The sequence below is a fragment of the Capricornis sumatraensis genome, chromosome X (assembly GCF_032405125.1).
Source record: "Capricornis sumatraensis isolate serow.1 chromosome X, serow.2, whole genome shotgun sequence".
Classification (NCBI taxonomy): Eukaryota; Metazoa; Chordata; class Mammalia; order Artiodactyla; family Bovidae; genus Capricornis; species Capricornis sumatraensis.
In genome coordinates this window covers 148082515-148226693 of record NC_091092.1, presented here as the reverse complement: position 1 = coordinate 148226693, position 144179 = coordinate 148082515, and the positions used below count along the sequence as shown (strand labels likewise).

General features: G+C 49.5%; 1 protein-coding gene across 1 annotated transcript; it reads right to left on the bottom strand.

Annotated features, from left to right (window-relative positions):
* Positions 1–35044: 35044 nt before the first annotated feature.
* Positions 35045–92216, bottom strand: PRKX (protein kinase cAMP-dependent X-linked catalytic subunit). The gene is made up of 8 exons (XM_068963341.1): positions 92084–92216; positions 70019–70187; positions 58194–58457; positions 46193–46312; positions 40453–40548; positions 38576–38633; positions 36637–36714; positions 35045–35170 (listed from the first exon to the last, which is right to left on the bottom strand). Exons 1-8 carry the CDS (start codon positions 92214–92216, stop codon positions 35045–35047), a joined length of 1044 nt encoding a protein of 347 aa, XP_068819442.1.
* Between the last annotated feature and the right edge of the window lie 51963 nt (positions 92217–144179).

The window sequence follows — 144179 nt, the reverse complement described above, 5'->3', positions numbered from 1 at the left end:
GAAAGAGAAAAACAAATACTGTATGTTAACGCATATATAGTTGACTTCCCTGGTGGCTCAGATGGTAAAGCGTCTGTCTACAACGTGGGAGACCTGGGTTCGATCCCTGGGTCGGGAAGTTCCCTGGAGAAGGAAACGGCAACCCACTCCAGTACTCTTGCCTAGAAAATCCCACGGACAGAGGAGCCTGGTGTCCACGGGGTGGCAAAGAGTCAGAGACGACTGAGCGACTGCACTATGGAATTGAGAAAGACAGGACTGACCAACCTGTTTGCAGAGCAGCAATGCAGTGGCAGACACAGAGAACAGACTTATGGACACGCTGGGGGAAGCAGGGGGTGGGATGAATAGAGAGACTAGCAGGGAAACAGAGACACATAGGGCATCTGTAAAACAGACAGCCAGTGGGAAATTCCTGTATGACTGCGGGGACTCAAACCAGGGTTCAGTGACAGTCTAGGCGGGTGGGATGTGGCAGCAGGTGGAAGCGGGGTTCAAGAGAGAAAGAACACGTGTATACCTATGGCTGATTCACGTGCACGGACGGCAGGAACCAACACGCTTTTGTAAAGCAATTAATTACGCGTCACGTAAAAACAAGCAAATTTTAAAAACGGCCACCACCCGTGGCAAGATCATTCCCTTGTTGACTTGTCTTCAACCTTCACCTCATTCTTGCCGTCAGCCCTCAACAGCCTACATTTCCCTCCCCCCGCCTCGCAGCCTGGTTGACACATGTCTTCCACGATGCCTGTGGCTTGTCAACCCCAGCACGCCGCTCTGCGAGGATGTGGTTCTCATTTCTATAAATAGGACGGTGCCGTAAATCTTACAGTGTTTGCTGAACGTCTCTCACTCAGCAAAATGCTTTTAGGACCTCATCATGGAGCCGAGCCTCCATCTGCGGGGCTCAAACGTCCATCTGCAGCGTCCGTCTAACACGCTCTGCGAGGGTCACGGGGTGAGGACCGCCCTCAGGCAGCCTGAATTCCCTAAGCCTCGGGAGAGACCTGAGATTGTGCCTGTTAAGAATTCCTGAACGCACATCTGTTAAGAATTCCTCTGGGCTTTAGACCTACACAGGGTACAGCTGGGTCATGAGACAGTCCACTCGGGGGAAAATCTGAAGTCTGGCCAGAATGCTCTTCAGGAGGGCAGCTACAATGCTGACTGTCACTGTCACCGAGGGGGCGTTCTCACCTGCTCAGGCCCCTGAGAACATCAGATGTGTTTCCATCGTTCACATCTTGCAACATCAAGCCACACAAAAGTCTCTCTCGCTGTTGCTTTCCTGTGCAACTCTGCTCATTAACTCATCACTGAAGAGGGCTTATTCTTTTGTGCCATGAAAACAGTGACAGACATTATTTTCTTGGGCTCCAAAACCACTGCGGATGGTGACTGCAGTGATGGAATTCAAACACGCTTGCTCCTTGGAAGAAAAGCTATGACCAACCTAGACAGCATACTGAAAAGCACAGACGTTACTTGGCCGACAAAGCTTCGTCTAGTCAAGGCTATGGTTTTTCCAGTGGTCATGTATGGATGTGAGAGTTGGACTATAAAGAAAGCTGAACACCAAAGAATTGATGCTTCTGAACTGTGGTGCTGGAGAAGACTCTTGAGAGTCCCTTGGACTGCAAGGAGATCCAACCAGTCCATCCTAAAGGAAATCAGTCCTGAATGTTCACTGGAAGGACTGATTCTAAGGCTGAAGCTTCAATTCTTTGACCACCTCATGCGAAGAGCTGACTCACTAAAAAAGACCCTGATGCTGGGAAAGATTGAAGACAGGAGGAGAAGGGGACGGCAGAGGATGAGATGGTTGGATGGCATGACTGACTCGATGGACATGAGTTCGAACACGCTCCAGGAGATGGTGAAGGATCAGGAAGCCTGGCGTGCTGCAGTCCATGAGGTCGCAGAGTTGGACACGACCAAGCAACTAAACAACAATTCCTTTGTGCACTGTCTCTTTCTATACTTCACCTGTTTCTTTCTTTTGTTTTTGAATAGAGTTTCCAGGGTACTTTCCCCATTAATTTATAGGAGCTCACTTGTCTTCTAGATAAGAATCTCTTTTGTTTTTATTGTTTGAGCTCATTTATTTTTTATGGTGGTGCCATGCAGCCTTTAGGATCTTAGTTTCCTGACCAAGGATTGAACCCACATTGCCTGCAGTGGAAGCTCAGTGTCCAAACCACTGGACCTGCAGGGAATCCTCCTGTTATATATTTGGATATCACAAATAACAGGTACCAACCACCCTCTCAGCCAGCCACTAAACTTTGCTTACGATGCGCTTCACAGAAAGCCTTCATTTTAATTCAGTTCAGTTCAGCCAGTCGTGTCCAACTCTCTGCGACCCCATGGACTACAGCATACCAGGCCTCCCTGTCCATCATCAACTCCCAGAGCTTACTCAAACTCATGTCTATGTTGAGTCACAGGGTTTTATCATTTTGTTTTGAAACCCCCGGCACCTTGTGCCGTCTCTGCAAACACAGAAGCACACAGGTCATCTCTTGATACTTTGTGACCCCACAGACTGCAGCACGCCAGGCTTCCCTGTCCTTCACCGTCTCCCAGACTTTGCTCAGACTCATGTCCATGGAGTCGGTGATGCCATCCAGCCATCTCATCCTTTGTCGTCCCCTTCTGCCTTCAATCTTTCCCAGCATCAGGGTCTTTCCCAATGAGTCAGTTCTTCACATCAGGTGGCCAGAGTACTGGAGTTTCAGCCTCACTGTCAGTCCTTCCGATGAATATTCAGGAGCGATTTCCTTTAGGCTGGACTGGTTGGATCTCCTTGCAGTCCAGGGGACTCTCAAGAGTCTTCTCCAGCACCACAGTTCAAAAGCACAGCTTTTTTTTAACATGCTGTCTAAGTTGGTCATAGCTTTTCTTCCAAGGAGCAAGCGTCTTTTGATTTCACGGCTGCAGTCACCATCTGCAGTGATTTTGGAGCCTCAGAATATAAAGTCAGCCACTGTTTCCCCATCTATTTGCCATGAAGTGATGGGACCAGATGCCATGATCTTAGTTTCCTGAATGTTGAGTTGGATTAAGTGAAATGCCTCTATTTTTTTCTTTACTCATAGCCTCTGCTTTTATGATTTTGTTTACAAAATCTCCACCAAGGGACTTCCCTGGTGGTCAAGTGAGTAAGACTCTGAGCTCGCAATGCAGGGGTCCAGGTATTCAATCCCTGGTCAGGGTCCTGCATGTTATAACTAAGACCCAGCACTGTGAAATAAGTAAATATATTTTTTTAAAAAAGGAAAGAAATATTTGCCTACTCCTAGGTTAGAAAGATTTTGCCCCTTCAATTTCTTAAAAGTAATTTTTCTACCAAAGTACAGTCGATTTACAATGCTGTGTTAATTTCAGCTACACAGCAAAGTGAGTCAGTTATGTAAACATATACGTGTATTTTTTTTTTTGACTTTCTTTTCCACTCTAGGTGATTAACAGATCTTGAGTACAGTTCCCGATGCTACACATTACATCCTTGTGGTTTATTTTACATTTTTGTTGTTAATTGTTGTTCAGCTGCTAAGTCATAGCTGACTCTTTGCGACCCCGTGGGCTGTAGCCTCGCCAGGCTCTTCTGTCCATGGGCTTCTCCAGGAAGAGTACTGGAGTGGGTTGCCATTTCCTTCTCCAGGGGATCCTCCCAACTCACGGATGGAACCCAGGTCTCCTGCATCGGCAGCGGGACTCTTTCCCACCGAGCCGCTGGGGAAGCCCATTTTATTATGCTCCAGTTGTTCAGTTGCTAAATCATGCCCGACTCTTTGCGATCCCATGGACTGTAGTCTACCAGGCTACAGTCCAGTGCAGTTCCCAAGAACTGCAGCACACCAGGCTTCCCTGCCCTTCGCTATCTCGTTGATTCCATGCAAGTTTTATATACAGTGTGTGTTTACGTTAACCCCAAACTGCTGATTTATTCTTCTCCCCTTCCCCTTCGGTAACCAAAAGTCTGGTTCCTATGTCTGTGAGGCTGTTTCTGATTCATCAGTAAGTTCATCTGTGTCTTATTTTAGAGTCTGTTCTGAGACTCAGGACCGCAACAGCAAATAAAGTATGGTGACATCGTAAATCCTAGAAAACCCGGTGTCCTCTGGTTTAGAAATAGCAGGAATCTAAGGGAATTAATTGAGCTTCTTGGAGCTCAGAGGGTAAAGCGTCTGCCTGCAATGCAGGAGACCTGGGCTCGATCCCTGGGTGGGGAAGATCCCTGGAGAAGGAAATGCCACCCCACTCCAGTACTCTTGCCTGGAAAATCCCATGGACAGAGAAGCCTGGCAGACTACAGTCCATGGGATCGCAAAGAGTTGGACACGACTGAGCTACTTCACTATAACATAATTAACCAAAAGGTGGACAGATCCCATTACTGCAGATCCAAGCTTCCTGTCTGTTCACTTAAACCACGTTTTTGGTGTTTGAGCCCTGAAATCCATCTGTCTGCCCAGCAGGGGATCTCCAAGAGAAAAGAAGGTAGTCACACAGTCCAGTGCGGTCCCCAAGAAGGCATTTCAGCACATGCCTGTCTACAGAAAACCATCACGGGCGATGGTCATCCGTAAGGAGTTTCCGTGAATACAGAGCCTGGCCCCGGATGCAAAGTTTGGAATCCTCACACCCATGAACGGAAGTTCTCTCAGTGGTGACCTAACTCGCCGCTTGGCAGGTGCACCATCCGCCTCCTTACGTTCATCCCACGAATTCTGGATGTTCGTGAATCAAGACCATCATGTCAACTACACCGTGAACGTGTATGAGTATGTCTGTGTTAGGTGCTTTGTCATATCCAACTCTCTGAGACCCCGTGGACTGTAGCCCCACCAGGCTCCTCTGTCCATGGGACTCTCCAGGCAAGAACACTGGAGTGGGTTGCCATGTCCTCCTCCAGGGGAATCTTCCTGACCCAGGGATGGGACCCAGATCTCTCGCATTGCATGTAGATTCTTTACCATCTGAGTCATCAGGGAAGGCCAAGAATACTGGAGTGGGTAGCCTACCCCTTTTCCAGGCTCCTCTGTCCACGGGATTCTCCAGGCAAGAACACTGGAGTGGGTTGCCATGTCCTCCTCCAGGGGAATCTTCCCGACCCAGCAATGGAACTTGAGTCTCCTCCATTGGGAGGTGGATTTTCTTTTTTAACCACTGATCCTGAATACCTCTCACCAGTATTTATCTCCTTTCCATTCCTTTTAGTAAGAGCAGGAAGGCGGGCAGACAGACAATAGGAAGGTGCATACTACTGTTTGGCTTCCCTGTTTCCTAGAATCTCAATGAACACGTGGCTGTCTCCAGAGTCCCAGGGATGCACACGGATTTATCTGTTGCAATGAGGCTGACTGCAAAGCAAACTACGCCCAGGCAACCTACACAACTGGGCAACCAGTACCTGAGTGTTTCTGTTACACTTGCAACAATGTGACAGTTGGATCATAAAGAAGGCTGAGCACCAAAGAATGAATGTTTTTTGCAGACTGAGGTGCTGGAGAAGACTCTTGAGAGTCCCTCGGACTGCAAGGAGATCCAACCAGTCCATCCTAAAGGAAACCAGTCCTGAATATTCATTGGAAGGACTGATGCTGAAGGTGAAACTCCAATCCTTTGGCCATGTGATGGGAAGAACTGACTCATGAGAAAAGACCCTGATGCTGGGAAAGATTGAAGGCGGGAGGAAAAGTGGACGACAGAGGATGACATGGTTAGATGGCATCACCGGCTCAATGGACATGGGTCTGAGCAAAGTCTGGGAGACAGTGAAGGACAGGGAAGCCTGGCGTGCTGCAGTCTGTGGGGTCACAAAGTATCAAGAGAGGACCTGTGTGCTTCTGTGTTTGCAGAGACGGCGCAAGGTGCTGGGGGTTTCGAGACAAAATGATAAAACCCTGTGACTCAACGCAGACTTTTGCTTTTCGAGGCCGCTGCTTCATGAAAATAAAACGTCTCCGAAGACGGAAAACCTTCGCATGCGTTCATTCAAAACGTTTTCCTTTGCCTTAGAGAAACAACTCCCACCTGTGTAAATATTAGATGGCCAGGATAGGACTGTTTACTTATCATTAGGAGAGCCTTCAGGACACCAGGAAGAAGAATGTTGTGTTTATTTTTCAACATGAGGTCACACTTGAAAGCCGCTGCAATGGCAGGATGAGACAGGAGAGTCTACGCTGATAGGCATAGTTACAAAACCGGTACAATAGCCCAGATGTATCGTCCGGTCGTTACTGTATATGACGCTGGAACCACTTATGGTTTATCCTGGGTAGGACTGTGTCGGGCTCAGTGAACAGCCAGCCTTGACACAAACTGAAGCCCAGTGCATTATTATTTTTATTTATTTTTTTGCTCTCCGGCATTCAGAGTGTTGCCGACCAGGGTAAACGCCAACTCACAGAAGAGAAGGAGCCTGTCAGCCAAGAGCCACGAGGGTATCTTGGGTAGACTGACGATGTCATTTCAAGCTATTTTAAAGGACTCTTTCTTTCTCTGCCAGTCCCCTCTTCTGCGATGAATGGGAGCCTTGTTCTCTCACTTGTGAAGGTTTGTTTTCCTTAAGGTGATCCTATTGAGACTTCCTTCTGAGTAAACGCACCTGGGGACGGCGACACGATTATGCATCTTGTCACAGACAATCTGGAGCAGGAGCGCCCTTTACCGACGGCGGCTGGTTTACCGTCCACGAGGGCAAGTCTGTCCCCGACACTGCGTGTAGGTCACACTGGCACTTATCAGCAGTGGTAACCACCAGTTAAATTTGAAGAGGAGATAAACAGTGAACACTTTTTTTAAAGCACGTATATGAATCGGGGACAAACTTAGGATTTAAAAATTCATTCAAATAGATAGGAGTTTGGGATGGACGTGGACACACTGCTGCATTTAACACGGAGAACCAGCAAGGACCTGCTGGACAGCACAGGGAACTCTGCTCAATCCTCTGTAATAACCTTATGGTTCCCCGGGGGGAAGGATGAGGGAAGGGATAGTCAGGGAGTCTGGGATGGACATGGACACACTGCTGCATTTAATGTGGAGAACCAGCAAGGACCTGCTGGACAGCACAGGGAACTCTGCTCCATGTCACGTGGCAGCCTGGATGGGAGGGGAGTTTGGGGGAGAATGCACACGTGTATGAGTACGGCTGAGTCCCTTCCAGTCTACCTGAAACCATCCCAACATTGATAATGGGCTATACTCCAATAAAAAAGCAAAAAGCTTAAAAATAAAAAAAAATCACTCACCATTTACCCCAACTTGAAATGTAAGCACGTTTCCTGTATTTTTACTGGGCTCCCCTACTTCTATGAACTGAAAAAATACCTCGTTCTTTTTCTTTTTTTTGGTAAGTAGCAGATTTGCTGTTCAGTTGCTCAGCCATGTCCACCTGTTTATGACCCCATGGGGTCCGGCAGGCCAGGCGCCTCTGTCCTTCACCATCTCCTGGAGTTTGTTCAGCTTCATGTCCACTGAGTCGGCGATGCTACCGAACCATCTCGTCTTCTATCAGCCTGCTCTCCTCCTGCCTCCAGTCTTCCCCAGCATCAGGGTCTTTTCCAGTGACTCAGCTCTTCGCATCAGGTGGCCCAAGTATTAGAGTTTCAGCTTCAGCATCAGTCCTTCCAGTGAATACTTAGGATTGATCTCCTTTAGGATTGACTGACTCTGATGCTGGGAAGGATTGAGGGCAGGAGGAGAAGGGGACGACAGAGGATGAGATGGCTGGATAGCATCACTGACTCGATGGACGTGAGTCTGAGTGAACTCCGGGAGTTGGTGATGGACAGGGAGGCCTGGCGTGCTGTGAGTCATGGGGTCACAAAGAGTCGGACACGACTGAGCGACTGAACTGAACTGAACTGAGGACTGACTGGTTTGATCTCCTTACAGTCCAAGGGACTCTGCAGCTGCTAAGTCGCTTCAGTCGTGTCTGACTCTGTGTGACCCTACAGACAGAAGCCCACGAGGCTCCCCCGTCCCTAGGACTCTGAGCTAGATTCAAATAACACACGTGGTGGTCCAGCGGCTAAATCTCCCTGCTCCCAACGCAGGGGACCTGGGTCCCATCCCTAGTCAGGGAGCTGGCTCCCACATGTGTTAACCAAGAGTTCATAAAGCTACCTGCCAACGCAGGAGACGTGGGATCGACCCCTGGGTCAGGAAGATCACCTAGAGAAGGGAATGGCAACCCACTCCAGTATTCTTGCCTGCAGAATCCCATGGACGGAGGAGCCTGGCAGGCTACAGTCTACGGGGTCGGAAAGAGTCAGATAGGACTGAAGCACTCAACACCACATATGCTGACCTAAAGACCTCACGAGCCTCAACTGGGACCCGGCACGGCCAGATAAATAAATGAATTACCTTAAAATTAAAAACAAACTCACGCACACACGTCTGATGACAGCCCCCACAGGAGAGGTTCCTGGAGGAGGTGCGGCGGTGATGGAAGCAGAAAGAACTTGGAAGGTGCCTTGTCCCCTTGAGCCTGGTTGCCATGGCAACCCACTCACTGCGGAGGGATAAAAGCGTACCAAGGCCGGCTTGACGGGGACAAGACAAAACAGACTCACATCAGTTGATCTGCATTCTCTTCTCGGACCCCCAAACACAGTAAATCACTTTTGTCTGCTTCTGTGTATGGATGTGAGAGTCGGACTCTAAAGAAAGCTGAGCGCCGATCAATGGATGCTTTTGAACTGTGGTGCTGGAGAAGACTCTTGAGAGTCCCTTGGACTGCAAGGAGATCCAACCAGTCCATTCTAAAGGAGATCAGTCCTGGGTGTTCATTGGAAGGACTGATGCTGAAGCTGAAGCTCCAATATTTTGGCCACTTGATGTGAAGAGCTGACTCATTGGAAAAGACCCTGATGCTGGGAAAGATTAAGGGCAGGAGGAGAAGGGGACGAGAGAGGATGAGATAGTTAGATGGCATCACTGACTCGACAGATTATGAATTTGAGTAAACTCTGGGAGTTGCTGATGGACAAGGAGGCCTGGTGTGCTGCAGTCCATGGGGTCGCAAAGCGTAGGACACTGAACTAAACTGGACTGTGGTAGGTCAAATAAATGGAACAGAGATATTTCTAATAAGCTTCTCATTCTAAACGGGGAAAACCTGCTTCGGGCCTTCCAGGGGCAAGCTTTCTAAAATTGGATCCGATGACAAACAGCAGATTTTCGAATGAAACAAGGGAGAAATGAGGCTTTGGTTCCCGCCTTATATTGTTATATAACGACATGGGCGAGATGCTGGGTACGTGCGCCCAGCCACCCACAAGCTAGTCATCCAACCCTGAGTGGAAGAAACATGCCTCGACCCTTTTCTGGATTCCCAAAAGCACTGGAAAAAACCCAGCATGTTGCCAACATTTATAAATAATGATAGGGTATACTGGTGATGCTGAAATTATTTATTTACGTGTTGCCCCTAGCAGCCTGGGGCAGTTCCTTCAAGAAGTCCATTCCTGGCCACGGCTAATCCTTTTGAGATGAGCTACGCAGACCTGTTGGGATCAGCCCTGAACGTGAACCCCACAAAGAGTCTATTGTTTTATTTTTCAATGACTGTGATTCTGGTCTCTCTGACTGATGTTTGGTCTTTATTCTTTTTTTTCTTTTTAGCCTATGCTGGGGTTTTTGATGTCGTGCATGACTTGCGCCAGTTGTAGAGAGCAGAGGCTACCCTCACGTTTCAGGAGCTACTCTCTAGGCGTGCGGACTTCCACAGCTGCAGCACACGGGCGCAGAAGTCGCGCGCAGACTTAGTTGCTCCACAGCGTGCGGAATCTTCCTGGACGAGGGATCGAACACATGTTCCTTCCACTGGCAGGAGAATTCTTATCCGCTGGACTAGCAGAGAAGTCGGTCTTTGTTATTTTGTATCCAGTGTTTTCCAGTGAATGGGGCAGAAGAGAACAGTGGTCAGGAAGGTTCTTTTGCCTAATGAAAGATGATGAATTCAATCATGGAAAGCTCTGCATATTCCTTTGGCTGGTAACGGCTCCCCTGATAGCTCAGTTGGTAAAGAATCTGCCTGCAATGCAGGTGATTCGATTCCTGGGTTGGGAAGATCCCCTGGAGAAGGGATAGGCTACCCACTCCAGTATTTTAGGCTTCCCTGGTGGCTCAGCTGGTAAAGAATCCGCCTGCGATGCTGGAGACCTGGGTTCGTTCCCTGGGTTGGGAAGATACCCCTGGAGAAGGGAAAGGCTACCCACTCCACTACCCTGGCCTGGAGAATTCAGTCCATGGGGTCGCAAAAATCTGGACATGACTGAGCAGCTTTCACTGTCACTTGGCTGGTAAATATTCTTTTGAAGTGGTCTTCACTGTCTACTGACTGTTCAATTGCTCACCTGGGCTTGGCTGAAAAATAAAGGCTTTTCACCGTTTACAACAGCCCAGACAATCTCAATGTCCAGTGACAGAGGAGAGCATAAAGCCATGGTAGATATATACGTCAGAATAGTACTCGACCATTGAAAAGAATGAAATAATGCCATCTGCGGCAACACGGATGGATCCGGAGGGTGTCATGTTGAGTGAAGTCAGTCAGAGAAAGGAGAGATATTGTGAGGCACCCCTTATACGCAGGATGGAAAAAGAAATGATACAAAGAAACGGATTCACAAAACAGGAACACAGTCACAGATTAGAGCAGGAAATTTTGGTTGCCAGAGGCGAAGTCTGGGAGGAAGAGAAAGTCAGGGAGTCTGGGATGGACATGGACACACTGCTGTGTTTATCATGGAGAACCAGCAAGGACCTGCTGGACAGCACAGCGAACTCTGCTCAGTACTCTGTAATAATCTTATATTCCCAGGGGGTAAGGGAGGGGGAAGAGATAGTCAGGGAGTTTGGGATGGACACACTGCTGTATTTATCATGGAGAACCAACAAGGACCTGCTGGACAGCACAGGGAACTCTGCTCAGTACTCTGTAATAACCTTATGGTTCCCGGGGAGAAGGATGGGGGAAGGGATGGTCAGGGAGTCTGGGATGGACATGGACACACTGCCGTGCCAGGAGCCAGCGTGAGGAATTCCACCCGTGACAAGGTCATGTGGCAGAGCTCTGATGGCAAGGCTAATCAGACCTCAGGTTTTCCCCCTGGAATTTCCTGAGCATGTACCCCCCCAAAATAAGAATCTGCCTGCTTTTCCACTCTTCTAATATTCTCTGGAAAAAGTCAAATCAGGGCTTTAGCCTTCTGCATTTGAAAGGGATGTTTCAGTTAAACCCCCTCTGATAGCTCTCTAGCTTGCCTAACAGGTTCCCCAGACCTCTTACAGCTTGTGAATTGCTTACAGCCCCCCAACCGCAAGAGGCACAGAGCTTAAAAGCATCTTAAAGATACAGAGCCTTTTCTAAAGAGCTAAAAATCATATTGGTAGAGGGTTTTCACTGTTGACTCAATGATTGCTGCTAGGCCTCCTTATTCTTTATCTTTTAGGCACCTGGGAGGATGTTAATCAATGTAAACGGGATATGGAAAAGGATACATAATAGCTTTGATGTTAGCAACACTAGACTTTTGAGTTAATTACTTTTCTTTTGTTATAAATCACTGTACTCCCTTCACTTGTTATAAATTGCTGTATCTTTGCTATGTAAGAATGTAACTTTATTTAGTGCTTTCTGAGAGTGGCACCAGACTTTGGGAAGATCAACACAAATAAGTCTTCTGGTTGACAAACCGTTATCAGAAAAAAGGCTGTAAAATGTTAATTGGCCCTTTTGGCTGGAAGATGATGTAAATCACCTAAGACTTGTATGCAGAGAGAAAAGCCTGGTTTTGATAAGAGTCTGGGCTGCTAACGGTGCATGACTTTGTATTACCCATTGATCTCTACGTATAATCAAAAGTATAAAAGGCCTTGAAGGACAATAGAGGTGGGGGGCAGTCATTGGAAGGACTGGTTTCCCACATGTCTCCTCTTTAATTTCAGGCTGAATTCCCATCTGGGGCGTAGAGGCTCGCCATGTCTACTTACTTGTCCGGGCTTCGAAGATCCGTAAGAGAGAGAGCCCAAGGCGGGGCACTCTCCGATATTCAAACGGGCGCCGGTGGCCTAACGCAGATGGTGCAAGCTAGTTATTCAGCCTCTTTTCTCCACTTAATTTTCCTACTACACTATTTCTTCCTAATCTAATCTTATATTAATAAATAAATAAGTTTTTCCCTCGCCTATCCGTCTCCCCTTCGAATCACCCTGGTTCCACCGGGGCTGGACCCCGGCACTGCTGTATTTAACGTGGAGAACCAGCAAGGAGATGCCGGACAGCACAGGGACCTCTGCTCAATACTCTGTAACAACCTTGTGGTCACCAGGGGGAAGGATGGGGAAGGGATAGTCAGGGAGTCTGGAATGGACAGGGACACACTTCTGTGTTTAACAATGGAGAACCAGCAAGGACCTGCTGTCCAGCACAGGGAACTCTGCCCCATGTCACGTGGCAGCCTGTATGGGAGGGGAGTTTGGGGGAGAATGGATACACGTGTATGGATGGCTGAGTCACTTTGCTGTTCACCTGAAACCATCACAGCATTATTAATCAGCTGTACCCCAATACAAAATAAAATTTAAAAAAAAATAATAAAGGCTTTTCTATCCAATTCCCTAATGAGAGATACCGTGGAACAATTACATACTGATATACGTAAATTTCAGTCCCTTTCTCCAGGTGATAGTAACTCAGAAAGTGATCTCACATATTTTGGCTTTTTTACACCTAAATCGTGTGTGTGCTCCTCATCTGCAAAAAAGGGTGGAATTCGGAATACACTCAAGCCCAAGCCCATGTCAATTCTTCACTCACATCTCAGAGGGCTGGCTCAATCACTGCAAAAGAGAAAACCACATCTTCCAACCACATGAGTGAAGACTTGAGATGCAGTCAAATGTATTTCAGAAATATACGATGCCTTAGAGTTTCAGAATTTTCAGAAATAAATTGAAACAGGCGACGTGTCTCACATGCCACAGAGACCACACTGTAACCTCTAAACAGATCCTACAACGGTCTGGGCAAGAGGCATTTATGAAATAATGACCAGACTTCAGATCTGATGGCCCCATAAAAAAAAAAAATCGTAAAAACCTATAATAATAATTCTCTCTTTCGTGAGCCAAAACTCAGAATGGAATCACTCCCCACCCGCGACAATTTGTAATAAGCGGGTTGCAAACCGTCTCCTCTTACGTGGAATGGGTCATTATTTGGACTGAAATTTTTAATAATAGTCATTTTCCTATTATTCTGATTGAAAAGGGGTCCGATGCCTATTTTTAAGGATTGTAATTTATCCCTTTTTTAAAAAAATTTCTTTGCGCATGCATGATTATAATCCCTAACACATGTGCGTCTCTCAACCTCCCCACCCACCGACTCCTCGAGAAGATGACAGGGTTGTAAAAGAAAAAAAAAAAAAAAAAGTAGGTATTCAGCTCAACTCTGCTAACACTGAACGAGTCATCAAAGTGAACGCACAGGGTATTTTTAGAAGCACAAGGGGTTCCCAGGACGAGGCAGGGGCCACACGGCTGAGAAGCATGTGATATCTTCCTGGAAGAAGCTTTCAATCCGAGAGAGAAGGAGCCCTCGATCCAAGTCCGAGAGAGAGAGAGAGAGAGAGAGAGAGTGTGTGCCTGTCAGGGTCGTGGTGAAGGAGCCGCTGAAGGCGAGGGGGGATATTTCAGTGCAAAGGGAGGCTTCACGGAAAAACGCGACCGAATTGGAAAGCAACTGGACTTCAAGAAGGACTCTGGAAAAGTGTGCACGGATGGCACAGATCTCTCCACGGGGCAGCCGTGGGAGACGCAGATGCAGAGAACAGGACCTGCCGGGGGAAGGAGAGGGTGGGCCGAATCCAGACAGCGGCATGTCAACGCACACGGGACTGTGTGCAAGAGAGACAGCCAGTGGCGTTTGCTGTGCGCCTCAGACCAGGGGGGCTCTGTGACCACCCAGAGGGCTGCAGTGGGCAGGGCGGTGGGAGGGGGGCTCAAGAGGGCGGGGACCTCTGTCTACCTGTGGCTGATGCATGCTGGCGCATGGCAGAAGGCGACCCCATATTACAAAGCCATTATCCTCCAAGTAAGGCCAAAGACACTCAAATTAAAAGGCGAGGAAAACGCCGTACCCAGAACGGTTATCTACTCTTGGGAGATGGCCGCGCACCAGCAGAGCTGCACGCTGGGAATGCTACGTGCCAAGAGAAACGGATCTGCCGGAGCAAAACAAGGACGTGAAAACAGGCCCTTCGAAGGCCACGGCGGTACAAATTCTGGCGGGCGCATTTTAATGTGGGGTTTGCTTTCCAAACTCAAGCCACAGAGGCATGAAACGGAATAAGCCGGACGTTTCTGTTTACGACCGCCTTCAACTTCCCCCTCGCTGCACGTCTCTCTTGCTACACCTTCCCTACGGACTTGGGTCTAGAGACATATTTTGTTGTTTCGTTTCTAGTCGATAATTCACGTCTGACTCTTGCGACTCCAAGCACTACTGAGCCCACCACGCTGCTCTGTCCATGGGATTCTCCAGGCAATACTGGAGTGGGTTGCCATGCCATCCTACAGGGTATCTTCCCCACCCAGGAATGGAACCCACGTCTTCTGCGTCACAGGCGGATTCTCCACCATTGAGCCACCAGGGAAGTGAGAGGCACTCAGTCGTGTCCGACCATCCTTGTGACAGCAGGAACTGTAGTCCATGGGATCTTCCAGGCAATAATACTGGAGTGGGTAGCCTATGCCTTCACCAGGGGATCTTCCTGACCCAGGGATTGAACCGGAGTCTCCTGCATTGCAGATGAATTCTTTACTGACTGAGCTATCATGGATGCCCCCCACCCCCCATGAAGATGCTTAAAAATGTGTAGTTTCCCAAAACACATCCCTGTCACCCCCAAACCAACGAAGAACACTGCAGTCATTAATCTGCAAGCTACTTTTTGATATACCAATATGACTTAGAAATCTTCCCTCAAAATACAGGGCTTCCACCAATTTTTTTAACTCTTGAAGTTTATTCTGTATACTGGTTACACTCTGATTTATTTTCAAATCCCACCCTAACTGTATGATTACTTCTGAGGCCACTTTTTTCTGGTTTTGGTTGCTAGGCTATTTCTCAGTATGCTTGATACAAAAGCGTCAAAGAGCTGAAGCTCTACGGCAACTGCACCACAGAGAAATTTTTGTTGCCGTTGTTGAAAATAAGTCATGTACGCCTGTGGCAAGAAAACTCCAACTGTATGGAATCCCTTCCTTATCATATGTCTTGCATACATCAGTTATTAAGAAAAGATAATTAACGGAAAGGGCAGAGGGCTTTCCACCCATTTGAAAAGCCACACGAACAAAATAACATGTTACAGATGGGCAGTGCGGTTCTTCTAAAAATGTACATCACCGAGGAGGAAACGGCAACCCACTCCAGTCTTCTTGCCTGGAGAATCCCCATGGACAGAGGAGCCTGGCGGGCTGTCGAGTCCATGGGTTCCAAAAAGAGTTAAGACGTGACTGAGCACGTGCACACACACAGCAGAAGACAGGATCACAGAACAGAGGACAGGACGTTAGGCGATATGGAAACTGGGTCACAGATACAGAAACTGAGTAACAGATATCCGTAAGAATGGATAAACGGGAAAGACAATTCAGGAACACAGAGACAAATAACAGAGAAACTCCCCCCCCAAAAAAAAAACATAAAAGAAAAGAAAGGACATCAATGACTTGCAGGACACTGTACTGAATGAAATGAGTCACAGATGAGAGTCCCTTGAACTGCAAGGAGATCCAACCAGTCCATCCTAAAGGAGATTAGTCCTGAATGTTCATTGGAAGGACTGATGCTGACGCTGAAACTCCAATCCTTTGGCCACCTGATGAGAAGAGCTGACTCATTGCAAAAGACCCTGATGCTGGGAAAGATTGAAAGCAGGAGGAGAAGGAGGCGACAGAGGATGAGATGGTTGGATGGCAACACCGACTCGATGGACATGGGTTTGAGTAAAGTCCAGCAGTCGGTGATGGACAGGGAAGCCTTGTATGCTGTGGTCCGTGGGGGGGCTGCAAAGAGTCAGACACGACTGAGCGACTGAACTGACTGATATGCGGGATCTAAGAACCATAAGACCATGAATAGAAGAGGAAAGAAGCCGACTCAGAGACACAGAGCAGACACTAGCAGTGACCAGTGGGGAGAAGGAAGGGGCAGGGGCGACACAGCAGGAAGGGCCTCGGAGGCGCAAGTTACCACGTGTACACTGCAGAAGCTACAAGGATATACACTGTATACCACAGGAAAGACAGGTGCGACACGTGTGCGTCCCAGGAAATGTAGCCAATATTCTGAAACAGCTGTAAGTGGAGTATAACCTTGGAAAGTTGTATATAATGTAAAAAGTGAAATAGCAAGCACTTGAGAGAAAAATAAGAATTGTTCTAAATGCCCACCAAGGGAATTTCCTGGCAGTCCAGTGGTTAGGACTCTCGTGATTTTGCTGCCAAGAGCCCAGCTTCGATCTCTGGTTGGGGAACTCAGACCAATCCTGGAACTGAAGATTGTTTTTGCTGATCAGTCCTGTCCGACTCTCTGCGACCCCCATGGACTGCACCATGCCAGGATTTCCTGTCCATCACCATCTCCCAGAGCTTGCTCAAACGCATGTCCATCGAGTCGGTGATGCCATTCAACCATCTCATCCTCTGTCGCCCCCTTCTCCTCCCACCTTCAATCTTTCCCAGCATCAGGGTCTTTTCCAATGGGTCAGTTCTTTGTATCAGGTGGCCAAAGGATGAGAGTTTCAGCCTCAGTCCTTCCAATGAATATTCAGGGTTGATTTCCTTTAGGATGGACTGGTTAGTGCTCCCTGCAGTCCAAGGGACGCTCAAGAATCTTCCCCAACACCACAGTTCAAAGGCAACAAGTCCTGATCAACCGTACCTAAAACAATCAAGACGACGCTGGTCTGGCCACCGATGACCGATTTCAGGATGACTGTTGGAGCTGACTGTGCTTTTTCCTGCAAGGAGCCCCCTACCTCCGCCTATGGCCCCCCCGGAAACTCCCCTTCAGAAGTTCTTGTCCACTGCTGGGCAGAGGGGAAGATGGCTTTTGGACTTGAGTCCGTTTTCTCTCCCAGATGGCCAGCATGCAAAATTAAGCAAAGTTTCCTCCCAACCAACACGTACCTCTTGAGTAGCGCGTTTTGATCAGTGAGCCTGACTTCAGTAACACCCCTGCAGTAGAATCCTGTATTCTCGGTTCTCAAGAGAACCCAGAATTCTTACGTCGGGGGAAGGATTTATGGGTTTCCTTACGCCTGGAAAGCCACCGCATGGTTTTCTAAATGTGATCAGGGTGCGGCAGATGGTGGGGACCGACGGAAAAATTAATGAGGAACGAAACTCGCGGAAGGCTTCCAAGAAACACTCTTGAGTTTGCTGAAAGCTTCGGAAACCAAACCACAAGACCCAAGGCCTTCCATGTAAGTTTAGGAGGCGGCTGCCCCCCATGGGCAGCTTTCAGGTCAACTGAAAACAGAAGAGTCAATTCGGGAACAGGAATAGTCTCAATAGAGAACAGAATACACTGTAAGCTCCATTGTTCAGAACAATCGGCAGGAACAGCAGTAACATGCCTGAAAACATCTGCTAGCTGACTTTCACATGCTTTAGAAATAGCTTAGACCTACATCTGCTCACGTGTATTCAAACGCCGTTCATGGACTGTAAAAAGCTTAAAGTGGGTGCTGATAATAAAAAAATAATAATAATAAAATTAATACAAGTTTTATGTGGCATTAATAACCGAAAATAACAAGAAAGCTCCTTTCCATGGGATCATTTGCCAAGTTCAGAAGTTGACGAAACAGTGAAGGGTGACTTTTAATGATTTCTTTAAAAATTTTTGCCCCAGTGGAGAAGTAAATGGCAACCCACTCCAGGATTCTTGCCTGTAGAATTCCATGGACAGAGGGGCCTGGCGGGCTATACTCCATGGGATCGCAAATAGTTGAACATGACTGAGGGACCTGCACTTTCATTAATTAAATTGGTTTTTACTATAATGACTTTCTTTTATGAATAACAGACTATCTCATGATGTACCCGAAATTGGTCAATACACATTTTCCTTCCCCTTAAGGGGAAAAAACAGACATATACTTACATTCAACCATAAGAAAATACGGTTTTGTGTGTGAAATGTAGGCTACCTTTAAACTGACAGCAACCTATGAATCTTATGTTGAATAAACTTAAATGTAATTTCAAAAAAAAAAAAAAAAAAATTTGCTCCAAAACAGGACTCCATTTGAGCAAAGAGAAATGAACTCTCAGATTTGTTAAGCGTACAGACTACAGACAGACTCGTGGAACCAAATACACAGACTTAAATACTTTGGGAAGCTATAATGTGGTGTTGGAGAAGACTCTTGAGAGTCCCTTGGACTGCAAGGAGATCCAACCAGTCCATTCTGAAGGAGATCGGCCCTGGGATTTCTTGCAAGGAATGATGCTGAAGCTGAAACTCCAGTACTTTGGCCACCTCACGTGAAGAGTTGACTTATTGGAAAAGACGCTGATGCTGGGAGGGATTGAGGGCAGGAGGAGAAGGGGCCGACCGAGGATGAGATGGCTAGATGGCATCACTGACCTGATGGACGTGAATCTGAGTGAACTCCGGGAGTTGGTGATGGACAGGGAGGCCTGGCGTGCTGCGATTCATGGGGTCACAAAGAGTCGGACACGACTGAGCGACTGAACTGAACTGAACTCAATGTGGAAAAAGTTGGTTCCTTACTCAACAGGGAAAAGTTGGACTATTTAATGAATGGACTGGGAAAAGCCATTCATTAAAAAAAAAAAAATCCCTACCATACTTCACCTATCAATAAATGACAAAGGCTTTAGCATTTTGATGTAAAAATAAATAAAGCCAGAAAACACGTTGAGCATAAAATCTGGATGAAAACCTAAGCAACACCCAAGTGTGAGAAAAGCTAAATTTGATGAAGTTTAATTTTTTTAGAATTATATATGTTGTCACATGCATGCAGAGATACATAAAGATACATGAATATTTCGAGAAAAAATATGTATATATATGTCCTTGTTCAGTCGTTCCGTTGTGTCTCTTTGTGACCCCCGTGGACTGTAGCCCACCAGGCTCCTCCATCCATGGGATTCTCCAGGCCAGAATACTGGAGGGGGTGGCCTTTCCCTTCTCCAGGGGGATCTCCCCAACTGAAGGATCGAACCCAGGTCTCCTGCATTGCAGGCGGATTCTTTCCCAGCTGAGCCACCAGGGAAGCCCAAGAATACTGGAGTGGGTGGCCTGTCCCTTCTCCAGGGGATCTTCCCAACCCAGGAATTGAATCGGGGTCTCCTGAATTGCAGGCGGATTCTTTATGAACCGAGCTATCAGGGAAGCCTCATACCACCTACTATGTATAAAATACATAAAGTAATGAGAACCTACTGTTTAGCACAGAGAACTCGACTCAATGCTCTGTGATGACCTAAATGGGAAGGGAATCCAAAAAAGAGAGGGAACGTATGAATATGTACAGCTGACTTGCTCTGCCATACAGCAGACACTAACTAACACAGCGTCGTAAAGCCACTATATATTCCAGTAAAAATTAATTTAAAAAAAAAAAAAAGAAAGGAGAACCCTCTCGGGCACGCAGCACTCCAAGCTCTGCACGGATCTTCAGTGAGACCTGGAGGCCTCTCCTGGAGGGGCTGGCTGCCTCGTCCCTGGCTGCCAAGAGCTGACAAAGACCTTCCATCACCGTAAGGAAGGCAAATCCATCCAACCGGTATCCCAGAGCAGGTCGTAAAACATTAATGGCCGCAGGCGACGGCCCTGGCAATTTTGACCCAACAGTTGTAAAAGAAGGAAAAAAAAGTAACTAACCCCCCACCAAAAAAAAGAAAAGGAAACCAACTCTGGACCAACTTTTGGTCAAAGTACAAATGTTGAGAGATTGTGAAAACAGGCTGGAGAAAACCATGACTCCCCCACAAAGACAGCACGGTCATAAACTGGCTCTAAAATGCAGAGATGACTGGTGTGCGTCATGGAGAACGGGAATGAAGAGAAGAAAAGGATCACGTTTCTAACGCACAGATGTGTTGGAAAAGAGACCCATGGTTCTCTTCTGCATGCGTGCTAAGCTGCCAAAATCGTGTCTGACTCTTTAGCAGCTCCATGAACCACAGCCCGCCAGGCTCCTCCGTCCGTGGGATTCTCCAGGCAAGAAATACTGGAGTGGGTTGCCATGCCCTCCTCCAGGGGATCTTCCTGACCAGCATTCGCAGGCGGGTTCTTGACCACCAGCGCCACCCGGGGAAGCCCGCAGCATTCTTCGAGCCCCTCCCAACCATCCTGGTAAAAACTGGAAACGCAGAGCTTGGAGTTTATGTGGGACGAGAAAAGGATTTGGAGCAGTCACGTAGAGCGTTGCCACAAACACGGACCAAGGTCCGTGCATGCGTCCGGAACAGTTCTGCCAAATGTGCCAAAGCGGTCTCTCACTGTGACCACAGTGAGCGGTCTGGAAAGCACAAATTAAGGGCTCTCTGAGAAAGAGGACGACAAAAAGAGGAGATGGCTGGATGGCATCACCGACTCGATGGACGTCAGTTTGAGCAAGCTTCGGGAGTTGGTGATGGACAGGGAAGCCTGGTGTGCTGCCGTCTGTGGGGTCACAAAGAGTCGGACATGACTGAGCGACTGAACTGAACTGACAAGAGCGCCGATTCTCTTTAAAATGACATTCTGAAACACAGCATAAAATTCTCACTGTTAGGATGCCAGAGGCCCCCTTCCTCAGGGGTAGCAGGAAAGGACAAGAAATTCCAAGAAAAAAAAAGCCGAGGAGCTAAACATCTGGCCACCGGGAAATGCAGAGCTCTTGGGTATCAGGATGTACTCTGCAAGAACTGAATCCTACCCTCCTGCCTTTCAGGCGTCTGGGCCGAGATTCTGCACGTGGACAAAAATAAGCCCAGTGGACAAGAAGTGCCAGAACTCAGACCTCATTGGACCAAACTATTCTTTGTTCCTCCCTCACTTACTGGAATGACATAATTTAAAAAGCGCTGTCTTTTTTGGATTTCTTCCCCACTCTCCCCACCATGTCCCCACACCTTCCTCTTAGACACTGGTGTTTAAACAGCCTGCACACAGACTCTGATTCATGAGGACGAATGATTGTTCAGCCAGTGGCTTTCCAAGACACGCCTCCCCGCCCCCACCCCCCCTACACACCCCAGGGGAACCGTAAACGCTGAATTTGCAGCCGGCTCCAGGCCAGACCTTTGTAACCCAGATACCAAAAGCTGGAGTCTATTCTCCGCGATGTTCTTGAGAACTGAAAAAGGTTTCTGGGGAAATGCGAAACCCAGCCCCAGCGGTGGCTGCCAGGGTCAGTGGGTAGAGGGGAATGGGGGGCCGGGGAGGAGGAGAGCAGAATGGGTCACTCACTGTTTGACGGGTATAAGGTTTCAGTTCTGAGTACAATGGATCCTCAAGAGCTGCTGGCCAACACGCCAGTCTATGGAACACGGAAGAGGCAGACCTGATTCCATATTAAATGTTCTTTTTTAACTCTGGTGTTTCCTCTGCTTTCTCGGGCTGTCTCTGCACCTGCTGTAAACCAACTCTGTCTCTAGCCTGAAATATACATAGTAGCACCTCCTCCAGGCTCTTGACTTTCAGAGTGTAACAGTTTCCCATTCCTAAAGAGATAAAAAGTTGCAGAACAGACCATAACATTTGTCCCCCTTGGAGGTTTACAGGAACCTGGGGGCCCTGACCCACTGTGGACAGCTGCAAGAAGGAAGGATTCCAGCACCAAGAATTTTGCAACAAGTAAGCACACTCTTCCTCCTCCTGCCTTTAAAAGTGCTTTGCTGACACCATTCCAGGAGTTAGGGGGCTTTTTTGACCACAAGCTACTGACCTCCTTGCTCGGCCCTGCAATAAAACTCTTCTCTGCTCCAAAGTCGGACATTTTTTAGTTTGTTTCACCTCACTACCCGTCAGGCACATAAACTTGTGTTCAGTAACATCTATACGTAACAACAGTCCATCCTAAAGGAAATCAAACCCTGAATATCCACTGGAAGGACTGATGCTGAAGCTCCAATACTTTGGCCGCCTGATGTGCAGAGCCAGCTCATTAGAAAACACCGTGATTGACATTGGGCAGAAGAAGTGGGTAACAGAGGATGAGATGGTTGGAAGGTATCACCAACTCAATGGACAGGAGTATGAGTAAGTGCCGGGAGATAGGAAAGGGCAGGGAAGCCTGGCGTGCTGCAGTCCATGGGGTCGCCAAGAGATGGTCACAACTTACCGGCTGAACAACAACAAAACAGTTAACACTCAACGCTTTATTGAGGGTAGATCTCATGTGATGTGTTCCTTACCGATTCTTTCCTTAAATCGTAGGAACACTTCAGGTAATTTTAACTAGAAATAGGCAAAAAATAAATAAATAAAATAACTAGGACATATTCAGACAGAGAAACAGAAATGCTGTAAATACTATGTAGAATCTAAAAAGAAATTATACAAATGAGCTTATTTACAAAACAGACTCACAGACTTAGACAATGAACTTATGGTTATCGGAGGGGGAAGGAGGAGGGAAGAGATAGTAAGGGAGTCTGGGATGGACATGGACACACTGCTGGATTTAACATGGAGAACCAGCAAGGACCTGCTGGACAGCACAGGGAACTCTGCTCAGTGTCATATGGCAGCCGAGATGGGAGGGGAGCTGGGGGAGAATGGATCCATGTGTATGTGTGGCTGAGTCCCTTTGCTAGCCACCTAAAACTATCACAATATAGTTAATTGGCTACACCCCAATTCCAGTTGAGCTGTTTCAAATCCTGGAAGATGCTGTGAAAGTGCTGCACTCAATATGCCAGCAAATTTGGAAAACTCAGCAGTGGCCACAGGACTGGAAAAAGTCAGTGTTCATTTCAATTCCAAAGAAAGGCAATGCCAAAGAATGCTCAAACTACCGCACAATTGCACTCATCTCACAGGCTAGTAAAGTGATGCTCAAAATTCTCCAAGCCAGGCTTCAGCAATATGTCAACCGTGAACTTCCTGATGTTCAAGCTGGCTTTAGAAAAGGCTGAGGAACCAGAGATCAAATTACCAACATCCGGTAGATCATGGAAAAAGCAAGAGAGCTCCAGAAAAACATCTATTTCTGTTTTATTGACTATGCCAAAGCCTTTGACTGTGTGGATCACAATAAACTGTGGAAAATTCTGAAAGAGATGGAAATACCAGACCACCTGACCTGCCTCTTGAGAAACCTGTATGCAGGTCAGGAAGCAACAGTTAGAACTGGACATGGATCAACAGACTGGTTCCAAGTAGGAAAAGGAGTATGTCAAGGCTGTATATTGTCACCCTGCTTATTTAACTTCTATGCAGAGTACATCCTGAGAAACGCTGGCCTGGAAGAAGCACAAGCTGGAATCAAGATTGCCGGGAGAAATATCAATAACCTCAGATATGCAGATGACACCACCCTTATGGCAGAAAGCAAAGAAGAACTAAAGAGCCTCTTGATGAAAGTGAAAGAGGAGAGTGAAAAAAGTTGGCTTAAGACTTAACATTCAGAAAACTAAGATCATGGCATCCGGTCCCATCACTTCATGGCAAATAGATGGGGAAACAGTGGAAATAGTATCAGACTTTATTTTGGGGGGCTCCAAAATCACTGCAAATGGTGATTGCAGCAATGAAATTAAAAGACGGTTACTCCTTGGAAGGTTATGACCAACCTAGACAGCATATTAAAAACCAGAAACATTAGTTTGTCAACAAAGGTCCATCTAGTCAAGGCTATGGTTTTTCCAGTGGTCATGTATGGATGTGAGAGTTGGGCTATAAAGCTAAGAGCCAAATAATTGATGCTTTTGAACTGTGGTGTTGGAGAAGATTCTTGAGAGTCCCTTGAACTGCAAGGAGATCCAACCAGTCCATACTGAAGGGGATCAGTCCTGGGTGTTCATTGGAAGGACTGATGTTAAAGCTGAAACCCCAACCCTTTGGCTAACCTGAGGCAAAGAACTGACTCATTGGAAAAGACCCTGATGCTGGGAAAGATTGAGGGCAGGAGGAGAAGGGGACGACAGAGGATGAGATGGTTGGATGGCATCACTGACTCAATGGACATGAATTTGTGTGAACTCCGGGAGATGGTGATGGACAGGGAGGCCTGGCGTGCTGCGCTTCATGAAGTCGCAAAGAGTCGGACACGACTGAGCGACTGAACTGAACTGAACCACAGAAAATAAGAAGCTTAATTTTAAAAGTTTAATCATATACACATTCAGTTCAATGACCCTCACCTATTTCTCATCGCTTCTCGGCCTTTTGGCTAAGATCCAGCGGTGGCTCAGACGGAAAGCGTCTGTCTATTATGTGGGAGACCTGGGTTCGATCCCTGGGTCAGGAAGTTCCCTGGAGAAGGAAACGGCAACCCATTCCAGTACTGTTGCCTAGAAAATCCCACGGATGGAGGAGCCTGGTGTCCACAGGGTCGCAAAGAGTTGGACACAACTGAGTGACTTCACTTTTCTTTTTTCTTTTTTTTTTATTTTCACATCAAAAGCAGTATCCATTAAGGCCTGAAGTATTAGGGTTAGGGTTAAAACCATCATTGAAAATTTAAAGGAACAGGGGCTGTTAATTCCCTGCAACAGTCCCTACAACACTCCTATCTGAGGTGTAAAAAAGTCAGTTGATAAACGGAGCCTCATTCAAGATACATGAATAAGTAGGGTCTAATCCTTATACTTTACTGTCTGAAACTCCTGAATGAGCCAAATATTTTTTAGTCGTTGATCTGAGGCTTGCTTTCTAGAGTTGAACCTATACTAAATCACCCTCCACCTATGACTTTTAAGACAACTGAGAGGATTCTTGGCCATTATAGGTTATTGCCTCATTTGCATTCCAGGTTATGGGGAACTTGCGCGGCCTTTGTATAAACTTATACCTGAGACTCAGCAGGTCCAAACACAAAGTGGTTTGGCCCCCAGACTCAAAAGGCTTTCAAGCCTCTTCAAACTGCTCTCTTTCAAGATCCTGCTTTCAGCTTGCCCATAGGATCAGAGTTTAGCTTGTTTGTTACTGAAAAAAAAGGCTACGGCCACATTGCTTAAGGGGAATTGCTACTATTGTTTTGAGCCACTGGACTGAACTCAACTGAAGTGTACTGAAAGTTCCTAAATTTACTAATGAGGAAAATCTTAACCATACTGACTTCTTATGATGGAAGTGGGATCTTAAACTCTAAAGTTTAGAGCAACAGTGTTCCACCTCTAAAGCTAGTGTTAACTCAAGGGGTGTCAAAACCTCTAGGAACAGAATATCATTTACACTGTTCCTGGAGACCCCAATCTTCAGGAAAAGCTAAAGAGGCTGATTACATTATCAAGAGGCGTCTGCGTAAGCTAACTCAGGAAACACAAGACAGTTGCCTTCAAGTTTCACCCGTAGTTTTAATGAGGGCTCAAACTGTTCCTAAGAAGGGACTGTCTGTATGACAGAATGCTTTCTTGAGCAGATATTGTCACAGATCCTGAAGCCTTAAAATTAACTATGTGACTCAGCTTTCAGCTTTGCAACTGCCCCATCAACTGAAGAGAAGGCAATGGCATCCCACTCCAGTACTCTCGCCTGGAAAATCCCATAGACAGAAGAGCCTGGTGGTCCATGGGGTCACTGAGAGTTGGGCACGACTCAAGTGACTGCACTTTCACTTTCACGCATTGGAGAAGGAAATGGCAACCCACTCCAGTATTCTTGCCCGGAGAATCCCATGGACACAGGAGCCTGGGGGGGCTACAGTCCACGGGGTCGCAAAGAGTCGGAGACGACTTCATTTTCACTTAAGGATTATATAACCACGGTGTATCCTGCTTGAGGACAGCTTCTCCTTCCTGAAGACCTTCTGACTGATCCTGATAGCTCAGAAGGTGTATTATCGGAGTGGCTCTGGTAAGATCATTCTATTGATTAGTTCCAATCCTCTCATCTTAAAAGGTAAAGTGTGCGAGTGGGTCTGCTAAAATTTTTTAACAACCTTGAGACATTCTTTTGCTTTACTGTAATAACCAATTTGAAAAGTGTATAACTCCCTTGCTAACAGCAGCAAGGGAGGGGCAACTCTCCATCCCTCTTCTGATGTCTATGTCAGAAGCTTTCTCAGTCACTTTTCTTTTTTTTTTTTTGTATAATGAAGTTTTATTAAAGTATAAAGGAGATAGAGAAAGCTTTTGAAATAGGTTATCAGAAGGGGGCAGAAAGAGTACCCTGCTGCTAGTCTTCAGCTGGATGTTGTATAGTCACTTAGCGGTCTGTTAATGAAAGAAAGGAATGTCTTAAAACTCAGAATGGCACCAGGCCTCTCAGTCACTTTTCAAACTTAACTCTGCTACACACACACACACACACACACACATACACACACACACACACACACACACAAAGAGAGTGGATACATGTATAACTGATTCACTCTGCTATGCACCCAAAACTACTGCAACTTTGTAACTCAACTATCAGGTCAGTTCAGTTCTCCAATTAAAAAAAAAAATTTTTTTTAAGTTTATCTGAACTTGTAGCTTCACAAGTTTATAAAGCAGCCTCTGGTCTGTATTTTTGGAAGGCAATTTGCTAGTAATAAATGTGACTCTCAACAGGGTTGACGGGCCGGGGTTCAAGAAGTTCAGGGCTTTTTGCCTTAAGGCAAACCAAAGCGTCCAATTCTCTGTATCAACACACTGACTGGGGGTCTTCGTCAGCCAATGCTGAATACAGAGAACCTACTTCTCCCTTTCTTCAACGACGATCCTAGTATTTTTATTACTGAGATGTCGTGTGGTACAATGGAATGAGCGGCGATCAGACGGCAGTTTGAATCTCAGCGCCACGATTTATGAACTATGAGACGTTGCGTGACCAACTTAAGTCTTTCTCGGCCTCCATTTCACTACCTTTAAGGGAGACAGGGGGAGGAGAAAATAACTATTTTTTAAATGTTAAATCATAGCGTCCGCCCAGGAGTGGAATTGCTGGATCTCATGGTAGTTCTTGACTCCCCTGGAGAAGGAAATGCCAAGCCACTCCAGCGTTCTTGCCTGGAGAATCCCGTGGACAGAGGAGCCCAGCGGGCTACAGTCCGTGGGGTCACAGAGAGTCGGACACGACTGAGGACAAGGACTTCCAGTTTTAATGTTTGAGGCCCCTCCACGCCGTTTTGCAGCCTGGCTGCAGCAGTCTACATTCCCACCCACGGTGCTGAGATGTAAGTGACCACAGAATTACCTTTGTTTCAGGTTTACAACATAAGTCATTCTATATATGTATATAAAGCAAAACAAACAAAAAACACTCTAGTACATCTTGGTAACATCCATCCCCTTACATAGGTAGAAATAAATGTTTTTTTTTTTTTCTCCACACGGTCACCACCGTTTGTCATCTCTCGTCTTTGGCGATAAAAGCCATTCTGACAGGTGTGAGTTAACATCTCACGGTGGGTTTGATTTCTATTGGCAAAGATATATCTGGAGCCACGTGTTCTCCGCAGCATGACTTGCGACATCCAAGACACGGAAACAATCTCAGTGTCTGTACAGAGATGCACGGATAAGAGGACACGGAAGATACATACCATGGAATATTACTCGGCCATAAAAAGGAAATCCTGCCAGTTTTATGCAACGGAAATGGACCTGGAGGGTATTATGCTAAGTGAAGTAAGTCAGACAGACAGAGAGACAGACACAAATATTGTATGACCTCATTTATATGTGGAATCTAAAAAGGCTAATTAAAACAAAAAAGAGTGAAATGGCGTTTATCAAGGGTTCTGTGCGTACTGAGTACCTCAGTCGTGTCCGACTCTTTGTGACCCCATGGACTGTAGCCCGACCAGGCTCCTCTGCCCACGGGCTTCTCCAGGCAAGAATACTAGAGTGGGATGCCATTCCCTTCTCCAGGAGATCTTGCCAACAGGGAGATAAGACCCATGTTTCCTGCATCCCCGGCAGGTTCTTTCCCGTCTGAGCCATCAGGGAAGCGCTGTGAAGTCTGATACTCAGCTGGAACAATGCGATTCAAGTGTTATAAATCACACATGGGTTTGACTTACAGTGAGAAAGGCAGGATTTTTTTTTTTTTAAACCAAACTGCGAAGAGGACTTGGAAAGTTGGGTGTCAAGCCAAGATATGTGAGTGAGTGAGAAGGAAATTTTAAAATATTTTTGTAATGACAATGATGAAGGAACACTTTGAACAAGCCGCAAAGGTGACTTAGTAAAGACACCACAGGCCACCAGATGAGAGGCTGGCAAACCCGGCCCCCCAGCCTCCGTTTATAAATAAAACTTTATTTCACCACAGCCACACCCCTCCGTTTTACACACTGCCTGAGGCTGCTTTTGCACACTGCACGGGAAATGCCAAAAATACTGGCCAGTATATGATATAGTGGTGTATCATATACTTACAGCTTGTTTTAAAGGAGTAGAATGTAAAAGATCTCAGCACAAGAAAAACATTTATTTCTACCTATGTAAGGGGATGGATGTTACCAAGATGTACTAGAGTGTTTTTTGTTTGTTTTGCTTTATATACATATATAGAATGACTTATGTTGTAAACCTGAAACAAAGATAATTCTGTGGTCACTTACATCTCAGCAAAACATACAAATTTAAAAAGAAAAGATTGCCTCTCAGGGCTAGATGAAAGCAGAGAAGCTATAGCTTTTACCATGACCACAGGAACAAACCAGAGTCAGACATTTATCTTAAAAGATACAAAGTTTTATTAAACAAACCTGGAATCAACGGTATCATTCCATAAATTAGACAGCAGTAAGATCTTCCCAGGGTGTGTGTGTATATATATATATACACACAAATCACAGTGATTTTCATTGTGCAAGGAATGGAGAGGTGTAGATACAGGCTTTTTTTTTTTTTTTTCTTTTTTAAACCACATGAGAAGCTGAGACGATCAGGGCGGGGCTCCCAGTATGACTTGGGCAGGAAGGTGGCACACCAGCCCCGGATGCTTCATCCCTTGAGAAAGAAGGAACCTCCGACCGCCCTGCAGAGCCGGAGAAAGCATCTCGGGGAGCCAGGAAAGGCGGCTGGTGAGCAGAAACCCTTCTGATCCCAGTTGCAAAAAAAAAAAAAAAAAAAACACACACACACGTGCCATGAGTTCTATTTAAATAAGACACGACTCCACCGTGGAAAAGCAAAGAGAATATCAACAGAAGACGTTTCCAGACACAATAACTTAGAGGAAACGATTCCAGAATATTTCCTTTTTGATTATCTAGGATTGCGTTTGGTGGCAACCACACGGGGTCAGCAGGAACAAGCTCGGTATGAAAACATGATGCTTGGTGGACGCATTGGCCCACCACTCAACCTCCACCAAGACACAGACACACACACACAGACTCAAATATATTATTTAAGACAATCATACAGGTGGGTTTTTTCTTTGTTCTTGGTGAGTCAGCAACGCCCACACAAGTTGAACTGATTAGTCAAAAACAGATAAAGAAGCGTACAGTATACCCAATGTCTCAGCAGGTACAGAACACACGCCAGGCAGATGGACCACTGGAAAAAAAAGAACACGGGCATCTCGTTTCAAATCTCCACTGGGAGCGATCAAAAGACTTGCACAATGCTGTCAATTCTGTGATGCAAAATCAAGAGGGCTGGGGACCAAAAAAAAAAAAACAAAAAAAATTTCCAATCTTCCCTGCTCCTGAAGCTGCAGCAAGGATTCTGTGGTTACGATGGGGAGTGACTGCAGTCTGCAGGGCTCACCCAGGTGAGGTGGCCCTCGGTGCCTGCAGAGCAGGGCGTTGGGGACCTGCATGAACAGGATGGAGCCCAGTCTCACAGCTAAAAGTGGTTTCCCATCGAGAGGCAACGTAGGTCGTAGGCAGAAACGGCAAACGCAAGTCACAAGACTCAGCTGCTTGGCGCAGCCGGTGACTCGGATGGGTGGCAGGCTGGTCCTGAAATGCAGATAGAGAGAAGGGCAAACATCTCCCGAGACGGTGAAAAACAGGGGATGCCAGACCTGCTCGAGGAGCAAGACTGTGAGGAGTTTTAAAGCATCATGATGGTGTGACGTGCACGCCGGTTATCGGGGTTTTTTCTCCTTTGCATATTTTGACAAATCGACAGCAGGAATCATGGTTTGTTGGGGGTTTTTTTCCCCATTGCCGGCCAATGATACATGTCTGCTGAGCGGGATATCCCAACTGCTATGTCCACGGGCAATATGCCGTTATGACCGGCTAGCATTTTATCTCCTTGTGAGTTTTACGGATGGCTCTCAAACCAGGCTGGCTTTATTTTTCCCCGAGGAAAACAAGACACACCCCAATCCACCTCTTGAAATCAATGCATTTCCTAAAGACTTTATGAGTTTTTTTTTGGGGGGGGGGGTGGGAGCGTGGAATAAGGACCATTTTTAAAGTCTTTACTGAATTTGTGACATTGCTTCTGTTTCATATTTTTGGCTTTCTAACACTAAGGCAGTGGCATCTTAGCTCCCCCTACCAGGGATTAAACTCACATCACCTCCCCCCCAACAATGGAAGGTGAAGTCTTAACCACTAGGCCACCAGGGAGAGGTTGGCAGGGGAGTCCCAAGACTTTTTAAAGAGTTATTGTCACTTAAGGAGATATTGCCAGCTTGTCAGACGGCAGCAAACAAAAAAACAGATCCCTTTCCGGTTCGGAATGTCGTCACGGTGGCGGTGAACGTTCTTCAAAGCCTTGCACACCCTGATTACTTTGGATCCAAGACTCGAACATCACAGAATGCCTCCAGGGAGTGAACGATTTTCCGGTTGTATGCGGTGAGCCGTCCATGTGTTTAAGACGCATTTTGATCACGCCCAGCGTTGCATGACGTCAGACCGTTTAATTTACGGCCCAGCCACCAGCACATGATGCTTTCCCTGACTACATGGGCGCCAGGGGTGTCAAAGGTGCGGTGAACCCCGCCTGGCAGTGTTGGAATTCCTCTTCCTTTCCAACTGGCTTTCCATGGCTGCAGGTCAACGACCATGCTTTTATACAGAAGCGAGCCATCCATGACATCTGAACCTTTGTTTTCCCTGCATAGTTCTTCAAAATTAAGGCAACGCATTTTCGTGCGTTCTTGTGCTATTTTCATCTCATAAATTACATCCTAGAGAGGAAGAATGAAGCCAAAAAAATATGCGTCGGGATCAACATGTGTATTCACAATTTTTGTATTGTGTTCAAGAAAGGTGTTTCATTTATTTTGTATTTTCTTAAGCATAAGGCTCCAAATAATACTCATTTATTTTTATAGTCAGAGGACACGAGACTTAATGCTTTTCCTCGTGGGGTCTGTATCTCTGTGCAGGTTCACGCTGCTCATTCAACCTTCTAACATTTAATGACGTAATGGTTCAGAAATGGCACGATAAAATTTTTAGACCCAGGTGGCTTACCGTCTAATCCAAAGAGCGTGGTGATGAAAAGTACAGACTCAAAATAACAGTTGTCTGGGAACATTTATCCAAGTGCACCCTTTGAAAGTGAATTTTTCATGAGCTGCCCATTGTAAGGTTTGTTTTATTCAACCTTGGACTCACTCTCACCTACGGAACGGACTGCTCTTTGAAGATGAGGTCATTTATGAGAAGGGGGTGATTTAGCGCCTTCAGCTCAAAGCTTCCATAGGTGTCGTTTCTCTTCACATATCCTTCAAGCACACACAGCCCTTGTCTTCTGACCCAGAGACTGCAGCACGCCAGGCCTCCCTGTCCATCACCAACTCTCAGAGCTTGCTCAAACTCATATCCATTGAGTCGGTGATGCCATCCAGCCATCTCATCCTCTGTCGTCCCCTTCTCCTCCTGTCTTTCAGTCTTTCCCAGCATCAGAGTCTTTTCCAATGAGTCCACTCTTCGCATGAGGTGGCCAAAGTATTGGAGCTTCAGCTTCAGCATCAGTCCTTCCAATGAACACCCAGGACAGATCTCCTTTAGGATGGACTGGCTGGATCTCTCTGCAGTCCAGGGGACTCTCAAGAGTCTTTTCCAACACCACCGTTCAAAAGCATCCATTCTTCACGGTGCAAATGGTCAAATCTGATACATACATGTATGTCCTTTGACATTTGTGCTACGTTAAAAAAAAAAAAAAAAAAGGTCTACTTTTCCCAAACATCAGCTCTCCACACCCCTAGATGTGCCTACAGAAGCGAGGGAAGCAAAAGCTGGAAAGACGCACCTTTCTGGCCCAGCACAGGAAAGAAACCAGTGTCGGTGAGCCCAGAATACCTGAGTTGCAGAGACCTGAGGAGCTGACCGCTGAGGGCACACCCAAGCCTTTATAGCAATACGACCCGAGGACACACTCTGCCTGCAACCCTGCAGTCCAAGGAGCGGCACCTTTCTGGGCAGGAGAAAGGAGGATGCAGGGCTTGGGGGGCAGGAGGGGGCTGGGAGGTCTACTGACTGATCCCCGGCAGCCACTGAAGGCTCTAGAACCGACTGCTTAAATGCACAGACCTCCGCAGGCTAGGGCATGGCTGGACCCTATGACCGGATTCTACACAATGGGTTTGAGCCACTCTTGTCTTTCCAGCTGAGTCCCATTTAGGCTTTTTTTTTCACAGCAAAGGTTAGAATCAGAAAGCAGAAGAGAAAGACGGTAAAGAAGGCAATGAATGAGGATGCCAAGCACGTCTGACCACGTCCTGCTTCTGGGAAGACACGAACTTAAACAGCAACAGTGGCTCAGGCCGACACACTCGGCACCTGGCTTTCGGGATCGACAGAGTTCACGGGCCTCACCCAGCCCTCGGGTCCAAAGGGAAAACAAAGCTCATCGCAGGCTTGTCCGGCACAGGCCGGGCAGGTCTCTGAAACCAGAAGCACAGCGAACGGACAAGGAGAGAGAAAACCAAGCAGAAACAAGGAAGGTTCAAACGGCTCCATCATATCCCTTCCGTTCCTTGCTTTTCCCAAAACCAAAGGGGAAAAGAAACACACGTGCGTTGAATTCCTCAAGCCAACGCTGAGAAGAGACGCTTCTGTATCGGGAGATGCCCATTTGGTCCAGGGATTGAACCTGGAATACGAATAGCTCGCCATCTCCCTACGGAGTCTGAAAATTTTTTTTAATGCCACAGACAAAAGTCCTTGAAAAACATTCGCACTCAGTGGCTAGTCTTGGGACTAAAATTCAAACTCGCATCTCCGTTCTTTGCCTTCTGGTTTCAAGACCTCAGGCTACCAGACACAGGGACACAGACCATCATGGGATTTAACCATAAAATGCATGTAACATGGAAAAGATACATATATCATAACTTTAAAAATTTTGTCCAGCAAGAGAACAGATTCATTAAAAAAAAAAAATCTGAAACATAAATATAACCTCTGGAAAGTAAGAAAATGTACATCACTCCACAATTTCTGTGCTCCAAGCATACCGCCTTTTTTTATACACAGACACGAGCAGACGCACGCACACACACACACACACACACAGTTTGTGGTTATATCTGAACAAGTTCAGCTCAAACTTAAAAAGTCAAGTCTATGACAGAGGAAAAATAAAAAAAAACAGAAACCAAGATATTCCAGTAGGAACACACGAGGCTAAAAAGAAGAAAACCTCCAACCAAACGAAAGTTCAAAGTGTCCTACTGTGCAGCCGATTTTCCAGTAGATTAAATAATTCCAGGGCCACGGACGTCAACAGCTGTGCAATCTCTTTATACACATCCGGGCGTATACAAATGCGGAAGCATCCTTACTCCAAGAAGACAGATGCTTCCTCGGGTTGGCATGGGGGCCACCGTGTGTCCCAGGCAGGCTCAGATCACCCTGTGACTGGCATGAAATGAAACAGAGCATTTGGTTACTTCTGTAAATGTTTAGTCTTTCTTATCTTTTGCTTGCCCTGTGTGGCACAAGAGATCTTATTCCCCCAAGCAAGGATTGAACCTGCATCATTGGAAGCGTGAAGTCTTACCCGTCAGAGTGCCAGGGAAGTCTGGATTTTGTTAAATTTTCGAAACACCTGGGTACCATTTGTCATCTTAACAGTAACAACAACGGTGGCAGAAAAGAAGCCAAAGATTCCTTTCACATTCTTATTGCAAAGACCCACAAGCCTGAATTCTACGGAGTGAGAATGCCACATAAAGAAATTGGAAAGAATTTTTTTTTAAAAGGTGGGCTCTCCATGTTCCATAGAACTAGCCCAACCTCGTCCACAATTTGAAAAGAGATTCAGCCCCGAAACAAAAGTGGGTCCCCGCTTCCTGGTACTTTGCCATAGGACCTCACCATCAGACAAAACATTTCCTGATGAAGAAAAAACTACAGGGCCCAGACTCACAATCTAAAGTCAGCTTCTGTTTTGTAAATCAGTTCAACCCACAAGGACCCAACATAGAGCACAGGGAACTCTGCTGAGTACTCTCTTATCACCTATATGGGAAAAGAATTTGAGAAAGCAGAAATACATGTATATGTAAAAAAATATATATATATATATATAAGGAATTTAAAAATAAACAGAATTCAACTGATACAGGGCTTGCCAGGTAACTCAGATGATCAGGAACCCACCTGCCAATGCAGGACACCCGGGTTCCATTCCCTGGGTTGGGAAGACTCCCCTGGGGAAGGGAATGGCAACCCAATCCAGTCTTCTGGCCTGGAGAATCCCATGGACAGAGGAGCCTGCTGCGCTACAGTCCACGGGGTCGCAGAGAGTCAGACACGACTCAGCGACTAACACGTTCACTTTCACTTACTTTCAAGGGATATCGTGAATGAATGAAATTAAAAGGTGTCTTGACATTTCAAAAATCAATACATAAAATAAAGATATACCTTCCAGGCGGGGAGTCCCGAGCTCAGAAATTCTTGAAGACATCCAGCTCTTTCTGTGACACCGGCGGGGCAGAAGTCCAGTCGTTCTCAGGATACGTTTCAAAGTTGGAGGTATCGTCTGCACTGCACAGCTTGGGGACAATCGGGGGCTGAGGAACCAGCAAAGATACAGCGCCGTGGTTACAGAGGAACAGTGTTCACCATTCAGCCATGCGTCAGTTTTACCGCACTTTGCAGATACTTTGTTTTTCTAATAAATCAAAGCTTTGCAGAAACCTTGCCCGTCTGCACCAGGAAGTTGTTACATTCAGGTGCGCCTAGTTTTATTGCACTATACAGATACTATGATTTGTTTTGTTTTGTTTATAAATCAAAGCTTTGCAGAAACCTTGGATGGAGCAAGTCTGCACCAGGAAGTTGTTACATTCAGGTGCGCCTAGTTTTATTGCACTATACAGATACTATGATTTGTTTTGTTTTGTTTTGTTTGTAAGTCAAAGCTTTGCAGAAACCTTGGATGGAGCAAGTCTGCACCAGGAAGTTGTTATATTCAGGTGCGCCTAGTTTTATTGCACTATACAGATACTATGTTTTGTTTTGTTTATAAATCAAAGCTTTGCAGAAACCTTGGATGGAGCAAGTCTGCACCAGGAAGTTGTTACATTCAGGTGTGCCTAGTTTTATTGCACTTTATAGCTCAGTTGGTAAAGAATCCGCCTGCAATGCAGGAGACTGGGTTCCATTCCTGGGTTGGGAAGAACCCCTGGAGAAAGCATAGGTTATCCACTCCAGTGTTCTTGGGATTGCCTGGTGGCTCACACTGTAAAGAATCCGCCTGCGATGCAGGCGACCTGGGTTCCATCCCTGGGTTGGGATGATCCCCTGGAGGAGAGCATGGCAACTCACCTCAGTATTCTCGCCTGGAGAATCCCCATGGACAGAGCAGCCTGGTGGGCCACAGTCCATGGGGTCGCAAAGAGTCGGACACGACGACTCAGTGACTAAGCCCGCACACACACATACATCCTCCTTTATTTTGGTGTGTGGTTTTTTTTTTAATGTAATCAGTTTCGCAGAAACCCTGCATGGAGCAAGTCTGCCCCAGGAAGTCGTTACATTTAGGCATGCCTCATTTAATTGCACTTTGGACATACTGTGTTTTTTGCACGTTGAAGCTTTGCAGAAACTGTACATCAAGCAAGTCTATCTGCGTCCTGCCTTTTCGCTCTGTGTCACCTTCTGATAATTCTCACATTTCAAACTTTCATGATTTTACTTGTGAGGCTGCTCTGGGACCACTTATCTTGGATGTAACTACTGACACTGGTATCCTTTTGTTTTGTATTTTTCGATTAAGGTATAGATGTTCTTTTAAGACTCTTTGCCACTCCGTGGACTGCAGCGCCCCAGGGCTCCTCTGTCCGTCGGATTCTCCAGGCAAGGATACTGGAGTGGTTTACCCGTCCCTTCTTCAGGGGAATGTTCCTGACCCAGGGATGGAACCGGGCATGCCTGCATCGCAGGAGGTCTCTTTACCAACTGAACCTGCGTCTGTGTTCAGGAGAGCTTGAGGCTTCCCCGGGTACGAGCCGGCAGATGTGACGTACAGCCGTACCTTCAGCTTCCTTTCGGGGACCGCGCCCCAGTCCACGAGCCGGAACCACCGGTGCTGTTTTACGTCCTCGGCTCCGTTCTGCAAAAAGGAACAGCCGTCATCAGCGCAGAGAAGGCCGGCAGGACGGGAAAGCATGGAGCACAGGGAAGCTCCGGACGATTCCACACAGAGAGAAACACCGGTCCGCCATGAATCGAGCCTTTGACCCCAGAGAAAAGCACCAAGGAAGGCATGTGAGCGTCATTATATGCTTTTGGTCACGACAGAAAGAAATGCAGTCATGGAGTTCAGGCTTCCCTGGTGGCTCAGGGGTAAAAGAACCTGCCCGCTAGGGCAGGACATACGGCTTCCATCCCTGGGCGGGGAAGATCCCCTGGAGAAGGAAATGGCAATCCAACCCAGTATTCCTGCCTGCAGAATCCCATGGACAGAGGAGCCTGGTGTGCTATACTCCATGGGGTTGCAGAGAGTCAGACACAACTCAGTGACTAAACAGCAACATGCTGTTCACGCGTATACTGCCCCAAAGACCAAAGGGCAATTATGGTTCAGGCCGTCCCAACGTAAAGTGGGATTTTTCACCTTGACAATTTCCTTCAGCTGAAGCTATCTACGCTCATTTTGTGTGTGTGAGCCTGTTAATCGCTCAGTCGTGCCCAGCTCTTTGCGACCCTCTGGACTGTAGCCCCGCCAGGCTCCTCTGTCCATGGGGATTCTCCACGCAAGAAGACTGGAGTGGGTTGCCATTTCCTTCTCCAGGGGGTCTGCCCGACCCAGGGATAGAACCTGGGTCTGCTGCACTGCAGGCGGGAAGCTTTATCACCTGACCTACTTTTACAAATGTATAAAATGAGGCTCACAAAATGACGTCGTTTGCTCACTTCGGCCCAGAGATTAAATCACGTGACTACGGTGCAAATCGAGGATGTCACACTTGAGAGACGGGTTTTTCTTTCTTTTTTAAAAGACCTTGCAGCGTGTGGGATTTTAATTCCCCAACCCGGGATCAGAACCGCGTCACCTGCAGCGGAAACCTGGAGTCTTAAGCCCTGGACCACCAGGGAAGTCCGGAAACCTCAGAGAAGTGTTAGCTACAAGTTACTGGGTTCTTTTGGAAGGAACGAGCCTGTTCTTTAAAACTGTGGTAACGGGTGCATCATTTTGCTAACATGTCGCAAGCCATCCGACTGTTGGATTTAAAGGGGTAAACTGCACGGCATGTGAATGACGAAACAGAGGTTCAACGGGGAAGGGGACATGGGTATCCCTATGATGGACTCGGGCTGACGTGTGGCAGAAACCAACATAATATCGTAAAGCAATTATCCATCAATGAAAATTTTTAAAAATATTCAGAAACAAAATAAAATGTATAAGTAAATAAAGAAGTGACGATTCGTCAACTTATAGGTCACTGCTGAGTCACTGACTTCTTCGGAGAGCTGAGGAGACACGATTCTGGGTGAATCAAATCTGAAATTTGGCCAATGAAAGGGTAAGACTGTTCTGCCATTGTTGACATGCCTCAAGTCAGATGAGAGGCATTTAAAGTGAGTACCACTTAATACGTGCCGAGACGCTCAGTCGTGTCCGACTCTTTGCGACCCTCGTGGACTGTAGCCCTCCAGGCTCCTCTGTCCAGGGGGATTCTCCAGGCAAGAATATTGGAGTGGGTTGCCTTTCCCTTCTCCAGGGGATCTTCCCGACCCAGGGATTGAACTGAGGTCTCCCGCATTGCAGGCAGATTCTTTACCAGCTGAGCCCCCAGGGAAGCCCAACAATATTGGAGTGGGTTGCCTTTCCCTCCTCCAGGGGATCTTCCCGACCCAGGGATGGAACTCGCGTCTCTTACGTCCTCTGCACTGGCGGGCAGACTTTATACCATGAAGCTTACATGGGCAGCCGTTACCGTCCCACATCGAGGGATACAAATACTGACCTTCATGTTTCCCAGCCTTCTGGTTCTGTCGGTAACAAGCAGCTTCCTGATGAGGTCCCTGTGTGGGCCGGGGTGGGGGCAAGGAGACAGAAACACAGACACGTTGATACGGACCCACGCAAACACAGCAGGTCAACAGCAGTAAAATCCACACCATACGGGACACCCGGCCTGTGATTCAGCCTTCACGTTGGCCAAGCGTCTTCTAGTCTTTCTCACCACTGTTGAGGGCTAAGTCGCTCCAGTCCTGTCTGACTCTCTTCGACCCCGTGAACTGCAGCCCGGCAGGCTCCTCTGTCCGTGGGATTCTCCAGGCGAGAATACTGGAGTGGGTTGCCGTTCCCTCCTCCAGGGGGTCTTCCCCGACCCAGGGATCGAACCCGCGTCTCTTATGTCTCCTGAGTTGGCAGACGGGATCTTCACAGCTAGCTTCACCTGGGAAGGCCCTTTCTCATCATTTTCTCTTCCTAAATAACCTAGACAATTTATGCAATGCAGAGTGGCAACCCAGCTAAGGCACAGAGGTCGATCAAATCATCGTAGAGACGAACAGCCTTTGAACATGAGCTGGAGAAACCCTGTCTGCCCTGGGGATGTCTGACCTTCATTTCAAATACACCTGCCAGGCCAACCGCGGCCAACTACACAATGTGTGATTCTACCAAAATCAGCCATCAACGCTTTGCCCGGTGGGTCTACGTATCTGTGGGATTCTTGTCTGGATTCCTTGCCGTCCTGGAAGCAAGAGAAGTACTTGTGTGTGTGCCGGGTCACTGAGATTTTCATTCTAAATAGCAGATGGTATCAGAATACTGACTCACTGGACATCAACCCTGGATATTCATCAGAAGGACGGATGCTGAAGCTCCAATACTTTGACCACCTGATGCAAAGAGCTGACTCATTGGAAAAGACCCTGATGCTGGGAAAGACTGAAGGCGGGAGGAGAAGGGGACGACAGAGGACGAGATGGTTGGATGGCATCACCGACTCAATGGACATGAGTTTGAGTGAGCTCCGGGAGATGGTGATGGACAGGGAGGCCTGGCGTGCTGCGGTTCATGGGGTCGCAGAGAGTCAGACACGACTGAACGACTCAACAACAACAAAAAAAATCACAACACAGAAGGGTAGAGAAGCCTGAATTCACACCGCAGATGAGGATTCAACACAATTACGTCAAAGCGTGTTTCAAGAAATCATTTCCTTTTACTTCCCCCTTAAAAATTTTATTCAAGTAACGTAATCACGCATAGTACTTACATTATACAAGGGTTCCCCGGTGGCTCAGCAGTATAGAATCTGCCTGCTAACGCAGGACATGCAGGAGACCCTGGTTCGATCCCTGGGTCGGGAAGACCCCCTGGAGGAGGGTATGACAGCCCACTCCAGTATTCTCGCCTGGAGAATCCCACGGACAGAGGAGCCTGGCGGGCTACAGTCCATGCGGTCGCCGAGAGTTGGACATGATTGCAGCGACTTAGCGTGCAAAGTCATCCCAAGTCATCGAGGCCCGCACCAGCCACCAAACTAGCTGGGAGGAACAAGGGCCTTCTTCTCGAGTAACAAAGCTGCTTCCTTATTCAATATGATGACAAACAGCCTTTATTCGCTGATGATAAATACACCCATTCTCTCAAAAGATGTAAAACATGGCTGTGAGTCATGAAGAGAGGAAGTGTCATCCCAACAGAGTCATGAAAAGCTTTCCCCTTTTCGGGGGGAAAAGATGACCCACCCAGAGAGCGTCAGCTGAGCTCAGAGGAACAAATCAGGATGGTACCCAGCCGGGCAGGATGCCTCCACTGGGGGGGGGGGTCTGTCACCGGCTTTAGAAATGAACGCCCCCCAAAGACCAGAGAGGACGGCTGACTTACTTGACGCTGAACTCCAAATGTCTGGGGAAGTCTATCTTGCCAGCAAGAATCTTCTGATAGATGCCAAAGGCGTTGTCATCAAAAAACGGAGGAAACCTGTTAGAAAGATTAAAACGTCTATTTTTAGCGGCCAGTGGGGGGGCGGGGAAACACCCGCAGGCTTTATAAGCATGGCTTCCTTCCGCCTGCCAGGGGCAGAAGAGAATTTTATTTTGCGGTGTGTGCTTTCTCCTCTCACGCTGGAGTCACGGATGACTCGGGACCAGCTATGAAGGCGTGGTTCCAAGAGGGCAAGCGGGAGGCACTTTGTCCCAACTACAGACGACGGGCAAGGCTAGAAAAGGCCACGACCACGGGGCTATGTGACTAGCTAGACAACACAGAGCCACCTGCGTCTGTTGTTTAGCCGTTGAGTCGTGTCCGAGTCTTTGCGACCCCGTGGACTGCAGCCCCACCAGGCTCCTCTGTCCATGGGATTCTCCAAGGCCAGGATACCCGAGTGGGTTGCCGTTCCCTCCTCCAGGGGAATCTTTCCAAACCCAGGGACCCAACCTGCGTCTCCTGTCTTGGCTGGCAAGTCATTCGCCCCTGAGCGCACCTGGGAAGCCCATGACGGTCCCAGAACGACAACTATCCCGGCCAGCTGTACTTCTAGAGTAACCAGCTTCCGTGGATCGCGAACCTACCGCGGCCACGGACACCCAGCCCTCGGCGAGTGTGAACGCCTTGGAGTGAATAAACCCCCCAAGTCGGCCCTCCGCCCCGGAGCCAGAAGCCGGTTCCAACAGCGGTCGGGGCTTCGTATCCCTGCCTTGGGCGGTGGCTGTGAATGAGGATACGCTGCGGGATGGTTTCCATTCAGAAACAGGCCCGGGAGAAAACGCGTCACACGTTCCTCCACGGGCTCCCGGAGAATACGGCATACGGAGCCCCGGGGAAGCTGGCGTGACACGCCACCATCATGAGAAAGGTATGCGGGCAGCAGCTTTAACGAGCGGAAAAAAGTCATCACGAGACAGCGCTCACAGACGCAGCCTGAGAGAAAAAGCAGATGGAACGTGTGGCCGAGAGGTCAGAGTGCGGAGAGCGGCCCAAGACGGCGCCCAATCTGCCGTGTGTTAGTCGCTCAGTCGTGTCCGACTCTTTGCCACCCCACGGACTACATATACAGTCCATGGGATGCCCCAGGGCAAGAATACCCGAGTGGGTAGCCTTTCTCTTCTCTCGGGGAATCTTCCCAACCCAGGGATCGAACACAGGTCTCCCTCATTGCAGGCGGATTCTTTACCAACTGACCTATCAGGGAAGCCCACCCATATTTCAAAGTTATCTTCAAGTGTCTATCTTTAATCCAATGGAAACCTTCCAAGATTTTATTTATTGGCCGCATGGAATGGGATATGGGGTATTCCTTTCCTGACCAGGGACAGAGGCACATAGCTCACAGTGGAAGCTCACAGTCTTAACCACTGGACTTCCAGGGAAGCCTCCCTCCTTCTAAGCCTTTTTTTTTAAAATTTGACTAATTTAACTGAAGGATGACCAACCTAGACAGCATGTTAAAAAGCAGAGACACTGCTTTGCCAACAAATGTCCATCTACTCAAGGCTATGGTTTTTGCAATAGTCATGTATGGATGTGAGAGTTGGACTATAAAGAAAGCTGAGCACCGAAGAATGCATGCTTTTGAACTGTGGTGTTGGAGAAGACTCTTGAGAGTCCCTTGGACTGCAAGGAGATCCATCCAGTCCATCCTAAAGGAGATCAGTCCTGAATATTCATTGGAGGGACTGATGCTAAAGCTGAAACTCCAATCATTTGGCCACCTGATGCGAAGAGCTGACTCACTGGAAAAGATCCTGATGCTGGGAAAGGTCAAAGGCGGGAGGAGAAAGGGGCGACAGAGGATGAGATGGTTGGATCCCATCACCGACTCGATGGGCATGAGTTTGAGCAAGCTCCAGGAGTTGGTGATGGACAGGGAGGCCTGGCGTGCTGCAGTCCATGGGGTCGCAAAGAGTCGGATATGACTGAGTGACTGAATTGGAGGATAATTACGTGACAATATAGCGATGGTCTTAATAAAACAGGCAGTGAGTGCCGTTCACACACGTGGGCACGACTTGCATCTTGACATCAGCCGTGGTGAGCTGTAGACAGAAGGACCACCTGTACTGCCCCATGAAGGCAAGCTCACGAATTTCATCTTAAAGAATGCACAGCCAGGAACTTGTGCGGCGGTCCAGTGGTTGAGAATCCGCCTTACCACACGGACGACGCCAGTTCCATCTCTGGTCGAGGAGCTAAGACCGTGGAGCAAGTGAGCCCGATGTGCCGCATACACGGGGTCCAAGCTACACAACTTGAGTGTCTGCGGGCTGCCAGCAAAGAGCTGGCCGGCTACAACTGACCACTAACGCCCAATTCAGCCAAATAGATGTTCTTTTAAAAAAAATGCACATCAGGGCCTCTCTGGTGGGTCAGTGGTAAACAATCCGCCTGCCGACACAGGAGACGTGGGTTCAATCCCTGACCCGGGAAGATCCCACGTGCCTCAGAGTATGTAACCCGCACCCCCCCAACAACAACAACAAAATATATATATATATATATGCCAATTTTGCAAATTTTTTCCCCATCATCTATCTATCATCTTTTTTTATAGACATCTTTGACCTACCTCAACGTTCCTGGTGGCTAAGAAGGTAAAGAATCCGCCTGTCAATGCAGGAGACCCGGGTTTGATCCCTGGGTCAGGAAGATCCCCTGGAGAAGGGCATGGCAACCCACTCCAGAACTCTTGCCTGGAGAATCCTGTGGACAGAGGAGCCTGGCAGGCTACGGTCCATGGGGTCACAGACTCAGACACGACTGAAGCTATGCTTGGCAAACACAGAACACACATCCTATTACGATACTACGAGGGTCAGTTCCGGAGAAGGCAATGGCACCCCACTCCAGTACTCTTGCCTGGAAAATCCCAGGGACGGAGGAGCCTGGTGGGCTACAGTCCATGGGGTCACTACGAGTCAGACACGACTGAGCGACTTCACTTTCACTTCTCACGTTCATGCATTGGAGAAGGAAATGGTAACCCACTCCAGTGTTCTTGCCTGGAGAATCCCAGGGACGGGGGAGCCTGGTGGGCTGCCGTCTACGAGGTCACACAGAGTCGGACACGACTGAAGCGACTTAGCAGCAGCATCAGTTCAGTTCAGTTCAGTCTCTCAGTCGTGTCCAATGACTAGGATACAGTGTATTGAAATACCAGACTTCTAACAATTGTGTTTACATAGTAACTGTAATAATCATTCTAACCTATCCTAATATTGTATTCTAACTCTCTCTCTTGTATTTTAATAATTTCTATTGCAGTATATTCCAGTACACTATAGAATATGTAGGTTCCCATAGCAGAAGAACACAGTCGCTCAGTCATGTCCTACGCTTTCTGACCCCGTGGACTGTAGCCCGCCAGGCTCCTCTGTCCATGGGATTCTCCAGGCAAGAATCCTGGAGTGGGTCGCCATGCCCTTCTCCAGGCGATCTTCCCAAGCCAGGGATCCAACCCAGGTCTCCTGCATTGCAAGCGGATTCTTTACTGTCTGAGCCACCAGGGAAACCCCAAATGTCCTAATAATATCCCATTATCTTCCAACAACATATGTTCCAATCGTTTACTATATTGCAGCGTCATCTTTGCTACGATATTCCATATTATTATATTCCATGAAATTACATGTCCCCTCCCCCGCCCCGTAATAATACAGACTAAAAAAACAGAAGACACAGGAAGCCCATTCTAGCAAAACGTCTTCTGGGCAGCGGGATTCAATTCTCGGGTAACGCTACCCTCTGCTGGTCAGAAACGCTCAGGAAGGAACACGGCCACCCGTGGCTGGGACATGTCTGGAACACTGGTCAAACACAGGCGCAGAAAGATGTATGATTCTTGCATTTCTTTTTACATGTTGCATTTCTGACACCGTAGGGAATGCATTTCAGTCTTGCGTTTCTGACCGGGACTTCCTGGGCTGGGGTGCATGGGAAGGGATTTTTTTTTTTTTTTTTTTTTTGGTCTATTTGACTGACTACAGAGGCGCGTGTGAGCAAAGAGAGAGAGAGGAGAACAGAAGAAGGGCAAGGGGACGGAGGCGGGGCAGACGGGGGCGGGGAGGAGTCCTGGGCGGACAATCCCCCCTCCTCTGCCTGCCGGCCAAGCACAGCATCCCAACAAAAGAGCCGTGTGAGCAGAGGACGGCCAGGAAGCAGCGGGTGCACGGACGTCTCCGGGGAAGACGCTTGCTCTGTCTGCCCGGTGTGGGGAAACGTGCGCGTGCGAGCTCAGTCGCTCAGTCGTATCCGACTCTTTGGCGACCCCGTGGACTGTAGCCCCACCAGGCTCCTCTGTCCATGGGATTCTCCAGGCGAGGACACTGGACTCGGCTGCCACTCCCCTTCTCCAGGGGAATCTTCCCGACCCAGGGAGCGAACCCGCCTCTTTCCGCTTCTGCATTGGAGACAGATTCTTTACCGCCTCATGGAATTCCTAGCAATACCTCACGAAAACGCCAGGCGCGAGTGGTTAATCATGCTGATACAGAATCTGGACCAGGGAGGTAAATGCAATTCCAAACATTCCCCGAGGCATGTTTGGGGCTTTCAGAAAGAACACACTCTTTCCTTTCTGCAGCACTGTTCCTTCCGAATGTCCGAAAGAGCATTTCTTTATCCAACATGCCCGCTACCCAGCTCGGGGCTTCCCTAGTGGCTCAGATGGCAAAGAATCTGCCTGCAATGCAGGAAACTTGGGTTCCACCCCTGGGTCAGGAAGATCCGCTGGGGAAGGGCATGGCAACCCACTCCAGTATTCTTGTCTGGGACAATTCCACGGACACAGAAGCCCGGTGGGCTACAGTCCACAGGGTCGCAAAGAGTTGGACACGACTCAATCACTAACATATACACCCAGCTCTGGGAATCACTCCGGAGTGATCGGTGCACGATGAATCGTATACTCTTGGCAGACAGGGACATTTAGAGACAAAAGATCTCAACAGACACGCCCTGCTGGTCCCCCAAGCTCCTGCTGCTGCCTCTTTAGAAAGCAAGCCGAATGGTCAGTTCATATCATCATCACCCACAGTGGGAAACTTTCGGAAGACCGCACTCCAAGCGTGTCCATCCCTGAGCCCCTGCACCAAATCCTGGGGCCTGAGCACCCAGGGAACTGTGGGAGACCCCACTCCAAGTGTGTGTATCCCTGACCCCCTGCACCAAACCCTAGGGGCTGAGCCCCCAGGGAACTGTGGGAGACCCCACTCCAAGCGTGTCCATCCCTGACCCCCTGCACCAAATCCTGAGGGCTGAGCACCCAGGGAACTAGGGGAGACCCCACTCTCAAGTGTGTCCATCCCTGACCCCCTGCACCAAATCCTGAGGGCTGAGCCCCCAGGGAACTGTGGGAGACCCCACTCCAAGTGTGTGTATCCCTGACCCCCTGAACCAAACCCTAGGGGCTGAGCACCCAGGGAACTGTGGGAGACCCCACTCCAAGCGTGTCCATCCCTGACCCCCTGCACCAAATCCTGAGGGCTGAGCCCCCAGGGAACTGTGGGAGACCCCACTCCAAGTGTGTCCATCCCTGACCCCCCTGCACCAAATCCCAGGGGCTGAGCACCCAGAGCAAGTGAGCAGGCCGGGGAGTCACAGGCATCTTCCCCAAGGAAAGGGTACTCACCCTGACAGCATCTCGAATATCAGGATGCCAAGTGCCCACCAGTCCACCGCTCGGCCGTGGCCCTTACTCTGAATGACCTCGGGGGCCAGGTACTCGGGGGTCCCACAGAGGGTCCACGTCCTGTGGGAGAAGAAGAAGGAGGTGGGGTCCCCAGAACTCAGCTGTGATTGGCCGACGCCTGCACCTCAGGAGCGGGGAGGCTACATCACTGAATTAATCTACGCGGAGCCTTCGACCCCCACCCTGTGGATAAACACGGCAACGCTGTCCTCTGTGACGTTTTTCCTTTTATAAACAGTTTTTTTTTTCAATTTAAGGTTTTCAACTTTTACTTCGTATGAGCATACAGCCGATGGACAATGTTGCGATGGTTTCAGGTGGACTGCGAAGGGACTCAGCCACACAAACACAAGTACCCACTGTCCCCCAAACTTCCCTCCCATCCAGGCTGCCACTCAGCAGAGTTCCCTGAGCTGTCCAGCAGGTCCTTGCTGGTTCTCCGTGTTAAATCCAGCAGTGTGTTCATGTCCATCCCAGACTCCCTGACTATCCCTTCCCCCATCCCTCTCCTTGGTGACCATAAGGTTATTACTGAGCAGAGTTGCCTGTGCGGTCCAGCAGGTCCTACCCCACACCTAAAGACAATAACCTTGTCTTCCCTGAGTTCCCTCCTTTTATGATCATGACGAAAGGATGTAAGTCACTCAGCCATGTCCAATTCTTTGCAGCCCCATGGACTGTGGCCCACCAGGCTCCTGTGGGATTCTCCAAGTAAGAATTCTTGGAGTGATTCTTCTCCAAGTAAGATTCTCTAAGTAAGAATACCAGAGTGGGTTGCCATTTCCTCCTCCAGGGGACCTTCCTGACTCAGGGATCAAACCCGGGTCTCCTGCACGGCAGCCAGATTCTTTACAGTCTGAGCACCAGGAAAGCCCTGCTTCCTTTTATAAACATTCATCAAGCAAAACAGACTCGAAGTAACAGTCCTGTTATCACGGCCGTGTATTTTTCTTGGTGTTTCCCTTCCCTGCTCGGAAGCAAAACCCCCAAAATCCTGTTTTCCCATAAAACGTTATGAAAACGGATTCAAGCCACTGACTTGTGAAACCCGCTGTACCAGTGAAGCATCTTCTCTGCCCTCTCTGCAGAAGGCCTGACGTGTGTGCTGAGCTCCTGTGGGTTCACTGACACGTTACCGTCAGCAGCGCCATTCAAAAATCCTGAGGCTAAGGGGCTCTGGGATGTTTGGGGTAGAAACAGGGCTGAGAACTTTGGAAATGATTTTCTCTCCCAGATGAGCCGAGACCTGCAGGAAAGTTAGCTTTTGGCCCCACCTAGAGGACAGCCAGAAAAAGACCCTGATGCTGGGAAAGACCCAAGGCGGCGGGAGAAGGGGGAAGACAGAGGATGAGATGGCTGGAGGGCATCACCGACTCGATGGGCATGAGTTTGAGCAAGCTCTGGGGGCTGGTGATGGACAGGGAGGCCTGGCGTGCTGCAGTCCGTGGGGTCGCAAAGAGTCGAACGTGACTGAGCAACTCAACAACCACAACACAGCGTATCGGGCTGAAAGCCGGAGATCCAACAAGTGAAGGCGGACCCAGCAGAGGAACTGCCTCCCCTTAAATCGCCTGCATGGGCAGGCGTTTTTTTTTGTTGTTGTTGTTATTTTTTAACACTATCACCACCTCGTTGCTTTGGCTCAGGAAATTCTTTAGCTCTGCGGGCCGATCCCGTTAGAGCTGCGTTTCCAGCCTGGGGGCACATCCAAGGTTGCCTGAATGCGGCTGGAAGCCTGGGCCTCGGCTGTGAGGTCCAGGCCAGCTGGAGGCAGGTTAACTTATACCTGCCAGGTGTGGTGTCTCCGCTTACGCGCGGAAAGTCGAGTCTCTGGCAGCAACCTCAGCTGAGGGGCCCGCACGTCGAAGGCTGTACGACTTAGCAGTTTTCCAAGTAGACTCAGGTAGCCTGACACCGTTTTCTTTTTTTAGCTCTGCCAGTTTGTGGCTACCAAGCCATCTCCCTCCAACCTCAGACACGCCTGCTCAGTCATGTATCCCCACGGACTGCAGGCCGCCAGGCTCCTCTGTCCATGGACCTTTCCAGGCAAGAACTCTGGAGTGGGTTGTCATGTCCTTCTCCGTATCTTTCTGAAGCAAAAGCTTTTTCCAATTCCAAAAAGACTCCACGCTTCTTAGGAGCTAGAGAGGCATAAATTGCTAGAAACAGCTTCAGAATGGAGCAAAGCTTCGTAAAACTTTACATCTCGAAGCGGAATTGCAGTTCTGTGAAACGTTGCAACGGCGTTTCCACAAGCCCCAGAAATGTCAGTCCTCACTTAATATCCCCAAAGAAAACTGAAAGCGGGGCGCTGAAGAGACTTGTGTACACTCACGTTCGTAGCAGACAGTTACGGAAAAGCGGGAACAGTTTGTCTTCTTCCTTTAAGAGAATTCTCTTTATACTTAAAAAATTTGCCCAATCCTCTTGGGCACACGAGGCATCCATTGTTAGAAACAAGCTTGTGATTTGCAAGAAACATGGGAAGAGAAAGACGGACGGCTGTCGATGCTGGGGGGAAAGTGCTGGTCCCGGCTGTGAATTATCAACACTCTGCTGTGGTCTTTTTCACTCACTCAGCTCGTGGAGAGAAGGCAAGGTGATATCCACCGCCGTTACTTTTTCTCAGTGTTATCGTTTCCACTACGACACGGGGCTTCCCGGGTGGCTTAAAGAGTAAAGAATCCACCTGCAGTGCGGGAGACCCGGGTTTGATCCCTGGGTCAGGAAGATCCCCTGGAGATGGGAATGGCAACCCACTCCAGTATTCTTGCCTGGAGAATGCCCATGAACAGAGGGGCCTGGCGGGGCTACAGTCCATGGGGCTGCAAAGAGTTGGACATGACTGAGCAACTAACACTTTCAGGGGTAGGAGGCTGTTATCCAAGGAGAGCGCGGTTGGTCTGTACAACAGACGTCCAGCTGGTGCTACGTTCATATTCCCAAGTGCCCACTGTGGCATCCACACTAGGTTGAGCTGGGTTCCACCCAAAAGTCCTAACGAAAGGCTGGAACCCGTGAATGTGATCTTGCTTGAAACAGGGTCTTGGAAGATGTAATCAAGAGAAGATTGGGACTAACCCAGCGACTCGCGTCCCCGTAAGAAGAGGGAGGCAGACAGAGATTTCCCTTTACCACGGGAGGACACGGTGAGAATGAGCCGGGAAGAGGCCGTCATCAGGAACTCAGATCGTGGATTTCAGAACTGGGGAGGGTAATAAATGTCTTCCAGGGTCGCACGTCCTGTACTTCTAAGACCGCACTGCCGTGACGTCACCTGACCTTGATTTCCCTACAACAAGACTCTCTCCAAGTAAAGTCACAATGGGGGGTAGAGCTTTAAGACACGGATTCTGGAGGGACATACATGCAGTCCACAGAAAAGGAGAGTGATCACGATGCTGGCGATGGTGATGATGTTGACGGTGATGATGGTGGTGATGTTAATGACGGTGGTGATGTTGATGGTACTGATATGATGTGGTGGTGATATTGATGGTGGTGATGTTGACGGTGACGATGGTGGTGATGTTAATAATGGTAGTGATGTTAATAATGGCGGTGATGTTAATGATGGTGGTGAGATTGATGGTGATGATGGTGGTGATACTGATGTGATGGTAGTGATGTTGATATGACGGTGGTAATAACGATATGATGAGGGTGGTGATGCTAGTGATGGTGGTGGTGTTGATGGTGATATCGATATGGTGATTGTGGTAAAAATGATGGTGGTGATGTCGATGGTGATAATCCTATGATGATGGTGGTGACGATATTGATGGTGGTGATACTGATACGATGGTGGTGATGTTGATGTGATAATGACATGGTGGTGGTGATGTGAATGATGGTGGTGATACGATGAGGGTGGTGATGCTAGTGATGGTGGTGATGTTGATGGCGATATCGATATGGTGATGGTGGTGATAATAATGACGGTGGTGATGTTGATGGTGATGATACGGTGGTGGTGGTGATGTTAATGATGGTGGTGGTGATATTGATGGTGGTGATGGTGATACTGAAGTGATGGTGGTGATGGTGGTGGTGGTGATGTTAATGGTGGTGGTGGTGAGATTGATGGTGGTGATGGTGGTGATACTGAGATGATGGTGGTGGAGATATTGATATGGTGATGGTGATACTGAAGTGATGGTGGTGATGTTGATGGTGATGATGGTGGTGATATTGATATGACGGTGGTGATGTCGATGGTGATAATCCTATGATGATGGTGGTGACATTGATGGTGGTGATATTGATACGACGGTGGTGATGTTGATGGTGATAACGTTGTGGTGGTGGTGATGTTGATGGTGGTGGTGTTGATGGCGATATCGATATGGTGATGGTGGTGATAATAATGACGGTGGTGATGTTGATGGTGATGATACGGTGGTGGTGGTGATGTTAATGATGGTGGTGGTGATATTGATGGTGGTGATGGTGATACTGAAGTGATGGTGGTGATGGTGGTGGTGGTGATGTTAATGGTGGTGGTGGTGAGATTGATGGTGGTGATGGTGGTGATACTGAGATGATGGTGGTGGAGATATTGATATGGTGATGGTGATACTGAAGTGATGGTGGTGATGTTGATGGTGATGATGGTGGTGATATTGATATGACGGTGGTGATGTCGATGGTGATAATCCTATGATGATGGTGGTGACATTGATGGTGGTGATATTGATACGACGGTGGTGATGTTGATGGTGATAACGTTGTGGTGGTGGTGATGTTGATGGTGGTGGTGTTGATGGCGATATCGATATGGTGATGGTGGTGATAATAATGACGGTGGTGATGTTGATGGTGATGATACGGTGGTGGTGGTGATGTTAATGATGGTGGTGGTGATATTGATGGTGGTGATGGTGATACTGAAGTGATGGTGGTGATGGTGGTGGTGGTGATGTTAATGGTGGTGGTGGTGAGATTGATGGTGGTGATGGTGGTGATACTGAGATGATGGTGGTGGAGATATTGATATGGTGATGGTGATACTGAAGTGATGGTGGTGATGTTGATGGTGATGATGGTGGTGATATTGATATGACGGTGGTGATGTCGATGGTGATAATCCTATGATGATGGTGGTGACATTGATGGTGGTGATATTGATACGACGGTGGTGATGTTGATGGTGATAACGTTGTGGTGGTGGTGATGTTGATGGTGGTGGTGTTGATGGCGATATCGATATGGTGATGGTGGTGATAATAATGACGGTGGTGATGTTGATGGTGATGATACGGTGGTGGTGGTGATGTTAATGATGGTGGTGGTGATATTGATGGTGGTGATGGTGATACTGAAGTGATGGTGGTGATGGTGGTGGTGGTGATGTTAATGGTGGTGGTGGTGAGATTGATGGTGGTGATGGTGGTGATACTGAGATGATGGTGGTGGAGATATTGATATGGTGATGGTGATACTGAAGTGATGGTGGTGATGTTGATGGTGATGATGGTGGTGATATTGATATGACGGTGGTGATGTCGATGGTGATAATCCTATGATGATGGTGGTGACATTGATGGTGGTGATATTGATACGACGGTGGTGATGTTGATGGTGATAACGTTGTGGTGGTGGTGATGTTGATGGTGGTGGTGTTGATGGCGATATCGATATGGTGATGGTGGTAACAATAATGATGGTGGTGATGTTGATGGTGATGATACGGTGGTGGTGGTGATGTTAATGATGGTGGTGGTGAGATTGATGGTGGTGATGGTGATACTGAAGTGATGGTGGTGATGGTGGTGGTGGTGATGTTAATGATCGTGGTGGTGAGATTGATGGTGGTGACGGTGGTGATGCTGAGATGATGGTGGTGGAGATATTGATATGGTGATGGTGATACTGAAGTGATGGTGGCGATGGTGGTGATGGTGATGTTAATGATGGTGGTGATGTTGATGGTGATAACATTGTGGTGGTGGTGATGATGATGGTGGTGATGGTGGTGATACTGAGATGATGGTGGTGGAGATACTGATATGGTGATGGTGATACTGAAGTGATGGTGCTGATGTTGATGGTGATGATGGTGGTGATATTGATATGACGGTGGTGATGTCGATGGTGATAATCCTATGATGATGGTGGTGACATTGATGGTGGTGATATTGATACGATGGTGGTGATGTTGATGGTGATAACGTTGTGGTGGTGGTGATGATGATGGTGGTGGTGATATTGATATGGTGATGGTGGTGATACTGAGATGATGGTGATGATGGTGATGTTAATGATGGTGGTGATGTTGATACGACGGTGGTGATGTCGATGGTGATAATCCTATGATGATGGTGGTGACGATATTGATGGTGGTGATATTGATACAATGGTGGTGATGTTGATGTGATAATGATATGGTGGTGGTGATGTGAATGACAGTGGTGATAATATGATGAGGGTGGTGATGCTAGTGATGGTGGTGATGTTGATGGCGATGTCGATATGGTGATGGTGGTAATAATAATGACGGTGGTGATGTTGATGGTGGTGATGGTGGTGGTGGTGATGTTAATGATGGTGGTGATGTCGATGGTGATAACATTGTGGTGGTGGTGATGTTGATGGTGGTGATGGTGGTGGTGATATTGATATGGTGATGGTGGTGATACTGAGATGATGGTGATGATGGTGATGTTAATGATGGTGGTGATTTGATATGACAGTGGTGATGATGATGGTGGTGGTGATGGTGGTGGTGATATTGATATGGTGACGGTGGTGATACTGAGATGATGATGGTGATGTTAATGATGGTGGTGATGTCGATACGACGGTGGTGATGTCGATGGTGATAATCCTATGATGATGGTGGTGACATTGATGGTGGTGATATTGATACGACAGTGGTGATGTTGATGGTGATAACGTTGTGGTGGTGGTGGTGATGGTGGTGGTGATATTGATATGGTGACGGTGGTGATACTGAGATGATGATGGTGATGTTAATGATGGTGGTGATGTCGATACGACGGTGGTGATGTCGATGGTGATAACATTGTGGTGGTGGTGATGTTGATGGTGGTGGTGGTGATGGTGATATCGATATGGTGATGGTGGTAACAATAATGATGGTGGTGATGTTGATGGTGACGATGGTGGTGATATTGATATGACGGTGGTGATGTCGATGGTGATAATCCTATGATGATGGTGGTGACATTGATGGTGGTGATATTGATACGACAGTGGTGATGTTGATGGTGATAACGTTGTGGTGGTGGTGGTGATGGTGGTGGTGATATTGATATGGTGATGGTGGTGATGTTAATGATGGTGGTGATGTTGATACGACGGTGGTGATGTTGATGGTGATAATCCTATGATGATGGTGGTGACGATATTGACGGCAGTGATGTTGACAGTGGTGACGTTGATAACGCTGCTGCTGCTGCTGCTAGTCGTGATGGCAGTGAAGGTGAGAATTGCGAGGTGACGTTGGTGCTAGGAGGTTGCACGTGATAAACTGAGGAGCACTGACTCTCTATCCCACGTCCACTACCTGATCAGAACTGTCTTTAGGGAAGACTTTCCAACAAGCAGATCCAGCCATCCTTACCCCTCACCCTACAGGGTAGGAACAGCTCTCACTTCACAGATGAGATGAGCAAGGCCAGGAACACAGGGGTGACCCCAATCTACACGCTCACCCCGACCCTCTAGAAATGGGCAAACACACGAGTCCAACGCACACAAGCGGTCCCCACGGCAAGCCTTCATTCCTCACTGCCCCTCTGAGGTGCTTCCATTAACAGAGGCTCTTGGTAAGGGAAATAAACTTATCCTGAAACCCATAAAGCGCTATCGCTTGGCAACTGTGGGGATACGGGCAGACCGTCTCACCTCTCAGAACCACAGATTTCTCAGCTGGGAACTGGTGACGGTCGGGCCAACTGATCACCCAGCAAATCTGTGAAGCATTTTACTGACAGTTTGTTGGAATCAAGCTTCCAAACAAAATGACTTTGGAAAAAAAAAAAAGAGGGCTTTCGTGTTGATGTTTGGTAGACACCCACACAATACTATAGTGCCATTATCCTTCAACTAAAAACAAATTTAAAACAATGGAATTCTGTAAAGCAATTATCCTTCAGTTAAAAAATAAATCATGGAGAAGGAAATTGCCACCCACTCCAGTATCCTTAGCTGGAAAAGTCCATTGACAGAGGAGCCTGGCGGGCTGCAGACCATGGGGTTACATGACAGTGCGCGTCCATGAGGGTTCAGGGAGATGGGTGGGTAGCAATAAACTGGTATAAGCAAAAATAAGTAAATAAATATATTTTTAAAAAAAATAAAATTAATTAATTAAAAAAAAAAAAACTGGCCTCCCCTGGAAGTTGAGAGATTGGGAATCCACCGCTGAGGGTGGTCACAGGTTCTCATCACCTCTGCTGCCTTGCTTTCTCCCCTGGGTCCCATCCCTGGTCCAGGAAGATTGCACATCACACAGGGCAGTGAAAACCCCGTGCACCACCGTGGGAGTGAGCCCGCTCTAGAGCCCGTCCTCCACAACAGGAGAAGCCGCTGCAATGAGGAGCCCCGCGGGTCACAACCAGAGAGGGGCCCCTGCTCGCCACAACTACAGAAAAGCCTGTGTGCTCTGCTGAGTTGCTCAGCCGTCTCTGACTCTTTGTGACCCCATGCTCTGTAGCCCGCCAGGCTCCTCTGTCCATGGGGATTCTCCAGGCAAGAACACTGGAGTGGGTGGCCATGCCCTCCTCCAGGGGACCTGCCTGATCCAGAGATGGAACCCAGGTCTCCCACATCGCAGGCAGATTCTTTACCAGCTGAGCCACCAGGGAAGCCCAAGAATACTGGAGTGGGTAGCCTATCCCTTCTCCAGGGGATCTTCCCGACCCAGCAATTAAACCGGGGTGTCCTCCATTGCAGGCAAACTCTTTACCAGCTGAGCCACCTAAGTACAGCAATGAAGACCCAGTACAGTCAAAAAGAACGATTTTTTTTTTTAAAACAAGGGTGGACTTTATACCCAACACTGCCAATAGATGGCAGCACCACTATCATAGAATAAAACCCAGGTTTAAAGCTACCTGCACTCTTTCCACATAAACTGACAGTGAAAATCACTCAGTTGTGTCCAACACTTTGCGACCCCACAAACTATCAGTTCAGTTCAGTTCAGACGCTCAGTCGTGTCCGACTCTTTGCGACCCCATGAATCGCAGCACGCCAGGCCTCCCTGTCCATCACCAACTCCCGGAGTTCACACAGACTCACGTCCATCAAGTCCGTGATGCCATCCAGCCCTCTCATCCTCGGTCGTCCCCTTCTCCTCCTGCCCCCAATCCCTCCCAGCATCAGAGTCTTTTCCAATGAGTCAACTCTTTGCATGAGGTGGCCAAAGTACTGGAGCTTCAGCTTTAGCATCATTCCTTCCAAAGAAATCCCAGGGTTGACCTCCTTCAGAATGGACTGGTTAGATATCCTTGCAGTCCAGGGGACTCTCAAGAGTCTTCTCCAACACCACAGTTCAAAAGCATCAATTCTTCGGCGCTCAGCCTTCTTCACAGTCCAACTCTCACATCCATACATGACCACAGGAAAAACCATAGCCTTGACTAGACGGACCTTAGTCGGCAAAGTAATGTCTCTGCTTTTGAATATACTATCTAGGTTCGTCATAACTTTTCTTCCAAGGAGTAAGCGTCTTTTAATTTCATGGCTGCAGTCACCATCTGCAGTGATTTTGGAGCCCAAAAAAATAAAGTCTGACACTGTTTCTACTGTTTCCCCATCTATTTCCCATGAAGTGATGGGACCGGATGCCACGATCTTCATTTTCTGAATGTTAAGCTTTAAGCCAACTTTTCGCTCCCCACAGAGTGTACATACATGTAATGCTCCAGGCCAGAATACTGGAGTGGGGAGCCTTTCCCTTCTCCAGGGGATCTTCCCAACCCAGTGATCGAACCCAGGTCTCCCACGTTGCAGGCGGGTTCTTTCCCAGCTAAGACACAAAGCACCCCATTTTATTCTTAGCCATGTAAGTGACGAAATTCTATAGGGAAAAATGACATTGACTTTAACTTCATCAGAGAAAGTAATCCCAGGATGGCCCCTGTGTAAAAGTCACCAGATATGAGTTATTTAATGTAAGTCATTTCAGTTCAGTCGCTCAGTCGTGTCCGACTCTGTGCGACCCCACGGACCACAGCACGCCAGGCCTCCCTGTCCATCACCAACTCCCCGAGTTTACTCAAACTCGTGTCTATTGAGTTGGTGATGCCATCCAACCATCTCATCCTCTATCGTCCCCTTCTCCTCCTGCCCTCAATCTTTCCCAGCATCAGGATCTTTTCCAATGAGTCACCTCTTCGCATCAGGTGGCCAAAGGATTGGAGTTTCAGCTTTAGCATCAGTCCTTCCAATGAACAGCCAGGACTGATTTCCAATGACTATTCAGGATTGATTTCCTCTAGGAGTCACTTCCTTTAACGTAAAACTGCTCCGCAACTGTTTGCCATAAGCAGATGTTTCTGCAACGTGAGGAAGAGTCCTCACGTGAACCAACCCCACCTCGTCACAGGAATGGACACCAGGGGCGTTTGTTCCAGATCTAGCTTCTGATATGGGAGTCAGCAGCTGCACTTTCACTGCACAGAGTGAAATTCTAACCCGGCTTTAATCTGAATTTAAATGTAACAACCCACTCTCAACGCACGGACTGAAAAATGGACGCGAATCTGCTTTCTTTCCAACTGTTTCAAGCGTCACGGGCAATAAACACAGATCTCGTGTTTCTGATGGGAAATCAGTGCCCAACTTAAAGAGACACCAAAGGAGAAACAATGTTTGGAATTTTAAAACCTGAGTAGCAAAGATTCATGGAGGACTTCCCATGGTTCAGACCCATGCTTCCAAAGCGGGGAGCATGCACGTTCCACCCTTGGCTGGGGAACTAAGATCCCACACACTGTGAGGTGTGGACAGAAAACATTCACGGAGAGTCTGTCAGAGCTGATGCGGACAATATGTTGAAATGGTCCCATTTGGGACATCCTGAATTAAATCAAGTTCTGAATGAAATCATTTATGCCTGGTTTGACTTTTTGAAACAAGACTCGTTAAAAATGTGAACTAATTCAGATCTGTGCTGGATTTGTTTTGAACAGCAATGCTCTCGACAGCAACGTTAGGAAGCTAAATTAGTAAAATCGTGCAGAGGAAGGGAACACACACCTTTGTCCTGGGAAATTCGGTTCTGTACGCGCCTCAGTAAGCTAAGGCGTGTCTGACTCTTCGTGACCCCAGGCGGTGTCAGAAGGACTGGGCTCTGGGGCTGTCTCTAAGACTGTCCTGAGCTTGGGGACAATATAACACACCTGTACCTCTTAAAACGTCATCATGCTCATTACAGACAATAGCCGAGGGCGTGGAGACAACCTCATTGTCCGTCAGTAGCAGAAACTATAAAGGAGATGGAATACGAGATGGAATATTACTCAGCCATGAGAAAGGACGACAGCGTGCCATTTGTGGCAACCTGGATGGACCCACAGATGGGCATATTAAGTGAAGCCGGTCGGATAAAGACAAAAGCTATACAGTATCAGTTATGAGGGTGAGTGTTATTTGCTTGGTCATGGCTAACTGTCTGCCATGAATTGTAGCCCGCCAGGCTTCTCTGTCCATGGGATTCTCCAGGCAAGAACACTGGAGTGGGTAGCCTTTCCCTTCTCCAGGGGATCTTTCCAACCCAGGGATCGAACCCAGGTCTCCGGCATTGCAGGCAGATTCCTTACCAGCTGAGCCCCCAGGGAGCCACCCATCACTTCTGCTGAGATGAGGAATCTCAACAGAAAGCAACTCCCAGCACAGAAGGCGGAGTGGAGGCCGCCAGAGGCAGAGGGTGGGGAGAAAGGGCAACACGGGGAGGGCGACGGGCACTCACTTGTCCACCAGCTTCTTGGCGAACCCGAAGTCGGTGAGCTTGACGTGGCCGTCTCTGTCCAGCAGGATGTTCTCCGGCTTCAGGTCCCTATAGACGATGTCCCGGGAGTGCAGGTACTCGATGGCACAGACGATCTCAGCCGCGTAGAACAGCCCGGTGTTGCTGGAGAAGCGGCCGCGGTTCCGCAGGTAGCTGAAGAGCTCGCCGCCCGGCACGAACTCCATGAGCATGTACAGGAATCGGTCGTCGTGGCCCGTCCAGAACCTGCACCAGGGAGGGCGGGGGGATCCCAGTGAGACTGAGCGCTCCGCCCCGGCCGGACACACAGAGGCTGAGGTGGGCAAAGCATTGAGCTCATGGCCCGTCCAGAACCTGCACCGGGGAGGGCGGGGGGATCCCAGTGAGACTGAGCGCTCCGCCCCGGCCGGACACACAGAGGCCGAGGTGGGCAAAGCATTGAGCTCATGGCCCGTCCAGAACCTGCACCGGGGAGGGCGGGGGGATCACAGTGAGACTGAGCGCTCCACCCCAGCAGGACACACAGAGGCTGAGGTGGGCAAAGCATTGAGCTTTGAAGACTCTGGAGAGTCTCTTGGACTGCAAGGAGACCCAACCAGGCCATCCTAAAGGAAATCAGTCCTGAATATTCATTGAAAGGACTGACGCTGAAGCTGAAGCTCCAATACTCTGGCCACCTGATGTGACGAGTTGACTCACTGGAAAAGACCCTGATGCTGCAAAAGATTGAAGGCAGGAGGAGAAGGGGGCGACAGAGGATGAGATGGTTGGATGGCATCACTGACTTGATGGACATGAGTTTGAGCAAACTCTGGGAGTTGCTGATGGACAGGGAAGCCTGGCGTGCTGCCGTCCATGGGGTCGCAAAGAGTCAGACACGACTAAGCAACTGAACAACAACTTCCTTGGTTCTGCAAGTGCTGTTTTCATTACATAGGAGGGTGACGGACTCTAAGCCGAGGTGATAAAGGCGTTGGAGAAAGAGAGAGAAGAAAAGAACAGACTGGTAGATTCAACAGCCAGCACAAGGCCCTCAGTCATGAGAAAGCCAGGTGCTGCAGTCCCTGGGTTCACAAAGCGCTGGACCAGCTGAACGACACACACCGTCACAGACATGTATATGTGTCCACGTATACATGTCATGAAGAGTGGATTCGCTCAGACGTGTCCGACTCTTTGCGACCCCATGGACTATAGCCTGCCAGGTTCCTTCGTCCATGGGATTTTCCAGACAAGAATACTGGAGTGGGGTGCCATTCCCTTCTCCATCTATTGGAATAAATACAATTGTATAAGATACGACCCTGGAAAAGGTACACATAAGAAAGAGATGGTCACACTAAGTGAAGCCAGACAGAATCACAGAAATACTGTATGATACTACTTATACATGGAATCTAAGAGAGAATGACAAAGTCCCCTAAACAAAACTTTTAGACGCACTGGGAAACCAAAAACCTCTTGTGACTTGCCTTACAGCACTCTCTGCTTTACTGAGGTGCTCCGCCGCTGAATCCGCTGTATCTCTGAGGTCTACCTATAGCAAACTGTTACCAATACATAGAGATATATATCAATATATCAATGTATAAGCACTGGAAGAGATTGCTTGCAATGACCCAAAACGTAACTGGAAGGAAAATCAGAAAAAAGTAATCAAGTGCAGTGGTCAGTAAAGTATACGTGCTAAGAGTCCTGTCTGACTCTTTGTGACCCCATGGACTGTAGCCCACCAGGCTCCTCTGTCCATGGGATTCTCCAGGCAGGAATACTGGAGTGGGCTGCCATGCCCTCCTCCAGGGGATCTTCCCGACCCAGGGATCAAACCCAGGTCTCCTGCACTGCAAGCAGATTCTTTATCATGTGAGCAACAGCGAAGTTCCCAGGGAAATATAAGTTTATGCAATAAAAAAAAGATGAGGGAATTCCCTAGTGGTCCAGCGGTTAGGACAGTGCGCTTTCATTGTTGAAGGCGTGGGTTTGACGCCTGGTGTGAGAACTAAGACCTTACAAGTTGCACAAGGTGGCCAAATTAGAAAAAAGATGGGCGGCAGAGAGGAAAACCTTTTCTGTGTCCAAGGAGAGCCTTTCAAAAAGAAAAAACAGCATACTGTTCTGATGTTCAAACGAATGTCTATTTCGCTGATCACTGTGGTTATCCGTTAGAGAAAAGTATGGGTCCTGCATACAACAGGCTTTCTCCAAGTGTGCATTTAAATGAGAAGACTCTCTGAGGCTAGCCTCAGACGTGTACTTAGTCGCTCAGTCCCGTCTTACTCTTGGCAACCCTATGGACTGTAGCCCTCTAGGCTCCTCTGTCCGTGGGACTTCCCAGGCAAGGAGACTGGAGTGGATTCCCATTCCCTTCCGCAAGTGGATCTTCCCGATCCAGGGATTGAACCTGTGTCTCCTGCATCGGCAAGCGGCATTTTTTACCATCTGGGCCCCCTGGGGAGCCCGCTACGCTCAGATAGAGCTGCTGTTATCATAAATGCAAGCCCCTTTTCCTGACACCCAGTGAGACCAAACGATACTAGGATACTGGAATTTGAAACACAGGAAAGTTTGTTACAGGGCCGCACAAGGAGATGGGTGCGTCAAGCCTTAAGAAAGCCAAAGTTACTGGAAGCTTTCAGCAAAGCCCTTTAGTACAGAAGGTGAGGGATGGGCGTGGTTAGCTGTTGCCAACTTCTTGATGTCAGAACCTTTATTCAGGCTTCCCTAGTGTCTCAGAAGAATCTGCCTGCAATGCAGGAGACCTGGGTTCAATCCCCAGGTTGGGAAGATCCCTTGGAGAAGGCAATGGCAACCCACTCCAGTATTCTCACCTGGAGAATCCCACGGACAGAGGAGCCTGGCAGGGCGACAGTCCAAGAGGCTGCAAAGAGTCAGACACGACTGAACACATTCACACACACACACATCCTTTGCTCTTGAGGTCCCGTCACGGTCAGCGGATAATGTTCCGCTAAATTTCTACCAGACACGTGTTATATTCTCTGTTCTGAAAAGAAAGGACCAGGTCCCCAGGCATAGGTTTCACCCTTCAGGGTCCCAGGCCTGGCTCAGAAGGGACAGAGCTTAGCGGGCAGCTCCCTGAGGGGCAGGTCCCCAGACCCTGCCCAGCTGTCATCACTGAACTGACCCTCGGGCTTCTCAGGGTGTCCAGGTCGGAGAAGATGCGGTCCCATGGGAGTCCCTGACTGTACGATAGCCAAGACAGACGCCCAAGTAGTTAGATCGCAGACCCAAGGATGAGGGAGACCCCCCAGGCTTCTCAGGGTGTCCAGATGGGGGAGACGAGGTCCCATGGGGGTCCCTGACGGCAGGGTAGCCACGACAGATGCCCGCTCTACTTAGATCACAGAACCTAGGACGGGGGGAGACGGTCACCGCGGCCTGAAGCCTCGGGTCCAGACAGCGGGTGGCCCTGGCAAGCACCCTGGAGCCCCCCCGAAGCCATAACCCCCAGCTTGTTCCTGGGGCCCCCCGGGGTCTCCCACTGGACCAAGGCTGAGTGAGCTGGAAGGCCCCCGGGGGTAAGGCCAGGACCAGTGTCTGCACTGTGTCCACCCGATGACCGCCGGCCCACACACCTTTGGATGAAAGCCCTCACTAAGGGGCACTGAATGACAGCTGGGGCCTGTGGACGGGGCCCGAGGCAGCGCCGTCCAATGGCTGAGCAGCATCACTAAGCGATGTTCACTGATGCTTGCCTGCCAGTGGTTGGGGCCCACTCGGTGCCGTCCAATGGCTGAGCAGAACCACTAAGGGTCGCTCATTGGCAGCTAGCTGCTTGTGGGCGGGGCCCACTGCAGAAATGACCAATGGCTGGGTGGGACCAAGAATGTTCCTCATTGACGGTTGCCTGGGGGCCACTATGGCACTGCCCAATGGCTGAGCAGAACCATCACCAGGACTTCATTGGCAGTTGGCTGCTTGTGGGCGGGGTCCACTGCAGAGCCAACCAATGGCTGAGTGGAACCACAAAGGGTTGTTCACTGACAGTAGCTTGTGGGTGGGGCCCACTGAGGTGCCATCCAATGGCTGAGCAGGACCATTATGTGTTGCTCATTGGAAGTTGGGTGCTTGTGGGCGGGGTCCATTGCAGAAACGACCAGTGGCTGGGTGGGACCAAGAATGTTACTCATTGACAGTTGGTTACCTGGCGACCACTGTGGCACTGCCCAACGGCTGAGCAGGACCATCACCAGGACTTCATTGGCAGTTGGTTGCTTGTGGGCGGGGGCCCACTGAGGTGCTGTCCACTGGGTGAGCAGGACCACTAAGGATCGCTCATTGGCAGTTGGTTGCTTGTGGGCGGGGCCTTCTGAGGTGTCAACCAATGGAGGTGCGGTACCACTAACGGTCTCTCATTCATAGTTGGTAGCCGGCGGGCGGAGCTCACTGAGGCATCAGCCAATGGCTGGGCAGGACCACTAAGGGTCACTTAATGACGATTGTTTCTGGGCGGGTCCTTCTGCAGCACTGACCAATGGCTGAGTGGGACCACTCACGGGCACTCATTCATAGTTGGTTGCCGGTGGGCTGAGCCCACTGAGGCCTCAACCCATGCCTGAGCAGGAGTACTTAGGGTCTCTTACGGACAGCTGGTTGCTTGTAGGCGGGACCCGCTGCAGAGCTGACCAATGGCTGAGCGGGACCTGTTGCCTAGTAATGGTGCAGCCTAGCGATGCACATTGAGGGCTGCACGCTAAGGGAAGCACTCACCTCACTTTGTTACACTCCTATAAATGCCTTTCTTTCTGCATTGCTAGATTTCTGCCTCTTGCGGCCAGGGCTGCCCAGGGACCCCATCTTTAGGAAGCACAGTGGCATCCACTTCTAGGGGTTTCTCTTTCCCCAGTTCCTGTGTATCTTTGTCCTGTTCCCAGTCTCAAGGTTCGAGATCTGCAGTGTTGAGATCTGACCGAAGACAGGAGGCAGGAAGGGGGCTTGGGGTGGGGTGGTGGTGGTTTGTGGCTGTTATTACTGGAAAAGGAACAAAACCTGCCCTCCCCCAGTATCTCTCAGGCACGCAGATTATCTCCAGCTGAAAACAAACAAGGTCCGGCAGATGCAAGGGAAAACTTGGACCTTCTCCCTGAACTGCCTACAAGAACGTAGATAGAGGAGTTGGTCCTGGAATCTCTAGTTCCAGCAGAGATGTCTGCAGAGGGCAAACAGAGCTGAAGACTAGAGTTCACACTAGGTCTCTATGTCTCTCCTGGACCAGCAAACATTTATTTATAAAATTTTGTTTTTTCTCCATCTCTATGTCAACTGCCCTTCCTCCTCTTTGATATCTCAAACCACTACCCCCAACATCCTCTTTTTGTCTGCAGCTGAAGAGGGTATTTAAGGGGAGTGTTAGGGCCATCTGGTGAGTCCCAGTTGGCTCAGTGGTAAAGAGTTCGCCTGCCAAAGCAGGAGATGCAAGAGTTCGATCCCTGTGTTGGGAAGATCCGCTGGAGGAGGAAATGGCAACCCAGTCCAGTATTCTGGCCTGGAGAATCCCATGGACAGAGGAGCCTGGCGGGGCTACAGTCCATGCGGGTCGCAAAGAGTTGGGACACAAGTGAGCATGTGGGCTACAAGTTGGGCCATTTAAGGGAGTGACTCCATTTTCGTAGCTCTCTCCCATGTATACATGAGATTAAATTTTTGTGTGCTTTTTCTCCTGGTTCATCTGTCTCAGGTCCATTTCATTCTTAGACCAGCCAGAAGACCCTGGAAGGATCAGGAACATGTCTTCCTCCCTGGCATCACTGTCTAGAGAAACCAGATGACTAGACGCCCGCCTTTTTTTTCCATCATTTATAATCGAGACAAGTCTCTTTCTCTGGGCTGCGCTCACTCCTTCTCTGGGTCACAGCATGACCTGTCTAGGTCTAGCCAGCCTGTTCCTTGCCGTGATGCTCAAACAGAAGCACACAGAATCCCAAAGGTATGACAGCCTCACTGTTCTTTCTTGGGCGAGCTTAGCACCCAGCGAGGGCTCTTCTGATGGGAGAACGTCTTCCAGGGTCCCAATGACACCTGACGGATGACCCTGCACAATGAACCTCAATAGAAACTCGTGAGAAATGGATTTCCAGCCCTATCAGTAAACCAAGGATGTCACAGTCATGAGTGACTGCAAGCACGATGGATGGGGAGTCCACGAGCCCTGAAGGAACTCAGGAAACAACCGCTGCCGGCGAGCAGCCACTCCCCGTGGTGAGCCCTGAGGAAACTCAGCAGGTGAACACACAGATGCTGGCCCCAGGTAGCTGAGATGCAGAATAAAAGGAATGACTTCAGTGAGTCCAGATGCTTGCATCTTCCTATACATCAGCTCAGTTCAGTCCAGCCGCTCAGTCACGTCCAACTCTACAACCCCATGGACTGCAGCACGGCAGGCCTCCCCGTCCATCACCAACTCCTGGAGCTTATTCAGACTCATGCCCATCGAGTCGGTGATGCCATCCAACCATCTCATTCTCTGTGGTCCCCTTCTCCTTCCACCTTCAATCTTTCCCAGCATCAAGGTCTTTTCAAATGAGTCAGTTCTTCCCATCAGGTGGGCAAAGTATTGGAGTTTCAGTTTCAGCATCAGTCCTTCCAATGAACACCCAGGACTGCTCTCCTTTAGGATGGGCTGGTTGGATCTCCTTCCAGTCCAAGGGACTCTCAAGAGTCTTCTCCAACACCACAGTTCGAAAGCATCAACTCTTCAGCGCTCAGCCTTCCTTATGGTTCAACACTCACATCCATACATAGAAAAGCACTAAATTCCTCAACTTCGGGTATCTGATTTCTTTCATTAACAATCACCTTCTGATGTTCACACTAACTGCTCTCAGTTGCAAAACTTCCATATAACCTGGCTCTCCGCACCCCGTCCTGCTTCCTCAGAGCAATTCTCAGGGTTAATAGAGATGCTGCCTCCTGGGCTTAAGTCCTAAAAATGTCAGCAGTGCTGAGAACACCTGTCCTGGTGCCACTCTCAAAAGAACAAAGTGTTAGCCGCTCAGCCGTGTCTGACTCTTTGCGACCCCATGGACTGTAGCCCACCAGGCTCCTCTGACCATGGGATTCTCCAGTCGAGGATACTGGAGTGGGTTGCCATTCCCTTCTCCCGGGGATCTTCCCAACCCAGGGATCGAACTCAGGTCCCACTCTTAGATGCCAGCAATCTCTATACGGCAGAAAGGACAGGGAGCAGACACAGGGATGCCTTCTTCAGACAGGACCGAAGCCGTCCTCCCCTGGAAAATCTTGACTGTGTCACAATCCTTCAACACCCTGGACGCTGAGTTACTAAGCTCTTCTAAAATTATCTCTCCGCTGGCTGCACTGACCTTTGGAATGGTTTTATCCCAGAACAGAAAAGTTTCGTCCGATATCTATGTAGTGAACCTCCTGGCTGGCTTTCAGAAACATGCAACCAGTCACACTTCAAGTCCCGAACTTGCTGATAACACCCCAGGCGAGCGTGCCAAACCGTTCAAGCACAAGTTCAAACTGGAGCCTTTCTTCGGCGTGATCTTCTATGCTCCACGCAGCTTCATGGAAATGCAAGGAAAACCCACTCGGGGTTTCTGGACAGTGTTTCAAAAGGCAGATACTGGGAGAAGTGACTCACTTCCAAGAGAAAACTGGACAGCTGGGAGGATTCAACACCTGCTCACCTCCTGGTTTTCTTCCCACTCAACTGCAGGCTTCACCCCGTGGCTGCGGGCCTTCCCCGCCGTCTGTTCCCAGGGCTGGTCACACAGATCCCTGTCCCCCCTGCTCTGTATGGGGGCGCATCCAAAGCCTGCGGGCCCTGGATCAACGCAACCGCGGTTTTCAAACACAACCTGGTCTCTGAAGTGATAACACATGGAAAAACATCCCAAACCTCAAGGACCTTATAATAACACCCTCATGGGCTAAAACACCGGCATTGAGCAACTCAGTAAGTAGGTGTTCTGGGCTGGATGGCCAAAGTGTCAGTCGCTCAGTCATGTCCAACTCTGCGACCCCATGGACCATAGCCCGCCGGGCTCCTCTGTCCATGGGACTCTCCAGGCAAGAATACTGGGGTGGGTTGCCATTTCCTCCTCCAGGGGATCTTCCCGACCCAGGGATCGAACCTGCGTCTCCTGCCATTTCAGGCAGATTTTTATATATACTGTCTGGATCACCCCAAATCCATATGTTGAACTGCTAACCCCCCAGGACCTAAGAATATGCCTGTATTAGGAGATGGGTCTTCAAAGAGAGGATAAAGGTGAAATGAGGTCACTAGGGCGGGTCCTGATCCCCAAGGACTGGGGTCCATACAGAAAGAGAGGTCAGGAGACAGACACACGCAGAAGCACAGCTGTGTAGACTAGATTACAAGGAAAAATCCCCATTTCCTTCCCCTGGGCATCTTCCCGACCTAGGCCTCTTGGTATAAGGCCACCCATGAAATCGGATGAACAACACATTTCTACAGCACCTCAACAAGTTAATTCTACCTGCAATGACCCAATTTCCAAACAAGATCACTTTCACGGGTACTTGTGGTGTATTTCTGGGCTTGGGTGCTGCTCGCTCAGTCATGTCTGACTCTTTGCAACCCCATGGACTGGAGCCTGCCAGGCTCCTCTGTCCATGAGTTTCTCCAGGCAAGAACCCTGGAGTGGGTTGCTATTTCCTTCTCCAGGGGATCTTCCCGTCCCAGGGATCGAACCCAGGTCTTCTGCATTGCAGGCAGATTCTTCACCGTCTGAGCCACCAGGGAAGACCCATCTTTTGGGGAGGCAGACACAATTACAGCCACAACGAGGTGGAATATCCAGAGCTGGAAGCCCCCCGCCCAGCCCAAGATTCACAAGAGCATCACCCTAATGTTTGCTGAGCCCAGAACACACGCAACGAGGTCAACCCAGCATCTCCACCCTGCCATTCCCAGGCCTGAAAAGAGCTTCTCCCGGCGGCTTCTTGCCTCTTCCAAACTCTTGTCTTCTCAACAACAACATTTCGGACTTTTCCTGTCCACCGTCAAGTCTATCTGCTTCTCTTCCGTGGAAGTGTTAGTCCATCAGTCGTGTCCGACTCTTTGAGACCATATGGACCACAGCCCGCCGGGCTCCTCTGTCCATGGGATTGTCCAGGCAAGAACACTGGAGTGGGTTTCCTTTCCTTCTCTTGTCCCCAGCCCAGGGATTGAACCCGAGTCTCCTGCATTGCAGGCAGATTCTCTAACCATCACATAAACTACCACAGAAAGCTCAACAGACCACTAGGTCTCCAGAACAAACAGGAATCCGGCCACCAGGAGGCCTGTCTTCCTGGGAAAACTGGGCCACAAAGCACCCTCAGGGACACACCCTGGGGTTCTGGTTTGAGGACTTCCTGTATTCAGTTAAAAAAGGCTCAAGCCAGTTCTCCTAAATCACATGAGAATGCCTCAGCCACAGACAGAGCACTCTGCACCTCCTTTATAAAAGATTCGTCAAAACCGCTGGGCAACGGGAGTGCCTTCCCAGAATCTCCGCGTCCGCAGGAGAGCCACCGTTAAGGAGAAGCTTTGCTTTGTTGCAGAGGCAGACACACACGCATTGGGTCGTCTACAGGTCTTCCCGTCAGCCACCTGGACACTCAGACTCGACCGGGGTCAGGGGGTTGACTCCGATGCACCAGCGACTTCTGTTCTGATGACTCATAAGCATGCGACTCTAGTGACCCATCCACATGGGCCCCAGACTGCCCTTCGGCTCCGTAAAAGGAAAGTCAGACACACACACACACAAAGCCAGCTGCTCCCTCTGTCCCCCATCAAACATGCCTCTACTCGTCTGGAGACACTGCTCCGGCAGTTCTGAGTTTATGGGTGCTTTCGTCCGTGCGTGGGGGCGGAGACGGGGACACGCAAGATGTTCCGAGACCATAGTAGACGGTCCTGTATCTGCTTGCCCGGGCGAGTGGACTGCAGAAGAAAGGCGGGTGTGGATGGCTGAGTTTGGAGGTGGCGAGGGGCACGGCAAGGCAGAGGAGGCGAGCATGGCAGCGGAGGCGTGATCCTGGGCTGACCACGTGGCTGGCACCCCCACCTTCCAGTGCGGTCACTGTGCTGGGATGATGGAGGGAAGGGCATCGCAAAAGGGTCACCGTGCCCGCGTGTTCAGTCGCTTCCATCGTGTCTGACTCTCTGCGACCCCGTGGACTGTAGCCCCCGTAGGCTCCTCTGTCCGTGGGGATTCTCCAGGCAACAACACTGGAGTGGGTTGCCACGCCCTCCTCCAGGGGATCTCTGCAGAGCCGGGGATGGAACCCACGTCTCCTGCATTGGTGGCTGGGTTCTTTACCCACTGAGCCACCTGGGAAGGCAGAAAAACAGTCAAAGACAAAGCCAGAGCCCGTGACAGCCGTCTCGAGGACACGATTAAATGAAGCCCCTGGGGTCATTCTCTACAGAGCTGCAAGCGGAGACGCAGATGGCCGGCGGGGCGCGGCGTGGGGTGGGTGGGCCCCGACGGCTGCAGGCAAGCGAAGGATGCCTTGAAAGCAGGCAAGTCGGGGAGGCCAGAACAGCTGTTAACTCCGAGCACAGGCTGGGCTGGGGGAGAAGGGGGGCTCAGAGGAACACAGTGCAGGCCGGAGGTGGGAACCACAGAAGAGCAGCCCCCTACTTCCCGCCAGGGATGGGGACAGACAGCCTGCCGTGGACGCCTACACGTCTGGGCCGTGGGCCAGGGTCGTACCTTTCAGTAGCAAAGAGGGTAGGAGAGCAGCTTTCCTGGTGGCTCAGTGAGAAAGACTCCACCAGCCCGTGCAGGGCAGTGAGTGAGTGAGTGAAAGCCACTCCGTCCTGTCCGACTCTTTGAGACCCCGTGGACTGTAGCCCCTCCAGGCTCCTCTGTCCATGGGATTCTCAAGGCCAGAATACTGGAGTGGGTTGCCATGCCCTTCTCCAGGGGACCTTCCCAACTCAGGGACTGAACCCGGGTCTCCCGCCTTGCAGGCAGATGCTGTACCCTATGAGCACCCAGGGAAGCCAAAGAATACTGGAGTGGATTGCCATTTCCTTCTCCCTGGACTGTGGCCCCTCCAGGCTCCTCTGTGCATGGGACTCTCCAGGCAAGAATACTGGGGTGGGTTGCCATTCACTGCTCCAGGGGACCTTCCCAACCCAGGAACTGGACCGGGTCTCCTGCACTGCAGGCAGATGCTGTACCCTATGAGCCCCCAGGGAAGCCCAAAAACACTGGAACGGGTTGCCATGCCCTCCTCAGGGGGATCTTCCCCACCCAGAGATCGAACCCACGTGTCTCGGATCTCCTGCACTGGCAGGCGGGTTCTTTACCACCACCAACACCTGGGAAGCCCAGCAGTCACGCACCTCAGCCCCCAAATCATACATCAACTAATAAAGGAAACTTGAAAGAGCGTGGGGGAGAGAGGCATGTATGCGCTGCACGCCGGGCACCATCAACTGGATGACGCCACGATACACCCACGTGACGACACTCGAGACTCCACGAGACACCCCAGAGAGGATGGGAGCGGGCAGAGGCGGGCGGGTGACTGAGGTCCCAGGAAAACCCAGGAGATGAGCGCTCTGGCGACAGCAGGCGGGGAGCCCACGTGGATGTCTTGCTGGGGCAGACAGGCACCCCTTCTCCCCGCCGACCCTGGGCAGGCACTCAGTGGGACCCTCTGTTGTAAGATGGGGAGCTTGAGGTATGTCAGGACCCGGCGGGAACACGCTCCATCCCCAGCACACACAGGAGACTCCCACGTTAGGGGGCGCGGGCGGGCAGGCAGGCGGGGACCCAGAGCCAAGGACTCACAGTTTGACCAGGAAAGGGTGGTCGACTTCCTTCAGCACCGACTTCTCGTTGTGGACGTGTTGCTCCTGCTTCAGGCGGATGATGTCGGGGATGGTCATCATCTTCAGGGCGAAGAAATGCTTGCTTGTCTTCTCCTGGACGAGCTGCACGCGGCCGAACGTCCCTGTACCTGCATGCGGAGGGCAGAGGTGGGGGACAGGCGCGCTCAGCGACCACAGCTCCCCCACCGCCGGGAACGTCAGACAACCCGGCAGGTCGGAAGACTCCATTCCCTACGAGACGCCAGGCGACAGACCCTCCTCTGCAATGGTCAAGTTAAATTTGTGCACACACACACAGCATCACTTGACTCTAGGACAAAGCTACACAGAGTCACAGCTGTGGTTCTTCCAGGAGTGAGGCACGGACGTGAGAGCTGGACCATAAGGAAGGCTGAGCGCACTTAAGCATTGATGCTTTCGGACTGTGGTGCTGGAGAAGACTCTTGAGAGTCCCTTGGACTGCAAGGAGATCCAACCAGTCCATCCTAAAGGAGACCAGTCCTGAATGTTCATTGGAAGGACTGATGGTAAAGCTGAAACTCCAAGACTTTGGCCACCTGATGCGAAGAGCTAACTCATTTGAAAAGACCCTGAAGCTGGGAAAGATTGAAGGCAGGAAGAGAAGGGGACGGCAGAGGATGAGATGGTCGGATGGCACCACTGACTCGATGGACGTGAGTGTGGATAAACTCTGGGAGTTGGTGATGGACAGGGAGGCCTAGCGTGCTGCAGTCCATGGGGTCGCAGAGAGACGGACAAGAATCAGCAGCTGAAGCACAAGAAGCGTAACTTGCCCCTGAATTATCCTTTGACAAGAGTGACTGACCATCGTTTCTGGAAATGAGTCATCCCAGAGCAAACACACACGGAGCTAAAGACAGAATGGGAAAGCACGCCAAATACATTCCTGTGACGTGTCTTTTTCTTGACACTTTTCTAAATCAGGATGAGACACAGTCAACAAACTTAGGGCGACTGAAGGGGAAGGGGTTGGGGGAGGGCTAAATGGAGAGTTTGGGATGAACAGATAACACACGAGTAGATGGGAAATGGACAAGCAAGGAGCTCCTACTGAGCCGCACAGGGAATTCTTCTCCACATCTCGTAATAACCGTGTACGGAAAGAGAATGCAAAAAGAGGAACAGATGTGTAACTGACTCACAGCTCAAATGAACACAACGCTGTAATTAACGCTTGCTGCCGTTTAGTCACTCGGCAGTGACTGCCTGACTCTTTGTGACCCCACGGACTGTAGCCCCGCCAGGCTCCTCTGCTCCTGGGGATGCTCCAGGCAAGAATACTGGAGTGGGTTGCCATGCCCTCCCTCCAAGAGATCTTCCTGACCCAGGGATCAAACCCGGGTCTCCTGAATCGCAGGCACATTCTTTACTGCCTGAGTCACCAGGGGTGGCTGTAAACCCAAGGACAGGGCCCTCATAAGACACAGAACAGGAGAGACACGGACACGGCGGAGAAGCCACGTGGAGACGGAGACAGAGACGGGAGGGAGGCGGCCACCAGCCCAGGGCCGGACGCGGGAGAGGCGGGAAGGACCCTCCCCTGGAGACTGCAGGGAGCCCAGCCCTGGGACCCCCTGACCTCAGACGTCTGGTCCCCAGGGTTCAGGGAAGATGAATGTCAGTTTCAAGCTTCCCAGTTTGGTGGAAATTTGTTCTGGCTGCACCAGGGGGTAGGAATTCCACCAAACAACGCTCGGGAATGGTCCGAGCATCCTTGTTGTTTAATCACTTAATGCTACACGTTCACGGTTTTGCACATAGAACCTAACACAACTTTAACCTTCCTCCTGTTTGAGAACAGGTCTGGACATGGAAGTGTACATGTTTCAACTGCCCCAGCGGAGCTCCGCTCAGGTCTCTGGATACGCTGATGTGGTCTCGGAAAATTTCGGGAAAATTAAAGGCCAGGGATGACGACACCACGCTCAATTGTCTTTGTCCAGATTAACGCTGATGAGGAGAAATTCGACAGAAAGACAATGAGAAATCATAAACAGAGAAGCCAGCCTCTTCTGGAAAACTGATGAACTTCGCAAAAGCTTATCAAAAGAAGCACCGTCTGCTTCTGGCTAATAAGAGCAACATTTTCTTGGCAAAGGAAACGCTGCCGAGTTTCTGGTACCCGTGGGGTAAGCCCCTGGGCGGTTCTTACTGGGAACACACCCTGGCTAGAAAGGGGAATTACTCTCAGACTTCCTAAAAGAAGAAGTTTCTCCAAAAGGGCTGCCACAGTCCACGTTCGTTTTTTATGAACTTCACTCGCACTGTACGTTCTAATTACTGGCAGGGAAAGGAGTCCTCATGTTATAAAAAAATGTTTCGAAATGTGTCTATGCATGGTACCTCACGCAGAAAATTGATACAGTAACACTTCTCTTAAGACATAAAGTCTCGCTTCCCAATACCTGTATTTTTATTTATCCTTGAGACTGCAGGAGTGAAATATGTGATGACACTCTGTTTTGTTTTTTTTTTTAGATACCTCTGACACAATTTGGAAGAAATCGCACTGGTTTTAATGGTTCCACATCATGGAGACCATCAGGGGCCTTTACTTACATGCTCACACCTTGGGTTACATTTTTTAATCCCTGAGACTGCAGGACTCAAGTAAAATCTCTGATGCCTCCGTATCTTTTTCCCGATACCTCTGACACAATTTAACTTGGAAGAATCGCACAGCCTTTGTTTTTTTTTTAATACCTTTCCATCATGGAGGCCACTAGTAGCATTTTCTTACACATTTGTCTCTTGTGTTTAAGAACGAAAAGACCCCGTCCTGAAGGACATATTCACTCTTTCATGATGGAAGTAAAACAGGAGAAATGCAAGCGTTACTCGATCAGTCGTATCCAACTCCTTACCACCCCCAACGGACTGCAGCCCACCAGGCTCCTCTGTCCGTGGGATTCTCCAGGCAAGAATTCTGGAGTGGGTTGCCATGCCCTTGATGATGAAAGGGTTAGAAACAAACCATCTGAAGACATGTTTAAAAAGAAATATTATTTCACACATAAAGGAAAAGATGATGTGAAACTACAGGATAATGATAACAACTGGTGAGTTTAGAGTCCACGCAGAAATCCCACCAAGGTAGAAGTTTACCAAAGCCTGGCTAAACGTACAAGCAGATCCTACACGTATGAATTTAATCTCCTGCGTTCTGCTGAAAAACAGGGAACTGAACCATTTGTTTCATCTGATGAGAAATCACCGTCTCTTCCTGTTTCAGACATTCAGAAGCACTGGGTGGGCGAAAAAGCTCACCCAGTTTTGAGGAAAAGTGAAAACCATTTTTCATGTTCATCAAGAGTTTTACGGAACAATGGCTTTGCGAGGCACACGGACTGTTTTTGGCCAAACCCAATAGCACTGGTTCCTTGAAAATGACCTAGTTCATGCTTCAAACGGGCTTCTCTGGTGGTTCAGACAGTCCAGAATCTGTCTTCAATGCGGGAGACCCGGGTTCGATCCGTGGGTTGGGAAGATCCCCTGGAGAAGGAAATGGCAACCCACTCCAGCCTTCTTGGCTGGAGAATCCCATGGACAGAGGAGCCTGGTGGGCTACAGTCCATGGGGTCGGAAAGAGTCGGACACGACTGAATGACGGAGCACACCCACACACACAGATGATACAGAAAACAGATAATGAACAAGGACCTGCTGGACGGCACAGGGACCTCTGCTCAATCCTCTGTAATAACCTGATGGTCACCAGGGGGAAGGATGGGGGAAGGGATAGTCAGGGAGTCTGGGATGGACATGGACACACTGCTGTGTTTAACATGGAGAACCAGCGAGGACCTGCTGGACAGCACAGGGACCTCTGCTCAATCCTCTGTAATAACCTTATGGTTCTCAGTGGGGAGGATGGGGGAAGGGGTAGTCAGGGAGTGTGGGATGGACATGGACACACTGCTGTGTTTAACATGGAGAACCAGCGAGGACCTGCTGGACAGCACAGGGAACTCTGCTCAGTGTCACGTGGCCGCCTGGCTGGGGGGGAGTTTGGGGGAGAGTGGGTACATGTGTATGGATGGCTGAGTCCCTTTGCTGTCCACCTGAAACCATCACACTGTTAATCGGCTATACTCCAGCATAAAATAAAAAAGATTAAGAAACACAGAATAAAATTTGGCTTTCGGAAATTATGGCTGCAAACCAGTAGCAACTCCTGTTTCACTGGGGGCGGGGGAACCTTCAGGAGTTCTGCAAAGAATGTGTGCTAACTTTGAATAAACTTAAAATCATGGAACTGGACCCTTCGAACAGGTGAATTTTACTGATTTGGATATCATCTCTTAATAAGCAAAATCTACCCTCAAAAAAATGTATGATTTGGATAAAGTTATGAAGTGTTGTTTTTTTTTTAAGCTTGGAATCTTCAGCTTCAAAGATTAGCTGAATAAGCTGGACACAGTTCAGCTGGGCGCTGGGTGGGGCAGACGGCCCTCGTGAGTCCACTCGTCTAGACAGGCTTTCAAAAAACAAAAACCAGTCATTCCCTCAAAATGCTGCGGGAGTGAAGCGGCATTCCATTGCACAGTCAACTCCTTCATTCTGTAAGATACTTATTTTTAAAAGACAAAAATAGAACAGATACTTCAGCACCCACCCAATTCTTCTAGTTACAGGCTATTAAAGTTACGCTGTCTCCTATCAAAGATACAAAGTGTACCATCACAAAAGAAAACCAGGAACACGGGAAGCTGCCAGCCCAACTCCCACTGCTAACAAATGTGAGACAAGGAGATGCCTCGAATTCCTGGTCTTGCCCTGGGCTCCCTGAGAGAAGATAGGAGCCGCTCTGAACCTCGCCTGGTAACTCTTGACCCAGAGGCAAAGGTTGGTCTCTGTAATTTGATAACACAAGCTGGCCACTTTAAAAGTCGAAGCCGTAAACTCCATCCAGGGTGGAAATGTGACAATGTCATATGGTCCGTGCTTTCTTTGTCGAGTCCGACTCTTTACAACCCCGTGGACTGCAGCCCACCAGGCTCCTCTGTCCATGGGATTCTCCAGGCAAGAAGACTGGAGTGGGTTGCCATTTTCTCCTCCAGGGGAGCTCCCCGACCCAGGGATCGAACCCAGGTCTCTCGCATTGCAGGCAGATTCTTTATCAACTCAGTCACTAGGGAAGCCCTCCTGGAAGCTAGACTTACATTTGGCTGTGCTGTGTCTCAGTTTGAACAGACAGTATGTGTAGTCACGGCATGTGGGATGTAGTTAGCTGACCAGGGACGGAACCTGTGTCCCCCTGCACTGGGAGGGTGGAGTCTTTAACACTGCACCACCAGGGATGTCCCAAGACACTGTCTTTGGAGGAAGCCAGTCCTAAAGGAAATCAGTCCAAAATATTCATTGGAAGGACTGAAGCTGAAACTCCAATCCTTTGGCTGCCTGATGCAAAGAACTGACTCATTGGAAAAGACCCTGACGCTGGGAAAGATTGAAGGCAGGAGGAGAAGGGGACAACAGGGGATGAAATGGTTGCATGGCATCACCGACTCGATGGACATGAGTTTGAGTAAACTCCGGGAGTTGGTGATGGACAGGGACGCCTGGCGTGCTGCGGTCCGTGAGGTCGCAGAGAGTCGGACACGACTGAGCGACTGAAGTCTGCGGTGGAAACTGGGGAGGAGGGCGAAGATTGGGGCTTGCGGTCCAGTTGAAATGAACGCTGGTGACAGCCACAGACAAGAGCTGAGATTCAAGGGGGCGGAGGAAACGGGGGCAGAGAAGGGCCTGCCTTTCAAAAGCCTTCCACCAAGTTCTTTGGGAGAGGCAGGTTCCAGGAAGTCATGGGGCAGACAGAGGGGAAGTGGCCTGGCTGATCTGAGCTCTGGTGTGTTTTCAGTTTGTTTCAGAGCTTTCCCTGTGGCCACAGAAGGCAGCAGGAAGAACCGAAAAAGAGGGGCTGGCAAACTCAAAGAGAAGAGAAAATGCTGCTTGGGGACGGGCGGGGATGGGGCTGGCAGAGGCCGGAAGAGCAGGGAGGACCACAGTGGGTGGTGAAGCATCTGCGAGGGTCCTCCCGGTCCCCCCGCAGGTGTCCAGAGGGGTCTGCGGAGTTGCTTTGTTTTGGGGAGAAGCTGGCGACAAGTTCCGTGCTGGAGCCTCCGGACAAGCAGAGGATGTGGGATACGGTGGCTGGAAGGCTGTTGGTCCCCGAAACAAGATTCCTGTCTGCCTGCAACCTGTCTTTTTTTTTTTTTTTTTTTTTAAATACTCATTTATTTTAATTTGGCTCAGCTGGTAGAGAATCCGCGTGCCATGCGGGAGACCCGGGTTCAATCCCAGGGTGGGGAAGATCCCCTGGAGGAGGGAAGGGCAACCCACTCCAGTATTCTTGCCTGGAGAATCCCATGGACAGAGGAGCCTGGTGGGGCTACAGCTCATGGGGTCCAGAGAGTCGGACGTGACTGAATGACTAACACACACTCTTTTAATTTACTTGCCCGAAACCTGGTCTCAGCTGCTGCATGTGGCAACTACTTCCCTGACCAGGGGTCAAACCCAGGCCTCCTGTGCTGGGAGCGTGGACTCTTAGCCACTGGACCGCCCAGGAAGTCCCCACCCAGAACTTTAGAATGCGGAGTTACTTGGAAAGAAAGTATTTGCAGAAGTGATGGACTGAAGGGTCGGAGATGAGGTTCCTCCTGGATGGGGGTGGCCCTAAACCCCATGACAGGGTCCTCCTAAGACACACAAGAGGAGAGACACGGACGCAGCGGAGAAGCCACGTGGAGACGGAGAGGCGGCCACCAGCCCAGGGATAGACGCCTGGAGCCCCCAGAAGCCACAAGAGGCGGGAAGGACCCTCCCCTGGAGCCTCTGCAGGGAGCCCAGCCCTGGGACACTCTGACCTCAGATGTCTGATCCCCAGGAGTCGGGGTGTCTGGTCCTTGGGACTCAGGGTGTGGGGAGGGGGGATGGATGTCTGTAGTTTGAAGCCCCAGGTTTCGTCTGTTACCATAGATGCTGGAAGGTCACGCAGGTTGCAACAGCCCCAGGGACGGACGCCTGGAGCCCCAAGAAGCGGGAAGAGGCAAGAAGAACCCTCCCCTGGAGACTCTGGACGGAGCTCAGCCCTGGGACACCTTGACCTCAGACATCTGGTCTCCAGGGCTGGGGGAGGATGGGTGGGTGTGGTTTGAAGCCACCTGGTTAGTAATGGTTTACTGTAACAACAGCTCCAGGAAGCCAACACAGGGGACCCCTGGACGTTCACGGGGACGGACACCCAGCAAGCACCACCTTGGGGACACCCCCTCAAGCCCACAGCAGAAAGCTGTAGACGAAAGCGGCGCCTATGGGAGCCCCCAGCTCCAGAACGATAACAAAATTCACCAGGATGAATGAGACCCTCCCTCCTCTGTCATGTCCAGCCAGCCTGTCGAAAACTGTTACTAATTGCCACTTCCTGCCTTTGTTCATCAACACAGCATCTTGTCAAACTGCTCTGAAAATGGGACTCAAAGTGAGACTTGTTAAAAAAAAAATTCCTCTCAAGTTCCCCTCTTGGTTTTTATCATCTCTTAGGTTCCCTGAATTCTTCGTCCGTTCCGAGATCTCAAGCCTTCTGCTGTCTTCATATCTCGGACAGTCGTCAACATACCGATCACAGTTAGGTTGCTTGTCTTCTCCTGTTAAGGAGGCGAGAAAAAGGACTTCCCTGGTGTTTCACCGGTTGAGACGTCGCCTTCTAACATGCAGGTTTGATCCCTGGTCAGGGAACTAAGAGTGAAAAAGCTGGCTTAAAAGCCAACATTCAAAAAACTAAGATCACGGATTCCGGTCCCATCACTTCCTAGCAAATACAAGGGGAAACAATGGAAATAGCGGCTGATTTTATTTTCTTGGGGCCTGAAACCATTGTGGACGCTGAATGCACCCATGAAATTAAAAGACACTTGCTCTTTGGAAGGAAAGCTAAGACCAACCTAGACAGCGTATTAAAAAGCAGAGACATTACTTTGCCAACAAAGATCTGTCTAGTCAGAGCTGTGGTTTTCCAGTGGTCATGTACGGATGTGAGAATTGGACTATAAAGAAAGCCGAGCGCAGAAGAATTGATGCCTTTGAACTGTGGTGTTGGAGAAGACTCTTGAGAGTCCCTTGGACTGCAAGGAGATCCAACCAGTCCATCCTAAAGGAGATCAGTCCTGAATATTCATTAGAAGGACTGATGCTGAAGCTGAAACTCCAACACTTTGGCCACTTGATGCATAGAACTAACTCATTTGAAAAGACCCTGGTGCTGAAAGATTGAGGGCAGGAGGAGAAGGGGACAACGGAGGATGAGATGGTTGGGTGGCATCACCAACTCGATAGAGTGAGTTTGAGCAAGCTCCGGGAGATGGTGATGGACAGGGAGGCCTGGCGTGCTGCAGTCCATGGGGTTGCAGTTTGTCAGACCCTCGTTAACAACTAAACAACAACTGCAGGGAACCAGATGCCACGTGACTAGGAGCTCGCATGCCAGAACTAAGACCTGGTGCAGTCAGATAAATACATCAATGAGGGATTTTTTTTTAAAGATGCTGAAGCATATTAAACAATAAAGTCCCCCATGACCCCAGACTAGGGTAAGCACCCAGCCTTCCTTTTTGCCCAATGCACGCAAACCGTGTTCTGGGCAAGCCCACGGGATCCGTGCATCTGTGAGGAAAGACAAACAGTGGTGTGTCTCCAAACGCCCCCGGCCCGAGGCTGGCCCGGCTGGAGCCGGAGAACGCAGTCATCACCCAGGACACACACACTGTTCTGCAAGCCCAGGCACGGCGGGTCGGTGCGGAGTCTGGACACGCCAGAGATCCGTTTTCAAAGGGCGACGCCACGCCAAGCCACCTGGGAAAGTCAAGTTCAACGCCGGCAACAAATAAAAAGCCGCTGAAAGATGACATCTCCGTTCCTCAAGTTTACCGAAAGTACGTGCTGTTCGCTCAGTCGTGTCTGACTCTTTGCGACCCTGGGGACTGTAGCCCCACCAGGCTCCTCTGTCCATGGGATTCTCCAAGCAAGAATCCTGGAGTGGGCTGCCAGGCCCTTCTCCAGGGGATCTTCCCCACCCAGGGATTGAGCCCAGGTCTCCTGCGTGGCAGGTGGATATGTTACCCCTAGGACCACCCCAGCCATTCCTCAAGAGTCCTAATAAAAGCTGGTCACTCCGTCTCCACAGCCCGCCTGTCAATCTGCCTTCCTTCAATAATCCACCTGCTCTCAGTGTGGCTGGGTGGTTCCTGGGCTGGGCTGCCATCATTCACTGGCGTCTTTTCTGGGCTGCGAATGCAGCAGCCTGGAATCCCGACCCTGAGAGGTCACACTGCTTCCGAACTAAGACGTTCTGAAGGGATAAATACAAACCACCTTCCAAGGCAGGTTTGGGACTGTCTACCTGGGAACTTCCCTGGTGGCTCAGCCGGGAAAGAATCCGCCTGCGATGCGGGAGACTGGGATTCGATCCCTGGGTTGGAAAGATCCCCCTGGAGAAGGGAAAGGCTACCCACTCCAGTATTCTGGCCTGGAGAATTCCATGGACTGTACAGTCCATGGGGTTGCAAAGAGGCAGACATGACTGGGCAACTTTCACACACACACACACACACCTGGGAACTACCTTCGAGCTGACTCAACAGTCAAGCCAGGCACTGAGTCCCAGAACAGAGCATGGGTTTCCCGTCCTAAGAGGCAGTGGGCCTCAGCTTTCATCCAGTTATTTGTCAACATGCAAAGAACCGGAGTGTTTTCAACAGCCAGAAGGGTCCCCCCTTCCCGGCCCTTGGCCAGAAACCTTCCTACGTAGACGGGTGTGTGTGCTCCAACTCATGTGGGCAAAAAGAAGAACCCACGAAATCGCTGGACAATTAAAAGCAACCGCTTTCTTCCTGCACAAAGGCAGACCTTACCCAGGAGGTTGAGAGCCAAGTGCACCCAACCGCACACCCAACCGTGAACAGCATCCCAGGGGCTAGACGGCGACCCTAAGGGCGATGTCAAAAGCAGTCGTCCCGGGCATTTTTACTTTTGCTTTTAAAGGAAACCAGGCCAATTGTCCCGAAATGGACACCTCTTAGAAACAGGCTTCTGGGAGAACACTATGAAGAGTCCTTAAAAAAAAAACTAGGAATACCACAACTGAGTCAACACAATACCCCAAAATCTGTTATCAAAAAAAAAGCTAAGTAACCTTTTGGAGGATCAAGTAAATGAACATCTTTGTGAGTAAAATCACATCCCAACAGGAACTATTTTCATTCAAGCATCCACATAACCCTCTGACTCCTTGGTGGAGTTTTTTTTTTTTTTTTTTAAATAACGGGTAAATTTGCTAATTTTTTTTTTTTTTAATGAAGGTGTTAAGGATAAATGGAAACTGTCACTCAAGTAGAATTTCCAAAAAATGAAACTGTAGTTTCCCACGTTAAACACAGCAGTGTGTCCATGTCCATCCCAAACTCCCTGACTATCCCTTCCCCCTGGAAACCATAAGGTTATTATAGAGTATGGAGCGGAGTTCCCTGTGTTATACAAAAGGTCCTGAGGCGAAGAGCTGACTCACTGGAAGAGACCCTGATGCTGGGGAAGATTGAGGGCAGGAGGAGAAGGGGATGACAGAGGATGAGATGGCTGGATGGCATCACCGACTCGATGGACATGAGTTTGAGCAAGCTCCAGGAGTTGGTGATGGACAGGGAGGCCTGGCGGGCTGCAGTCCACGGGGTCGCAGAGTCAGACACGACTGAGCGACTGAACTGAACTGATGTTGGTGAGAAGTTTTCAACCTGAACTAAATAACTTTTTTTTTTTTGAGGGGGAAGGAATTGCTCCCAAACATAAGCTGGTTCACAATCCACCTCTTCCCTGCTTCCTGCAAGGCCCAGGGCTAAGCACGCGCGCGTGCATGTGTGCACACACACACACACACACACACACCCGCAGAGCCCTGCTTCCATCTGTCCCTCACTCAGACTCTGGGCGCCCTCACCACTACAAAGGCCGGCTTTCTCTGCAGCCGAGCCCCGCTGGCCACACCCAGCCTCCCATGTGCTGGCCCCTTTGTTCCAAGGAGAGGCTCCCCAGAGAAGGAGCCAGCGGGGTGAAGCCATCCGTTCACGTCATCGTCCGCCTTTTCACAGGAACCCCAGGGAGGCTTCCCTCCAAAGCCCTCCCCCGCGATGAGCTGCCTCATCAAGCAAGTGTCCACACGAACCATCTGGAGAGAACTCAGAGAGCAGCAGAAACCAGCAACACGGAACTGAACCCCATTTCTCATACAAGGTTAACAAGCACACTGTGTTTCCTTCCTGACCACCTGCCCAGTCCCCCGGCTCTTGGACAGAGATGCACTTGAAGTGAAGTATTTCATCTGCTGGCTGACTCGCCACTAGACTTTATTGGTGCTTCTCTCTTGGGTATGCCTTCGGAAAACAGGTGTGGACTCACCTATGTTAATGTACTGTTTGCAGATTATCAGACAAAGTCAAGCTGATCATTCCTCACCTCATACTTAGAAATGTCTCTTCAGTTCAGTTCAGTCACTCAGTCCGACTCTGCGACCCCGTGGACTGCAGCACGCCAGGCCTCCCTGTCCATCACCAGCTCCCCGTCCATCACACACTCATGTCCATCGTGTCGGTGATGCCATCCAGCCATCTCATCCTCTATCGTCCCCTTCTCCTCCTGCCTTCCATCTTTCCCAGCATCAGGGTCTTTTCCAGTGAGTCAGCTCTCCGCATCAGGTGGCCAAAGGATTGGAGCTTCAGCTTCAGGAATTTAGCAAAAAAAAAAATGCAGCATTCTGTCTACCCAATCCACCAAAGCGTCGGAGATCCCAGCCCTGAAATGTGGGGGAGGCTATTTCTGCAATTCAGAGTAGCTCACAAGCATTCATTAATTTCCCTTGTGACTCAGACCATAAAGGATCCACCTGCAAAGGCAGGAGACTGGGGTTCGATCCCTGGGTCGGGAAGATCCCCTGGAGAAGGGAATGCCTGGAGAAACCCATGGACAGAGGAGCCTGGTGGGCCATAGTCCAGGAGGTCGGAAAGAGTGAGACACGACTGAAGTACTGACACAGAAATACAGAAGTATCTGTAGTGTTGGTTTTGTTATTCTTTGAAGGGTAACCTCAGAAAAACAAAAACAGCCTACCAAGTCTGCCGATGGACATGAGTTTAGTAAACTCAGGGAGACACTGAACGACTGGGAAGCCTGCGGTGCTGTAGTCCATGGGGTCAGACAGGACTTCCCGACTGAACAAAGCTTACCCCAAAAAAGGGAAGTAAATGGACTCGTGATGTTCAACCGAGCGACACTCTAAAGGCTCCTCGCGAAAAAGCCTCCCCTCCATCACCCGCGTCTCCGCCGCCCAGGTGGATATGGATACGAGCGCAGTTTCTGGGATTCCACACGGCTGCCCGCCCGACCTCCCCGCTCGGAGACCAGTGGCTCAGAGCTGCGTGTCTAAAGGCGCATCCCGGAGCCAGAAGCTCCTCCTCGAAGGGAAGGTTTTGCGTCTTATCCAGGAGCAGTCCTGGGGCTGGGGCCCTCCTGTAACATTCAGAACTGGTTCTGCTTGTCCAGCACCAGGAAACAGCCTGCCTGGTGGAGGTGGCAATTAGTGGTGGACACTCCGATACAGCCTGACAGCCTCACATGGTCATGAATACCTTCCCCCCTGGGCACACGTGCCCACCTCCAGCCCCATCTTTTGGTCTTTCCCATTCGTCGTAAGGAAGAGCTTTTCTTTTTTTTTTTTTTTAAGTATTTATTTATTTGGCTGCGAAGGGTCTTAAACTGTCCCAAGACTTTCCCCAGTGGCTCAGATGGTGAAAAATCTGCCTGCGAATCGGGAGACTCAGGTTCGATTTCTGGCTTGGGACGATCCCCTGGAGGAGGGCATGGCAACCCACTCCGGGATTCTTGCCTGGGGAATCCCGCAGAGGAGCCCAGTGGGCTACAGTCCAGGGGGCTGCAAAGAGTTGCTTGCCACTGAGTGACGAACACTCTCACTTTTGCAAAAGAGTCGGACACGATTCACCATCCTGGTGGGACGGTAAATGGAGATGAGACCTCTAAGGAGTAAGCATGTCCTTAGGGTGGAGCTCTAATCCAGGAGAGCCTGTCTACATGTCCTCAGGAGAGGAGACCCCAGAGATGACACTTCCTTCTTCTCTCTGTCTCTCACCGCAAACCCCAATCAGCTCACATCCTGAGCGTCTGGGGAGGACACCCCGAAACGCCCTGGTCATCTCACTTTCCTCCCAGAGACCTCTGTGAAAAATCCAGGGAGATGCTTGTGGTCTTCCCTGAGACCGGAGCTCCCAAAAAAGTGAGCCTTGCTTTTTCCCAGTATTGACTGGTTCTTCCCGGCAAGAAAAAGCACTTGCAGTTTCAACGAAAGGAGGACAAAGGGAAACGTTTTCGAATGCTCTGAGGGTGGTGACATGTGGGTGTCTAAAAAAAAAACAACTTGGGGAAAATACCAGGAAAGCCCCACAGCGTGATGCCCAAAGCGAATGAGGAAGGTTTCCTGAGAATCGCGAATGTGGCTTTTTTTTTTTTTTTTTCCTTTTCTCTTCTCTCCCCAACAGGAAGGACAAGATGGGTACAAGGGTCAAGTGACCCAGGGAGGGGATGGTCACGCCTGGGTCACAGACTGTTCTGGCCCTTACCTTAGAGACGGACTTGACCTCCTCGGTGGTCCCCACCCGAGAAGCAAGGCTGACATCAGCATCACCCACCGTGTCCTGATGTACATGGATGACCCAGGAGGGGGTCAAGGAGGCTTTGTCCCCAGCCCCAGGGGGACAGGTGTTCTCCCGGGAGGATTCTGCGGCTGCTGCTGCTGCTAAGTCGCTTCAGTTGTGTCCGACTCTGTGCGACCCCATAGACGCCAGCCCACCAGGCTCCCCCGTCCCTGAGATTCTCCAGGCAAGAACACTGGAGTGGGCTGCCATGTCCTTCTCCAATGCATGGAAGTGAAAGTGAAGTCGCTCAGTCGTGTCCGACCCTCAGCGACCCCATGGACTGCAGCCTTCCAGGCTCCCTCATCCATGGGATTTTCCAGGCAAGAGGACTGGAGTGGGGTGCCGTCGCCTTCTCCGTGGGAGGATTCTAGGACATGGCAACTTGATGGTGTTACTGGAGACAGCCACCTGTAGCCCCAAAGGCAGGTCAACCTTTGACCTCAAGGGAAGGTAGGTCAATCCCAGTCTTACGGACTAAATGTGCACGTCCCTTCAAAACGCTCAGGCAGAAGTCCAAACACCACCCACCCACACACACACCCACCCACCCACACGGACACGTGATGGTGTCTTGAGGTGGCTCTCTGGGACGGGATGAAGCTGAGAATAATTCACGAGGAAGGGATTACCATTTTTTAGGAGACAGCTCCGAGCAAAATCCAACCACCCTGACTTTGAACTTCCAGCCTCCAGAACTGTGAGAAGCTGATCTGTGTTGCTGATAAGATACCCCATGGATGGTGTTCCTGGTGGGCCCATGCCCCACCAAGACACCAAGGTCGGCATGGATTCAAGATGGTACCCGCTGGCCTGACCACATGGGAAGCTGGTGGAGACCCTGCCCCATGGAGCTCTGCCCGGCAGTGAATGAGAGACGCCTCATCTTCTGAAGGGGCTTCCCCAGGTGGCCGTAGTGCTAAAGCATCCAGCTGCCCGTGCAGGAGACGTCAGGGACGCGGATTCGATCCCTGGGTAGGGAAGATCCCCCTGGAGAAGTAAACAGCAACCCACTCCAGCATTCTTGCCATGGAAAGAGATAGCCTGGCGGGCTACAGTCCACGGGGTCACAAAGAGTCGGACACGACTGAGTGACGGGCGTTCTGGCTTCAGACATCTTCTGTGTGGGATAACAATAACCTTGGAAAACACGCATCTGACATGGAACCAGGGGTCCTCGACCTCCAAGGATTTTAGGCCAACCCATTATTCACAGACCAAGCTCCAAAGTCATGAAGAAAGCAACTCTGCAGTCCTCTCTGGGAGTTGTATGAGCTTCCCGGGGCGCCTACAATGTGGGGGCTTAACAACCACACAATCCACCCTCCCCCAGCCCTGGAGACCAGACGTCTGAGGTCAGGGGGTCCCAGGGCTGGGCTCCCTGCAGAGGCTCCAGGGGAGGGTCCTCCCCGCCTCTTCCAGCCTCCGGGGGCTCCAGGCGTGCGTCCCTGGGCTGGTGGCCGCCTCCCTCCCGTCTCTGCCTCCGCCTCCACATGGGTTCTCCTCTGCGTCCGTGTCTCTCCTCTGTGTGTCTTATAAGGACCCTGTCACTGGGGTTTAGGGCCACCCCCATCCAGGAGGAACCTCATCTCAGACCCTTCAGTTCATCACGTCTGCAGGGACCCTGTTTCAAGGTAAGGTCCCACTGTGAGGGGACGTAATTTTCGTGTGTGTCCGTGGCCGAGGGTGTAGCCTACTCAGGACCAGAGGTTTCGTGTGGCCGCACCTGTGGGTTGTTAACGCATCCCTGCCTCCGTCCTTCCGCAAGTGAGAATGACAATGCGATTGATTTTCGTTGCACATTTCTACTCCCGGATGGCCCTCCCCTCCCGAAGTTTTCTCTCCTCGGGCCAGTTTTCCTTTTCTTTCTCCCGAGCAGGGAACCATCACCTCTGCACCTCCCAGGCTTCTCTTGAAGCAAACTGTCAGTCGCTCAGTCAGGTCTGACTCTTGGCAACCCCACGGACTGTAGCCCACCGGGCTCCTCCGTCCATGGGATGCTCCAGGCAGGAATACTGGAGTGGGTTGCCATTTCCTTCTCCAGGGGAATCTTCCCGACCCAGGGATCGAAGCCGGGTCTCCTGCATCAGCAGGTGGCTTCTTTATGCGCTGAGCTACAACCCTTGGAGATGAAAAGTTTACAAAGGCCCTGCCCCGCGGAGATGGAAGCTGAGAATGCAGAGTCCTTGCGAGGATGACAACACGGAACAGGCAAAACCGTGGAGACAGACAGCAGACGGGGTTCTCAGCAGCCGGAAGAGCAAGAGATAGCTTCGGTGGGGAGTGGGGATGGCTGCGAGAGAGTCGCCTTTGCGGGGGACAAAAACGTTCTGCAACCTCACAGAGGCGAGGGTCACACAACTCTGTGAATATGCAAAAGGCCAGTGGACGGTTCCCTTGAAAACAGTTCCTTTCACGTTACATCAATGTCACTGCAGTCTTTAAAAAAGAAACAGAGCCTTCCCTGGTGGTCTAGGGGTCAAGACGTCATGCTTCCAACACGGTGGGGTACAGGTTCGATCCCTGGTCAGGGAACTAAGTTCCCACAAGCCACACAGCATGCCCAAAGAGTAAAAAAATAAATAAATAAACTTTTTTTTTTTTTAATGAGGACAAAGAGCCTACAGGACTTCTGTAAGAAGCAATATTCTTTTCTGGTCCTTTACCTAAGTTGCGAGGTTGCCGTGATGCTCCCAGGATGAAAGTATCCTCCGCACCCACGCAAGGTGAGTTAAGATTAAAAGGTGCACACAGACGGTATCGTGGCACCTGAAACCACATTCCCTCCTAACGGCAGCTCCTGTCAACACCGCCCGGACAAGGAGTCGCTTCACCAGCACGGGAGATCTCGCCCGTCGGGATTCCACCGGCCACGGAGGTTATGTTTGTGTTGTGGTTTGGGAGCAGAACGTGGGAGGGAACGTCCACGTGGGAGGGAGAGAAAGATTAGGGTCGATTCTGGGGAACCAAGAGGCGTAGCAGCTGAGAGGAAAACAATCGTAAGAGAGAAGAGTACGGGTTTAATTATTCACTACGGAAGGACTCTCAGATCGTAAGAACACACGGCTTTCTGACAGTGTGACGCTACGCTAGAACAAACAAACACACAAAAAGTCAGATGTGAGCACACTCCCGTGATCAGGGAATGAGTTACACACACACACACACACACACACACACACACACACACACCCCGTTCTCACACACTCAAAAGGGCTTCCATGAAAAGTGGGCACAGTGATCGGGGCTATGCTCTCTCAACACGATATGGAACCCATTCCAACATCCTGGTTCGTTTTCTAAAAAAAATAAAAGATAAAAAGCTTAGTATTTTATACTGGAATATAGCCGATCAACAATGTTGGGACAGTTTCAGGTGGACAGCAAAGGGGCTCAGCCGTACATACATGTGTATCCACTCTCCCCCAAACTCCCCTCCCATCCAGTCGGCCACATGACATTGAGCAGAGTTCCCTGTGCTGGACAGCAGGTCCTTGCTGGTTCTCCATGTTAAATGCAGCAGTGTGTCCATGTCCATCCCAGACTCCCTGACTATCCCTTCCCCATCCTTCCCCCTGGTGACCACAAGGTTATTACAGAGGATTGAGCAGAGTTCCCTGTGCTGGACAGCAGGTCCTTGCTGGTTCTCCATGTTAAATCCAGCAGTGTGCCCATGTCCATCCCAGACTCCCTGACTATCCCTTCCCCATCCTTCCCCCTGGTGACCACAAGGTTATTACAGAGGATTGAGCAGAGTTCCCTGTGCTGGACAGCAGGTCCTTGCTGGTTCTCCATGTTAAATCCAGCAGTGTGCCCATGTCCATCCCAGACTCCCTGACTATCCCTTCCCCATCCTTCCCCCTGGTGACCACAAGGTTATTACAGAGGATTGAGCAGAGTTCCCTGTGCTGGACAGCAGGTCCTTGCTGCTTATCTACTTTAATTAGAGCCATGTGTACAGCCAACATCCTCGTTTTGATATCATATGATAGCTAAAGAAGATGTCACAGGAGGGAAAGCTTTGTGATTGATACACGAGTCTAGGTGTGGGTTTTGGAAATCCCCTGCGCGCCTACAATTATTCCAAAACATTTCTTGCTCACGGCAAGAAATCAAGCATGGCTGCAAACCATTCCTGCTGTAACTGAGCCTGAGTTTCCCAATCCAGGAAATCGGCTTAGCCAAGATGGTACCCCACCCCACCCCCGACGCTCCAAGCCCTTTAAAAAATGCCCTTCATGGACTTCCGTGGTAGTCCAGTGGATAAGACGCCACACTCCCAATGCAGGGGGCCCAAGTTCGCTCCCTGGTCGGGGGACTAGATCCCACGAGCCACAGCTAAGACCTGGCACCACCAAATAAATAAACATTTTTAAAATAAAGAAAGAAAAATGCCCTTGGTGAGATTTTTCACCAATACAAGCTAAGCTTTCTTCCAAGCTCTTTGAATTCATGGAGAACTAGTCAACAATTCTGGACAGTTTCCCAGAGAGGGTTTATCCCGGAGCACAGAACAAGAGCATCTGATCACTGAGTGCTCACTGACTGTCCTCCTTAGTCAAGCTCTCCAAGATGTTGTCGCCTCCCCATGAACTGGGCCATCTGCTGCCAGCTGGCTTCTGAGGTCACAGTCCCTCTGCCCAGCAGCGGGGAGGCAGGGGGGCGGAGAGGGGTGTCCCACCATCTGAGAAGCCCTGGCCCCTTTTTTCTTGCTAAATCTGGCATAAGCACACCTGTGCCCCACCTGCAAAGTTCCACCTGCACTGAGAGATCAAACGTCATCACAACCATCCCTGGGGGATGGTGAGTTAGAAATTCAGTCCCACAGGTCACTCCCCCAGGGCTCAGCTCACAGGCAAAAGGAAAAGATAGAAAAAAAAAAAAAAAGTGCACTGTAAAAAAATAGAAAAGCTGACCGACGGGAGTGGCCATGCGGCCAGTTGAAAATGCCTCACTGTGTGAGGCCAGGGCTCTAATACACCCTTCAGGGTGGTGGCTCAGTTGGTAACGATTCTGCCTGCCAATGCAGGAGACCCGGGTTCAACCCCTGGGTCGGGAAGATCCCCTTGGAGAAGGGAGTGGCAACTCACTGCAGTACTCCTGCCTGGAGGATCCCCAGGGACAGAGGAGCCTGGCGGGCTACAGTCCATGAGGCTGCAGAGAGTCGGACACAACAGAGCAAGTGACCCATTCAGGCTGGGGAACGGGTCCGGCCACGCTAACTCATTCTGGAAGTTTCCGAGGGGGTGGGGCCTGTGATAATGGCTGAGAGGCTTGTGGGAGCGGTTAGTTTGTGTTTTGTGTGTGGGCTCCTTTCATGTCCTGCAGAAAGGCCTTTCTCAGCTGGAAGAGTGCACACAGACAGTTCATAGACACCAGGGGAGCCTGTCTGTGATGGGGGCTGGTGAGGCATGGGTCCGTGAGCAGTGAAAAGGGAAACTGCAGTTTCCCCGAGTGGAAACTTAGGATGAAGAGACAGCAGGCTAGTCTGGACTGCATTCTAACAGCAGGCGGCCTCTCACTTTTGTCCGGGACACCTTATGATATCAAGTTACTGGAAACTGTGACACCTCCGGAGGAGTTAGGACTTTTTCAAGCTTATTCTGAGTTTCTTAGCATCTCAGGCCGTGCCTTTAATGTTAAAAGATTCTCTCACACAAATCTTCTAACATTAAAGAAAAAGGTATTGCCAAAAGGTGATTTCAAAACAAAAAGTCAGCAGTATACCAATGGCTGATTCATGTTGAGGTTTGACAGAAAACAACAAAATTTTTTCAAGCAATTATCCTTCATTAAAAAAATAAATAAACTTTAAAAAGTCAGCAAAGCTCCGAAGTGACACACACACACACACACACCCTGGTCCCACACCTGAGCTAATCCAACATCCTGAATATGGATGACCTGGCTCTCCCTTCATACCCTTGGAACCCACAGGAAGTTATCCTTGAACACAAGCATCTTCTTCATTAAGAGAGGCAAGGAGAGCTCGTCTTACCCTACCTGGCCCCACTCCGTCCCCAGAAGCAGTGACGCTCTTATTTTTAAGGACCAGATGACTCATCGGGGCTCCCCATGCCCACCAGGCAAGCGCCCACAGTGTCCCCAGGGGACTGCAGACACTAGGCTACGTCACGGGCCGCAGTCCACCCACCTGCCCCCGGGGGGCCCCGCCAGACGCCCTGGCATCTTTCAGGAGACTGGCTTCAGTGCCCCATACAGATCCAATTGCCAGAGCTGTGTGCCAAGGGGCCGGCAGGGCCTCCACCAACTTTCCATTATTGATGTATGTTTTACAGCTAGTGGTGGGGTGGGGGGTGGTGGTGGCTGCCGCCCGCCCACCATCTGGGGTTTCTCACCTCCTCTGCTGCCCTGGAAAAAAAAAACACACACAAACACGGGCAGCTTCTTAAATCAGCCCAGCGGAGTGCCCCAGAGGGAGGATGACAGAGACAGAGAGAGAGAGAGAGAAGACAGACAAGGTGAGAGGCACAGAGAGAGTGAAAACGGGACAGAGATGAAATTGAGAGGGAGGGACAGACAGAGACAGAGAAGATGGAAGGAGCAAGAGAAGAACCGGGCAGACAGGGACAGGAGGTGAACGGCAGGACAGACGGAGGGTGCCATTCATTCACTCTATCCCAAACCAGGCTTCTTGGGGACCCCTTCCTCACTGCTGACCTCACATGGCCAAGAGGTTACAGAAAAAACGGGAAGTTTCAAGGCCACTCTGGCTGTGCCCTTTGGTCTTATGAAGCCTCAAGCATGACCCTGAACTCAGTGCTTCCTCCCTTGAAAAAGAGGGTGGTGATGGTGGTGGGTGTCAAGTTGCTAAGTCACGTCTGACTGTTTGGGGGTGACCCCATGGACTGCAGCACACCAGGCTCCCCTGATCTTCACTGGCCAACCACTCCAGTATTCTCGTCTCTCCACAACCCCACAACAATATGAAAAAGGCAAAAGAGGGACAGATAGGCACAAGGCCCTTAGCCACAAAGAGTTGTCAAGAAGTCACAGGCTGGCTTGAGCCCCCGGGGCTGAATGAAGCGGCCTTGTGGGGTTGGGACATTCTAAGCACTCAAGGGTGGACTCCAGAAACCAACATGTCTGGGGACCAAGGTGCCCAGGGACCCGGACACTTTACCTATTCAGTTGCGTAGGAGTGGTCAGGTACAAAGGTGGAGGTGGAAAGTTAGTGTTGCATTAAAAAAAAAAAAAAAAAAGAAATGCCAAGTTTCAAAGGTACACAGGAAAAGTACCACGATGTAACGAAACGTGTAGTCTGCTGTTGTCTACTTCCAATGCCGTCCACTGCCCCCCAAAACTCCACGGGCCACCCCAGATGGTCAAATGCACACAGGAAAAGAACTGCGATGTAAGGAACCTCCCCCCAGAACGCCACGGGGGCACTCCAGAATTCTAAAGTCCAAGCGGGAGCATCCTGACGCTGGACAGGGGACGGGGACCCTGACCAAGCTGGCATCGGCAGGTGTGTCTACGGACGCTGCCTGTGTGCCCAAGAGTCCCGGCCCCGGTGGGGGGCGGGGTGGGGAGGGCCCGCGCGAGACCACCAGTGTGAATTAATCCCCGGCAGGCTTTGTGACGTCGGGGTTGGGGGGGGGGGGCGGTGGTGAGGGCGGCCAGACAAGGAGATGGTTGCTGGGGGGCACCCCGCGGTGTGTATGTGTGTGGGGGGGATCTCAATAAAGAGACTTTGAAAGATCTGGAGAGTGCGCCCGCAGGTGGGGAGACGAGATCTCAAGGGGCGGGGTGGGGGAAGAGAGTTCAGAGAAGGGGATGGTTGCTGGGGGGGGGGGGGGGGGTGTACCGGGCGGGAAATCCCCATAAAGAGACTTTGAAAGATCCTGAGAGTGCCCGCAGCTGGGGCGGCTCTTAAGGACCAAGCAGGAGAGGTCCTCTAAATCGAGGAGCGCTCGGGACGTGGGGCGCAGTCCAGACAAGGGGGAGGATGCGGGGGAGGGGGGCCTCTGGGGGGCTGGGAGGTGGGGAGAGATGTAAATAAAGAGAGTTTGGACGATCGGGAGAGAGGGAAGGCTCTCCAAGACCAGGGGCGTCGCGGGGGAGAAAGCCCTCCAAGTGTAGGGGCGCTCGGGGAGCCCCGCGTAGGCAGGCGGGGAGAGACCGCGCCAGCAGGGTGCGCCCCGGGAGCCGGTGCTGGAGGGGCGAGCGCACGCGACCCTTTTGTGTGCGGGCCCGAGTCCCCCCCGGGGGCGGCAGCGGCGCAGAGAACTCACCCACGGTGGCCCGCATGTGGAAGTCGTCCGGCCGGTAGGCGAGAGGCTCAGGCTCGGGCGCGCCCGCGGTGGGCTCCGCGGGTCCTTCTTGGGGGCCGGCGGCGTCCGCCTCGGCCAGGGCGCGCGCCTCCATGTGGAGCGCGCAGAGGTCCCGGGGAGCGCGGGGCGCGGGGAGGGGTCCGCGCGGGGCCGGGCTCCTGCGGACGCAGCCTCGGAGGGCGGCGCGGAGGCGGCGGCATCAGCCGGGCCCCGCCATGAGCGTCCCGGGAGGTGGCCGAGCACGCCGGGGACAAAGGCGCGGCGCGGCGCGGCGCTCAGTGCAGGGGCGGCTGGGGGGAGCAGCCCCCGACCTTCAGGGGCGGCGGGGGCGCGGCCCGGGCGCGCGGCGGCGGCGGCGGCGGCGGTGGCAGCGAGGCGGGGTCCCGGAGGCCGCGGGCGCCGGGCTGCGCGTGCATTCCTCGGGGCACGCGAGCGCCGCCCCTAACGCCGGCCGCTGCGAGCGCGCTGCTCCGAAGGAGGGAAGAGCCAGCGGAAGCGGGCTGGGCGGGGCCGCGAGCGCGCTCCCTGCGCCCGCCCCGGGCGCCGGCCCCGACCCTGCGCGCGCGGCTAGGGCGTGCACCCGCCTCGGCTGGCCGCGCCTCCCCTAGCCACGCCCCTTCCTACTTAGTTGGCCTATGGCCCGCCTCAGCCCCGCCCTCCTCTGCTAAGCCACACCCCTTCCTAATATATATTCCCCTATGACCCGCCCCCGTTGGCCGCGCCTCCGCTAGCCACGCCCCTCCCTACTCTACGTTCGGCTACGCCCCGCCTCCGCTGGTCGCACCTCCCCTGGCAACGCCCTGCTAAGCCCCGCCCCCTCTGCGCTCGGTTTCGGCCCGTCTCTGCTAGCCCCGTCTCCGACGGCCACGCCTCCGTTTGGCCACGCCTCCTCTGAGCCGTCCATCACAGTACGCTCGGATATGGCCCGCCTCCTCCAGTACCGACTCCACTGGCCACACCTCCGCTAAGCCACGCCTCTGCTAAACTGCGACTCCTCTGAGTATCGCTACGCCTCGTCACCGCGCCCCCTCCACTCCGCCCGGATCCTGGGCGCGCGGCTCGGGCGTGGTCCCGCCTCCGCTAGCCACGCCCCTCCTTACTCTACGTTCGGCTATGGCTCGCCTCCGCCCCGCCCCACCTCCGCTGGCCACGCCTCTGGTGGCCACGCCCTCCAAGAGCCGCCCGGCTCTGTGCTCGGTCTCGGCCCGTCTCTGGTAGCCACACCTCCGCTAGCTCGCCCCTTCCTATTCTACGTTCGTCTGTAGCCCGCCTCCGCCCCGCCCCACCTCGGCTAGCTCCGCCTTCGCAAGCCCCTGTCCCCGTCTCCGCCACGCCTCCGCTAAGCATCGCCTCCGCTAAGCCATGCGTCTGCCTCGCTTTGTCCCCTTCAGCGCTCTGCTATGCTCCGCCTCTGCCACGCCACGCCCCCGCAAGGCCCCGCCTCCTATAAGCCCCGCCTCCTCTGCGCCTCCACTACTCTCCCGCCACCTGCAAGCCTCCACTAAACCCCGCCTCCGCCTCTCCTGTCTTCCTCCACGCCCGGTCCTCCGCGCCTCTGCTAAGCCCCGCCTCCGCCGCTGCGCGCCTCCGCTAAGCCCGCCTCCTCTACACCCCGCCTCCGCCCCGCCCACACGCTGGGTACCACTCCCTCCCCCGCTGCCCGTGCGACCCCCCACAGCAGTGGAAAGTCTCTCAGTCGTGTCCGACTCTGTGCGACCCCAAGGACTGCAGCACGCCAGGCCTCCCTGTCCATCACTAACTCCTGCAGTTTGCTCAAACTCATGTCCATCGAGTCGGTGATGCCATCCACCCATCTCATCCTCTGTCCTCTCCCTCTCCTCCCGCCTTCAGTCTTTCCGAGCATCAGGGTCTTTTCCAGTGAGTCAGTTCTTCACATCAGGTGGCCAAACCATTGGAGTTTCAGCTTCAGCATCAGTCCTTCCAATGAATATTCAGGACTGATTTCCTTTAGGATGGACTGCTTGGATCTCTTTGCAGTCCAAGGGACTCTCAGGAGTCTTCTCCAGCACCGCAACTCCAAAGCTTCAGTTGTTTGGTGCTCAGCCCTTTTTTATCGTCCAGCTCTCACATCTGTACATGACTACTGAAAACACCATAGCTTTGACTGTACAGACCTTTCCAGACAAAGTAATGTCTCTGCTTTTGGCTACATGTCTAGGTTTTGTCATTGCTTTTTTTCCAAGGAGCAAGGGAGAGCAGGTGCTCATAGGGAGACGTGTGCACTTGGCGTCCACATCCTGAGGGACCCCAAGGGTGGAGTCCCTGCCAAGCTCCTCTGGAAGACTCATGGGCGTGAGAGGTGTCACCGGCCCAGGAACTTCAGGGTGTGGTTCAAAGTTTTAAAAAAATAACTTTTTAAAAGAGCTTCCCTACTGGCTCCCTTGGCATTCCCTTATAGCTCAGTTGGTAAAGAATCTGCCTGCAAGGCAGGAGACATTGGGTTTGATTCCTGCATGGAAAAGATCCCCTGGAGAAGGGACTGTCAGCCCACTCCAGTATTCTTGCCTGGAGAAGTCCATGGACACAGAAGCCTAGTGGGCTACAGTCCATGGGTTCGCAAAGAGTTGGACATGACTGAGCCACTATCACTTTACACTAAAAAATAAAACTGGAGTTGACCGGGAGCTCAGCTGACCACGCCATGCCCATTAGTCCGCAGCAGGCAGTAGACAGATCTGGAGAGTAATCAGCGGGACCAGGGTGACTTCCAGCCCAGCCTTGCTGGACAAAAGTGATGTTATAAAGATGTACACAGCGGGGGAAGCAGGCAGCTGCACAGGGACCTCCCTTGAGGGTTTCTTGGCAGCTTCAGGTAAATCTTTTCTTTTTTTCTTCTCAATTTATTAGGCTGCTCCATGTTTAGTTGCAGCGTGTGGGATCTAGTTTTCTGACCAGGGATTGAACCTTGGTCCCCTGCATTGAGAGCACAGAGTCTTGACCACTGGACCACCAGGGAAATCCCTGATAAATCTTAAATTATTTCAAAAGAACTACTTTCTAAAATACTAAGAGGCAGATAATAGAACAGGCAAAAGCAGCGCATGGGAGCTGATGGGCCCCTGGTTTAAACACACCTGAGATGATTTGGGGAAAGAAATCCAAGATGATCAGATACATTAAAATTTCAGACACACGATAGGTTTTGTTCTGTTTTCTTTTTCCATAGTGGGAGTCTGTCTCAGGCCATCTGTGATTGTAGCTATACCACTTATACCAGCCAGCCACTGTTTCTCTGGTTATTCAGTCGCTCAGTCCTGTCCCACTCTTTGCGATCCCGTGGACTGCAACACTCCAGGCCTCCCCGTCCATCACCAACTCCCAGAGTTTACTCAAACTCAAGTCCATTGAGTGAGTGATACCATCTAACCACCTCACTTCACCCTCTGTCGTCCCCTTCTCCTCCCGCCTCCAATCTCTCCCAGCATCAGGGTCTTTTCCGATGAGTCAGCTCTTCGCGTCAGGTGGCCAAAGGATTGGAGTTTCAGCTTCAGCATCAGTCCTTCCAATGAACATTCAGGACTGATATCTTTTAGGGTGGACTGGTTGGATCTCCTTGCAGTCCAGGGGACTCTCCGGAGTCGTATCCAGCTGCAGCTCGGCTGGCCCAACTAGAAACGCTTCGAATGAACCTTTCTGAGCCGTCCCCGCCCCACCCCCACCCCCAGGCCTCCCCCAACCCGGCTCGCGGGGCCGCAAATCCGCGGCCCACAATCTGAGCACGGTGCCAGCGTATAGTTTGAAGCAATTCCAGCCCTTCCGCGCTTGGAAGGGAGTGTCCGGCCCCTGCGTCCTGGGGGTCGGGGTGGGGACCGCCTATCGCAGCGGCAAAAACTTCAGAAAGGAGGCGTGGGCCCGCTGGGAGCGGGTGGCAGGAAATAGAACCGACTCTGGGTGTGGCTCTTCTGCCAGCCTCTCCCCAGCCCTGCTCTTCCCACTGTGGGTGGCTTTTACCCCCGGGCGTGACGCCTGCTCCGGTCAGGTTGCCAGTCCTTGGGCTGGAATGCGAAGAATGCGCTCCGGGAGCGGGCGGGGCGAGGGGAAGGGCTGCTCTCCCCCGCGGCTGGTTTAGACAAAGGCCGGCGCCCCTGAGCTCAGACCACCCGCCCGGTTCTGTCCCGCAGAGGGGTCGCCTGGGGGTCTGACTGGCTGATGAAGGTCGGTGGTCAAGGCTGGGCGTTTTACACCCAGGGAAAGGCACGCCTTCCCCTTCTGAGTCCAAGCTCTCTCTGCTTAACGCCTGCTACTGCTGCTGCTGCCAAGTCGCTTCAGTCGTGTCGGACTCTGTTTGACCTCATAGACGGCAGCCCGCCAGGTTCCTCTGTCCCTGGGATTCTCCAGGCAAGAATACTGGAGTGGGTTGCCATTCCCATCTCCAGCTCAACGGCAGGACAGGCCAGTGAATCCGAGCGAGGAGGTGTTGAGGCAAGAAGTGACTTTCAATCTGGGAGTCAGGAGATCGAGAGGAGGGCAGGCTGGCGCCTCCAAATAAGCATCTTATTGGGGTCTGGATGCCAGGTTCTTTGATAGATCCGAGAGAAAGGAGTAATCAGGGTCTAAAGTCAGAAGGCAGCGCGTCTTGCAAAAACATCTCCAAGGGAGGGGTGTGTTGATCTCATCTATTGAGAGTCCCCTGGGCTGCGAGGAGATCCAGCCTGTGCATCCTAAAGGAAATCACCCCTGAATATTCACTGGAAGGACTGATGCTGAAGCTGAAATGCCAATACTTTGTCCACCCGATGCGAACAACTGACTCAGTGGAAAAGACCCTGATGCTGGGAAAGACTGAAGGCAGGAGGAGAAGGGGACGACAGAGGATGAGATGGTTGGATGGCATCACTGACTCAATGGACATGAGTTTGAGTAAACTCCGGGAGTGGGTGATGGACAGGGAGGCCTTGGCGTGCTGCAGTTCATGGGGTCGCAAAGAGTCAGACACGACTGAGTGACTGAACTGAACTGAACTGAATCTCATCTATTCACAGGTGGGCAGAGACAAACCATGTCTCCCTGAGCTGAACAAAGACACTTTGGTTTTCAGTCCAGCAGAGGGGCAGGGTCCTCCAGGCAAGCTACTGAGTATGATTATAATAATTAAAGCAAGTCAGACAAACAGGTTTCCAACATGGAGTCAGAGTTGGCTTTCTCCCTGCACCAATGATATCCCAGGAGGAAAACTGTTAACAGAGACACTTTGAGAATTAAAGTCTGGGTTACGGGGTGGATCTGACCCTTGCTCTCTGGTTCAGGGGAGTGATCACGTACCTACCTGTTGCTATAAATATCCCGGGCAGGTCTCATCACACCTTGGAAACAAAGCAGATTTCATCTGCAAGGTTCATAAAAATTGTTCAGCAACCACAGCATATTTCTTGAAAGGCAAAAGAGTGGGGAGGGAGCCTTTTAAGCAAGGCATTATACAGTCATAACCACCTTTGTGATGAGCGTGAGGTTGTGATGGGGGACAGGGAGTTACTGAGCTTTGTAATCAAGAAGGAATGACAGCCACCTCTACCAAGGATGACAGGTGAAGGCAGTATTGAAGAGAGGAGAAAAACCAAGGGTAGTCTGGGAGTGCAGCTGAACACTTCTTTTAGGATTGCCTGCATGCTAAGTTGCTCAGTCCTGTCCGACACTTGGCAGCCCCATGAACTGCAGCCCTGAGACTGAGTGAGCTTCCCTGATGGCTCAAATGGTAAAGAATCTGCCTGCAGTGACCTGGGTTCGATCCCTGCCTTGGAAAGACCCCCTAGAGGAGGCAATGGCAACCCACTCCAGTATTCTTGCCTGGAGAATCCCATGGACAGAGGAGCCTGGCGGGCTATAGTTCATGGGGTCGCAAAGAGTCGGATACACCTGAAGCAACTTGGCAAGGACTGCAGCCCACCTGGCTCCTCCGTCCATGGGATTCTCCAGGCAAGAATACTGGCATGGGTTCCCATTGCCTTCTCCAGGAGATTTTACCAAGCCAGGGACTGAACCCAGGTCTCCCACATTGCAGGCAGATTCTTTACTGTCTGAGGCACCAGGGAAGCCCATGAAGTATTATAATCATCCACATTTTGTAACAGACCCTGATCTTCATTGTATAACAAGATGACTCCCCCACCCACAAAGTAGGAAAATATCCAAAAAATTTTATCTGGATTAGAAAAGGCTTTACAGTAAATTTTCTATTCTGCAGATTATCTGATTCTGAGGACACAAAATTTCACAGGAGATACAGATGGAAAGCCTTGGAAACCTGCTTTTTTAATATTTTTAAATAGTGTTGGATTAGAGAAGGCAATGGCACCCCACTCCAGTACTCTTGCCTGGAAAATCCCATGGACGGAGGAGCCTGGAAGGCTGCAGCCCATGGTGTCGCTGAGGGTTGGACACGACTGAGCGACTTCACTTTCACTTTTCACTTTCATGCATTGGAGAAGGAGATGGCAACCCACTCCAGTGTTCTTGCCTGGAGAATCCCAGGGACGGGGGAGCCTCGTGGGCTGCTGTCTATGGGGTCGCACAGAGTCGGACACGACTGAAGTGACTTAGCAACAGTATCTTCAGGTCTTGCTCAGAAGCTGTGGTTCTGTAGTTTATCTTCACTTCCAGGCAGGACATCAAGAACATTTATTAATCCTTATCTGAGAAAGATTGCTGTCACCGGTCATCAGTACTGAATGGGTACAAAGAGGAAACTTGCAAACTCCTGAAGGACGTGAGGAAGATGTGACTAAGTAAAAACAGTCCCCAGACCTTGGAGGGAGGCATCTGTGGCTGGAATTCTCCCTTCATGCATGACTCAGGCCAACGCCACAGACCATCACAGTAACATTCCCTCGGCGGTTTGGTGGTTAAATGAAAATGAAGAGTCAGTTGCTCATTCGTGTCCAGCTCTTGCAGACCCCGTGGACTGTAGCCCGCCAGGCTCCCCTGTCCATGGGATTCTCCCGGCAAGAAGGCTGGAGTGGGTTTCCATTCTGTCTCCTCCAGGGGATCTTCCTGACCCAGGGATCAAACCCGGCTCTCCCGCATTGCAGGCAGATTCTTCACCAGCTGAGTCATCAGGGAAGTCCATGAAATGAAACTATTTCCTGCTGTATCGGTGAGCAAGAAATGTCACAGCCACAAGCGATTCCTGGCCTCCAAACGTGAATGAGGGCTCCCAAAACGGCACACAATGTCTTCTGCCAAACGAATGCTGTCCCCCACCCCCGCCCTCCCCAAGGTGATTGCTGATGAGCTGGGGGAGTGTGAGATGGAAGAAGCAGTCGTCTGCCATCTCTGCCACGCCCTCAGGAGAACTAGCGGCTTCCTACGTGGCGCTGGTGGTAAAGACCCTGCCTGCCAACGCAGGAGACATAGGAGACTCCGGTTCCATCCCTGGGTCAGGAAGATGCCCTGGAGCAGGAAATGGCAACCCACTCCAGTATCCTTGCCTGGAGAACCCCATGGGCAGAGGAGCCTGGCGGGCTACAGTCCATGGGGTCTCAAGGAGTCGGACACGACTGAGCGGCTTAAACTTTCAGTGGGAATTTGCTGTGTTACACAGGGACCTCAACCTGGTGCTCTGTAACAACCTAGAGGGGTCTGACTGGATGGGAGGTGGCAGGGAGGTTCAAGAGTGACTTAGCAAGGGGAACAAGGAGCGGGATTTGGCCCCAGATAACCAAGGTGCTTTTGAACTGTGGTGCTGGAGAAGACTCTTGAGAGTCCCTTGGAGTGCAAGGAGACCCAACCAGTCCATCCTAAAGGAAATCAGTCCTGAATATGGAAAGACTGATGCTGAGGCTGAAACTCCAATCCTTTGGCCACTTGATGTGAAAAACTGACTCACTGGAAAAGACCCTGATGCTGGAAAAGATTGAAGGCAGGAGGAGAAGGGGACAACAGAAGATGAGATGATTGGAAGGCATGCATCACCGACTCCATGGAGATGAGTTTGAGTAAACTCTGGGAGTTGGTGATGGACACGGAGGCCTGGCGTGCTGCAGTCCATGGGGTCACAAAGAGTCGGACACGACTGAACTACTGAACTGAACTGAGGTGCATATGAACGCAGTAGCCCAGAGGCTTGCCCCATCCCATTCATAGAATGCTCAATTCCTTAACCTGATACCTGATCTTTGATGTTTGGACTGCCTGCTCCCTTTGTAACAGACTTGTATATAGCCTGACGTCCCTTCCCGCGAGTCCTGTCTGGTGGCTAAGCCGGTGAAAAGTCTACCTGAGATGCAGGAGACCTGGATTCAATCTCTGGTTCTGGAAGATCCCCTGGAGAAGGAAATGGCAACCCACTCCAGTATTCTTGCCTGGAGAATCCCATGCACAGAGGAGCCTGGTGGGCCACAATCCAGGGAGAAGGAAATGGCAATCCACCCCAGTATTCTTGGGCTTCCCTGGGGGCTCATACGGTACAGCATCTGCCTGCAAGGCGGGAGACCCGGGTTCAGTCCTGGGTTAGGAAGGTCCCCTTCCTGCCTCCTTGGAGCAGTTTTCTCAGAGCTACTGAGATGCTGTTTCCTGGGCTCCGAGTCCTCATCATGCCGACCAAATAAAATCACTCTTTACTTCAGGTTGTGACTGACTTTTAGTCAACAGTTTGAACCAGAGAGAGTGAAGTTACCTTTATCATGAAGGAGACATATGAGAGATGACGCCCTAAAATCCTGAAAATTAAGTTTGGTGGTGAGGTGGCAACTAGCTTTGCTCATGATAGAGCCACGATTTTGAAAACCGGTTTGGGATTGGAGAGGAAAGAAACTTTTGAACTGGGGTTCACAAGATGCCAGAACGCACATACCATTTCCATGCGGCAGAGAACGGAGGTCCCCCAGGAAATATTACTCAGAGGAAGTGTCATATATTTACACATGTATGGGGAAGCTATGGGGTTTTTCTGGTGGTTCAGATAGTGAAGACTCTGCCTGCAATGTGGGAGACTCGGGTTTGATCCCTGGGTGGGGAAGATCCCCAGGAGAAGGGAATGGCAACTCACTCCAGTATTCTTGCCTGGAGAACCCCATGGAAAGAGGAGCCTCGCAGGCTGCAGTCCATGGGGTCACAAAAAGTCAAACATGACTGAAGTGACTGAACACGCATAGCATACATAAAATAAACAACTTATGCCTGTGTATATTATATGTTATGTATACATTGCATATGAGAACTCAATCACAGATGTACAGCAGAAATACAACATTCTAAATCAATATACTTCAATTTAAAAAATCAAATAGGAAGAAAGTTTTCATATTTCATATTTGAAATATAATCTGTTCAAACTGCGGAGAAGGCAATGGCAACCCACTCCAATACTCTTGTCTGGAAAATCCCATGGACGTAGGAGCCTGGTGGGCTGCAGTCCATGGAGTCTCGAAGAGTCGAATATGACTGAGCGACTTCACTTTCGCTTTTCACTTTCATGCATTGGAGAAGGAAATGGCAACCCACTCCAGTGTTCTTGCCTGGAGAATCCCAGGGACGGGGGAGCCTGGGTGGGCTGCCGTCTATGGAGTCGAACAGAGTCAGACAAGACTGACGCGACTCAGCAGCAGCATGTTCAAACTGTGGTGCTGGAGAAGACTCCTGTGACTCCCTTGGACTGCACGGAGATAAATCCAGTCCATGCTAATGGAAATCACTCCTGAGTGTTCATTGGAAGGATTGACGCTGAAGCTGAAGCTCCAATCCTTTGGCCACCTGATGGGAAGAACTGACTCGTTGGAAAAGACCCAGATGCTGGGAAAGATTGAAGGCAGGAGGTGAAGGGGACGGCAGAGGATGAGATGGTTGGATGGCATCACCGACTTGATGGGCATGAGTTTGAGTAAGCTCCGGGAGATGGTGAAGGACAGGGACGCCTGGCGTGCTGCCGTCCATGGGGTCGCAAAGAGCCGGACGGGCCTTAGCAACTGAACAGCAGCAGGAAAATTACATCTAGACCCAAAATTAGGACACATTGTGGTGTTCTTACGATTTGGTCTGTATTTATGAAGTAAATGGAGGCAAAACCCAAAAACACCTAAAAGAAGGACAGGGTATAAAACCATCTAGTCCATACTGGATGCATTTAACGATCTTGTGGCTCTAACTTTTTATTTTTTATGAATTCTCCTGTATAATTAGGCCGACCCACTTGACACCCAAAATGATGGGCTATGAAAAATCATGCCACTAATTGCTGTTTATTTATTTATTTTTAATTCCTAAGCACAGCACATAAGATGCCTTGAGAGGGAGGATGGGAGAGAAAAACACTCACAGAGAAATAAATAAACTGGGCTCTTAACGTCTTTCTAAGGAATATATGTGCCCAGTTTTTAAGGTAATACCCAACTCTGCACTTGGGAAAGTGAGTCAAGAATTGAACCCTTTGCGTCATCTCTGGGATTTGGAACTGCGCTGAGAAGACCTTGGGAAACTTTTGAAGGCACCCAGTGTTTGTTCAATTAGAACAGGGCTTTGCTGGAAACTGCCAGATAAGAGATGTGTGTGTTAGTCGCTCGATCGTATCCAACTCTTTGCGACCCCCTGAACTGTAGCCCCCCAGGCGCCTCTGTCCATGGGATTCTCCAGGCAAGAATACTGGAGTGGGTTGCTATTTCCTTCTGCAAGGCATCTTCCCTACCCAGGGATCGAACGTGGGTCTCCTGCATTGTAGACAGATTCTTTCCCATCTGAGCCACCAGGAAAGCCAGATCAGAGGTAGGAATGGGATTCTGGGACTCTCTGTGAAAGGAGAAGTCTTGGCTTTTGTTTCTGTTTGTTCTTTTGTGTGTTTTGGCCACACTGCAAATAAAGCACGTGGGATCTTAGTTCTCAGACCAGGGATTGAACCCATGTACTCTGCATTGGAATGCTAAGTCACTAAGTCACGTCTGACCGTTTGCAACCCTGTGGACTGTAGCCCGCCAGGCTCCTCTATCCATGGGGTTCTCTGTTCTCTCCCAACGGAGTGGGTTGCCGTGCCCTCCTCCTGGGCATCTTCCCGACTCAGGGATCGAACTGATGTCTGCCGCATTGCACGTGCATTCTTTACCATCTGAGCCACCAGGGAAGCCCAGAAAATGTGCATAGGCCTGAATAAAACAGGTAATGTACTCCAAAAGAAACATTCAGACATCATATCCCATAATGTGGAGTAACAGAGAGAATCTTAGATCAGTTCAGTTCAGTCACTCAATCGTGTCTGACTCTTTGTGACCCCATGGACTGCAGCACGCCAGGCTTCCCTGTCCATCACCAACTCCTGGAGCTTGCTCCAACTCATGTCCACTGAGTCGATGATGCCATCCAACCATCTCCTCCTCTGTCATCCCCTTCTCCTCCTGCCTTCGATCTTTCCCAGCATCAGCATCTTTTCCAATGAGTCAGCTCGTCTTATCAGGTGGCCAAAGGATTGGAGCTTCAGCTTCAGAATCAGCCCTTCCAGTGAATAATCAGGACTGATTCTGCATGTCCTCAGAAAGCGAGAATGCCACCAACACCTGATGCCTGGACTTAACTTGAAAGATCTGTGCGCAGGATAAAAAACACCCCAGGTCATATCCATCACGCATAGATGGGGTCTGTCCGGGGCCACCGTACCCAGCAACAACCACTGCACCACAAAGTACATAATGAACCATAGAACTTTATGGCAAAACAACAGTTTGGTATCCAGTGTCTTCAATTTTGCTGAATTGGTGGCTGTCCGCTCAGAGAAGACTCTTGGATAGCAAGAAGAATAAACCAGTCAATGCTAAAGGAAATGAGTCCTGAATATTCGTTGCAAGGACAGACACTGAAGCTGAAACTCCAATCCTTTGGCCACCTGATGCGAAGAGCTGTCTCATTTGAAAAGACTCTGATGCTAGGAAAGATTGAGGGCAGGAGGAGAAGGGGACGGCAGAGGATGAGATGGTTGGGTGACATCACCGACTCAATGGACATGAGTTTGAGCAAGCTCCGGGAGTTGGTGATGGACAGGGAAGCCTGACATGCTGGGGTCCACGGGGTCGCAAAGAGTCGGACACGACTGAGCGACTGAACCTGAACTCTCAGTTGAACACAGAGGTGATGCAAGCGTGGCTGATAAGCCTGAGGGTAAATACAGAGAGAAAACGACCTTCGTGGGATAGGGACCTTGAGTGGTGTGGAAGCTTTGAGGGACACAGAACCGACAACAGCTTAGAAATGAATCTGATCTGCTGTGTTGACTTAGGCTGACCTGGAGTTCACTGAATTTCAGACATAGCACTTTAGCTTTATATATATATATATGTATGTAAATATATATATGTAAATTTATTTATTTATTAGTTGACAGATAATCGCTTTACAGAATTTTGCTGTTTTCTGTCAAACGTCAACAGGCATCAGCCATGGGTATACATATGTCCCCTCTGTCTTGAACCTCCCTCCCTTTTTGAACCTGCTTTCCAAGTTCTTTAGGTTTTAAAAGTGAGGACTAGATGTGTGGGCTTGTCCAGAGATGGAGCAAAGAGTCTCACATTTCCAAAAGAAACTATATTCTATGGCCTGGGATAAGCCATAACCGGAAAGAACACATATACATTCTGGGCTATGGATATGTATATATTTGCCTTTCCTGGTGGCTCACATGGTAAAGAATCCATCTGCAATGCTGGAGACCTGGGTTTGATCCCTGGGTCGGGAAGACCCCCTGGAGAAGGGCATGGCCACCCACTCCAGGATCCTTGCCTGGAGAATCCCATGGACAGAGGAGCCTGGCGGGCTACAGTCCACAGGGTCGCAAGGAGTTGGACACGAATGAGTGACTAAGCGTTTCGCTTTCTTTCTCGGAGGCGTGGGGAGATAAAACCAGGAGCACAGGAGGTGTCAGGTCACCTCTGGAGCACGCAACCCACTGCAGACCTCGGTCGTGCGTGTTCTTCAGGGACCGTGGAGAAAAGTGAGGTCGTTCGTTGGGAGGACTCCACTGAGATGCATCGCGTCGGCCAGGACATACCAGAGAAGCCACGGTGTGCATCTGATACCCTTTGCTTCTTCAGAGCATCTTCGTCACCTGTCAGACCACTCGGACCACCCACACCCAGCCCCGCTTTGGTTTGTAGTCAAAAGCTATCAGGATATTTTCGTAAATCTCAGTGTGTCAACAGTACGTGCTCTGAGGTTGGAGGGGTTCAGGAGGGGCTTTTGAAAACAAATGTTTTGTTGCCATTAAAAAAAAAAAAAAAAGAGCAACATTTTGCCATTTGCAACAAGATGGATGGACCTGGAGGGGATGAGGGTGAGTGAAACAGATCAGAGAAAGACTGAGGGTATCCCCCAGGGGATACTGGAGGGTACCCCCTATATGTGGAATCTAAAAAAAAATAGTGATATAACAAGAAAAGAAGCTGAGTCACAGGGGATGCTCCCGACCCAGGGGTCAAACCTGGGTCTCCTGCATTGCAGGCAGATTCTTTGCCAAAGAGCTGCCAGGGAAGCCCAAGAAACTAAGAACAAACGAGTAGAGACCAGTGGGGAGAGGGGAGGCGGAGAGGCCCCATGGGAGGGAAGGAAGACGTACAAACTGCTCTCCTTGTAATAAATAAGCCTCAAGGATGTATGGTGCAGCACGGAAAGTATAGCCAATATTTTATGATAACAATAAACGGAGCATCAGTTTTAAAAGCCTGTGAATCACCATGTTGTACAGCTGAAACCAAGGCAATATTGTACAGCAGCTATACCTCAGTTTTGCTGTTGTTGTTCAGCCGCTCAGTCGTGTCTGACTCTTTGCAACCCCGTGGACTGCAGTGCACCAGGCCTCCCTGTCCATCACCAACTCACGGAGCTTACTCAAACTCATGTCCGTTGAGTCGGCAATGCCATCCAACCATCTCATCCTCTATCGTCCGCGTCTCCTCCTGCCTCCAGTCTTTCCCAGCATCAGGGTCTTCTCAAATGAGTCAGTTCTTCCCATCAGGTGGCCAGAGTATTGGAGTTTCAGCTTCAGCATCCGTCCTTGCAATGAATATTCAGGACTGATTTCCTTTAGGATGGACTGGTTGGATCTCCTTGCAGTCCAAGGGATCCTCAAGAGTCTTCTCCAACACCACAGTTCGAAAGCATCAATTCTTCGGCGCTCAGCTTTCTTTATAGTCCAACTCTCACATCCATCCATGACCACTGGAAAAACCATAGCCTTGACTAGACGGACCTTTGTTGGCAAAGTAATATCTCTGCTTGGTTTTCAATATACTACCTAGGTTGGTCATAACTTTCCTTCCAAGGAGTAAGCATCTTTTAATTTCATGGCTGCAGTCACCATTTGCAGTGATTTTGGAGCCCCCAGAAATAAAGTCTGACCACTGTTTCCACTGTTTCGCCATCTATTTCCCATGAAGTAATGGGACCAGATGCCATGATCTTCGTTTTCTGAATGTTGAGCTTTAAGCCACCTTTTTCACTCTCCTCTTTCACTTTCATCAAGAGGCTTTTGAGTTCCTCTTCACTTTCTGCCGTAAGGGTGGTGTCATCTGCATATCTGAGGTTATTGATATTTCTCCCGGCAATCTTGATTCCAGCTTGTGTTTCTTCCAGTCCAGCGTTATGCGCCCATATTCTTTGTGGTGTTTGGTTTAAATGGAGCCATCAGAACTTAGGGGGGAAAAGGGTGTTCCGTCTATGGAATTCTGTTCTTATCTGTCTCACGAGTCTCTGCCCTTCCTGGGGGTTGAGAGGGTTTCTGTCAGCTGACCTTGCTGTTCCTGACATTAGGGCTTCTCTCGCAGTGACTCAGAAGGGAAAATCTAGGATCAGGAGTCTGACTCACGGGTCGTTGATTGACCTGGAGGTCCTTTTAACAATGGAAAAAAAAAAAATGGAGAATGCCCAGTTCTATGAACAGAGAGTAGTTGCCATATTCATTTAATATGAATGCTTTTAATCTTTTATTAAGAGTAAATATTCTAATGAATATTAAATAAAGTTAATATTCATTTAACTTAAATGTTCATTAAAGACCCATTGGAGAAGGGATAGGCTACCCACTCAAGTATTCTTGGGCTTCCCTGGTGGCTCAGCCGGTAAAGAGTCTGTCTGCAATGCAGGAGACCTGGGTTCGATCCCTGGATTGGGAAGATCCCCTGGAGAAGAGAAAGGCTACCCACTCCACTATTCTGGCCTGGAGGATTCCATGGACTGTATAGTCTTTCTGACTCCTTTCACTCTGACTCTGTGGACTGTAGCTTCGCCAGGCTCCTCTGTCCACGGGGATTCTCCAGGCAAGAATACGGCAGTGGGTCGCCATGCCCTCCTCCTGGGGATCTTCTCAACACAGGGATCAAACTGGGGTCTCCTGAATCGCAGGCAGATTCTTTACTGTCTGAGACACAAGGGGAAAATGCCACTAGCTTTCTCTTTTATACACCGTGATGTGTATAGGTTTTAAAAGGAAGGAGAATCAGCTATGTTACATTGATAGTTTTCATAAAGGGTTTTTAAAACCATGAGACATTGTGTCAATCCATCTGTACTGTTTAAGTGGAATTTTATGAAGACACAGGTGAGCTGGATGTTTTCCTAACCACGGTTTGGTCAGTCGTGTCCGACTCTTTGTGACCCCATGGACCGCAGCACACCAGGCCTCCCTGTCCATCACCAACTCCCGGAGCCTGCGAAAACTCATGTCCATGGAGTCGGTGATGCCATCCAACCATCTCATCCTCTGTCGTCCCCTTCTCCTCCTGCCCTCAATCTTTCCCAGCATCAGGGTCTTTTCCAATGAGTCACTTCTTTGCATCAGGTGGCCAAAGTAGAATTAGCAGCTAAAATGAAACCTCTTTTATTGATTTAAGTTGGAACTGAAATATGCTGTCATCTCAGTGCTGAGTTTAGCTTTCATCCTCTCAATTTTGCTGAGATACGTGACACTGCTGTGTTTATTCCATAGTGTCGAATAGCCTCTGATTCTCCTAAGAGGTCTGATCTGCTATTTTTACCTAGAGAAATACAGTCGTGAGCTCTACTCCCAAGGCACTTATCTATATTTCAAAAACACACTGGCAAACCCAAATGCATTTCCTAAAATATAGTTTGGATATTGGAGTGGAATAACATGCTTCAAACAAATGAAGCCAAAAATAATTTTAAAAAAGTTTAAAGTGTAAAGGACAGGGCAGCCTGCAGTCCACGAGGTCGCAAAGAGTTGGACGTGACTGAGCTACTGAACTGAACTGAACTGAACTGGAAGGGTACATCCTTAAGAACTGAAATGTGAAGTATGCTTGTATGGTCCATTTGAAAGGTGTTTTAGGATTCCGTGTTTATTCTCTGGCAAGCGATAGAGAAAAATTCGCAAACATTTTATTTCTGGACAAGAAGATCTAAAACACAGTACTTGCTTAAGAGATGAGACATGAGCGCAGAGAAACTGCACGTGGCTCGTTCCCCTACCCCCGGCCCCAAACCAAAATACACTGATGTTACCGCGTGTGAAATCACTATTTCTTAATCTCAGCATGGCTGACGTCTGGGGCTGGATGAGTCTCTGATGTGGGGTGTCCTGGGCCCTGTGGTGTGTGGAGGAGGGTCCCTGGCTTCCCACTCGCCTGGTGTCACAAGCACCCCCTCCCCAAGTTTTGGCAGCTAAAAATGCCTCCGGATATTGTCATATGTCCCCTCGGGGCAGAGTCATCCCTGGTTGAGAACCATGGCCATAGCAGGTAAATGGATGGATGGATGGATGGATGGATGGATACATAGATGGATGGATGGATCTATAGATAGATAGATAGATAGACTCAGTGCATAGATCTGAAAGTCTCTTATGGTAGTTCAGGATTTTTCAGCGTCACTCTGATGGATGGATGGACAGATGGATGGATAGATGGATGGTTGGATGGATGGATGGGTGGATGGATGGCTGGCTAGATGTATATATATATAGATGGATGGAAAGATAGTCTCAGTAGGCAGATAATTAGACAATCTCTTGGGCTAGTTCAGGATTTCTCAGCCTCATTCTGATGGACGGCTGGAAGGATAGATCGATGGATAGAATAAGTAGATAGATAATGAGAGAGCCTCTTATGCTAACTTCAGATTTCTCAACCTCATTCTGATGGATGGATGGATAGATGGATGGATAGACAGGTGGATAGATGGATTGATGGGTGGGTGGATGGGTGGGTGGATGGATAGATATATGGATGGATGGATGGATGCATGGACGGATGGATAGATAGACTCAGTGGATAGATAATTAGACAGTCTCTTATGGTAGTTCAGGATTTCTCAGCCTCACTCTGATGGATGGATAGATGGATGGATGGATAGATGGATGAATGGATGGATGGATAGATGGATGGATGGATGGATGGATGAATGGATGGATGCATGGATGGATGGATAGATGGATGGATGGATGGATAGATGGATGAATGGATAGATAGGTGGATAGATGGATGGATGCATGGATGGATGGATAGATGGATGATGGATGGATGGATGGGTAGATGGCTGGATAGATAGGTGGATAGATGGATGGGTGGGTGGGTGGATGGGTGGGTGGATGGATAGATATATGGATGGATGGATAGATAGGTAGATGGTTGGATGGATGGATGGATAGAATAAATGCTGTGCTTAGTTGCTCAGTCATGTTTAACTCTTTGCAACCCCATGGACCATAGCCCACCAGGCTCCTCTCTCCAGGGGATTCTCCAGGCTTGAATACTGGAATGGGTTGCCATGCGCTCCTCCAGGGGATGTTCCCAACCCAGAGATCGAACCCAGGTCTCCCACATTGCAGGTGGATTCTTTACCATCTGAGCCACCAGAATAACTCGATAGATAATTGGACAGTGTCTCATGCTAGGTCAGGGTTTCTCAGGCTCATCCTGAAAGATGGATGGATAAATGGATGGAAGGATACGGACCAATGGAGTTGGGTGTGACTTACTGATGGAATAACAACATGCTTTACCGAGAAAAGCAACTCTGAGCTACATTTCAATTCTTTTTAAATAGCTTTTTTTTTTTTTTTTCCAGAAACAACCATGCTTGAAAAGGACTTATTAAGGACATGGGGGAGAACTGATTTAACATCTATGTTTTTCAAGGAACATCAGCTCTGTGTTGTCTCACCCAGCCCCACCAAGCAATTACATGGTTTTGATACAGACTAAACCAGTTGCTATGATTATGCTAACCATCTAATCCAATGCATAATAAAAGTGCCATGACAAGCCTAATTACCATATAGTTAAGTATAATCTGAAGTTTCCCAGCTAATGGGACCACATTCTTTGCAAGGAAAGGAATGTGTGTGTGTGTGTGTGTGTGTGTGTGTGTGTGTGTGTGTGTGTGTGTTTGCTTCAGTAATTATAGTGGTATTACAGTGGTTCGGGGAAAAAAAAGAAGGTGCGTTTTGTTTTACTTTGCATATGAGCTAAATTGCTTCAGCTGTGTCCAACTCTTTGTGACCCTGTGGACTGTAGCCCGCCAGGCTCCTCTGTCCATGGGATGCTCCAGGCACGAGTACCGGAGTGGGTTGCCATGCCCTCCTCCAGGGGATCTTCCCCACCCAGGGATCAAACTTGTGTCTCTTACATCTCTTGCATAGGCTTGCGGGTTCTTTACCACTAGCACCACCTGGAAAGCCCTTTATTTTACTTCAGGTACCTTTTATTAAGTGGTGCTAGTAGTAAAGAACTTGACTGCCAATGGAGGAGACACAAGAGACGTGGCCCTGTGTTGGGAGGATTCCCCTGGAGGAGGGCATGGCAACCCACTCTAGTATTCTTGCCTGGAGAATCCCATGGACAGAGGAGCCTGGCGGGCTAGAGCCCGTGGGGTTGCAAAAGACTTGGACACAACTTAGAGACTTGCTCGTCACTTCATATTGTACGTCTGAGAGTTAGGTTGTACACTAACTATTTTGTGGTTGTTGTTCAGTCACTCAGTTGTGTCTGATTCTTTGCGACCCCGTGGACTGCAGCACTCCAGGCTTCCCTGTCCATCACCATCTCTCTGAGTTTGCCCAAGTTCATGTCCATTGAATCCGCCATCCAACGTGAGCTATACCTATTAACTATACCTCAATTAAATATATATATATATTTAAAGACCACACAAGACTCAAGGGGGATTGGGCAGGGAGGGACAGTGTCTGCGTCACCCTCCCTCTTCAAAATCAGCACAAAAAGCTGCCATTTCTTCCACCCAAAAGATGCTCAGAAGCATGTAGCATCTTTCATGAGTCATGCCGTCTACCTGCAAAGACACAGGCGGCAAAGTGAATTCCCTTCCATGCTTTCCCCCTGGGTCTTGTTTCTGCTATTTTGGGTCACCTAGTCACATGGTCCGGAGAAAGGCGATGGCACCCCACTCCAGTACTCTTGTCTGGAACATCTAATGGACGGAGGAGCCTGATGGGCTGCAGTCCATGGGGTCGCGAAGAGTCAGCCGCAACTGAGCGACTTTCCTTTCACTTTTCACTTTCATGCATTGGAGAAGGAAATGGCAACCCACTCCAGTGTTCTTGCCTGGAGAATCTCAGGGACGGGGGAGCCTGCTGTCCTGCTGTCTGTGGGGTTGCACAGAGTTGGACACGACTGAACTGACTTCGCAGCAGCAGCAGGCACGCGGTCACACATGCTTTTAGCAAGGGCAAAAGAAAGGGAGATGGGCCTGCCTGCTTCTTTTGTTCAAAGAATACAAGTCTCCCCTAAGGGGCTCAGGGAATGCTGTCGATTCAAAGTGTGGTGCTGGAGAAGACTCTTGAGAGTCCCTTGGACTGCAAGGAGATCCAGCCAGTCAATCCGAAAGGAAATCAGTCCTGAATGCTCATGGGAAGGAATGAGGCTTAAGCTGAAGCTCCAGTAATCTGGCCACCTGATGCAAAGAGCTGACTCATTGGAAAAGACCCTGATGCTGGGAAAGATTGAAGGCAGGAGGAGAAGGGCACGACAGAGGATGAGATGGTTGGATGGCATCACTGACTCGATGGACATGAGTTTGAGCAAGCTCTGGGAGATAGTGAATGACCAGGAAGCCTGGCGTGCTGCAGTCCACGGGGTCCAAAGAGTCGGGACAAGACTGACCAACTGAACAACCACAGGTCTCTTATAGTGATGCCTTTCTATTATGGAAACGAAAAAAAGTATCTGTTGTTTACAAATTTACTGCCGAGAAGAGAGAAGAGAGTGACCTTCACGTGGGGCAAATGTTTGTCTTTGGAACTCAGCTCCGCTCATCTCTTTCCCGGAACAATCTCGTTCTCCTGAGAAAACATCCGGGAGTTCCATTTTCGGCTCCTTGGTGCCCACGTGAGCGGTTTAGAAGCCGTGGGACGCACAGAGGTCCCGTGGAAAGGTCCAGGCTTTGTGTCAGGAAGGGAGAACTGGCCTCAGAAAGAAAACAAGAGAAGAGTCTGACCCGTGAGGTTGCAAAGAGTACACACATCCCGGGAACAGAAAGAAAAATCAACAGCAGTGTGCATTCCATTAAAAAATAATACAGTAAGGCCAAAGGGAGGAAGCAGAGGGTGGGACTGAAGGAGAGAAGAACATGAAACCATTTACACGACCACATATGAAACAGATAACCGGTGCGAATTTGCTGTCTGACCCAGTGATCTCAAGCAGGAGCTCTTTAACCCCCGAGGGGGTGGGAGGCAGTGGCAGGTGGGAGGCAGGTTCAAGAGACAGAAGACCCACGGAGAGCTGTGGCTGACTCATCCTGACGTATGTCAGAGGCCAACAGAACATGGTGGAGCAGTTATCGTAAATTAAAAAAAAAAAAAACACGCAAAAGATCTGCGTGGTCAACGTTAAGAGCCTTTAAACATTTTTACTAAAATCCAGTGAAAGTGAACATTGGATTTTGCTAAAATTACTGTGATTTAAGAATGCACTTGTAACTCATTCGTTTCAAGTTTTATCTGTTTATATATCATTTGGGTGGCACCATATGACTTGCAGGATCTTAGTTCCCCAAAAAAGGATTTAACTTGAGACCTCTGCTTTGGAAGCACACAGTCCTAACCACTGGGCTCCTAGAGAAGTCCTTCCAATAAAATTTAAAAAAAATAAGAATAATAAAGGCAATCTCAGATAATGCAGATCAATAAATGAAGCAGGCACATGTCTCTTGAAGTCAGCATGATTTGTTCATTCTTATTACTTCCTTGGAGAAGACCGGGGTCTAGAGTAAGAATCACAGAAATAACAAGTGAGTTCATTTCTACCGCACGCCCCCACCATTCAAGCTGGTAGTTCCCTTTTCTCCGCATTAAAAAAAAAAAAAAAAAATACACATTTCCGTTCAATCCTGCCAGGTCCTAAAGGGGACGTTATCTGTGCCTTTGTTCTCTTTTTTCTGAACGCGGGTCATCGCCACATCCTGTTGACTGTGGTCTTATCAGGTCCTTCAGATGGAAACCTTTCTCCCCTAATCTCCACCATCAGCCTCCCAGCAGGGACTGCGAGGGGCCCGTACCTGTGTGCTGCCCACAGCCATCCTCTGGGATTCTCTTTGGACTGTCACACACCCTGATGAAACAGACTGAATGATTTTTCTTAGATAGTGCTATTCCACCCATGGATGGATAGATGGTCATCCATCCATCCACCCACCCATGCATCCATCCATCCACCAACTCATCCATCCACCTATCCATCCATCCACCCACCCATTCATCCATCCACCCATTCATCCATCCACCCACTCATCCAGCCATCCATCATCCACCCATCCACCCACACATCCATCCATCCATCCACCAACTCATCCATCCACCCATCATCCACCCATCCACCCATTCATCCATCCATCCATCCACCAACTCATCCATCCACCCATTCATCCATCCACTCATCCATCCATCCATCCATCATCCACCCATCCACCCACACATCCATCCATCCATCCACCAACTCATCCATCCACCCATCATCCATCCATCCATCCACCAACTCATCCATCCACCCATTCATCCATCCACTCATCCATCCATCCATCCATCATCCACCCATCCACCCACACATCCATCCATCCATCCACCAACTCATCCATCCACCCATCATCCATCCATCCATCCACCAACTCATCCATCCACCCATTCATCCATCCACTCATCCATCCATCCATCCATCATCCACCCATCCACCCACACATCCATCCATCCATCCACCAACTCATCCATCCATCTATCCACCCACCTATCGACTCATTCACCCATCCATGCATCCATCTATCCATTCATCCACTCACTCATCCATCTATCCATCCACCAACCCATCCATCCATCCATCCATTCACCCATCTGTCCAGCCATCTACCCATCCACCCACCCATCCATCCATCCACCCACTCACCCACCCATGCACCCACCCACCCATCTATCCACCCATCCACCCATTCATTCATCCACCCATTCATCCATCCATCCATCATCCACCCATCCACCCACACATCCATCCATCCATCCAGCAACTCATCCATCCATCCATCCACCCACCTATCGACTCATCCACCCATCCATGCATCCATCTATCCATTCATCCACTCACACATCCATCCATCCACCAACTCATCCATCCTTCTATTCATCCAGCCATCCACCCATTCATCCATCCACCCATTCATCCATCCATCCATCATCCACCCATCGACCCACACATCCATCCATCCATCCATCCATCCATCCATCCACCAACTCATCCATCCATCCACCCACCTATCCACTCATCCACCAACCCATGCATCCATCCATCCACCAACTCATCCATCCACCAACTCATCCATCCACCTATCCATCCATCCCTCTACCCATCCATCCATCCACCCATCCATCCATCCATCCATCCACCAACTCATCCATCCACCTATCCATCCATCCCTCTACCCATCCATCCATCCACCCATCCATCCATCCATCCATCCACCAACTCATCCATCCATCCACCAACCCATGTGTCCATCCATCCACCAACTCATCCATCCACCAACTCATCCATCCACCTATCCATCCATCCCTCTACCCATCCATCCATCCACCCATCCATCCATCCATCCATCCACCAACTCATCCATCCATCCACCAACCCATGCATCCATCCATCCACCAACTCATCCATCCACCAACTCATCCATCCACCTATCCATCCATCCCTCTACCCATCCATCCATCCACCCATCCATCCATCCATCCATCCACCAACTCATCCATCCACCTATCCATCCATCCCTCTACCCATCCATCCATCCACCCATCCATCCATCCATCCATCCACCAACTCATCCATCCATCCACCAACTCATCCATCCACCTATCCATCCATCCATCTACCCATTCATCCATCCACCCATTCATCCATCCATCCATCCACCCACCTATCCACTCATCCACCAACCCATGCATCCATCCATCCATCAACTCATCCATCCATCCATCCACCAACTCATCCATCCATTCACCCACCTATCCACTCATCCACCCATCCATGCATCCATCTATCCATTCATCCACTCACCCATCCATCCATCCACCAACCCATCCATCCATCCATCATCCATCCATCCATCCATCCATCCATCCATCCACCTATCTGTCCAGCCATCTACCCATCCACCCACCCATCCATCCATCCACCCACTCACCCACCCATGCACCTACCCACCCATCCATCCACCCATCCACCATCCACCCATCTGCCCACCCATCCATCCATCCATCCTCCAACTCATCTATCTATCCACCAACCCATCCATCCATCATCCATCCACTCTTTTATTCTCTGTTTGTGTTTGTGTATCTGGAAGTCAAAAATGAATTTAATGCTCCTTTTTTTTTCTGCTGACCAGGGAAGGTGGAGATAGTTTATGATGGAGAAATGCAAACACTTTTTCTCCGAGGTAAAGGTTCCTGTTTGTAAACGTATCGTCTGGCTTCCTGAAAGTCCTTCTCCTTTTCCACTGATTCTGAAAATTTACACTGCTCTCCATATCCAGTCCCTCATAAGACCGAGAATAACATCAAGATTTCTGTTTAGGGAGAGTCCCTCTTCTTTGTCCACCAGATGCAAAGAGCTGACTCATTAGAAAAGACCCTGGTACTGGGAAAGATTGAAGGTGGTAGGAGAAGGGGACGACAGAGGATGAGATGGTTGAATGGTATCACCGATTCGGTGCACATGAGTTTGAGTAACCCCCGGGAGCTGGTGATGGACAGGGGAGCCAGGCATGCTGCCGTCCATGGGGTCACAAAGAGTCAGACATGACTGAGCGACTGAACAGCAACAACCTCTTAAAATAGGTGTAGTTATAAATGTGTGCTTGCATACTCCGTTGTGTCAGACTGTTTGCGGCCCCGTGGACTGTAGCCAGCCAGGCTCCTCTGTCCATGGGATTCTCCAGACAAGTTACTGAAGCAGTTTGCCATTTCCTTCTCCAGCGGATCTTCTTGACGCAGGGATTGAACTCAGGATACATAGCAGCATTTTTTTTTTTCTTTTTTAAAATCTTTTGACATGCAAGATCTTTGTTTCCTGAGCAGAGATGGAACCCGTGGCCCCTGTATTGACAGCTCAGAGTCCAAACCATTAGACTGTCAGGGAAGTCCCAAAGAGCAGCATCTTTTACATTGAATGTTTATGTTTTTATCAGACTGTCAAGGCTATAAGGAAACTGGCCTTCAAGCCCAACCACCCTGACGTGGCATCCTGGCTGCAGACCCAAGCGATGAAAACAGCCCGAGATATTTCCTGTAAAGAGCTTGTGATAACGTCTGATGTGTAGTGAGTAACCAAAAATAAACATTGCTTAACAATAACGATGATAATCGGTTTTGTGGCACTTTGCATACTGAATAACAATAATAATAATCACAAATTTCGTGTTTGGTGCACTGCTTGATGGGCTGACCTGGTGGCTCAGTGGAAAAGAATCCGCCTGCCAATGCAGGATATGCCGGTTTGATCCCTGGGTTCGGGAAGATTCCCCTGGAGGAGGAAATGACAAGCCACTCCAGTATTCTTGCCTGGAGAATCCCATGGACGGAGGAGCCTGGCGGGCTAGAGTCCACGGGGTCGCAAAAGAGTCGGACACGACAGAGCGACTGAACAGCAACATGGGGTTAAAGAAGCCTGGCAAAAAGACTCATCTGCTTGGGGTGATCATTGTAGAAAGGGAGCAGGGAGTGGCTCGTTCGGCTCCACAGACCTTGATGGTTAAGCTCCAAGGTTCAGGAATGCAGAGCTGTAAGAGCAGCCAAGAGATGTTACAGGGAAGAGTCGCCCCAGTTTGCGGAGTGACGAAGTTCAAGGAGAGTGAGAGTGGGTTTCATCTGGAGGGTTCTGACCCGCAGGCAGAACCAGGCAGTGGGGGGGCTGGGCTGATGACTCGCTTTCAGCACAAGCCAGAGAGAAGGGCATCATGGATGATTCCTTACAGAGAGATAAGATGAGTTATCCATTTGTGCATTTGAAATTTTTTCCTCTTACCCTGGCTTTAAAGCTCTGTCTGGAATCTGAAACTAATTTTTTCCTTGTTATGTTTTTTTTTTTAAGACATCCTTCCATAGTGGCTTTGTTATACGAAAAAAAGAGAGAGACAGAGAGACTGAGGCAAATCAGACTGGAAGAATCAGACAGTTTTATCTGGAACTTTCCTAGAGGCTGTTTAGGTGAGACCTCTGTGTTGGTTCCCTGCTGGCTCAGACAGTAAAGAATCTCTCTGCACTGCAGGAGATGCGGGCCCAATCCCTGGGTCGGGAAGATCCCCTGGAGGAGGAAATGGCAACCCACTCCAGTATTCTTGCCTGGAGAATCCCATGAACAGAGGAGCCTGGAGGGCTGCAGTCCACGGGGTCACAAAGTCTCAGAAACAACTGAGCAGCTAAGCTCACAGGCACAGTGCATGGGTTCAGACTGTGTATGTGTTTTTTTAGTTTAATTTTTATTTCATATTGGAGCAGAGTTTGATGTACAATGTTTTGACAGATTCCGGTGTACAGCAAAGTGAATCAATTATGCATATGCCTATATTCCTTCTTTCTGTATGTATTTTAAGAAGCAGAGTCCCAAGGGATCTTCCCAGGAGGTCCAGTGGTTAAGACTGCTCCTTCCAAAGCAGGGGGGTGGCGGTTTGATCCCCGGAAATAAGATCCCACAGTCATTGCAGGGGAGAATGGCATTGAAACATGTATACTATCATGTAAGAAACGAATCGCTAGTCTAGGTTCCATACAGGATACAGGATGCTTGGGGCTGGTGCACTGGGATGACCCAGAGAGATGATTTGGGGAGGGTGGTGGGAGGGGGGGTTCAGGGTTGGGAACTCATGTACACCTGTGGTGGAATCATGTCAGTGTATGGCAAAACCAAGACAGTATTGTAAAGTAAAAAAATAAAGTTTAAATTAAACAACAACAACAACGATACCAGGAACCTCTAGCCCTCGCAGACTGGAGATGAATGAAACATCTTAATCTGAAAAAAAAAAAAAAAAAAAACCCTTCAAAAAGCAAAAGAGAAGCAACATTGTAACAAATGCAACAAGTGGTGGTTTAGCCGCCAAGTCCTGTCAGACTCTTGCAACTCCCTCGCCTGTGGCCCTCCAGGCTCCTCTGTCCATGGGATTCCCCAGGCAAGGATACTGGAGTGGGTTGCCATTCCCTTCTCCAGGGGATCTTCCCAGATCTCTTGTACTGCAGGCAGATTCTTTTCCATCTGAGCCACCTGGGAAGCCCCAAGAAGTTCAATAAAGATTTCAAAAAAAAAAAAAAATCCACATCTTAAAAAAAAAAAATTGGAAACAGACCTGAGCACAGACAAGGTTCCCTTCGACAGGTTTTACTTTAATTGCTCAGTACGAAAAGCTTAGAGCTGGAAAGTTCAGTTGCTGGTGATGATCAGGGCGTTGTCCTGGAAGCCTTCTGTGGTTAGTAATGCAGAAGGCAAAGAGAACGGCAAAGTGCTTCCTTGAGAATCTCCAGAATTTTCCATATTAAGAATTTAACTGCATTTGTGATCAAGCTCTGATGTGCAGGCAGAGATTCATACTTTGAAAGTAAAAGGGAAAATGTAACTGAGTGTCTGGCAAATAGATGATTTACAGGAAGTGCACATATCAGCTGTAAGCTCTCAGTAAACACTTAGGAGTGGTTGCATTGCTCTAGGTCTGCGGGCTATGAACCGTGGGCCAAGTCCGGCCCTTGGTCTGCTTTTTTAAATAAAGTTTTATTGGGACACAGCTGCATACATTCATTTGTATATGGGTATGCAATAACCTGTGGCTATTTCCTGTTACAATGACAGAGTTGGATATTTTCGAAGGACATGGTATGGTCCACAAAGCCCAAAGCGTTTATTCCTCATTTTTTTTTTCCTGTTTGTTTTGCTGTTGTTGCGGAAAACATCTGCTGGCACTTCCTTGGGGGTCTACTACCTGAGAACTCACCTTCCAAAGCACGGGGTATGGGTTTGATCCCAGGTCAGGGAACTAAGATCCCACCTTCCTCACTGCTCAAAAAACCAGAGCATAAACAACAGAAGCAATATTCTAACAAGCTTAATAAAGACTTGAAAGGAAAAAAAAAAAGAAAGAAAGAAAACAGTTGCCAACATTTCTCTAGTTGATTTAACTTCACTGCCTTTCAGACAGAACCCTCCGTGTTCATGGTTTTGGAGGTAAAAATGAGCACTTGGGAAATCTTCCCTTTCTGTGTGTAAAGCTTGGACAGATATATTCACCTTCCCCACTCCACTCCCAATATTTCCCACACCTACTTGGCTGCAGTGAGACGATGTTATAACTCAATGGTTAAATGAAATGAAACATGGAAAGTGCAACTGAAGCACTGAGTCATTTTAGTGGTTCATTCCAGACGGAAATACCTGAAATATCCGTTAATTTTTGCCAACATGCAAGGCTTCCTTTCCCAATTCAGCCTCTTTAAATAGCAGCTTTCCTACTAAAGGACGTTAAGGAGTCAACATCCTTGGGATGCTTCAGTTTGCATGAATTTCTCCAGTCCGAAATATCTCATGATACAGTGAGAGTTCTCCTAGGTACCCTCAGCTTGGTTCAAAAATTTCCAGTCCTGGGAGTTCCCTGGTGGTCCCGTAGCTAAGACTTCGCTGTCCAATGCAGTGGGGTGTGGGTTTGATCCCTGGTCAGGGAGCTAAGTGGAGAAGGCAATGGCACCCCACTCCAGTACTCTTGCCTGGAAAATCCCATGGACGGAAGAGCCAGGTAGGCAGCAGTCCATGGGGTCACAAAGAGTCAAACATGGCTGAGCGACTTCACTTTCACTTTTCACTTTCATGCACTGGAGAAGGAAATGGCAACCCACTCCAGTGTTCTTGCCTGGAGAATCCCAGGGACAGGGGAGCCTGGTGGGCTGCCGTCTATGGGGTCACACAGAGTCAGACACGACTGAAGTGACTTAGCAGCAGCAGCAGCAGCAGGGAGCTAAGATTCCACATTCCTTGCCACCAAAAAAACAAAACATAGCCTTGAACCAATGTTGCAACAAATTCAATAAAGACTTTCAAAATGATCCACATAAAAAAAATCTTAAAAAAAAAAAAAAAAGAAAGTTGCAACTCCCTGCCTGTGACCCATTGGTCTTAAAAACCAAAGTAAATCACAAGAGCATGACTGTGGAAATTGTCCTTTATTCCTCGCAGTGAGTATTGTACTATCAATTCTATTCATAATTACAGGTTTCACACAGCATGTAAATAGTGCACGGGGCTGTCCGCGTCCATCAGACCTTAAGTCCTTTTCTCGTGGAGAGTCTCCCATCAGTCATTTGAAATCCACTCTACAAACACCATCTCAAATCACCTAACGGCGTTTCTGTGGTCGTTGAGATAAACAGAAAGAAACCGCGGTCAACAGGCTCACCCGCGCGGTCAACAGGCTCACCCGCAAACGGGGCAGAAAATGAATATGTTGGCAGCAGGTGGGTTTCATATTTCGGGCCTGCGGTCAGGTAGAGCAGTTGACGTCTAAACGCGGAAGCCAGCCAGCAAGGTTTCTTCCAAACGTGGGGGACGCTTAAGCGGGTGGTCCCGGGTAGGAATACACGGGAGCCTTGAGTTGTGCCATCTGAGGGTGACTTGTACACAGGAAACTCATTTGAAAAATCTGGGAAAGACACAGGCAAGAATGGAAGCGGGTTCAATCCCCGGTCGGAGAGTTAATATCCCACATGCTCTGGAAAAACGAAGCCTGTGTACCACAGCTGGAGGGCTACGTGCCACAAGCCAAGATCCCGCCTGTGATGAACAAAGGCTCCACAAGGTGCAAGTAAGACCCAGAAAGCCAAATAAATTTAAAAAAAGGAAGAAGAAGAAGTCACAGTAAAAGGAACCAGTGGCTTAGATAATCCGATCTGAATGTAGCTTTGAAATGAATTATGAGACCTGTCACGGGCTTCCCTGGTGGCTCAGACGGTAAAGCATCTGCCTACACTGTGGGAGACCCGGGTTCGATCCCTGCGTCAGGAAGATCCCCTGGGGAAGGAAAATGGCAACCCACTCCAGTATTCTTGCCTGGAGAATCCCATGGACAGAGGAGCCTGGTGGGCTGCAGTTCATGGGGTCGTAAAGAGTCGGGCATGACTGAGCGACTTCACTTTCACCTTCATGAGACCTGTCGAAGAAAAAGGTAAATGTATATCAGAGAATAACCAACTATTAAAAAAAAAAAAAAGAATGCCAAAGTCTGCATCAGAAAGGACGTTGTCTTCCTGGGAGGGAGAAGGGTTCCCAGAACCTGGAGGCTTAGAGGGCTGTGTGGCCAACACCCACCACGCACCACAATCTGCTCTCACCTTCCTCTCTGCTGCTGGGAAACCCCTCCTTTCTGACTCACTGGAAACCAGAGGGCAGGAAATCTCTCCAAGCTATCCGTCCGGGTCACTCTCTGTTCTAGTTTAGTCGCTCAGTCGTGTCCGACTCTCTGCAACCCCACAGACCACAGCACGCCAGGCCTCCCTGTCCACCACCAAGTCCCAGAATCTACTCAAACTCATGTCCATCGAGTCGGTGATGCCATCCAACCATCTCATCCTCTGTCGTCCCCTTGTCCTCCTGCCCCCAATCCCTCCCAGCATCTGGGTCTTTTCCAGTGAGTCACTTCTTCGCATCAGGTGGCCAAAGGATGGGAGCTTCAGCGTCAGTATCAGTCCTCGCAGTGAATATTCAGGGTTGAGTTCCTTTAGGACTAAACTGGTTTGATCTGCTTGCTGTCTAAGTGACTGTCACTCCTTAGGGCCTTGGAAAACGGTGGACGCAGCTGAACTGGTTCACAGTGCATCAGGAGGGCAGGAGACACCCAGCAAAGGAGGTCACGTCCCTTCTCACGTGGATATTTGCCTTGTTTTTGTCGATAACACCATTGTCATTTGCTGGGCATGGGGAAGGGCCTGAAATCTACTCTTTGCCGGTTCCCAGCTGGCTCAGCGGGAAAGAATCTGCCTGCCAAGGAGGGAGTCACAGGTTCGATCCCTGGGTCGGCAAGATCCCCTGGAGGAGGAAATGGCAACCCACTCCAGTGTTCTGGTCTGGAGAATCCCATGGACAGAGGAGCCTGCTGGGCTACAGTCCACGGGGTCACAGAGTCAGACATGACTGAATGAGTAAATAATAGCAACATTATTACTAAAGTCAGTATGCTATCCGTTAAATGCTTCTATCGATTAGAACTTCTTCATGCGATGTAACCACTTTCCCCCAATCCCTCAGCCCCTGACAACTAGAATTCTCCTGTCTGCTTCTATGTATTTGACTTCATTAGATTTCACATATGCTTAGAATCATACAGTGGGTGACCTCTGTGTCTTCAGTTCAGCTCAGTCGCTCAGTCGTGTCTGACTCTTTGGGACCCCATGGACTGCAGCACGCCAGGCCTCTCTGTCCATCACCTACTCCCGTAGTTTACTCAAACTCATGTCCACTGATTTGGTGATGCCATCCAGCCATCTCATCCTCTGTCATCCCCTTCTCCTCCTGCCCTCAATCTTTCCCAGCATCAGGGTCTTATCCTTGGGGATGTGCGGGTGTGTGTTTGGTGTTCAGTCGTGTCCGACTCTTTGCGACCCCATGGACTGTAGCCCGCCAGGCTCCCCTGTCCTCGAAATTCTCCAAGCAAGAAGACTGGAGTGGATTGCCATTTCCATCTCCAGGGGAACTTCCTGACCCAGGTATGGAACCCAGGTTTCCTGTATTAGCAGGCAGATTCTTTACCGTATGAGCCACCAGGGAAGCCTTTCCTTGGGGACGCACGCACTTTTATTCATTAAAAATGAGGGATGGTCACCCACTGTTAAGTTAGGATAACCACACCAGGTGAGGTCTGATGGTTAGCACCCAGAGAGAAAGCGGTATGAAGGAGGTCATATCCACGACCGTACCTGATAACCCTCCACTCTCCAAATCCCCTCATAGGCAAGCTCAAGGCAAACATGTCATGTTCAAGATGATGCTTTTTACCAGAAAGGCAATTTTTGTTGTCCCAGGATTAGAGACAAGCTCATCCATCTTTGCCTAAACACACTGGCTCCCTGCTGGCACTCTGGTTTTTTTTTTGTTTGTTTGTTTCATTTTTCTTCATCTCATTAGACACACAGACGTCTGAGCCATTATCTCCAGAACGGCTTCTGCTCATTGTGGTTTTGGCTGTGTTGGAACAGTAATATGATTCCGGAAACCAGACCCCAAATATGATATGAACCTACTTACGAGAAAGGGACACCTGACGCGGTGCTTCTCGAACGTCAGGGGTGGTTCAGAAAGACGCAAGACGTGTGAAAAGCTTTTTTTTTTTTTTTTTTTTTAAGTCATTTCAATGACTTATTTCTGGCTGTGTACTTGACTGTTTAGTCTTGGCTGTCCTGTGCCTTGATTGCTGGGTGCAGGCTTTTCTCTAGCTGCGATGAGCCGCGGTTCATTGTTGTGGGTTTGTTGCTCACAGCTGTGGCTCCTCATCGCGGTGGCTGCTGTTGCTGCAGAGCAGAGACTCCAGGGCACACCAGAGTCAGTAGTTGTGAGTCCCGGGCTCTACAGCACAGGCTCAATTGCCGAGGAACACGGGCTGAGTTAGTCCACGGCGTGTGGGAGCTTTCCGGCCCAGGGATGGCACCTGTGTCTCCTGCGTTCCTAGGCAGATTCTTTACCACTGAGCCACCAGGGAATCCCTGAAAACAGGTTTTGTTTCAGTGGGTCTTGTGGGATGGTTTGTATTTGGCTGGAAGACTTGCCTGCGGATCAAGTTCCTTGGTTGCGTGGATGCTGCTGGCAAAAGAACCAGCTTTGAAAGGTTTGTGACTCTTACTTAAGCACGATGATGGGATTATTCAGTGAGCTCATGATTGGGTGGGGTCTGTTGTTGCCGTTCCATGGCGCAGTCGTGTCTGACTCTGCGATCCCATGGACTGCAGCACGCCAGGCCTCCCTGTCCTTGACCATCTCCCGGAGCTTGCTCAAACTCATGTCCATCGAGTCGGTGATGCCATCCAGCCATCTCACCCTCTGTCTTCCCCTTCCTCTCCCCTCCTCAATCTTTCCCAGCACCAGGGTCTTATCCAATGAGTCAGCTCTCGATATCAGGTGGCCAAAGGAATGGAGCTTCAGTTTTAGCATCCATCCTTCCAGTGAATATTCAGAGTTGATTTCCTTCAGGATGGCCTGTGGTGGGTTTTGATTCTTACCAATAATGAGAATACACACAATCTGTGATGGCAAAGTTCCCCAAACGACAGTGTTTGATGGTACTGAGATTGTGTTTCCCTTCTGGTCTGTCCTCGACAGCGTTCAGTTCAGTTCAGTCACTCAGTCGTGTCCAACTCTTTGCGACCCCATGAATCGCAGCACGCCAGGCCTCCCTGTCCATCACCATCTCCTGGAGTTCACTCAGACTCACGTCCATTGAGTCCGTGATGCCATCCAGCCATCTCATCCTCGGTCGTCCCCTTCTCCTCCTGCCCCCAGTCCCTCCCAGCATCAGAGTGTTTTCTACAGCGTTGGGTACAACAAACTCACATTTAGAATCTGAGCTTTTATTTCTTTAACTTTTTATTTTTTATTGGGGTACAGCTGATTGAAAATGTTGTGATACTTTCAGGTGGACAGCAAAGGGACTCAGGCATACATACACATGAATCCATGCTCTCCCAAACTCCATTCCCAGCCAGGCTGCCGCACGACATTGAGCAGAGTTCCCTGTGCTGGGCAGCAGGTCCTTGTTGGTTCTCCATGTTAAATACAGCAGTGTGTCCATGTCCATCCCAGACTCCCTGACTATCCCTTCCTCAATCCTTCCCCCTGGTGACCATAAGGTTCTTACAGAGCATTGAGCGGAGTTCCCTGTGCTGTCCAGCAGGTCCTTGCTGGTTCTCCATGTTAAATGTAGCAGTGTGTCCATGTCTATCCCAAACTTCCTGGGTATCCCCAGCAGCCATAAGCTCCTTCTCTAGGTCTGTGAATCTCTTTCTGCTTTGTAAATAAGTTCATTGGCATCATTTTGGATGGAAGCTTCATCCTGTGACCTGCACAGCTGGGCATATGTAAGACCCCAGACTGTGCAAGACGAGCGGTCTGCAGGCGAGAATGTAACTGCTTCCTTGGAGGGGGTCAATCGCCGAGCTTCCTCCATGTTTATGCTTCAGCGGTGGAAGCAGGTTATGAGCTGCTGCAGTGCGTTCAGACAACGTGGTTCGGCCGTGTCATCTATTTCCTGGAGGTCAGAAGAGGAGGAAGGATGAACGGATGAGAGCAGGTGGAGGAAGTATACAGGACCTGTTCCTGCACAGACCAGTCTTCTCATTTATCTTAAGCAAAAATAGTTCATTTTTTCATAGACATCTTATGGATCTCTTTGTAATTATTCCCATGAATATATTTTTTCGGTGCTATTTTATTTTGTATTTATTTTATTTTATTTTATCTTCCTACTGATACTTTTTTTTTTTTTTTTACTTTATTATACTTTACAATACTGTATTGGTTTTGCCACTCATTGACATGAGTCCACCACGGGTGTATTTGTATTTATTTTAAATTCATCTGGCCATAGTGCATAGCATGTGGGATCTTAGTTCCCTGACAAGGGATTGAACCCACTGCCCCCTGCATGGGAAGCACAAAGCTCTGACCACTGGACCATCAAGGGACTTCGTTGATGCTATTTTAAATTCCAATTTTTTTTCCTTTGTGTAATTATTATTATTATTATTATTTTTTGCTAAATAGATACCGGGTCTTCTGTTGGCTTTATTCTGAGAAGCTCAGTCCTGTCAACTCTGGTGACGTTTCGAAAACGTTTCTCTTTTTATGCACTCTTTTTTCACGTTGAACACTTTTTCTTTATGGGAGTGTGTGTGATTCAGTGTTCCTCTGTGAACATTTGGATGAAATAAAAAAGATTTCTCAGGGACTTTCCTTGGGGGTCCAGTGGGTAGACTGTGTCCTTCCAGTGCAGGAGGTGGGCGGTCCATCCCTTGTCAGGGAGCTAAGATCAAACTTGGCTGGCAGGTAAAAAGCAAAAAATGTAAAAGAGAAGCCATATCGTAACAAATTCAGTAAAGACTTTGCAAATGGTCCACATTAAAAAAAAAAGATTTCTTAACAACTCATACTGGTGTGTAGACTTCAAGGACGGTAGACATCAAATGTTTCTCTGTGAACTTGTGGGTGAACTAAAATGGTTTCTGAGGGACTTGCCTGGTGGTCCAGTGGTTAAGACTTCACCTTCTAATGCCAGGGGTGTGGGTTCGACCCCTGGTCAGGGACCTAAGATCCCACATGCCTTGAGAACAAAGAACCAAACCATAAAACAGAATCAATGTGGTTACAAATTCAATAAAGACTTTAGAAATGGCCCACATTAAAAAAAAAAAAATCTTAAAAAAACAAATTTCTCAGCAACTCATACTGGTGTGTAGATATCAAAGAATGCAAAAGAGAGAATGCTCCCTGTGGACACATTTCATTCAGGAGCTGATGGCTGTTTGAGGAAGTTCTTGTCATAAGCAATCGAAGAGATGAAAGACTGTATAGGAGAGGAATTCCCCGGCGGTCCAGGGGTTAAGATTCCGGTTTCCGCTGCAGAAAGGGCGTAGCGTGGGTTCCATCTCTGGTCTGGGAGGTAAGATGTCAACGCCTCACTTGTTCTTCTTTTTCACCCGCTCAGTCGTGTCCAGCTCTTGGTGACCTCGTGGACTGCAGCACGCCAGGCTTCCCCGTCCTTCGGTTTCCCAGAGCTTGCTTAAACTCATGTCCATCGAGTCAGTGATGCCATCCAACCATCTCATCCTCTGTCGTCCCCTTCTCCTCCTGCCTTCAATCTTTCCCATCATCAGGGTCTTTTCCAATGAGTCAGCTCTTCCCATCAGGTGGCCAGAGTATTGGAGTTTCAGCTTCAGCATCAGTCCTTCCAATGAATATTCAGGACTGATTTCGTTTAGGACTGAGTGGTTGGATCTCCTTGCAGTCCAAGGGACTCTCAAGAGTCTTCTCCAACACCACAATTTGAAAGCATCAGTTCTTTGGTGCCCAGTCTTTTTTATGGTCCAACTCTCACATCCATACATGACTACTGGAAAAACCATAGCTTTGACTAGATGGACCTTTGTTGGCAAACTTATATCTCTGCTTCTTAATACAGTCTAGGTTTGTCATAAAAAAAAAAAAGAAAAAAAAATCTGCTTACTAAAAAAAAGGAAGAATAGCAACATTGTGTACAGAAGACATGAAGGGGTGCTTTAATCTCTCACTCATGATTCTCCACAGTTACAATTCTTAGTAGGAAAAAGGCAGAAGCACCCAGGAAGCATTTATGAAACGATGTTTGCCACAAACCTCTTCCTCTTCCATTTGGTTCAGAGTATGTTCACCCACAGCACAATACATTCAAAAATCAATACCGTGCTCCTGTGAAGGAAATCTTAATTATCATCTGCTTCCTGTGGAGGAACCGCCTTGCCTCCACAATTCTTCCTTGGTGCCCAGGGTGGCTGGACTCTACTAAAGGGATGAAAGAGAATTTCTCTTGACGTGTGCTCTGAAAAACACAGGAGAAATTCAATTTCTCTCTAGAAGCAGCAGCAATAGATCAAACCGGTCTTCAGCTCCATGCATCTCTGTGATTGCCAGGAAAGAGCTGTCTCTATCAGACTGTATTATGAGTACGTAATCATCTGGGTTTCTTCACTGTTCCAATTATAAACAGAGTGGCATTTGTACAGACCGGAAGGTATGCCATAGACGCAGGTTTTCCATGAAATTTTGAAACTGTGCGTTGTACTCATGTAGGATTTCTCACCCAGGTAATTGGTCCTGATTCTCTATGTCCCCATTCCTTGACTATAAGAAGTCAAGCAAGGTTCCCAGGGACCGAGAGACCTTCATCTGGGGTTTGGGTTTCAGTGAAAACAAGAGGGAGACAATGGTATACATTCAAGTTACACCTGAGGTTGGGCTTCCCAGGTGGCAATAACGGTAAAGGTCTTGCCTGCCAATGCAGGTGACATCAGAGACGTGGGTTCAAGCCCTGGGTCGGGAAGATTCGCTGGAGGAGGGCATGGCAACCTACTCCAGTATGTTTCACTTTTCTTTTTCAAACTACTATACATAGGATGGATAAAGAATGTTCTACTGTATACTGTGACGGCTTACCTGGTGGCTCAGTGGAACTCATGTACACCCGTGGCGGATTCATGTCAATGTATGGCAAAACCAAGACAGTACTGTAAAGTAAAATAATAATAATAATAATAATAAAACAGAAAAAAAAAAGAAAAAAAAGAATCCGCCTGGAATGTCAGAGATGCAGGAAACGCAGGGTTTGGCCCCTGGGTCTGGAAGATCTTCTGGAGGAGGGCATGGCAACCCACTTCAGTGTTCTTCCTGGGGAATCCCATGGACAGAGGAGCCTGGCGGGCTGCAGTCCAGGGGGTCACAAAGAGTCGGATACGACTGAGCAAGTGAGCATCTACACACACACAGTGTGTCTTGCACAGAGAACTATGTCTGATATCCTATAGCAAAGCATCACGGGAAAGAATGTGAAAAAAAATTTGAGCATATAAGTGAAGCACTCTTCTGTAAATCAACCAGACGCCAATAAAATCAATGAAAGACCTAAAGCCAACGAGCTGGAGACGGAAGACCAAAGGGACTCCAGGGTCACAAGATTTCAGGGACTAGTCTTTGAAATTCTTTTCACACACCTTTAGAGACCCTGCGCTACGGTGAGAGATCACGGGTCTTAGTCTCCAAGCAAGGAAGACGGCCACCGAAGATACATTTAGGCTTCCGAGAATAAAATATTCATTGGAAGGACTGCCACTGTGAAGCTAAAGCTTCAGGACTTTGGCCGCCTGATGAGAAGAACCGACTCATCGGAAAAGACCCTGATGCTGGGCAAGATTGAAGGCAGGGAGAGAAGGGGACGACAGAGGATGAGACGGTTGGATGGCATCACCGATGGAATGGACATCAATCTGAGCAAATTCCAGAAGATAGTGAAGGATGCTATCTTGTTTGGGGTCGCAAAGACTCAGATATGACTGAGTGAGTGAACGCAAAGTCTCCACTAGCCTCCTCCAGCATGTCCTGGGTTAGGCCTTCCAGGGCCATGAAGTGAATTCAACTTTGTTCTTTCCCCAAACAGACAAGATGCTCAATCTTGTCACTCAATGACTGCTTCAAATGCCATTGTTTTGAGGCTTGCTAATTTTTTTTTTTTTAAGCTACCTTTTAATCCACGTGATTATATTTTGAATAAGGGAGGGAGTCAGGGTGCTTATCCATTTGGGGATCTTGTTTCCTGCCTCTGGGGGTGGATGAGTGTTTCAGCTCCTAACAGTTTTCTGAGGTCTTTTTTTTTTTTTCTTCAATTCTTAGAAATGATCTGGGGCAGAGATATCAGGGCTTATCTCTGGACAAAGAATGACTTAGGGACTGAATGGGTCTGCTTTTAACGTCTGGGCAAAATGACAGGAAAAAAGGCTGGTTTCTGTTGCACTGCAATTAGTTTAAGAGTTTGCATTTAACATACACACTGTCAGTCAGTTCAGTCGCTCAGTCGTGTCTGACTCTTTGTGACCCCATGGACCACAGCATGCCAGGCTTCCCTGTCCATCCGCAGCTTGCTCAAACTCATGTCCATCGAGTCAGTGATGCCATCCAACCATCTCATCCTCTGTTGTCCCCTTCTCCTCCTACCCTCAGTCTCTCCCAACATCAGGGTTTTTCTAATGAGTCAGTTTTTCCCATCAGGTGGCCAAAGTATTGGACAGTTTTAGCATAAGTCCTTCCAGTGAATATTCAGGGTTTCCTTTAGGACAGTCTGATCTGATCTCCTTGCTAGTCCAAGGGAGTCTCAGGAGTCTTCTCCAACACCACAGTTTGAAAGCATCAGTTCTTTGGCACTCAGCCTTCCTTATGGTCCAACTCTCACATCTATACATGACTACTGAAAAAAACCTTGACTTTGTACAGACCTTTGTTGGCAAAGTGATGTCTCTGCTTTTTAATACGCTGTCTAGATACGGCAGGAAATGTTCCATTTCTCAAATCCCATTTCAAGCTTAACATGAAACAAAACCTTTTATGCGGGATTGATGTCCCGTGACAAAGCCAATTTTAAATATGGGAGCTATTTGAAAGACACTTTAGAACCGGCCAGGAAAGCACTTTCTGGTGTGTGCAATCGACGATGAGCTTTTTTTTTCCCCCCCCTCCTCCCCCCTCGCCATGTCTATAAGTCTATTTTCTACATCCGTTTCTCCATTGCTGCCCTGTGTATAAATTCTTCGGTCCCATTATAAACGGAATCTAGAAGAACGGTACTGAACTTGACTTTGACGTTCCCAGTAGGAAGGGTGAGAGAACAGGACAGGAGGCACCAGGGACCAGAGGAGCTTCGTCCCCTTGGAGATGTCTCCTTGTGCGCTGGAAAGCTTGCTTAATTTGCAAAGAGGAACGTGGGTGTGAATCGCGCCCGGAATGACCCCTGGGCGAGCTGAGTGCGTCTCTGGAGGAATTTTCCACACGAGTTGGCCTGTTTCCCATTGTAGGAGATAAACAGATACGAGGAAGGAACTTCAGGGTTAGCTCAGATCTCAGGTCTGACACTCGGGGGGTGGGGCGTGGCTGGCTTTGTCTCTCCTTTCCGCCCCGTTTCGCGAGATGGACGGGGAAGACGCACCAGCCTGAGCTCCTGATTTCCCTTGTTTTTTTTTTTTTTTCACCTTCTTTTTCTCGCCAGCGCTCTGTAAATTGATGCCACAGTGGCGCCTCCCTTGGAGACCACTCCAAAGGCCTGAAAAAAAAAAAAAAACAAACAGAGAGAGAGACAGGAGGGACCGTGGGAGAGACCTGGTTCCTCTGAGCCCCTTGGGAGTTCTCCCAACAAAGCTGGGGCGCCCTGGATGGAATCCAACCCACAAGGTTCCTGAAAAAGAGCACCTGTGACCCGCCCCTCCCTGCCCCCCCCCGCCGACCTTTCAGGCTGATCCTTTTGAAGCTTGACTCCAGTGCATCTGTCTGCTAAAGGCTCTGCCCCAGATGGAGCCGCAGGAGGTTTTGCAGACAGGCGTCCTCCCACCGCCCCCGTCCCTGCCCCCCAGGGCTGTGACGGGAACAATGACCCCCCTCTGGCAGGTGATGGGGGCGGGGCCAGCTCCCCTCCCCCACCATCGCAGCGCTTGTAAGGTGAGTTTTCTTTGGTTCTGAGCCGTGGCTGTAAGGGGTTGTTTTTTTCAGGTGGATTTTCTTGTAGTGGAGAGAAGGGGCAGTTTGGGGGCAATCTGGGCTTCCCTGGTGGTTCAGGGGTACAGAACCTGCCTGCTAATGCAGGAGACACAGAAGACACAGGGTCGATCCCTGGGTCGGGGAAATTCCCTGGAGGAGGAGGTGGCAACCCACTTCAGTATTCTTGCCTGGAGACTTCTATGGACAGAGGAGCCTGGGGGGCTAAGATCCGTGGGGCTGCAAAGAGTCAGACAGGACTGAGCAGCTGAGCTCCGGGTTGGGGGTTAAGGTGCGGACTGAAAACGTGTTCTCAACCTAAAAGCTGAGAGTTACGTATGTATATATGTACGTTAGGGATAGTTGACCCACGCTGTTTCAGTTGCACAGCAAGGTGATTCAGTTATACATACGGTGGTGGTGTGTTCGCTAGAGTCATGTCCGATTCTTGCAACCCCATGGACTGTAGCCCCGCCAGGCTCCTCTGTCCGTGGGATTCTCCAGGCAAGAATACTGGAGTGGGCTGCCATTTCCCTCCTCCATGGAATCTTCCCGACCCAGAGATCAAACCCAGGTCTCGTGTATTGCAGGCAGATTCTTTACCTCTGAGCCACCAGGGAAGTCCCAATCATACATATACACAAATATTACTTTTCAGATTATTTTCCTTTTGCAGGTTATTACAAGGTATTGACTATAGTTCCCTGTGGTTTACAGTAAAGTGTTGCTTGTTGTGCATTTATTTTTTAAAATTAGATATCTAGCATTCTATTCATACTAAGCCAAACAAGTGGAATCAAAGTGTCATAAATTTTTTTAGCTAGGTAAAAATTCAAAAATTTTCAAAAACTCAAAAATTTGCAAAAATTCATGTATTACACACACTATTTATATGGGCTTTCCAGCCCCCCTCCCCCCCCAAAAAAAAAAAGTCTGTGGAATCTCCAAGCGTCCCCATGGGGGCAGAGCCACTTCTGTTTGAGAACAGGTGCTAGACTGCGGAGTCTGAGCAGATTGAGGAAATGCCGTATAAGTTAAGTGTTTCACAATCACTAACTTGCAAAGAGAACACTTGCAGGTTGTGTTAAAGTGCAGAGGCTGAGTTCAGAAGTCTGGGTGGCAGGTTTCTTGTCCTAACCAGCTCGTGGGTGATGCTGGCTGCTTCAGAAGCTTGGCCCCCAGTCAGACTTTATGCCACGTGAAATGTCATAAACAGAGAGGTAGGTTAGAGGCAGGGCCGAGGTAGAATCATGGGCTGTTTCCCTTCCCCCTCGTTTAGAAAGAGGACATCAAATGCCTGCTTATTCCCAAATGCCATATTCTTTTGGGCAGGGAAATTCCTTGGCTGCTCCTACCATGCAAGTCCTTGGGTGACTACATATTTTCATTAGGACCTCCCCTCTCCAATATGGCATAGCTAAGCTCATGTTCTCCTCCAAAAGGCAGTTTTCTTGTTGAAAGAAAGGGTGAAAGGTGAAAGCATTGGTTGCTCAGTCACGTCCCGACTCTCTGCGACCTCATGGACTGCAGCCCGCCAGGCTTCCCTGCCTGTGGAAGTCTCCAGGCAAGAAGACCAGAGTGGGTTGCCGTTTCCTTCCCCAGGGGGTTTTCCTTTTCCGATCCAGGGATCGAAACCCGAATCTTCTGTATTGCAGGCAGATTCTTTATCGTTTGTGCCACCAGGAAAGAAAGGGGGGGGCCCCGCAAGGGTTGAACTTGCATCAGCCCCTCTTAGCTTGTTTCCAGCATCATCCAGATTGCCTTTCCCTGCACGAGGTAGATGAAAATTTCCTGATGTCAAGTGGGTGCATCCTAAAAAATCGAATCATTTAACCCTTGACGTGTTGGTTTGTTAAGTGGCTTCTGGTCACTTTTGAAAAGTACTGAGGTGCCAAGTTTTCAGTCTCTCCACGTGGACATATGTCTCTGATCACCCTTGAAGCACTAGTTGCTGTTCACTCGCTCAGTCGTGTCTGACTCTTTGCAACCCCGTGGACAGCAGCACACCAGGCTCCTCTGTCCTTCACCATCTCCCGGAGCTTGCTCAAAGTCATGTCCATTGAGTCGGTGATGCCATTCAACCATCTCATTCTCTGTCGCCCCCTTCTCTTCCTGCCTTCAATCTTTCCCAGCATCAGGGTCTTTTCCAATGAGCTGGCTCTTCACCTGGAGGGCCATATTTTAACCTTTCTGCATAGTGGTTGGTTTCTGATCACCCTTGAGGTATTGGACTGACATATTTTAAATCTTTGCACGTGGTCACAGGTGTCTGATCACCCTTGAAGAACTGGGGTGCCATGTTTTAAAGTTCTCTGCATGGAGACAGGTTCTGATACGGGAACTGTGTTTATTTCATATGTAGAGTCAGACACGACTGAAGCGACTTAGCAGCAGCAGCAGCAGCTGCTGCAGGCTAATCGTGACGTTTGCCTGGCAGCCCTGAGGGATTGAGAAGGAAAATCACACCCGTTTCATCGTCCTGGTGGTGAAAGAGCATCCCCGCTCCCAGGAGAGACCCTCTCCTTGGAGACTCAATTATCAGACCAACCGATGATGAGCTATCAGCCATCTGAGTCCTGGGGTTTTGCTAGTATTGGAGCTGCCAGATACCAGCTCCTTTTAGCCCAGGAAGGCTTTCCACCCAGTTTCAGACAGAAGCAGTTCCTTCCAGTCACCAGAGAATCTGACTTGTATGGTCTTGCTGCAGAAGACGGCTTTCTGGTTAACAAGAAGGGATGGTTGAGGCAAAAAAATAATTATTTAAGGGGTTTGGGGGAAGAAGACAACTAACATGAAGGAGGCATGTATCACGCAGCTTGTGACGGGACCGGGGCATTGCCGGGGGGAGGTGATAAGACAGGACGATTTCCCGGGAATGCCTGAAATCAGGGCTCAAGGATAAATCGAGCTCTGCGAGTATGTGCGTTTCAATTGAGTTAAGATACACTTGACAAGAACTTCCACATCAGCCCTTTTCTGGTGCACAGGTCGGAGGAGGCATTAAGCATATTTACATGGTGGTGCAGCCATCAATACCATCATCTCCAGAACTTTTTCATCTTCACAACTAAAAGAGCTGTGTGCTCTGTTGCTCAGGCGTGTCCGGCTCTTTGCGACCCCGTGGACTGTAGCCCGCCAGGCTCCTCTGTCCATGGGATTCTCCAGACAAGAACACTGGAGCGGGTTGCCATTTCCCGACCCAGGGATCCAACCCACATGTTCTGCACTGGCGGGCGGATTCATTACCACTGCACCACCTGGGAAGCCAGCTCTGTCTGCGTCAGATACCAACTCCCCATCCCCTCTTGCCCGCCCCCTGCCCCAGCTTCTGGGAACCAGAATTCTACTTTCTACGTCTATGAAGTTGCCTATCCCAGGCACCTCCTGAGTGGATTTACTTTAGACCTGTTATATATGCATTTGCAAATACGATGCTAACATCTGCCGGGCATTTATCATGATGATGGTGGGGGTGATGGTGCTGGTGGGGGTGATGGTGGAACGGTGGGGGTGTTGGCGATGGTGGTGCTGATGATGGTGGCGATCGTGCAGTGATGGTGGTGACGATGGCGGTGATGACGGTATTGATGAGGTGAGTATGAGCACGCTGATGGCGTTGAAGACAGAAGCTGCTTCTCTGCCCTCTGCTCTGGAACCTGTGTGTGTGCACACAGCTGAGTCGGCATTTGCCTGAGACGCCACTTGGCTGCTGCTTGGGGCAGGGTGGGAGGTGGAGTGGGAAGAACACTGCTTGGCTTTCTGCTTTTTCCCGTGTAGGACTCATCAGGTTCTCTTTACATTCATAGTCATCTTGTCTCAAACGTTGGCTTCATTCTCCTTTCTCTCTGAGAAAACAATAAGGGTTTTTGACTACCAAAGAAGTCCTCTGACTGCAAGAAAACAAAGTCTTTAATCAGCTGCCCTCTCCGCAATTGAGGAGAAAGCGATATTATGACAACAATACCCCTTGGATCCCCCACACAGGACCACTTTGCTTGGTCAACATGTTTGATGTACAGAAGCATAATTAACACTAAAGCAACAAATTTTCCCAAGGAGAGCTTCCTGGGTAGCTCAGACATTAAAGAATCTCCTTGCAAAGCAGGAGAGCCGGGTTCCGTCCCGGGATCGCGAAGATGCCCTGGAGAAGGGAACGGCTACCTGCTCCAGTATCCTTGCCTGGAGAATCCCATGGACAGAGGAGCCTGGCGGGCTCCAGTCCACGGGGGTCACAAAGAGTTGGACATGACTGAGTGACTAACCCTTTCACTTCCTTCTTTACACTTTCCCAAGGAGAAAGATCCAAATGTTTTGTCTGTATGCAAGAAAGGTTGCATCCAACCTGTATGCAAGGAGGTCCGACCAGTCCATCCTAAAGGAAATCAGTCCGGAATATTCACTGGAAGGTGTGATGCTGAAGCTGAAACTCCATTCCTTTGGCCACCTGATGCGAAGAAATGACTTATTTGAAAAGACCCTGATGCTGGGAAAGACTGAAGGCAGGAGGAGAAGGGGACGACAGAGGAGGAGATGGTTGGATGGCATCACCGACTCAATGGACATGAGTTTGAATAAACTCCGGGAGTTGGCGATGGACAGGGAGGCCTGGTGTGCTGCGGTTCATGGGGTCTCAAAGAATCAGACACGACTGAGCGACTGAACTGAACTCAGCTGACTGAAGAAAGGTCCATCCACGTGAGGACATGGAAGGGAATGCAACTTGGCAGAATTAATTTGGCGCTGTACTTAGTCACTCAGTCATGTCAGCCTCTCTGCGACCCCATGGACTGTAGCCCGCCAGGCTTCTCAGTCCATGATATTCTCCAGGCAAGAATACTGGAGTGGGTTGCCATGCCCTCCTGGGATCTTCCCCACCCAGGGATCCAGCCCAGGTCTTCTGCTTTGCAGGCAGATTCTTTACTGACTTAGCTACAAGGGAAGCCCATACTGTCTCTGAATGCCCCCATTTCCACAACTGACCTCACGATGAAATTTCTAAGGAGTTTCTAAGGTTTTGATGTTTACTCCTTGATTCTGAATGCTCTGTCACTTTGTAATTTTTTTTTTTTCTTCTATCCCTGATTTGGTATTCTCTGTGCAGAGGCTGCTGATGACAAAGACTCTCCTGATACTCAGGAAGCTCTGGTTAGTCTCAGTAGGGGTGTTGCTGCCAAACAGAATTAAAGGTTGGTTAATGGAAACACAGAGCGAAATGCTATCAATGCAATTGAATTTGTGAACCTCTCACAGTGTCCGGGGCTGTTTAGGAACAATGACATCACCAGCTCATGTAGCCGTCAATTTCCGGAAGGGCCAGGGGAGAGAAATGTATGACAAAGCAGATGTTCGGGCTGTGACACTGCTAATAAGGAAAGAAGCTACTGACAGGTGTCATATCCTTGTAGGCCGAGAAGGGTGCTCATGGAGACCCGTGCTCATCTATAGGGCGTTCTCTCGCCACCATCACCGTAAAGAGTCCTTTGCTGCTCAGTTGTGTCCAACTCTTTGCGACCCCATGGACTGCAGCACAGCAGGCCTTCTTGTCCATCACCAACTCCAGGAGTTTACTCAAACTCGTGTCCACCGAGTCAGTGATGCCATCCAACCGTCTCATCCTTGTCGTCCCCTTCTCCTCCCGCCCTCAGTCTTTCTAAGCATCAGGGTCTTTTGGAACGAGCTGGCTGTTCACATCAGGTGGCCAAAGTATTGGAGCTTCAGTATTCGTCCTTCCAATGAATACTCAGCACTGATTTCCTTTAGGATGGACTGGTTGGATCTCGTTGCAGTCCAAGGGACTCTCAAGAGTCTTCTCCAACACCACAGATCAAAAGCATCAATTCTTTTGCCGCTCAGCCTTCTTTATGGTCCAGCTCTCACATCCAAATGTGGCTATTGGAGACTAGGTGTGGTTTCAGGTAAAAAAAAAAAAAAGACCAATCTGAGTTCTTGTTCAGTCTTTTAAGCCGTGTCTGACTCTTTGCAACCCCATGGACTGCAGCACTCCAGGCTTCCCTGTCTGTCCTTCACTGTCCCCTGGAGTTTGCTCAGACTCATGTCCATTGAGTCAGTGATGCCATCCAACCATCTCATCCTGTGAATTACTGAGTTACTCAGTTTCAATTCTTTTCTGCATGGACTATCATACCTGGAACACAGCTCTGCAGAGTGGTTATAGTTTCGTGACTATCACTGCCTGCATTGCGGGCGGTCTTGCTCTGGTTAGAGAAGTTTTATCCAGAATTGCTTTGGTCCACAGTCCAGGGATTCCTTTTGAAACTGTCTACCTCAGACTGGCATGAGATGAGATAGTTAGCATCACCGACTCAATGGACATGAGTTTGAGTAAACTCCAGGAGCTGGTGATAGACAGGGAAGCCTGGCCTGTTGCAGTCCATGGGGTTGCAAAGAGTCGGACACGACTGAGCGACTGGACTGAACTGAAACAAATGATGTTGCCGCTAATAGCTGCGGCAGTCACATTCAAATGTGCACACAAAGAACAGGAGACTGGTCCCAGACAGCTGAAGTGCATATCAAAGGAAGGGGCTCAGGGAGCAAAGACTTTCCTTCTTTCCAAACTTGTTGTTCAGTGGCTCCGCCCTGTCTGTCTCTTTGCAACCCCATGGACTGTAGCACAGTAGGCTTCCTGGTCTCTCACCATCTCCCGGAATTTGCTCAAATGCACGTGATACTCTCTAGCCATCTCATCCCCTGCCGCCCCCTTCTCCTCCTGCCTTCAATCTTTCCCAGCATCAGGGTCTTTTCCAATGAGTCAGCTCTTCGCATCAGGTGGCCAAAGGACTGGAGTTTCAGCTTCAGCATCAGTTCTTCCAATGAATACTCAGCACTGATTTCCTTTAGGATGGACTGGTTGGCTCTCCTTGCTGTCCAAGGACCTCTCAAGAGTCTTCTCCAACGCCACAGTTCAAAAGCATCAATTCTTTGGCGCTCAGCTTTCTTTCCAGTCCAACTCTCACATCCATAGGTGACCACTGGAAAAACCATAGCCTTGACTAGACAGACCTTTGTCGGCAGAGTAATGTCTCTGCTTCTTAATATCCTGTCTAGGTTGGTCATAGCTCTTCTTCTCAAACTTTGAAAAGCACTAAATTCATTAACGTGAGCGGCCTGGTTTCCTTTAAGTAACAATAATCTATTGATGTTCCGGCTACCTGTTTGATGTTGCAAAAACTGCTGTTCATCCTGTCTCCTCCCTTTCCTCTTGGGAGCGGTCCCTCAGCGCTATCTGAGAGGCTGCCTCCTGGGCTTGAGTCTGAGTCCTCAGAACGCTCGCAGAATAAAGCAAAATTCTCCAGTTTTAGGCCATGCACTTTTCTCAGTGCTGCTGCTGCTGCTGCTGCTAAGTCGCTTCAGTCGTGTCCAACTCTGTGCTACCCCAGAGACGGCAGCCCACCAGGCTCCCCCGTCCCTGGGATTCTCCAGGCAAGAACACTGGAGTGGGTTGCCATTTCCTTCTCCAGTGCAGGAAAGTGAAAAGTGAGAGTGAAGTTGCTCAGTTGTGTCCAACTCTTAGCGACCCCATGGACTGCAGCCCACCAGGCTCCCCCATCCATGGGGGGATTTTCCAAGCAAGAGTACTGGAGTGGGGTGCCATTGCTTTTCTCAGTGGACACCATTAATCCAGATATTATTTTAATTAGAAAAAAATGCTAGTGGCCACATTTCGAGCTCGGGTTCCACGATCATTTCTGAAAAAAAAAAACAACAAACAACACGATTCTGTGTTTCATTGATCTTGAAAGTGTTCCCTGGAGCTCCCCGGCTGGTCCAGTGGTTAAGACTTTGCCTTTCCCTGCAAGGATTGTGGATTCGATGCTGGGTCGCGGAGTTAATATCCTACATGCCTCGAGGCCAAACAAACAAACCAACCCCAAAATGTAAAATAGAAGCAATATTGTAAGAAGTTCAATGAAGATTTTAAAACATGGTCCTGCTGCGGCTGCTGCTAAGTCGCTTCAGTCGTGTCCGACTCTGTGCGACCCCCTAGACGGCAGCCCACCAGGCTCCGCCGTCCCTGGGATTCTCCAGGCAAGAACACTGGAGTGGGCTGCCATTTCCTTCTCCAGTGCATGAAAGTGAAAAGTGAAAGGATGGTACACGTCAGGGAAAAAAAAAAACAGAAACCTTAAAAATTTTTTCTTGCCTTCTGTTAATGGTCAAGAAATAGTTAAGTGGCGTCATAGCAAAACGCTTCCGCTAGGTGGCGTCAAACACCACCACAATTTTTTTTTCCCCATTTCACTCAGAAACATTATTTTAGACACATCTTAAAGAGTTTTTAAAAGCTCGTTGGAGAGAGCAGGTAGGTCGAAACGTGAATTGGTAATAATTTGGAATGGGAAGCTCCACCTGGCTGATGGACCCCCCCCCCAGCTACGGCATGTTTATCATCACGTTAGGCGTCCCCCAGGTGTGCTTAGAATATGAGGAGAAACAGCCTCAGCACCTCCAAGCGAGGTCAAGCAAAGGGTGAGTGAAGGCTTTATTATCGCCTGCGGCGGGCGATTCTGTGCAGGAAAGACAGGAGGAAGGTGGAAAGCTGGAAGGCTCAGGTGTAACGGGACTTCCCAGGTAACACTAGCGGTAGAGAACCCGTCAGCCAACGCAGGAGACGTAAGAGACGTGGGTTCGATCCCTGGGTGGGGAAGATGCCCTGGAGAAGGGAGTGGCAACCCACTCCAGTACTCTTGCCTGGAGAGTCCCATGGACAGAGGAGCCTGGCGGGCTACAGTCCTTGTGATCGCCGAGTCAGACACAAGAATGAGTTAGCACGCATGCACGGCTGTAATCAGAATGGATTCCTTTCTATGTTTTTGTGGGGGACTTCCATGGTGCGCCAGAGGCTATGACTTGGCCTTCCAATGCAGAGGGTGTGAGTTCAACCCCTGGTTGGGGAGCTAAGATCTCAGGTGCTGTGCATCAAAAAAAAAAAAAAAAAAGTGCAACTTCAAACAGAAGCAATATTGTCATAAACTTAATAAAGACTCTAAAAAAGCCAACAAACAAATTTAAAAAAAATTTTTTTTTTTTTTTTTTGGTGATGCTTCTGCTGACCGTAGTTTGTATAACCAATTTATCTGTTTGGGTATTATGCATGAAAGTGAAAGTGTTCATTGCTCAGTCACGTCCTGAATCTTTGTGACCCCCTGGACTGGAGCCCACCAGGCTCCTCTGTCCATGGGATGCTCCAGGCAGGAATACTGGAGTGGGTTGCCATGCCCTCCTCCAGGGGATCTTCCTGAGCATGAAACTGCAATAACATTAGTAAAATTCCTTTTTTTTTCCCCCAGCCAATTTTTTTTCTTGGTTCCATACTTATGAGTGAAATTTCTGGTTCATATGCCAGACTGCTATTTTTCATAGGCAGTATGATTTTAAATTGAAGTAACATTATGTCCAATATCACATAAGGTACCAGTGTATGATGCACTGATTCCCAAGTTGTAAAGGTTCTATTTCATCTATAGTTATTTGAAAATCCTGGCTATATTTCCTGCGCTGTACAATATATCCTTGTAGCTGTTTTACGGGCTTCCCCAGGTGGCTTGGTGGTAAAGGATTTGTCTGCCAATGCAGTAAATAGGAAAGACTCGGTTCCCATCCCTGGGTTGAGCCTTGGAGGAGGAAATGGCAACCCACTCCAGTGTTCTTGCCTGGAGAATCCCATGGACAGAGGAGCCTGGCAGGCTGCGGTCCGTGGAGTCACAGAGTCAGACACAACTGGGTGGCTCAGCACACAAAGCACAGCTCTCTTACACCTGAAGATTGTACATCTCGCTTTCCTTTTAAGCTGCTTCACTCCAGTGACTAACAATGTTGAGAGTCTTTGTTTCCATGTCTGTTGGCTCCTGTATACATGTAACCTCCAATCCTTTGCCCACCTGATGCGAAGAGCTGACTCACTGGAAAAGACCCTGACGCTGGGAAAGACTGAGGGCAGGAGGAGAAGGGGGCGACAGAGGATGGGTGGGTGGCATCACTGACTCCATGGACTTGACTTTGAGCAAGCTCCCCGAGGTGGTGATGGATAGGGAAGCCTGGCGTGCTGCAGTCCATGGGGTCGCAGAGAGTCAGACACGAACGAAGCAACTTAGCACGCACGCGGGAGCTTACTGTACAGACATCTCAAGAAGCAAATTAATTCGGGGCTCTTAGACAATGCAAGGCGTTTAGTGAACCCAGCCACGTGTGATCCCATGGTGGCAAAGCAGAATTTAAAAAAAATTCAGTTCCCAGGCAATCATCGAGGGAACGTGTGTCTAGAGCTTGAGACTTTGCGAGATGCGAAGCAGGAAATGAGATGTTCTCCAAAGGGAATGCTTGTCGCTCAGGGAGCAGCTTTCATGGACGGCATTTGGTTTCTGCTGGAAGCCAGGTCAGCACTCTGAATAGATGTTCACAGAAGGTGACCTGAGCCCCAAGATGAGGGCTCCCAGCTGTGCTTCCCTCCCCACCTCCCCATCCCACCCCATCACCTCTTTCTGGTAACCACCACTCTGCTTTCTGCGTCTGTGTATTTGGTGGTTGCTTCTAGATTCCATACACAAGTCATACCATATCAGTTCAGTTCAGTCGCTCAGCCGTGTCCGACTCTTAGCAACCCCGTGGATGGCAGCAAGCCAGGCCTCCCTGTCCATCACCTGCTCATGTCCATTGAGTCAGTGATGCCATCCAAACATCTCATCCTCTGTCGTCCCCTTCTCCTCCTGCCCTCAACCTTTCCCAGCATCAGGCTCTTTTCCAATGAGTCAGTTCTTCACATCACGTGGCCAAAGGATTGGAGTTTCAGCTTTAGCATCAGTCCTTCCAATGAATATTCAGGGTTGATCTCCTTTAGGATGGACTCACTTGATCTCCTTGCAGTCCAAGGAACTCTCCAGAGTCTTCTCCAACACCACAGTTCAAAAGCATTAATTCTTCAGCGCTCAGCTTTCTTTATTGTCCAACTCTCCCATCCGTACTTGACTACTGGAAAAACCATAGCTTTGTGTTGGTCTTTCTCTGTCTGCCTCACAGTTCTTAGCCTAAGCCCCTCAAATCCACCCATGTTGTTGCAAATGGCAGGATGTCCTTCTGGTTAAGGCTCTATGATATTCCATTACACACACACACACACACACACACACACACACACACACACACTCCTCTCAGGCAACATCAGGACCCTCTTCATAAGGCAGAACCTGGTTAGACCAGGCCCACCCCAGTTCGTGTCTCTGTTTCATGAGTTCCCAGTGACCAGATCAGGGACCTTAATTAAAATTTTAAAGATTTCCTTTCCCGTTGGCATATGCTGGCTAGGCACACTCAGTCGTGTACAACCCTTTGCAACTCCATGGACTGCAGTCCAGCCAGCCTCCTTGGTCCGTGGGATTCTCCAGGCAAGAATACTGGAGTGGGTTGCCAGGCCCTTCTCCAGGGGATCTTCCCCACCCAGGGATCGAACTTGAGTTTCCTGCATTGGCAGCTGGGTTCTTTACAGCTGGGCCTCCAGGGGAAGCACCCCCCTCCCCTCCTACCCTGGCATATAATTAACCCAATTAAGAGACTAACTCGTGAAATATGCAAAGGGCATTCATACTAAAGATCATCTTACAAAGCCTGTCTCTAGGGACTTCCCTTGGAGAAGGAAATGGCAACCCACGCCAGTGTTCTTGCCTGGAGAATCCCAGGGACGGGGGAGCCTGGTGGGCTGCCGTCTATGGGGTAGCCAAGAGTCAGACATGACTGAGCAACTTCACTTTCACTTTTCACTTTCATGCATTGGAGAAGGAAATGGCAACCCTCTCCAGTGTTCTTGCCTGGGGAATCCCAGGGACGGGGGAACCTGGTGGGCTGCCGTCTATGGGGTCACACAGAGTCGGACACGACTGAAGTGACTTAGCAGCAGCAGCAGCACCAGGGACTTCCCTGGTGGTCCCGCGGCTAAGGTGGTCCAGCTCCCAGTGTAGGGGGGTTGGGTTCAATTTCTGATCGGGGAACTAGGCCCCACATGACTCAACGAAAGAGCCCGAGTGCTGTAATGAAGACTGAAAACGCTGGGTGCTGCAGCTGAACCCGATGCAGCCAAATAAGTAACTTAATAAATACTAAAGTGGTAATAGATGGTGGAAAAATAAATATTAGAAAATACACATTAGATAAATAAATATAAGAAAAAAAGGCTCTCAGGAGGCAGAGTACCACAAGGAGAGTCATGTAAACCACGTTCTCAAATAATTCAGAAACGATGAAATTGTTTCATCTTAGGATACGATACTATTTTAATAGATGCTGATAAAATTATAATATATGCAGCGTATCAAGGAGAAGGA

Bases quoted from the DNA above. Each gene is read 5' to 3' on its own strand.
- PRKX (XM_068963341.1), bottom strand. From the start codon at position 92,216: ATGGAGGCGCGCGCCCTGGCCGAGGCGGACGCCGCCGGCCCCCAAGAA. The intron at 46,313-58,193 runs GTGAGTGCCCGT...CTTCTCCCACAG, and splicing joins GCCAAGAAGCTGGTGGACAA to GACGTGGACCCTCTGTGGGA. The intron at 38,634-40,452 runs GTAAGTCAGCCG...CGGCCCACACAG, and splicing joins CATTTGGAGTTCAGCGTCAA to GGACCTCATCAGGAAGCTGC.